The 144179-nt window shown below is 45.4% G+C and overlaps 1 protein-coding gene across 1 annotated transcript; it reads right to left on the minus strand.

Annotated features, from left to right (window-relative positions):
- Nucleotides 1–7029: 7029 nt before the first annotated feature.
- LOC126190923 (protein unzipped) lies at nucleotides 7030–112954 on the minus strand. Its single transcript, XM_049931561.1, has 5 exons — nucleotides 112829–112954; nucleotides 32264–32442; nucleotides 22040–22380; nucleotides 17885–18222; nucleotides 7030–9933 (listed from the first exon to the last, which is right to left on the minus strand). The coding sequence occupies exons 1-5, from the start codon at nucleotides 112840–112842 to the stop codon at nucleotides 9381–9383; spliced, it is 1425 nt and encodes a 474-aa protein (XP_049787518.1). The 5' UTR covers nucleotides 112843–112954; the 3' UTR covers nucleotides 7030–9380.
- Nucleotides 112955–144179: the final 31225 nt, after the last annotated feature.

Below are 144179 nucleotides of genomic sequence, written 5' to 3' on the forward strand. Positions count from 1 at the left end.
AATTCGTGCGCGTTCTTGTCTGTGGTCAAAATTTCAGATATTTTTGTCATATAGCTAACATACCCAAAAATGACAAGGTTTTTATAAAATTAGCCAGAATACTATTCGATGGTAAAGATGAACAAAAGATTTGAGCAAAATAATGTTTACAGAATGATCTGCAAGCACCGTGAAAAATTATATGTAGCTCACGTGGGCAGATCCGTGGCAACTAGATTGGTTCAATTTGAGAAGCTAGAGCCGTTATATATTTCACTTCTGCTATGGTTGTTCTGAATTTAGGCGAGCATCTAGAGGTCTGACGGCATCTACTGGCGCCCAAGAACCATAGAATTACTAATTTCACACCACGACTAACTGCAGTTACATTTCACGAAGAAAGCGGATCAACGTGCTGTTAGGTGAGTGATCGGAAGTTTCGTGTTGGTGAAGTTAAAAATAACAGGAGATCACAGAATTGTTAGAGACGGAGCACAAGCTCTGGTTTGGGGGGGTGGGGGAGATTATCTCTGTCTTCGAGCGAACTACCCCGCCTACCCACCTACTTAGAGAAACTACGGAAAACCTAGATCTGGATGACCGACGTCGATTTGACACGCCTTCTCGAATGCGAGTCCAGTGTCCTTACTTCGCCCAGTTACAAATATGAGTCTCGAGGACATGCCACTGAACGATCGCAGCTCCGTATACAGTATGGCGTATATGAACGTAAAGGCCAGCTGTGTGGATCGACTAGATTGAAGATTATGCTTTCCTTCGTAATGGTGTCAATGATTGCTACAACATACTCCGGAAATTAACCAGACAACTTCGGGACCCAAATCACAGTTTTAGCAGTGCGCTTCCCCCAGAGACACGTGTGCTAGCCGAGTATATGAATCAGCGCACGCCAAGAAAGTCGACAATAAAATTATTGGTACCTGGCTACTACCTCCAGCCTCAAATGAGCGTTCTATACAACCAGCCACTCCACGACAGAAACTCTGACACAGCTTCTCCAGATATACCGCACACCTCAAGGAATAAGGCACACATTGATTGTTGATGGAATTCAAAGGAACAGAGCTGCATCCTACCATTAGTAGAGCTCATAGTTGGATACAAGGAGAGTTGGACTACATGGAACTCTCTAAACCCACTTCGGTCTATATTGATAGATACAACGAAATCTGTACAACTCTGGTACCCATGACGTTTCAGCATCTTGCGAATATTATGCGACACAGACAGTTGAACATAATTACGTACATGTCCTCTATGCAATGTTCCTGGAAAGACTTTTTTATTTGCACTAAAAGTGTATAATGCGTGAAGCTATGGTCATACATTACTTGGAGTTAATTAATTATAAAATGCTTATTGCAATATGGCCTATCTCTCCATCCTCCTCGTAAGAATGTTCGTAATAAATACAGCTCGAAATAAAAACTTCGTTCCTGTCAGTGTGAACTAGTTTTACAAGTTGCGTCCAGAACCGCTCTGAATTATCTGTAGTTTGTTAGAGTGGTAAGTAAATCTCATGTAGGTGCTGGCATCATTCTTTATAACCCAAGAGATTTCCATCTGAGAGACCCAGCTGAAGAGAGATGTTAGCGAACTGAGACTCACCGCAAGAAGTGATGTAAAGGAAAGAAGAAGACCCGGCCATTTCACGACCTATAGTAGGTTTCGGAACTGAAGAACAGTCACAAAGTACGAAGCAAAATTGTACAAGATAATCGACCAAGTGAAAACATAAGCAAGTTAGAGGAGATTAAAAGGAGGAGTTCCAAGTGTGTTGGTACAGAAGGGTGTTATAACCAGAGAGCTCCGATAACGGACAAAATAGAGGGCTATTGCAGGCAACAGGCATACGGAGGAAGATATCGCTGTACTTTTGTATACAGTGCCCTTTTGCTCCATCGAGGTCAACTTATAACTGCCACACGGTCTGGCCACCGCATTAATGCTGAGAGTTGTGGACAGAAATGTATCAGGTATGATTCCCCCTGGTTCTGTAATCTGGATTGCTGATCTACATCTCTGGACTGCTGATCTCCATCTCCATGGATACTCAGCAAATCACATTTAAGTGCCTGGCAGAGGGTTCATCGAACCACCTTCACAATTCTCTATTATTCCACCCTCGTATAGTGCGCGGAAAGAACGAACACCTATATCTTTCCGTACGAGCTTTGATTTCCCTTATTTTATCACGGTGATCGTTTCTTCCTATGTAGCTCGGCGTCAACAAAATATTTTCGCATTCGGAGGAAACAGTAGGTGATCGGAATTTCGTGAGAAGATTCCTCCGCAACGGAAAACGCCATTGTCTTAATGGTGACCATCCCAAATCCTGTATCATTTCACTGACACACTCTCCCCTATTTCGCGATAATACAAGACGTGCTGTCCTTCTTTGAACTTTTTCGATGTATTCCATCAATCCTGTCTCGTAAGGATCCCACACCGCGCAGCAGCATTCTAAAAGAGGACGGACAAGCGTAGTGTTGGCAGTCTCCTTAGTAGATCTGTTACATGTTGTAAGTGTCCTGCCAATAAAACGCAATCTTTGGATAGCCTTCCCCACAACATTTTCTATGTGTTCTTTTCAATTTAAGTTGTTCGTAATTGTAATTCCTAGGTATTTAGTTGAATTTACGGCCTTTAGATGTGACTGATTTATCATGTAATCAAAGTTTAACGGATTCCTTTTAGCACTCATACGGATGACCTCACAATTTTCGTTATTTAGTGTCAATTGCCAATTTTCGCACAATACAGATATCTTTTCTAAATCGTTTTGCAATTTGTTTTGATCTTCTGATGACTTTATTAGTCGATAAATGACAGCGTCATCTGCAAACAACCTAAGACGGCTGCTCAGATTGTCTCCCAAATCGTTTATATAGATAAGGAAGAGCAATGGGCCTGTAACAATATCTTGGGGAACGCCAGAAATCACTTCTGTTTTACTCGATGCTTTCCGTTAATTACTACGAACTGTGACCTCTCTGACAGGAAATCACGAATCCAGTCACATAACGGAGACGGTATTCCATAAGCATGCAATTTCACTGCAAGACGCTTGTTTGGTACAGTGTCAAAAGCCTTCCGGAAATCCCTTGTCAATAGCACTCAACACTTCATGTGAGGAAAGAGCTAGTTGTTTTTCACAAGAACGGTGTTTTCTAAATCCGTGTTGACTGTGTGTCAAAAATGTTCAAATGTGTGTGAATTCCTAAGGGACCAAACTGCTGAGGTCATCGGTCCCTAGACTTACGCACTACTAAAACTAACTTATGCTAAGAACAACACACACACACAAACCCATGCCCGAGGGAGGACTCGAACCTCCGACGGGAGGGACCGCACAATCCGTGATATGGCGCCTCAAACCGCGCGGCCACTGTGTGTCAATTTTCTTCGAGGTAATTCATAATGTTCGAACGCAATATATGTTCCAAAATCCTACTGCATATCGACTTTAATTATATGGGCCTGTAATTTAGTGGGTTACTCTTACTACCTTTCCTGAATGTTGGTGTGACGTGTGCAACTTTCCACTCAAGTGCGGATCTTTCTTCGAGCAAACGATTGCATATAATTGTCAAGTATGGAGCTATTGCATCAGCATACTCTGAAAGGAACCTAGCTGGTATACAGTCTGTACCAGAAAATTTGAAGAAGTGATTTAAGTTGCTTCACTACTCCGAGGATATCTACTTCTCCGTTACTCATGTTGGCAGCTCTACTTGATTCAAATTCTGGAATATTTACTTCGTCTTCTTTTGTGAATGCATTTCGGAAGGCTGCGTCTGCTATCGCGCAGAGAAGGCATGATTGTGTCTTGCTGCTAGCATACTTCACATACGACCAGAATCTCTCTGGATTTTCTGCTAGGTTTCGAGACAAAGTTTCGTTGTGGAAAGTATTGTAAGCTTTCTGCATTGAAGTCCGCGCTAAATTTCGAGCTTCTGTAAGGGATCGCCAGTCTTGGAGATTTTGCTTCTGTTTAAACTTGGCCTGTTTTTTTTTTTTTTTTTCGTTGATTCTGCAACAGTGTCCTGACTTGTTTTGTGTTCCAAGGAGGATCAGCTCCGTCGTTTGTTAATTTATTTTGTATAAATCTCGCAATTGCTGCCGATACTATTTCTTTGAATTCATGCCGCACCTGCTCAGCACTTATATTGTTAATTTGGAAGGAGTGGTGGTTGTCTCCCAGGAAGGTGTGAAGTGAATTTTTATCTGTTGTTTTGACTAGGTGTATTTTTCGTTTATTTTTGGATGATTTGGGGTTTACAATATTCAGTCCCGCTGCGACAGCCCTGCGTTCACTAATCCCTGTAACCTTTTTGATGCTTGTTATTAACGCAGGATTATTTGTTGCTAAGAGGTCAAGAGTGTTTTCACAACCGTTTACTATTTGCGTGGGCTCATGAACTAACTGCTCGAAATAATTTTCAGAGAATCCGTTTAGTAGAATTAAACATGTACTTTCGCTAACATAGCGAGGGTAAATTAAAGTCAGCACCAAATGAGTGGGGTACGTGTTGGAACTTTTCTTTGAACCCTCCAGCAATTGTATCATCTGAATTGGGAGGTTGGTAATGGGATCCAATTATTATTTTCTTCCGATTGACAACAATGACCTTTGCCCATACTACTATGTACTTAAATTTCGTGACAAGAGAAACTAGTTCTAACAGCAAGAACACGCCACCGCCAACCGTGTTTAGCCTGTCCTTTCGGTACACCGTTAGGTTCTTCGCAAAAATTTCGGCTGAGCTTATCTCCGGCTTTAGCCAGCTTTCAGTGCCTATGACGTTTTGAGCATCAAAGTTTCTTTTAGCACTTGGAGCTGTGGTACTTTCCCAACACAGTTACGACAGTTTACAACTGTTATACCAATGGTTCCTACATCTATGTTCTCTCTGTGTTTGGCTTGCACCCTTTGTGACTGAAGCCCTTTTCGTGTTTTCCCGAGACCCACCAACGTAGAAAAGCGCCCAGTCCACACCACACAGCCCCTGCTACGCGTGTAGCCGCCTCCTGCATATAGTGGACTCCTGACCTATTCAGCGGAACTCGGAACCCAACCACCCTACGGCACAAGTCGAGGTATCTGCAGCCTACACGACCGCAGAACTGTCTGAGCCTCTGATTCAGTTCCTCCACTCGGCTCTGTACCAAAATCCGCAATCGGTCTTGCCGGCTAAGCTGCTTTCATCTCGCAAGCAAGACTGGCAACCTTGATCACTTCTGTTAGCTGCTCGAAACCAGAGAGAATCTCTTCCGATCGAAAGTGACACACATCATTGGTACCAATGTGAGCCACCACCTGCAGCTGGCTGCACCCTATGCCCCCCATGACATCCGGAATAACCCATTCCATGCGTGGAATGACTCCACACTGTGCGCACACAGAGTGCACACTGGCTTTCTTCCCATTCTTGGCAGCCATGTCCCATGTCCCTAAAGGACACCATAACGCGCCTAACGCTGGAGCTCCCGACTATCAATAATCCCACCCTCTATGGTTTCCCGGATTTTGCAGGCTGAGAGATTTCCTCTGAAACAGGGCAGGCGACGGCATCTGGCTGAGCGACAGTGTCAGCCACAGACAGCACCTGGAATCTGTTTGTCAGACTAACCGGGGAGGCCTTATGTGCGGCCCCCTGGGAAGTCTTTCGCTGCCTGCTACGCACCGTGGTGACCTCCTACTCAACCACAGGTGACGTGTCAATCGGGCTTGCCACTGGTGAGCACTGATCGGGGAACTCTGGCGTGCTGGGCGTCCGTTGGATCCCCACAGCTGGCCCACAACAGTGGTGCCCATCCACTACAGCTTCAAGCTGTGTAACTGAAGCCAACACAGCCTGGAGCTGACAGCGGAGTGTCACCAACTTGGCTGGCATCCGCACACAATAATCACAGTCCCCATCCGTACATACTAAATACTGTGGAAAACTGCACTACCCAGACAAACGGACTAGCAGCACGTGCTGCAGATCTCTACCGTAGACGCTGACGAAAACGCAGGAACTAAGTCTAATAACTTAGATTAATGTGCAGAGATTCAATAACCTAACTATCGAAGCACTCAGGTGAAACTAAATAATTCGCCCGCGATTAATTGTTACAAAATCGGTTTACTTTCCGAAGCAAACGAAAACGCGAGAATTGTGTTTATTAGACTCAAGAAACTAAACTACCAAAGCAGGCAGCTGATATTATACAATTCGCTTCTGGTTAGGATCTCATAAAAGTCACAAAATCGGTTACTTCCATTGTTGCTGCGTCTGTCTCGGCCGTTTACTGATGGCTGGCTGGCTGAGTAACGCCAACAAACAGGCACTAGCTTTCAATACAAACAAACGACTATCGACTCGCGCTACGGAACTCTACTGTAGATGCTGATGAAAACGCAGGCACTGTGATAATACAGAAATGACGACAAAAATGTTTTAAAATGTACTTACGCAGGACGTAGTGCGCCTGGAAATTCTCTGACAGAGAATAGTGCTAATATGACACTTTTCGTATATAATATACAGCGTAGTCAACTCTTCTCCTGTTTTCACCGAATGTAAATTACTCGGACTAACGAGTATTAATAACTAAATGAAATGACTCCCTGATTTTGATATAGAGTAGCCAAATATTTAATAAAGGTTGAATATAGACATAAGCGAAATAATACTCGTATTTTACATCCACCATCTAGTATTAAAACATTTGTGAAACGTGTGAATAAGCTTGAAGTTATCTCATCATTATTTCTCTGTATGCTTTTACGCCACCAACAAGATTTTTTCCTCCGTTGTGGTCTATACGTGACATTTTCATTACGTTTACAAGCGGTATTCTGCTAGAGCACATCGTTTATGGTGGCAATATTTCGGTATGAAATATCCAGTTTTAAAATTTGCTGCAAAATCAGTGAGCTGGGCGCCATAGATCCGCGATGCTGACACTAACTTTTTACTTTTACAGTTTATAAACATACGATGATGTCTTTATGGCAAATTACATTTTTTTGACACACTATTTAAAAAATATTTTACAGCCTTCGTTTCTCTTTCCACTGTTTCTGAACACTTAAAGATCCTTTTCATGATTTAAAATGTTCATATTTTCGGACTTCTGCACTCCTTTATGTTGGAAAAGTATGTGGTTATCATTGGTAGGATGATGTAAGTAAAGTAAAGTCTCCACATAATTATATTTATAGTTTATCATGGCAGTTTGGATAAATATTACAATTTTGTTATAGACATAATTTCAACTGGCCAAATCTTATTTTTTTGTAACATGTACTTATTTGGAAATTTGGAACATCACAATGACTTAAGAATATTTTCTTTATAATGTTCAGAAAAAATGTCAACATGAGAGATGCAACTGAAGGAGTAGCAAATTACAGTTAACAGTGAAAATGGCGGCACATGCCAAAAAGCTGCATCTCTAGGAATTTGTATACTATTTCTTGATACAGATATTTCAATACATAGGAACATGGACTACATACCTATTCACAAAATAAAGGTTAGAATGTTTTGTACTACAGCACTGCAATAGATGCACATCACTGAAATTATTTGTTGTTCTTGAAAATATAAACATGTATCATAAAATATGTTTCGAAATTTTATCAAGTGGAGAGACTCCTATTCATTTAACTGATCTCCTTAGAGGATACTTATCATACGAGCGTCCCTTAACCAACTTTGCAGTACAAAATATATCACACAATTACTGGACAGCCTGACCTTGCACACAGACGTTTACAATACAGCATTTAATGTCGGACAGCTTCTCTCCAGGCGGGTCTTTCTCGCAGCACTGGCAGACTTGTGTAGACGTGACTCAGTTTCTCGAAGCAGATTACAAGTACGTTATCAACCAGACTATTTTGGAATATTGTAATAGTTAAGCACTTAACAGGTGTAGACAGAGTTTGCTGTTCTGCAGAATGTTCCTTTACTTACTATAAGCAACAACACAGCAGATATAATAAATAAATGCAGGAGAAGCCAAGACGGATTTATCACCACGATTTATAGTAATTAAGAGTTTGTTTGGATGCGTTAGGCCGCTTTCAGACCAACGAGAGTGATTAGTGGGTAATATAGCATTGTAAGCATGGAAGTATGCCGATGTAACCGTTTGTGGGCGCAAGAGAAAGAGGTGGGGCAGGTGGAGAGTCTCGTATAATTTTAAAGACGATCACTGCGCTCGAGTATCTGGCCAGCTACACTCTTGGCAAGAATATGCGATTGTATTTCGCTTGTGTGGCGTAGAATAGTAACTCCCGTGTTATCTACACGTCGAATTCAGAATTTTCGCGAAAAGGCTTTAGTGGCGTCGAGCCTGCCGGCTCGTACAGTGGTGCACCTGCAAAGAGAACACGCACTGCATGCACGCTCCTCGCTGTCCACTCCCTGCCTACAGTCTTCAGCTTATTCTATATATTTATTTACACAAGCTATGTACACAATGTAATTATATTACAATCTGGGTGAATGGAGGACAACAACATCAAGTAGCGAAATGCACTCCTCTCAATTCGACCCGCGTCATCTGCAACCCAGATTTACTTTTTTTAATACTCCGTAATAAATATTCGCGTTGTTCCCAATCCACTCGAAACTTTTGTTTGCTTTTGATGATAACACAGTGTTTAAGCGAAATTTTACCGCCTCTACTTTTCTCACTAGTTTAGTGTGGAACCCCGAATTTTCAGCCCCGTGCACTACGTAAGGCGCTGAATTAGACTAGCTCAAATTTTTTGTGTATTCGTTTCCTGAGCTGTGTCTCCGCAAATGTTTTCCATATTGAAAGTGTTTGAAGGCGCCACCGGCGGAAACGAGGACAAGTATTGATTCCGCGGGCGTGTGACGCAGCAGAAATCCCCGCGTCATCGATTTATACCTTTGGAGACGCAGATGCCGGCGTAGGGGATACACGTGGGAGGCAAGGCGCACCTCGTTAAGGCGTAGAGGATGCCGCGAAGTTGCGGAGCGAGCTCGAAAAGTTTTGAGGCCCCGAGGACAGTAGAAGGAAAGGCGGACGCGTCACTAGAGGTGATTGTAGTCGTACGGCGCACGTATGTGAGTGGCGACACAGCTATTCAGGCGAGGCTGCGCCTAGAGAACGGGGCCGGTCTGGGATCACTGAAGAGACGACGCGGGCGGCAGCGGACGCCCAGCCGCCGGGAATGTATCGACCCGAGTAAGCCTATCGCTCGAGGGCGCGCCTGCACACCGCCGGCAGCAGGTACGTCGGAAGGGAAGGAAAGTGTCGGAGAAAAGGGAAGAGAGAGAGAGAGAGGGAGAGAGAGAGAGAGAGAGAGAGAGAGAGAGAGGTGCGAGTGGCGGCGAGCGGTCCCGGAGAGGCGCCTATGTCGCTACTCGCTGCAGGGCGGCGGCTGCCGTCGCGACGACCAAGACGACGCTGGCGGCGCAGGACCCGGCGGCGCTGCCTCCATCACCGTTGGAGGTTCCCTCCGCGCCGCGTCCCTTCTTGGCGCCCTCGGGCTCCTCCTCTTTCTTGAGCGACGACTGCGCGCCTCCGGCGGTGCCCTCGTCCGAAGGCCACTTGGCCACCTCGTTGTCCGCGGAACCCTCCGGATCGTCCGGCTTGGGCTTCTTGCCCTTCTTCTCCGGCGCCGGGGTCGTCGTCGTGGTGGTTGTGGTGGTCGTGGTGGTGCTGGTGGTGGTCGTGGTGGTGGTGGGCACCAAGCTGTTGTTGGCCAGGAAGTAGACGTCGCTGAACTCGGCGCGCACGTCGCGCAGCTCGACGTCGCTGAGCACGCCCTGCAGCGGCCGCGCCAGCGTCTCGCCGTCGCTGTACGACGCCACCAGCGTCGCCTCGTACGGCGTCTCCTCCTCCGTCAGGTTGCCCAGCAGCGTCACGTTCACAGCCGTGCCCGGCTCCAGCTCGTACTCGGCGCTGCGGGCAAACGACACCGGCGCACAGTCAACACCACGCCATGCCAAATCGACAACAGAGCCTTACAAATTGGGTTCAAATGGCTCTGAGCACTATGGGACTTAACTTCTGAGGTCATCAGTCCCCTAGAACTTAGAACTACTTAAACCTGACTAACCTAAGGACATCACACACATCCATCCCCGAGGCAGGATTCGAACCTGCGACCGTAGCGGTCGTGTGGTTCCAGACTGTAGCGCCTAGAACCGCTCGGCCAAAGTTATCGAGTACACAAAAACGGTAACTGATTTAACATTGAAACACTCTTTGCTGACTCATATGCCCAGCTCTATCAGAGACAGCAAAGGACTTGGAAGAGCAGTTGAACGGAATGGACAGTGTCTTGAAAGGATGATATAAGATGAACATCAACAAAAGCGAAACGAGGATAATGGAATGTAGTCGAATTAAGTCGGGTGATGCTGAGGGAATTAGATTAGGAAATGAGACACTTAATGCAGTAAAGGAATTTTGCTATTTGGGGAGCAAAATAACTAATGATGGTAGAATTAGAGAGGACATCTTCAACTTTTGTAGTCCTGTCTTCCTCAGTTGCGTGTAATATTACGGTATATTGATAATTTTTACTTATGGAACGTCTCACAGCAACTGAACAAAACACAATTTTAGTGCCATACTCGTTTCGCCTTTATTTTCTGCAAGGCATCATCAGTGGCAGGTTGCGTGGACAATTTCTTACATATTACGCTCCTGTTGCATTTTTGGTGTTGTTCTTCTTCTTATGAATGCCAATTTGTGGTTTTTTTCCCCCACATTCCACAGCACTATGAACTGAACGCTTGTTTGAAGTAGAGAGCATATAAAATGTGGACTGGCAATGGCAAGGAAAGCGTTTCTGAAGAAGAGAAATTTGTTAACATCAAGTATAGATTTAAGTGTCAGGAAATCGTTTCTGAAAGTATTTGTATGGAGTGTAGCTATGTATGGAAGTGAAACATGGACGATAAATAGTTCGTACAAGAAGAGAATAGAAGCTTTCGAAATGTGGTGCTACAGAAGAATGCTGAAGATTAAATGGGTAGATCACATAACTAATGAGGAGGTACTGAATAGAATTTTGGAGAAGAGGATTTTCTGGCACAACTTGACAAGAAGAAAGCACCGGTTGGTTGGACATGTTCTGAGGCATCAAGGGATGACAAATTTAGCATTGGAGGGCAGCGTGGAGGGTAAAAATCGTAGAGGGAGACCAAGAGATGAATACACCAAGCAGATTCAGAAGGATGTAGGTTGCAGTAAGTACTGGGAGATGAAGAAGCTTGCACAGGATAGAGTAGCATGGAGAGCTGCATCAAACCAGTCTCAGGACTGAAGACCACAACAACAACAACAACAACAACAACAACAACATGCCCAATACCTGAAATTAAATACTGAATTTCCACAGATGTACAGTCAGTGAATGTTTCAGTTAGAGCTTCATAATCTTCTTTCGATTCCCAATAATTTTTAGGGTTTCTTATCTCAGCTGGTAAAAATAGAAACCTTACAGGAGCAAGTAACTCGTATATGAATGCGCATTCAAATACAGAGATATGTAAACAAGCAGAATACGACGCTGCGGTCAGAAAACCCTATATAAGACAACAACAAGTGTTTGGCGCAGTTGTTAGATCGGTTACTGCTGCTGCAATGGCAAGTTATCATTATTGGAGTGAGTCTGATCGTGTTGGGTCACAGCGTCTCCGTGGTAGCGATGAAGAGCGGATTTTCCCGTGCGCCAATTTCGAGATTGTGCCTCTAATATGAGGCATCTGGCAAAACATCAAGTCTCCGACATCGCCGCTGCCGGAAAAAGATGCTGCAAGAACGGAACTAACGACACTGAAGAGCATCGTCCGTGACGGAAGTGCAACCCTTCCGCAAATTGCTGCAGATTTCAATACTCGGCCATCAACAAGTGTCAGCGCGCGAACCATTCAACGATATGGGCTTTCGGAGCCGAAGGCCCACTCGTGTACCCTTGATGACTGCGCGGCACAGAGCTTTACGCCTCGCTGTGGCCCGTCACACCGACATTGGACTGTTGACGACTCGGAACCTGTTGTGTGGTGGGACGAGTCTCGTTTCAAATTGTATGGAGCGGGTATGGAGACAGCCTCATGAATCCAGGGGCCCCTGCATGTCAGCAGGAAGTTGTTCATGCTGGTGGAGCCTTTGTAATGGGGCGTGTGCAGTCGGAGTTACATGGGGCCCATATACGTCTCTGACAGGTGACACGTACGTAAGCATCCCGTCTGACCACCTTCTTCCATTTATGTCCCTTGTGGATTCCGACGGACTTGGACAATTCCAGCAGGACAATACGACATCCCACACTGCTAAAGAGTGGCTGCAGGAACGCTCTTCTAAAACACTTCCGCTGGCCACCAAACTCCCCAGACTTGAACATTATTGAGCATATCTGGGATGCGTTGCAACGTGCTGTTCAGAAGAGATCTCTATCTCCTCGTACTCTTACGGATTTATGGACAGCCCTGCAGGATTCAATTATTTCCAGCACTACTTCAGACATTAGCATAGCCCATGCCGCGTCGTGTTGCGGCACTTCTGCGCGCCCACGGGGACCCTACACGGTATTAGGCAGGTGTACCAGTTTCTTTGGCTCTTCAGTGTATTTTTCTCAGGACCAGGTGAGAGGTGTCAAGTTGACATTTATGTCATGTACTAAGTAAAGTCTCCGGTCCCTTGACGCTGTAAAAACTCTTAAGCTTCTTAATCAATGCACTGAAAATTTAATTCATATGTTCTGATACTTGCACACTCACTATTCAAGACCTGTAGATAAACTTTCTATATACTTGTCGGGCCCCATGGTCTAGCGGTAAAGCGTTTGTCCGGGAAACCGAGAGGCCGCGATATCGAATGTTCTTTCTCATCTCAACGATGTGACTAGTCGTCAGACATAACACATTGTTCAGAGTCCATGTCCCCTTTACCCGGTCGGATAATTGCAGTAGGTTAGGCAAACGCAAGTCGCCGAAGTGGCGTCCAATAGAGAGAGACTTGCACTAGACCGTTGAGCTACACGAGCAACCGTGAAGGAGACAGAGTGTGGGGACACTGCAGAATAGATCAGGGGAAGGTGGGAAGAGGAGTTGGCTGCCTCTGTCTGCTGTCTGGCGTTCCTGGCGCCAACAGGTTGCAGCACGGCTCTTGCATTGCATTGCATTGTTGATGCGCCAAGAGGCGTGAAGTGCAAAGCGACACTCGGACGTTGCCAAGGTCACCGCGTCGCTTCTAGTTGGTGCGCGGCTCGCCAGCGGAAGAGCTAACTGGTGCGTGACTCTCTTCATTATTCAGTTATGGAGAGTGGAGTGGATTTTGGCAACCTCGAATTGAAAGAGACACTCAAAAGTAAGGAAGGAGGCGTAAGGTACGCAAATAAATTGTATTGTAAAACAAGATGGAGGACATTGCGAAAGCTTCTGCGGCCAGGATCAGTTGACATAAAAGTTTTCTGAGTGTCGTACCGCGTCATAGTGTCCAGTAAACCCAGAAAAGGGCCACTGTAACCGTTGGCCGACATGTTGGTTTCTCGAATATAGTTTTTTACATTTGCGCGGCACTAATCTTAGAATTACGTTAAGATGAAGGGTAGAATTGTATTCATGGTGTCCTACATCATGTATTCAGCTGATTATCTCTCTCTCTCTCTCTCTCTCTCTCTCTCTCTCTCTCTCTCTCTCACACACACACACACACACACACACACACACACACACGCACACGTATTCACGAAGATATGCAAATATCTTAACATGTTATTCTACAAGTAAAACTAAAGAAGAAAGTTCATAGAAAATAAGGCCCGCAAATGTTTAGTTACGGAATTACGGCTAATAAAAGATTTTGCCTGAAATTTAGCAACTGCACCGCGGCAGACATTGTCTTCGAGCTATATAGCAATTGTTAATGAGATGTAGTTGATTATTTCAGTCACAGCTGTGAGACGATATATACGTGATGAAGATCGTTTTCGACCGTAGGAGGCCATTCAGTCATCTTGATTCATTGGTTACAGTGTAACATCTGACATTCGCTGTCGCAGAACGGCGCTTACGCACGGCAGTTGTGTACGGGTAACGACGGCCAATGTGGCCGAGCTGTTCTAGGTGCTGCAGTTTGGAACCGCGCGACCGCTACGGCCGCAGGTTCGAATCCTGCCTCGGGCATGGATGTGTGTGATGACCTTAGGTTAGTTAGGTTTAAGTAGTTCTAAGTTCTAGGGGACTGATGAGCTCAGAAGTTAAGTCCCATAGTGCTCAGAGCCATTTGAACCCTTTTTTTTGTACGGGTAACAATAAAAAGTGAGAGAAAACATGGGGAAACCTGCTACGACTCGTGGCCTCCAAGAGAATAATTATCACTCTTCATGTATGCATCTTCCGAGACTGTGAGATGGCAGCTGTCACTAAGGTTTTACGATATTGAAGTGCCGGTGACGTTCAGAAGGTCGATTGCGATCTGCAGGAAGTTGGCACTGCGGCGACTACAGACGTTATCAGAATACCGACAACCATCAACTGTATAACGGATTGACAACAACCAAAGTTTGTGCCGGATAGGGAATCGAACCCGGATACAGGGCTGACAACATATAGATATTTGGGAGTGACCGTGAGCCCGCTCGCGATAAGCGGGAAATCCGGGTTTGGTTCCCGGTACGGCACAAATTTTCACTGTCGTCATTCCATTATACAGCTGACAGTTGTCCGTATTCGCAACGCCGAATACGTCTCACTTTGGTTTTACATGAGTATGAATAAATTCTCCAGCTGTATTTAAAGGTCTTACGGAGATCTATTGTCGCCTGTCGAGATGTATTATGGCGGTTACCCCGTCGTACGAATGACTGTCCGGCTTTTAGAGGAGCTTGAAAATGGTGTATTCAGGGATTCATTCATACTCAAATAAAAAATAATAATTATCAAGTTTACAGCAACTGTCTTTTATCGCTCACCCGCATGAGCTTGAGAGGTCCGCTGTAGTTGCTGGCAAGGTTAAACCGTAAAGAGACGTCCAGAGGGGACAGGAAATGGTGGACAGCAATGATAGGAAGAGAGATATCAGCTCTGGCGACGCCGACGTCTGCGCAGCGCCTAGCGAGCTGGCGGCCAGGGGCGCTCGATACGGAAACGTAGTCACGCTCGACAGAGCAGCGCAGCGACTCAGCAAACACCTGCTCTGGGCGGCCGCACTCACTCCGAGAGCCAGTTCGTTTGATTTGCAAAGTAGGGTGCCGTGCTTTGCCTACCCTCCACGGGGGCGCGCCGCCTGCTAGGCACGTTGCCAACTATAGGTGTCGCCGCGGCGCCAACTCGCACCTCTGCCAACATATGCGTGACTTTTTTTTAGTGTGTGGTTCGTTTGCTGTCAATGCTGCACGAGCGTACACCACGTAAGATCGCCTCGAAAATGCAATGGCTCGTGCATCTACGTTTCCCAGGAGGTCAGTCTCCCATGAGCCATCTGAAAACAAATTTCGCGAGTAAATGTCCAAACGATCGAGGTTCGGCAAGGTTATGGGAGTTCTCTTAGCACTCATACTGATCACCTCTTACGAAGCTTTGGACATATTAAAACTCTAAGATGAAATCCACTCCCATCCCCCCCCCCTTCCTTGTAATTCACTGCACATCACAAGGAGGCAGGGCTACCAATTAGGACTTTTTTATTTTTAAAGAGAACGGTTGTGCCCAAAACCAACCAAGACAGTCAAGGCTGCTTCCATTTCTACCGCCCTCATCACTTATTAATGATTATGGATCCCCACAGCCTCTCTGTCTCCCACAGATAAACCAATAAATTAATTAATTTCCAAAAATTAAACTTTTTACTCTATACACATAACGAGGTGGCACAATGGTTGAGGGATTGGACTCGCATTCGGGAGGAGCGAGATTCAAGTGGGTCTGGCTTCTTTAGGCTTTCCCGAGTACTGAAAGCGAGGGTGAGGTGGTTACGTAATTAACAGAATATTAAACACTGGCTCAATCACATATAATTAGGATTGGTTCAAATGGCTCTGAGCACTATGGGACTTAACATCTGAGGTCATCAGTCCCCTAGAACTTAGAACTACACAAACCTAACTAACCTAAGGACATCACACACATCCATGCCCGAGGCAGGATTCGAACCTGCGACCGTAGCGGTCACGCGGTTTCAGACTGAAGCGCCTAGAACCGCTCGGCCACACCAGCCGGCTAATTAGGATTAATCACATGTCAAACGGCTCCTGTCCAGAAGCAAATTCTCATCCTCGGGTTAAATATCCAAGAAGATGCAAGTATTAAAAGTTAAAAAAATGACTATCAAGTCATTTTTTTAAATACTGAAGACCCCGTCCCACACGCGTGCTTTGAGCCATGGCGAAAAGAAACCTCTGATCGAAATTCATATTCACTACAACTAACATTTGATATTCATATTTGTTGGTTTGGCCAACTCAAAACCAAACAGTTTCTTTCCATCCCAATCAAAATTTGGGGCTACGAAACAAATAGGCCTGGTATCACAACCTACATTCCAAGTCACAGAGAAATAAATCAAATATTGTCCATATGAATTATCAGTATGCAGCGCAGTGTGAGATGTTATAAAACTTCCTGCCAAATCGAAACAATGTGCCAGACCGAGACTTGAACTTTCGCAGACTGTGGTCTTGCCGTGTGAGCTGTCTGGACACGACTTAACCTTTACTTCCGCCAGTACCTTTTTCATACTTTCAAAACTTCGCTTCAGCTCTCCTACATACCTTGCAGGACTAGAATTCCTGAAAAAGAGGATATTGTGGAGAAATAGCTTAGTGGCGCCGTGGGGGTATAGTTTAAACTATCAGAAAGTTTCAAAAACGCTCAGGCTTCACTCCAGAGTGAAAGAGTTATTGTCTAACAATTCCCCAGGCTGTGACTGAACCATTTGTCGTCAGCGTCCTGTCTTCCAAGAGTGATAGTCTTGCAGTGTGCGCAGAAATTCTGTGAATTTTGATACTAATGGAAGTAAGACTACAAGGGCAGCTCACGACTCATGCTGGCGTAGCTCAGCTGGTAAGAGCATCGCCTGTGAAAGCCAAGGTTCTGTGGATTAGAGTCGCGGTACAGTACGCTGTTTCGATCTGCCAGGAAGTTTGAAGGTAAATATTTTCAGTGTTCTTTTCTACCTCTGCACATGTATGACGTCACAGCACACCAAATATCATTGCATCACAAGCCAGAATAGTATTACGGTATCGCTAGGTTCAACTCACCCTTCACTTCTCAACCGGCTTCTGAAAGCTGTCACAGGTGTTCCTATGACAGAATCATTAGATACCATCACAGGGAATCTACTCTGGGACCAGAAATAGATTAAAATAGTTCCAGTCCTCCAGTTCAACAAAGGTTTTGGAGAGATTTACCTTGGTTATCCCACAGTCCAACAAAGGTGTTGGGTAGGTTTGCCTTGATCATGGAGGTTCCCCTCGATCATCTTCTTTCTAAACCAAGGTTTTGGGTGGGTTTCTCTTGGTTAGCCACCAGTCAAATCAAGGGTTTGTGGAGAAATTTCCCTTGGCCGTACCCCAGACCAACCAAGCTTCCCTTAGTCTTCTCCCAGTCCAGTCAAGGTGTTGGGGAGGTTTCTTTGGTGATCCCCTGATCCAACCAAGGTTTTGAGGTGGTTTCCATTTTGTCATCAGGTGAATGCCAGAACTGGTAAACCTTCTCCCAAAGATTCCCAATTGGGACCCTCTGCCTCATTACCAGCCTCTGGGGATAAGTGGTTGAAGAGGACAAAGCCCTACAACAGCCCATAGTGCTCTCATGAGTTGAGAATGAAGAGAGAGAGAAAAAGAAAGCCCTGTACTCGGCCCCTATTGCGGCATGTACCCAGCGCAAGCAGTACTCACGTGAATAGCTTCGGCATGGAGACGGGGTCGTTAAGTCCCCATCGGATGTTGTCGATGACGGAGCCGTTGTCGGCGCGGACGGTGGTTTCGAGGCCCTTGATGATGCCGCGGCCCTGCCCCCAGTAGCGCGTGTGCTCGTACTGGTAGGCCAGGTCCGAGTCGACGCGCATGCGCACGGTGCCGGCGCCGTTGCGCAGCACGGAGGTCGCCAGCACGCGCACCTCGCGCTTGGGGAAGCGTCGCCGCCGCAGCTGCAGCTTCACGTTGCTCAGCTCGTAGCTGACCGGCTCCAGCTCCACCAGCACGTCTCCTTCCGCGTATTCGCGTTCCTCGCCGTCCTGCACAGAAGTCGTCCCTTTCGTAACGTTGTGCTCGCCACAAGTCGCCAGCACAGGCGCCAACACTTGAGGTGGAAACGGCAGAGGCCTAGCGTATCATCCACATCTACAGGTGTGTGTGTGTGTGTGTGTGTGTGTGTGTGTGTGTGTGTGTGTTTTGAGGACGCCCAACACCGCACTTACACAGTGTCGCTCAAACGCCAGTCCATGTGTTTGTTAAAGGGGGGGGGGGGGCATCTAAAGGTCAGAACCACATGAGCAGTAACCTTCCTGGCAGATTAAAACTGTCTGCCGGACCGAGACTCGAACTCGGGACCTTTGCCTATCGCGGGCAAGTGCTCTACCAACTGAGCTACCCAAGCACGACTCACTCCCCGTCCTCACACCTTTACTTCTGCCAGTACCTCGTCTCCTACCTTCCAAATTTTACAGAAGCTCTCCTGCGAACAAAGGTCCCGAGTTCGAGTCTCGGTCCGGCACACAGTTTTAATCTTCCAGGAAGTTTTATATCAGGGCACACTCCGCTGCAGAGTGAAAATCTCATTCTATATGAGCAGTATTTCAATCTTTTTCATTGTCACCTCGAAAGAATAAAGTTATTTGTAATTAATTTTTTCTTGTTTGCAGATATGTGTCTACAGCCCTCATACACCATGAAATACTCATGCCACAGGAGCACGCTGCTAGAGGCGTCCAAACAAAATAGCACAGCTTTTCTCCACGTAATAAATGAGCTGGACCCTTTCGTTATGGCTGTGCCAAGGTGCTGTGGCGTTGGTACCTCGATGTGTGCCAGGACTGTAAACATATGTCTACAAACGGAAACAAAATTAATTACGTAATTTTATTTTTTTGAGGTGATAATTAAAACTCTACGACTGCCCTCTCATACAGATGGTAGGGGATCGGAAACTGAGTACTTTTAGACCAGGAACTAATTGTCGAAAGTGAATATTTTGCTGATTTACGTGTGTTTCATTTTTTACGCTGAAGGGTAGAGGCCCAATTTCCCATTGACGACCCCACTTATTTTCAGCCAAATACAGCTTGGAGAAAATAAAACTGGCTTGGAAGGTATTTCATTCACCTTCGGATAGCCACCCCAACCTAATCACCCGCCCTTGGAAAATATTTCACGCAGCCAACTGACACCACCCATTCCTGCGCTGGATGAAGCGAGTTGGGTTCCCTGTCTCAAGATGCATGAAATATTTTCCAGACCAGTTTTATTTTGTCCATCGTGTAGCAGGAAAACTGGTAGTGTATTTGAGAGGGTACTTCCTCTTAAAGCATGTGCTTTACAGGGAAGAAAAACATCAAAAGGAGATTTGGTCGGAACCAGCGGATCGTAGTTAGAAATTTTCTTTCTCGGTGACAATACGTTTTAGTTTACAAAGTGTGATTGTACATATGATGTAACATGACAAGGAAAGGTGCCTGTGATCACTGGAGAGTGCCACAGGGTATCCCAAATTACTCACAACACACACCTGTGGTGGGGGTTTTTAACCTCTGAAACGCATGCTGGAAATAAATAAATACGCATCCAATAGCCTTCTCTATGGAATTGGGCCATGGACAGTTACTGTAGTATTAGATAAAAAACTGGAGGCGTCTGAAATGTGTCTGTATCGAAGAATATTACGGAAGAATATTTCTCACTTACTTCGCTATCATTTTAAAGTTAGTCTTAGAATCACAGAGAATTGCAAAACTGTAACTATCCTCTAAGTCTGACTTTTTCTATTGTTTCCTTCGTACTATTTTCGTCCCATTTATGTCCTCACTTCTCCATTTTCTGCCTTTTAAGGGAAAAAACCGTAGAAATTTAAGATTTTTTGCTGTCTGTTTTGCGAGTTAAAGCCGAAATTACTTCGTCCGATACAAACCGAAGATACACCTACGATAGTTCAACAGTACCACTGTTATTACTTGGATTAGACATTGTCACAGCCTGCAATATAGAAAACAGTATCAGTTGTGTGTAAAGATACAATGAAAATGTAGTGTTACTTGCAAACATAACACAACACTCGAAAGCTAAATTCGTGCATTAGACAAGTCACTAGGTTCAAATTGTTCTGAGCACTATGGGACTTAACAGCTGAGGTCATCAGTCCCCTAGAACTTAGAACTACGTAAACCTAACTAATCTAAGGACAGCACACACATCGATGCCCGAGGCAGGATTCGAACCTGCGACGTAGCGGTCGCGCGGTTCCAGACTGTAGCGGCTAGAACCGCTCGGCCACCCCGGCCGGCAAGTCACTAGGAACAGGTGGCTTATTGTCACTCAGAAACATAGTAGTGTTTCGATTGAAAACCATGTTAAAAGTCCTATAGCGATGGGCTTTCAAACCACAACTGCGCGAAAACTCAAGAGGTACAGAAAAAATACAGGGTGATCACAAAGTCAGTATACATTTGAAAACTTCATAAACCACGGAATAATGTAGATAGAGAGGTAAAAATTGACACACTTGCTTGAAATGACATGGGGTTTTATTAGAACAACAACAAAAAAAAACAGAGTTCACAAAATGTCCGACAGATGGCGCTGGGCAGCAGAACTGCTACCGTGATGGGTGAGAGGTAAGCCGAAATGTTACAGAATCGCATCATCCCCAGCCTGGCTGATATACACCTGCTGGAACGTACGATGTTTATGCAGGGTGGCGCTCCACCCCATATTGCTAGACGCGTGAAAGATCTCTTGCGCGCGTCGTTTGGTGATGACCGTGTGCTGCGCCGCCACTTCCGTCATGCTTGGCCTCCCAGGTCCCCAGACCTCAGTCCGTGCAATTATTGGCTTTGGGGTTACCTGAAGTCGCAAGTGTATCGTGATCGACCGACATCTCTAGGGATACTGAAATACAACATCCGACGCCAATGCCTCACCATAACTCCGGACATGCTTTACAGTGCTGTTCACAACATTATTCCTCGACTACAGCTATTGTTGAGGAATGATGGTGGACAAAAAAAGGTTCAAATGGCTCTGAGCACTATGGGACTTAACTCCTAAGGTCATCAGTCCCCTAGAACTTAGAACTACTTAAACCTAACTAAGCTAAGGACATCACACACATCCATGCCCGAGGCAGGATTCGAACCTGCGACCGTAGCGGTTGCGCGGTTCCAGACTGTAGCGCCTTTAACCGCTTGGCCACCCTGGCCGGCAATGGTGGACATATTGAGCATTTCCTGTAAAGAACATCATCTTTGCTTTGTCTTACTTTGTTATGATAATTATTGCTATTCTGATCAGATGAAGCGCCATCTGTCGGACATTTTTGAACTTTTGTATTTGTTTGGTTCTAATAAAACCACATGTCATTCTAAGCATGTGTGTCAATTTGTACCTCTCTATCTACATTACTCCATGATTTATTCAGTTTTCAAATTTATATTGAGTTTTTGATCACCCGGTACATGTTGGTGGGTAGAGCACCTCTCCAAGTTTTTAACTCACATTATAAGTGCTTATTATGGGCACGCGGCGAACGTTAAGACGAGCGAAGGGCACTTTCAGTTCATTGAAATCCCTGCTGTTGCTACCCGACAGGCGCAGCTACAGCAACCCGGTTTGGAGAGCTGTTCATCGAGTTGCGTGTCTACAGGCGCGAACTAATTCGATGCGGCACTTTGGAGCAGATGATTTGTCTACATGTCCCGAGACTCCTGGTCCCTAGTGGTGCTCTCTGCATCTACACACGTCGCGTATTACGAATGGAAACTTGGAGAGATGTGTCCACTGTAGTTTTCGCGTAGTCAAGCCACGGAGGTACTTAGGTACTTGGCTGAGGCCGGTACCGACCGTGCTCACGACGGTGATGCGGCCGCTGATGCCGGAGACGGCGGCCTTGCCGAGCAGCGCGCGGTCGTCGCCGTGCGGCGGGGCGCGCGCCACGTAGGTGTCGGGGGCGGCGGCGACGGTGCCGGCGGGGGGCGGCACGGTGAACTTGGTCCAGGGCCTCCAGACGAGCCGCGCGCCGCCGCCCACCGCCTGCAGCAGCTGGTGGCGCGCCTCCTGGCGCACCTCGCCCAGCAGCGACACGCGGCAGCGCCCGCCGGCCGCCTCGCCGCACACCCACACGCCGTTCACGTTGGCCCGGCACACGCGGCCCGCGCCGCCGTGCTGCTGCTCCTGCCCCGGGTCTGCGGGCACACATTCGTAAATACTGTGAACACGCTGCCAGAACTGAGAATCTGTGCCACGTCGTGGCTCCAGTTTGGAGAGACTTTTCCCAGTAGTCGCCTTATCCATCAGCCATTCTACACTACTGGCCAATAAAATTGCTACACCAAGAAGAAATGCAGATGATAAACGGGTATTCATTGGATAAATATATTATACTAGAACTGGCACGTGATTACATTATCGCGCAATTTGGGTGCACAGATCCTGAGAAATCAGTACCCAGAACAACCACCTCTGGCCGTAATGACGACCTTGATACGCCTGGGCATTGAGTCAAACAGAGCTTGGATGGCGTGTTCAGGTACAACCCATGTTGCTTTAACACGATTCCACAGTTCATCAAGAGTAGTGACTGGCGTATTGTGACGAGCCAGTTGCTCGGGCACCATTGACCAGACGTTTTCAGTTGATGAGAGATCTGGAGAATGTGCTGGCCAGAAAAGCAGTCGAACATTTTCTGTATCCAGAAAGGCCCGTACAGGACCTGCAACATGGCGTCGTGCATTATCCTGCAGAAATGTAGGGTTTCGCAGGGATCGAATGAAGGGTAGAGCCACGGGTCGTAACACATCTAAAATGTAACGTCCACTGTTCAAAGTGCCGTCAATGCGAACAAGATGTGACCGAGACGTGTAACCAATGGCACCCCATATCATCACGCCGGGTGATAGGCCAGTATGGCGATGACGAATACACGCTTCCAATGTGCGTTCACCGCGATGTCGCCAAACACGGATGCGACCATCATGATGCTGTAAGCAGAACCTCGATTCATCCGAAAAAATGACGTTTTCTACCCAGGTTCGTCGTTGAGTACACCATCGGAGGCGCTCCTGTTTGTCATGCAGCGTCAAGGGTAACCGCAGCCATGGTCTCCGAGCTGTAGGCCATGCTGCTGCAAATGTCGTCTAACTGTTCGTGCAGGTGGTTGTTGTCTTGCAAACGACCCCATCTGTTGACTCAGGGCTCGAGACGTGGCTGCACAATCCGTTACAGCCATGCGGATAAGATGCCTGTCATCTCGAGTGCTAGTGATACGAGGCCGTTGGGATCCAGCACGGCGTTCCGCATTACCATCCTGAACCCACCGATTCCATATTCTGCTAACAGTCATTGGATCTTGACCAACGCGAGCAGCAATGTCGCGATACGATAAACCGCAATCGCGATAGGCTACAATCCGACCTTTATCAAAGTCGGAAACGTGATGGTACGTATTTCTCCTCCTTACACGAGGCATCACAACGACGTTTCACCAGGCAACGACGGTCAACTGCTGGTTGTGAATGAGAAATCGGTTGGAAACTATCCCCATGTCAGCACTTTGTAGGTGTCGCCACCGGCGCCAACCTTGTGTGAATGCCCTGAGAAACTAATCATTTGCATGTCACAGCATCTTCTTCCTGTCGGTTACATTTCGCGTCTGTAGCATGTCATCTTCGTGGTGCAGGAATTTTAATGGCCAGTAGTGTAGGTTCGATAGGAAGTGTCAACGACCATCTGTGGTAAGCCCTTTACCCGTCTGTGTATGTTATTCGTATGTGGCATAAAAAGAACCCAAGGTAAACGGACTGTAATTTGGCACTGTTCAAAAGGGAAATCGGCGTACTGCTGACAAATGCTTGAAATCAAAGTGGAAATGATCATCAATATGAAGCTCCAGGTGATGCTCGCTTAGAAATACAAAAACACTCAAATTCAGGTAAAAAATAGGTCTTGAGACGAACAACTTTGATATCTGAAATATATTCTTCGGTTCTTCTATCTCCTGGGCAAGTTGTGGAGTTCGGACAGGATGATTAATGGACCGACCACTCCTCCATATTTTATGATTATTATTGTTATTATTATCTTCTTTCCTTTCTCAGACCTTAGGTATGGTTAAAAATGGAAAGTGACGCGGACATTGATCAAGCGTGACTTCCTTTTAACTGTACGGTAGTTCTAGGGGACTGATGACCTCGGAAGTTAAGTCCTATAGTGCTCAGAACCATTTGAACCATTCTTATCGACATGTGCGGTCAGAATACCGTTTTAGATACCATAAATTTCCATGTACGTTGCCGTAGCTCATGGTTCAATGGTTAGCGTTGCTACCTCTAGATCCTGGTGTCTCGGGATCGATTCCCGGCTGGATCGGAGATTTTCTTCACTCGGTGCTGGGTGTTTGTGTAGTCCTCATCATTCCATCTCGTCTTCCGCTTTGTGCAAATCGTCAAAGCGGCGTCAAACAGAAAGACTTTCACTAGGTGACCGAACTATTCCACACGTGGTCTTCCGGACAGTAATGGCGCAAGACCATTCCATTTCATTTTTGCAAGTACTGTAACTCGTAGATGATGCCCTTAATACCATGCCATGTTGCACATCGGATTGGAAAAACCTCAGGAGGCCAGAATAAGTCACTATGTAGGGATAATGCACTTAGTTCGTAGTGCATTGGAAGGAAGGGAGGTCGGGGTTTAACTTCCTTTCGACAACGAGGTCATTAGAGGCGCAAACACGGGTTGGGAAAGGACGGGGAAGGAAATCAGCAGTACCATTTCAAAGGAACCATCCCAGTATTTGCCATAAACGGTTTACAGAAATCACAGAAAACCTAAATCTGAATGGCCGGATGCTGATTTGAATCGACGTCCTTTCGCACACGATGCGAGGGTCTTGCCACTGCGCCACATTGTTCGGTAGTACATTAGACACCGCACGTGTACGAAGTTTGAGGTTTCATCCCTTGTAGTTACACCATTTCTTAGCGAAACTGGAAATATTCTCCACCCAAAAAGTGCATGGTGAATCCATAGAGTTTAATACTCATGGTTGGTCCTGGCAAATCAACCCGAATGTACCGTGTAACACTACAGTGCATTACTAGACTTGGTCCTATTGGAAGTGATCTGCCCTTTTCGTTCTCAGATCTTTGAACTTATCTAGCGTGTCTTGTGGGGAACTACAGTCTGCAACTTTACGCTACTGGCGTACAGAAACCATTGCCACGGAAGAAAGAAGCTGTATGTGATAAAAAGTTCTAGAACCCACTGAGGATTGAACCCTGGTCCTTTGGAATTTCAATGTGACACACAGCGATAGAATCAGAATCAAAGTCAAAACTTTGCGTCCGCGTAGGACCCGAAACCATCAAGAGTTCGTTTTCTGAAGCATTCCAATACATTACACGCCCCAATTCATGTGTTCGACCTGTCGCGGCCTTTCTTACTTTCTTTAATTCCTCAGGGACCCTCACCTGTCCAAAAGACTAGTAATCCATATAGAGGAGAGGTGGTATTGTGTTTGGGTTTAAGTACTAATGTAGCATGTGGACGGGCCCTTGAAGTCTGTACCACTTGTCATGAGAACTAACTCACTCATTGTCTTGTGAATGAATCTGGAATTAACCCCAGTGCGAATTTCCGTTAACGGCATATTTAAAATACTGCCAGAATTAAGATACTTTGATGCGCTGGAAAAAAAAAAAAAAAAAAAAAACAGCAAGACGTACCGGAATCTACAAATCATAAACCACACATTTAGCCTATTCTTTCTTGTGTTTTTCTATTTCATTTTTTTATGTTCTTGGTGCATAGAAACGACAGGTACAAACACCAGGAAGTCACAAATTGTACATCTTTCATGCTACATACAAATTACAGTCATTGCCATTTATGACGTACTGTATTTGAAATGACAATACTCAAGACAAACTAAGTAGGCGCATCTAGGTCCTGTATTATACTTCAAGGGGTCAGAATTTCATAAAACCGTTTCTTCAGACACTGAAACTATTGTACCGAGTGCTCATGGCATCATATGAGAAACGGAGGACATATTTCCCGTCCGCTTGGAAACTGTTTACAGTACAAACACGAATGATATGAACGTTCACGGGATCAAAGAACCCACGTTTGAAGAGAAAACGTGACACGCTGTGAAATATTCACAAATATACGCCCTTGTGGTATTTACACTGTGGTGTTTGTGTGTATGGAAACAGAGGTATTGGTTCAGCAGACAGGACGGGAAATTGATCGTATTTTGTTTGGAGAGGTTTCATTTTTCCCGTCAGTCTCTTTCTGCAGAACGTGCTGGAGGGACGTGATATATTTTTCTGCTATAATTATTAAATTTTTTTCAGTGCATTAGCAGTAGAGAGCACCAGGTGTTTAGCAGAACTGGAATCTCTGAAATCCAGTAAACAACCATCCGTTTGCAAGAGTTTTTTTCTCTTCTGACAGTCTAATCGGTACGTGCAGGAAGAAGCCTCAATGCAAACGGCTGGCACCACACATAAAACTAGTGCGATTTTTAGAAACTGGAACTATTGTGGATCTCTAAAATATTGAGTACTATCGTTCCATAGAAACACTGGATGTTAAACCCTCGCACCCAGTCCAAAGTAAGTGCCGAGGAAAGAGCACAGTGCAAAAAATTCAACACTAAGAGAAGTATTGTTGTGGTTAGAGGGTGTAACTCCCACCCTGTTATTACTACGAAGAACTACCTTTTCCCCAATAAAGCTGTGAATGGTAATATGTACGAGGCTCATTCCATAAGTCATGGCAATTTTGGTGTATCTTGCGATAATATGAGAACATAGGAATTCCACGATGTGCACTGAACCGGTAAGGCAGTGTGTATCTGAATGCCAGCGTAACGCGCATCGGAACTCTGTGTAAATTTATTGTGCTCCAGTACAAATGCAAAAAAAAAAAGTTCCCCAATGCGTTGGCAACGATGGGAAAGGCCATTAGCATTGCCATCAGTGTGTGCCACTTGTCGCCGAATTGCCGTGAGGATATCCACCCTATGTGCAAAGCGCCTCCCACGCAATGCTTTTTTCAGCTGTGAAATGACGTCGATTCGCATGGACTGAGGTCTGGTGATTAGGGTGGATGAGGGAGGATTTCCCACCCCCAACGTTCTGCACAACTATTGATTACGCCTGCAGTTTCCGACGAAGTATACATCTCAAGTAGTATTGGGCATTGACAGTGTGGCCGTCCCTAACAGGATAACACTCCAAAATAACGTGGCTGTCATACGCCAGAATGAACATAACCTTTGTGAGTGATGGCCTATCAACCACAGCTGCTCGTAATTCCGTATTACACTGAGTAGCATTTCTGCCAGCGAGAACGGCAATTTTCACGTATGCTCGCTGTTCCACTCTGCTTACATCCATCTTGTACGAGTAACACGTCCAAGGTCACACTGAATATTTCAGGCGCTGGTACCGAGCCATCCTCGCTTGCGGTCGCGTTCAGTCGGTTGCTTTCGGTACTGTTTGCCGCGGGCTTTCCATAACGGCGATACCACATGTTCGCACGATATACGACGGTGCCATGACGTATGACACTCGTATAAGTAACACGTCATTGAAAAACTGGAAGCCACTGTTCCCCATAAAATCTGAAACAACCAAGAATTGGCGTTCATTATAATGCTTTGTTTACAGCAGCCTTTAGTGGAGAATTATGTTCCGAAAGGCATCGTGCTGATCTAATAGCAGAGGGACACTCATTTATTTAGGTGGTGGACTTTCGTGCACAGTAGTTTTCGTGCTTGGTCGCTTCGTATACCGCGTACAGCGGAAGCCTTACACCGTGGGTAGTCTTGACCGACGCGCCTGCCATCTACCGTTGCTGGTCGTTTTATTGTCTCGTGCTGGGGCCGGCTTTTTGTAAGGAGCCTGGACGACGCCCAGCAGGAAGTTTCCTGCTCCACCGGCGGTCCCCCCGGCGGCGAGCGGCTTAGTTGTTTTGTTTTGGTTTACTTATTTATTTTTTTCTCGTTCTACCTAGGATGTGGTTACCTCAGTGCTTTCTTTTTTTGTTCCCCATGGCGAAAATGACCGGTCTTATCCCGAGCTCTTTGCGCCTGCTCTTTGTTGCTTCTATTACAGAACACGAGTAGCGATGCTGAACAACTTCAAACGTTTTGCAGACGGAGAGAGTACTTGCGGCGAGGTGTCCCGTTATTACGGCGTCCTCTTACTTAGGCCGGTTCCGCGGTGCGGCTGAAACAACCCATCATTTAGCAGTACACGTGTTGCGGTGTCCAGTACAGATGAAAGGGCAAAACGCAGACTGGTAGGGTCAACTTATTCTGATGACGCAAGAACAGCTTACATTTCACGTTTACGGCTCGGTACCTGTCAGACTACAAATCCAGAGGTTTGGGATCGTAGTAGTGATGCTTCTAGTGATAAAGTTGGCGCGAGTACTGGGGTACTTTCAATGCGCCTGTCTGGTTGAAGAGAAGCGGGCCGACGCCATAAAGGTCTTCCCTGGTGGCCATCCGTAAACGGCGACTGTTGTTCGATCCTTCTCCCCCATTCATTTCAGACGTTTAATTGGCCATTACTCACACAGCAGGCAGCGTCTAAAGGTAGTGCTGTTCTGCCAACTATCTTCTCTTTGTTCTTTCAGCTTTTTGGCAGCACTCACCGGACTCACAGCTTAGCCTTATGAGATTTCGAATGCGCCTTTATTCAGATCTGGATGCTTTGGAGTATTGGTGTTTTGTACTCTGTGGCGCAGTGTCTAAGTGTCAGACTTCCTATCTAAAAGTGTGTAGTTAAAATCTTGATCATCATTAGGATCTTGTCTGTCCTTTATCAGTTGTTTCAGTTGTGACAGTGATATGTATATGTGAAAAATAACAGGTTGCTCCGTTTTTTCGGCGTCTGTGTTAAAGTGTAAACCTGCCTGGGGTATTCCAGCAGTACCATGCCTTCCCAAGCACTACAGTGTTTTAACCAACTTCAGGTTGAGGACAGCTTTATGTTTATTACATGCTTACAAGTGATTCATTTCCACTGTTAAGTAGTAAGACCATTGTCCTCACACGTGACTGATATGCGGATGCGACGTGGTCCAAGAAGAATTATTATCTGCACAATTTTTCTTCGTCGCCTGTAGGAGGCTGTAATGGGAGAGGAGATAGGAGTTTCACTACTGGTCTAAGGGGAACAGTAATTGTCAGTCCCTCCCTCTAAAACTGAAACTGTTCACCAAATAGCAACTTTAGCTGGAAACTGTGATGAAAAGTGAAATGTTTCATTAATTACTTGATATCACACAAAATCTTCGAAGCTATACAACAAACAAATTATAGGTTAACTCTTACACAGAAGATTACAGCAACCATCCACTTTTTGTAATGCTATTTATTTACTTAAATAGCGCCGTTACCGGTTTCGAACCGATAGGTTGATTTTCAGACGGCTAGTTCAGGATTTACATTACATTTTGAGTCTTGTTTCCCAATCTTACGAAATTTCCTTGGGGTGGTGATGCCAATGAAGAATCCGCGCCATTACGTTCCAGTGCAGGTTGTTTATCATCTTGCAACAACGAAAACTATATAATGCACTTTTTTGTATATATGTAATGTAACGCACCACTCACACACTTGGCATCATCAACCCAAAGAAGTTTCGTCAGATGAGGAAACAAAACTCAAAATGTAATGCAAAACGTGAAGATGAACCTATCAGTTCGAAAACGGTAACGGCGCTATGTAAGTAAATACATAGCATTATAAAATGTGGCTGGTTGCTGTAATCTTCTGTGTAAGAGTCAGCCTATATTTTGTACACAGCCACGGGCTCAATACGTCAGTTTTTGACAAAATAGCAACAAACAAATTACTGCGCTGAACATCAAACTGTGGCTGCTGCTACTACGTGTCGTTTGATCACAAGTATTGGTAAATACACTGTTTACCAGAGGTCACATTTCCACCAGGAACCGCGAGGGTGAAAGTTGTGTACAAACTTGTAGAACGGACGCAGAATCAGTTCGAGAACATTACTCCACACAAGCGACACATCATTTGTCATCTCTCCCCAATAAAATGGGCTTTGCCACCAGCTTAGTGAGTGTCGCTTGTACGCCGGAATAAATTGACCGAAGACAGACAGAAATAGTGCACCGATAACAATGAAATCATCGTATTGCATTGTTGGTCGGGAGACCTCTACTGGGATAGTTCCGCCACCTCTTTCTATTTGATGTGACTTCGGCGACTTGGTCGTCTTTTCGGTAAATATGAGATGAAATAATTAGGACAACTTAAACACCTAGCAAAATAAGCCTTCGACTCGGGAGGAAATCGAACCCAGGACCCCGAGATCTAGAAGCAGCGGCGCTCATGACTAGATCACAAACTGTGAAGTATACGAATAGTGTGTTTAATTGCACATAAAAGGTGTATCATGTCGTGTCTGTTTGGGGGAAGCGGTATGCAGAGGTGGGATGACGGAGGTATCCTGCTTCAAAACAGCCTCAAAAGAGGTAGCGGTAATTTGATTTACTGCCTGAAGTCGCGGTCATTTGAGTGGAATGACACTCCAAACGCAGTGAAGCTAAATCTGTAGCCAAATGCAGTGTCACACCATATGGAGATGGTGCTCGCTTCAGAGGTTGGACATTCGACTGTCAAACAGAACTTCATCATTCGCATTTGTAACTGGCGTGTGGAACAGAGGCGTCCATGTACAATTCTTGATCACCAAACTAAGAGTCATTATACTGGGTTAAAGCAGTGAAAATATCTGCACAGTGTACTGGAAGTGGGGACATGCGACACTCCTGGATGGTTAAGCGTAGTGTCTTCCATTCAATTTCATAAAACTACTCTGCACATATAGTTAATAAAGTCGTCCAAACGACACTCGTTTTGGAACACTGCGATGAGGAAAGAAGACAGGCAGCACTTCAGTATATCTAATTAGCAGTTATGACAATGGAGTATAACATGCGGGATCGATTTACTAGTTTCAAAGACATTTGTAGCAAACTGATTTGTGGCGCTCTCCTTTCTGGTTTTCTTCGGTGCGTAAGATACAGTCCGAATAAGCATTACACAGCTTGGCAATGTCAGTCATTAAAATGGCTTCTTATTACCCTCTTACAGTCTTAAGTCGTGAAAAGAACTAACGTTGAATTTGGCATCACATACAAACCCCCTCCCTCCACCCTCGCGGCTCTGTAGTTGGAATCGCTAACGCACGCCTGGGCGCTCGACTCGGAGGTAACCGTCTTCGAATCTTGGTGGTGAAAAGTTTTCACTGCCAGTAATTGGGTAACAAGGGGATGAGAGCTGGTGGCGTAAAGCTCCTGATCACATGTCTTTGCGCCAATGTCTCATGAAATGAGGGCATGTGAACTGTTGATGGTGATCCGTCCGTTGGATGTGGTTGGTTGGTTGATGGATCTGGTGGGGTGGGGGATTCAAAAGACCCATCCCGGCATTTACCTGAAGCGATTTAGGGAAATCACGGAAAACCTAGATCAGGATAGCCGCATGCGGGTTTGAATCGTCGTCCTCCCGAATGCGAGTCCAGTGTGCTAACCACTGCGCCACCTCGCTCGGTGTTGGATGTGGACTCCAAACTCGGCGGCCTGCTTGGTGCTGTCCGAGAGTACTAGGCTATGTACCGGCACCGGGTTCAACCCTATCCCTTCCCTTCACCACTATAACACAAACCCAAAACTGAACTGTACAAGCACAGGGCGCAGATACACACTTGACACTTCGTGACAGGTAGAAGGGAGGCAACGTGGACCCACTTCCACTAGGACCAAACCATGAGCAGCGATGTAAATTTCCTGAATGTGCTCCTCCACGCCCATTTCCTGAGTATGGGGCGCATTTGAATTTTTGACAACCTCAAACCCCCATCCCTCCCACCTGCCCTCAACTCGCACTCACTCGTAAACAAAGAAAAATTTGCATGTTTAAAATGAGGCTCTTTGGAACTTGTAGATAGCTGTCTCGTGAACACCGGTGCCACGCTACACTGTCCGTTAGAAGAGCTTAGCAGTGTCAGTCGCTACTCACGGACTACGGGGCTGTTCTCTGCGCTGATGGTGTAGTTGGGCATCTTGGAGCCGGTGGCAGGAATCCAGTGCAGGGTGGACGAGGTGACCATCTGCAGGCCGAACTTGCTGTAGAGCAGCACGCTGTCCTCTGCAGACGCCAGCGCCAGGGCCAACAGCAGCGGCAGCAGCCACCGGAACCTGTCACCAGACACACAGCCATGCAGGCCAGCTGTTCCCCTTAAAGCAGCGCAAAGCCTGCAAACCTAATAAATGCAGTAACGTCACAAATTAAAAAAAGCATTTAACTGATTCACATTTGGAATGAAGTTAATGGGAATAAAATTTTGCCTTTCATGTTGTAATGTCAGTAGCTGTGATTGTAGATGGAGTTCCTTTGTAATACAGTACACATCAGATACCATCTAGCTTAAGCACGGCCGATCAACATTTAGAAGTCTCTGAAAGTCCGTCGTTATGCGGGGTGGTCGAGGCACTTTGGCTGTTCAGTATGAAACGTCAAATCAAAAACACGTTCAGCCGCCCAGATTTCAAATTTTATTTCACTTATCCGACCAGTTTAGACTTTTCACTTTCCCATGTTCGGGACCATATGTTAAGACAATAACAGTGAACACTACATACCAAAAGAGGTGGTGTGAAATTTGAGTAATCAAATGGTTCAAATGGCTCTGAGCACTATGGGACTCAATTGCTGAGGTCATTAGTCTCCTAGAACTTAGAACTACTGAAACCTAACTAACCTAAGGACATCACACACATCCATGCCCGTAGGACATACCCGAGGCAGGATTCGAACCTGCGACCGTAGCAGTCGCGCGGTTCCGGGCTGAAGCGCCTAGAACCGCTAGCCCACAGCGGCCGGCTCCCATTTCTTGATAATGTTAATTATGACTTCTTTCACATGATATTTCAGCACTTACTATTTAGTAGGATTTCGTTAGCCCTCACAGTTTAGTTCAATACAAATGTTTGTATGAAATAGGTGACACCTTATGAATCTGTGATTGATAGATTGTATTGACGTAACATTAAATTCTTGTTTTATTAGGTTCTTATTAGTATATGGCACATGGTAATACAGGTAGTTAACGTTGGGTTGACCTCCAATGTATGGTTTTACATTTCACTTTTATATGACAACATATAAATAAATATTTTCCTTCAGATTGTGCTCATCTGTACATAATTGAGATTGTTTTGCTTCAGTTGTTTCACGAGCATTGACATTAGCGTTACATACTGGTTGTTTGTCAATCTGTGCACCGCAGTTAGGTATGTACAGAATGTAATTTTGACCTCCGAGTTGTAGGTTCGCTTTACTATTACACGACATATAGAGTTTATCCCTAGTTTATATTCATACAGTGTGCAACTGTTCACTTGTGGCTCTGAGCACTATGGGACTCAACATCTTAGGTCATAAGTCCCCTAGAACTTAGAACTACTTAAACCTAACTAACCTAAGGACATCACACACACCCATGCCCGAGGCAGGATTCGAACCTGCGACCGTAGCAGTTTTACTCCTTAATTTGCCTTTGAGTTTGATATCAGTCCCTGTACAGTTTGGTTTTTGTTAGTTGTTTACTAAAAATTACCGCTGTCTTTAATTGATTTCTTAAATTTTACACCGCCCCTTTTGTTATGGAGTGGATACGGTTATTATTGATGTCTTTACATAGGGACCTGAAGCAGGCATATTGAAACACCGAAACTGATCGCATAATTAAAATAAAAATTGAAATTTAGACTAATGAAAGTGTTTTTGATTTAACGTTTTTGTCAATACGAAGTGTCAAAACATTAACGTAGCTGGTAGCTAGAACTTACAGTGACTGCAAACTATATTATTACGGTCACTCACGTGGCAAAACGGATGACGTCCCATTACTAGCGTAGTTTAAATAATGGGCAATTCATAGGTAGTTCTGTTTAGTAAAATGGAAAGAAGAAGAGGACTTATTTATTCGGACGCTCTATGTTGTTTATGAGTATTATTATTGGGGCACTGAAATAACTTGTGATTGTTGAAATAGATGGATACAAAATGCTGAGTGGCAATAGCAAGAATTCGTCTAGACTGTAGCTTTTACAGAAGTCGACCGGCTGGGGTGGCCGAGCGGTTCTAGGCGCTACAGTCCGGAACCGCGCGACCGCTACGGTCGGAAGTTCGAATCCTGCCTCGGGTATGTCCTTAGGTTAGTTAGGTTTAAGTAGTTCAAAGATCTAGGGGAAGTTAAGTCCCGTAGTGCTCAGAGCCATTTCAACCATTTTTTTAAGGAAGTCGAACGTGGACAGGAAACGATCGAGAGGAGAAGAGAGTAGAAGCTTTTGAAATTTGTTGCTACAGAAGAACGCTGAATATTAGATTGGTAGGCCAAGTAATTAATGAGCACAACGTGAGTAAAACACGGGATCGGTTTGTATGACATAGCGTGAGACATCACAGGATAGTTTGGCAATGTGTGTGTGTGTGTGTGTGTGTGTGTGTGTGTGTGTGTGTGCGTGCGTTCGTGCGTGAAGGAATAACAATCGTAGAGGGAGGTCTAGGCTCGAATATAGTCAGCAAAGGCAAGTGATTGCAGGCTGGACTAGTTATGCAGCTATAAGTAGACATGTGCATGATAGACAAGCGTAGAGACCTGTGCCTCTACCCGTTCTTCGGACTGAAGACCGCAACAACAGTGTTGTTTTAGTAGACAGCTTAGAAAGTCAAACATACGTATCGTTGTTAGAACGTAAGTCGTCAATTCAGAAGCGGGTCAAGGGTCACCGTGGAGAAGCCCCGGCCCTGCACTGCTAGAGGCGGCGGTGAGTCACGCTGCCCCCTGCCCACGGGCCGAGCCAGTTACGGCAGCCGGCGATTCCCGGTCTTTAAACCGCCGCCCACCACGCCTGGCCTTGCTGGCGTCCTGCCGGAATGGCTTTCCGATGACGAAGGAGAAAAGGGGAAACCGCTCCGCCGAGTAGTTTTCGTGGTGTTCGGGCTTCCTCGTGCGGAACCGAGACAACTTCCGCGAGCGCAGAGGTTGCGGGGATCCGTGACGCAGCCTTCCCCGTTTGGTGCTGCTATTTTGGTTCGTGTACGCATGCTGTGGTCAAGAACTTAGCTCCATTCAAGAGAGCAGCAACCCGACTAAATGCTTTCCTTCACTATCATCATCTGATCTCTGATATTATCATTATACGACGAGACGCTGCAAATGAAACGCAGTAGAAAAAGCACGTCACCATCCACGGTCCATACTGTGCCCACTGTTAGAGGCTTTTATGCGGTTCCTATCCCGTGCAAACCAAATACCGCTGCAATGTGGCAGTGTACCACGAGTCTCACGTGGTTAATTAGATCCACAACTTCCGTTTTCAGTGAAGCGTGACATTGTCGGGAAGGAGACAGTGGCCTTAATGTAACTTATTGAATAAAAACATTTTAATGTTAAAAAACTTTGTATGCCGAGCCCGCAATTTTCGGTGTACAATTAAAGCACGATGACTAGTTTCGATTGTTTTCCACTATCATCTTCAGATCGTTCAAATCATAAAAAAGCGGTGAACATGCGTTGAAGAACACCATTAGCTGTGAGCTACTTTTGACGTGTCTTGCCAAGCAGGTAGGTCTTGTACCATTTTATTTTTAATTTCCAATTTGTGCCCATTTTATATAGATGACTATTTTATACGCCATACTGGATCACTCCCTGTAAGCCAGACTGTGGAAAGCTGACAACTGTTATACAATTGAAAATCACAGGTATGTCTTGCAAGTTTTACTAATGCAACTGCCAATTTTCTTTCTTTATTACCGCAATCTTGCGAGGTTATCGTTTACAACCAGGCTCGCCCACGACATACTATCATAATCTTGTTGGCCAATAATACGAATGCATTTCGTTGCATGACTAAAGCTAATTGTGCTTTTTAATGCATATTCACCGCTTTTCTACGATTTGAACAATCCGAAGACTGTTGTAGAAAACAACCGAAACTAGTCATTGTGCTTTAATTTTATACTGAAAATTGCGGTCTAGGCGTAAAAGACTTTTTTACGCAATTTTCTTTTAATTTTACGAACTTGCGTTTGCAATATCCATTGGCTTTTAACTTCTGTTAGTTAACGTGATTTTCATCTCTGGGAATACTTTCGAGAATTTGAAAAATGGCAAATGGCACTGCCATCTGTATTTCACGCCACACTGTAGATATCTCTCTTTCCTGGGTGGATGAGAGGATCCTCAGGCCAGTGAAACACAGGTGTACACGACTTCGACTGAGGTCGCGCACATCAAAGTACTGTGATGCTCATTCCTTACTTCTCATGAGAGCTATATTATTCCTTGTTTCCTTACACAGCTACGTACTTCAAGTGCTGCTTCCGTGTGGCAGTTCACGATCACAGCAAGCAAGATCCGTGCTTCGCGTTAACCACTTTCCTCTCAAATCACAATACGTTTAGAACGTAGTTCCTCATCGTCAACTGGCCAGATGAAGATCTGTTCGTCTACACTGACCGCGCCGCGCGGAGTAGCCGAGCGGTCTTGGGGCACCTTGTCACGGTCCGCGCGGCACCCCCCGTCGGAGGTTCGAGTCCTCCCTCGGGCCTGGGTGTGTGTGTTGTTCTTAGCGTAAGTTAGTTTAACTTAGATTAAGTAGTGCATCAGCTTAGGCACCGATGACCTCAGCAGTTTGGTCCCGTAAGACCTTACCACAAATTTCCAAATTTTTACACTGATCGCTGTCACATACCGTTAATGTTTTAAATCGTGGTTAGCAGTTTTAATAAAAGCCGAAAGGAGATAATAATATATTTTTATTCTTTACTACAAGGTCAGACTTTGTCTGGGTAACACGTTGTAGTTGCTGAAAATACGAGATCAGGGCGTTAACATTTGCTTGCAGGTTTAAAGAGATCAACAGGCCCCTCTCACAGCAGATGACCTTTTCTCAATCGTGATAGTTGATAATGAAAAACAACTAATCTTTTGCAACTTCTCTTTGATAGGTGGTACTGATACTTAAACTGAATCGCCACGGACGCCGCCGTAAATATCACCAGGTTCGTGGAAACGGTCTAACGTTCATACAATATTTGTAATATATTGCCGAAAAGTCAGCAAAATGGCATCACAGGTTTTCATTTCGTTTCAGTCTATTACATGTGCGAGCAGCAGCGGAAAAATTCTCGCTAGATGTTATTATAGTCATTGCTCCCCTGAAGATGCCTAGCTCTTTTTTTGCGCCCTGGAAACATTCATAAACTGTACCACAACGTTACTAATAGCCTACACCTCGCTACCGTGGTTGCGTTTGTGCTTGCACGGGTACTCAGGAAATTTATACATAACTCGAGCGTTTGCCCAGGATGCTGTTCCAACGGAAACGTGGTACCGTCTGTGCTGCTCCTACTGGTACATTCTGTCGACGATCATCACGACTGTCACCTTTCGATTTTCAGGTCGGCGCAATTTCCATAACATAACGATCTGCGGAGATGGCGTGGAAATTGCCTCCCCCGTTCGTGTCGTGTTCTGTCGATAGCCCTGCTCTCGTCACGACTGGTTCGTCACCAACTGCTAACTCCGTCGCCCAGGCACGTACAACATTCACGCGGTCGGCGCTGAAATGGACTCGACCAGCAGTATATTCGAAGAACTTTCAGCATGCAGATGTAATCTTCGCTAAGTAATTTAGCCACAACTTACAGTTTAGTTTACAACCAGCTGTGAATTAGTCCCGTCTTTTCGCTACGAAGCGTCGGAAGGAATATTCAACCGTAACTGAGCGTATTTAATCAGAAGCTATAGTCTGAGATTTCGCCACAACGCTGTCGTTCGAAGAAGAGTAGGGGAACTGAAAGCCTAACTCAGAGTATTTTAAGCGGAATTCAAACTCCGTCCCTACTGACTACGAATCCAGCGTCTTCACTATTTCACATTGTCTTTCGGCGAGTGCGCGTGACAAATTTCTTTCAGGAAACTGGAAGACGCATTCCTTTCAAAATCAAAAGCGAGAAGAGGAACATTGTGTAGAAGAGAGTGCAGCATTAAAATCCATTGTGTGGTTGTAAGTTGAGAGACACGCAAACTATTTTGAAATAGAAACTGCTCCGCATCAACCTCGTTAAGTCTCAAGTTTTCTTCAGAAGCAAGTTTAGCTTTCCTCAGTTTCAATGCTAACGATAAGAAGAAATTTCGTGTGAGTGCTCTGAATACGTTTAAGGACACCCTCTGAAACCTATACATCGAATTCCAAAGGCTTTGAGACAAACTTGTCACGGGGAACAACTTCTGTTGGAGATGAGATGTTCGCTGACGCTACCCGTAGAGGCTAGGCGTCGTATAAGACTGATTATGCCCCTGCGAGGTGGTACGGCGTAGGCACTCTGCAACAGTCGTATGCATTGTGTGTTGCCTACCATTCAGTCATCTGCTCCGCTTGAAAGGCAATAGGCCGAGCAAAACTAAAATTCCCGGTTCCCTTCTGAAACAACTTTCTCCGTTTAGAGACACTCATTCTTATGTTTTTTAATCATTCTGTTACTTTACTGGGTTAAATAATATACAGCACACCTGGTCAGTAGAGCCTGCTAGTTTGATGAAATCTCGTCCTCCCAGGACCGGCGCCGGCCGCGGTGGTCTCGCGGTTAAGGCGCTCAGTCCGGAACCGCGCGACTGCTACGGTCGCAGGTTCGAATCCTGCCTCGGGCATGGATGTGTGTGATGTCCTTAGGTTAGTTAGGTTTAAGTAGTTCTAAGTTCTAGGGGACTAATGACCACAGATGTTAAGTCCCATAGTGCTCAGAGCCATTTGAACCAGGACCGGTGAATACTAAAGGACACCTAGTGTCACTACTGAGTGTCAGCGAACATTTTTCGTCTCTAATGAAGGTTGTTCACGATGACTTGCTCTATCACTCCTAGACGTTTGTAGCGAAGCCTTTGTAACAACCGGTATACGTATTGCAAGAGAATGGGCCTCGCCGGCCGTTGTGGCCGAGCGGTTCTAGGCGTTTCAGTCTGGAACCGCGCTGCTGCTACGGTCGCAGGTTCGAATCCTGCCTCGGGCATGGATGTGTGTGATGTCCTTAGGTTAGTTAGGTTTAAGTAGTTCTAAGTCTAAGGGACTGATGACCTCAGGTGTTAAGTCCCATAGTGCTCAGAACCATTTGAACCATTTGAGAATGGGCCTCGATTTGCTCTGACATGCACAAGCTTCCGAGCAGGAAGATATACCAAATGTGGTCCATTCCACGTTAATATTTCCTTCTTTACATATTATCCAGTGAGGGACTACAAAATTATTGCGTCGATAAGGTATGCGTTTGATCCATAAAAACGTTTGTTTGAACGACCGAATACCACGCTCTAAATTTCTACGTTTTACAGGTCATAACTTAGTCACCGCGATACACCACTGATTTATTATGAATGTGCGAGAAATTTTACAGCGTCTTGCCAATTCCAGTGAGGTAGATCAGTTACGTAAGTTCGCTTGTAGGGCACGATAGAGACTGGCACGTTACTACTATGATCGACTGTCAATCTTAAGGGCCCCGGTTCGATTCATGGCTAGGTCGGAGATTTTCTCCGCTCAGGGACTGGGTGTTGTGTTGTCCTAATCATCATCATCTCGTCCCCATTGACGCGCAAGTCGCCGAAGTGGCGTCAAATCGAAAGACTTGCACCAGGCGAGGCCGCGTAACTCTTTCGGTTATTCTCTCCCTTTCCCTCCCCTCCCTCCCTCCCTCCCTCTCTCTCTCTCTTTCTTCAACTTGGGGCTTTAGAATATTCTAAACACGCATATATTATTAGTAAAAACAGCTATTTGCGTTATGTTTCCGATTTCGGAGCTGTTCAACTCCCTCCCCAGACGTCCAATGTCCATATGAATGGTGCGACACTGTAATCGCCTGTTCCTCTACCATTTGCGTGGTGGACCATGTGTTGTCATGCAGTGTCTTTCACTAATACGCAGCCTGAAATAAAATGTATTTCACTAACATGCAGCCTGCAATAAAACGCAACGTGTTGGGTGTTGAAAAAGATCCATGCGATCTGACAGGACTATATCTTCTGTCGGCTCAGCAGGCGTTCACGTCCACCTCGCCCTGGACTGCGCTACGGTGTGCCGAGTTCTGGAAACACCGTTGCCCTCGCGTGCTGTGGCCCTGTTACGGACGGTGGGCAATGCCCCTCCAGGGAGAGCGGCTTGCCCTTCAGAGCCCGTGAGAAATCGCTCCGCCGGTTGTTTCCGGGCCACGTGGCTGCATTCCAATTACGCGGAGTGCTCCAGCGTCCAGGTATCGCGCGGCTCAGTGCTGAGCTGCAGGCGGGCTGCTCTTGCAAATTCCGACGCTAATTAAGACAGGCGGAAGATATCGAAACAAATGTAGCGTCTTTTCTGACACAAAAATAACTACAGTAACTCCGCTACGTGACATTTAGAAAGAGAACTGAGATTGTAACCGTGGTTTATACTGTATTTTCAGATTTTTATAAGTTGCTAAGGGTACAGCTTTGGACGAAAGCATTGAACCTCGCAAATGAATCGTCGGGACCATACGACATTGCAGCTGGGGCCACAGCGTACTATAAACGCCAATTATTAAATGTTCACGCTGCTATGAAATGCAGCCAGATTTGCTGCCCTGAAGCTGAAGAAATAGACGTTTCGTGTACTCCTCATCTACTAACTGTCATGAAAGATCCATCTAACATGATTGGAGATTTTCTTGAAGATATATGGAAGAAGGATATCTGGCGTCTATAACTTTGCTGGAGTAGTGGTTAGTGAAACTTACTGGAAGATTAACACTGTGTGCCGGACCTCTACCATCTGAGCTACCCAAGCACGACTCACGCCCCGTCCTCACAGCTTTACTTCTGCCAGTACCTCGTCTCCTACCTTCAAAACAACAGAAGCTCTCCTGCGAACGTTGCAGAACTAGCACTGCTGAAAGAAAGGATATTGCGGAGACATGGCTATAGCCACAGCCTGGGGGATGTTTGCAGAATGAGATTTTTCACTCTGCAGCGTAGTGTGTGCTGATATGAAACTTCCTGGCAGAGTAATGCCCTGTTAAATGTTAAATGAACTGTTGAATGTTCAGTCGCATCCTACCTGATCTCAGTTCTTGGAGTGGCTTCTTTGCCCTTAATTATTTTTATTTTCTGCAGAAGTAGATGACATCTTTTCGTATTAACAGCACGATAGGCTAATCTTTCTCATTATACAGTATAATACCATTCATCAGTAGAACCAGAAGCGCCAAGCCGTATTGTTGCTGTCGATCGCACGAAACCAGAAAGGTGATGAAACAGGGTTCCCATTTTAAGTGCCTGACAGAGGGTTCATCGAACTACCTTCATAATAATTCCGTATTACTCCAGTCTCGAACAGTGCGCAAAAAAAAAAACAACCTATATCTTTCCGTGCAAGCACTGATTTCCCCTATTTTATTATGATGGTCGTTTCTCCCTATATAGGTTAGCGTTAACAATATTTTCGCATTCGGAGGAGAAAGTTGGTGATAAAAATTTCGTGAGAAGCTTCCGCCGCAACAAAAAACGCCTTTGTTTTAATGATGCCCTTCGCATATACTGTATCATGTCAGTGAAACTCTCTCGCCTATTCCTAGATTATACAAAACATGCTTCTACTCCTGAAACTTTTTCTTTGTTCTCCGTTAATCCTATTTGGTAAGAATCCCAGACCGCGCAGCTGTAATACAAAAGAGGACGGACAAGCATAGTGTAGACAGTCTCTTTAGTAGATATGTTACATTTTCTAAGTGTTCTGCCGATAAGACGCAGTCTTCACGTGCTTTCTGTATTACTATCATCATTATAGTAATTCTAATTTTGTCCATAGTTGTCGCTTTCGGTTAAATTCTGACACTCTAGAACTACGCAGTAGCTTCACCCAATAAGAATACACAATAGCTAGCTAATTTCGTTAATAAATGTAACTGAAAGTAACTGGTTACTATATCTACTCATCAGTCCACTTAAGCACGTTTTATGTGGCAGCCACCTACTTATTACTCATATAAATAACGATGGCTATGACGAATGCAGAATGGCACAAATTAACTAAGACAACAAATCCTATTTTCGACAAATTTGCTTACTTCAGCTTATGAAAAGTGCTATAAATTTAGAAGAAAAAAGGGTGATAAAGAATATTGTTCGAAACAAAGAGATTGTGTCTATAAATTATGTATCGGAATGCTGGATAATGTGAGGCGGTAGAACCGAAAGAAACGGCGCAGTGCTAGAACGTCGGACTCGCATTCCAGAATATGATGGTTTAAGTTCACGCCCGGTCATCCAGATTTAAGGTTTACATGGTTTCTGTAAATCGTTAAGGGAAGAAAAAAATCACGACCGATTTCCTTCCTGTCTGTCCAATCTTAGCATGGATCGCTATTGAGCTAACAGCACACAGAACGTTAAAACTCATAATTTTCCTTCCTTCGAAGAGCCTGTAATGGTACTTGAATTACGTAACCATTACGGCACCTCACCCCAACCTCTCGATACCAGCAATATTCTACTGTGTTTCTGTAAAGTAGTTAACATATTTCTGTGACAACATTCAGATTTGATTTCATTAATGTAGAGGTACTTTGATACATCGATATGTTTATATTGCAATGATATTATTCTTATGTGTATTCTTTCTTTTGTCACTATGATCTTTGTCGTACTTGTAACTCTGATTTTTGAGCGCGTAAGCGATTATTAGAGAGTCAAGTCTTGGTCGTCATGTTGAAAAGACGCAAATTGTAGTCAGTTTATGAAATGTGAACTTTAACAGTGAGGAAGATATTTTCAAGTATGTTCTGTATTGTGAAGTGATGTTTTGTGAGTTGCGTGATATTGCAACAAATATAATAAAAAAGAAGTTTAATTTAAATTCGGAGTGCTGATTACTTTTTTACATCACCATTGTGCTAACTTGCAAAAGTTTAATCTTCAAGAATGGTTTATGAAACACATCTATAAAACTTTTGAATATCGCAGAATAACACCTAGGCCTCTTTGCATCCGAGCAAGGAATCATCACTACCTAGATTTTCGACGATTGAGCCATGAGTTCACAACGAGACCAACGTGGGAAACACGAAAAGATGAGTGCCTATTTTATCCATTATTTCATGAAATGACTTTATTAACTGTGCTCTAATGACATCTGCCACATAATATAACTTTGTTGCTGCCCGAAAATTCAATATTTAGCAGCGTGAGCAACACTGCAAATCATAATTAATTTTTGGCCTTTGTTGTGGTAGAGTTGTTAGAAGCCAGAGCACTAAGTTGGCGAGGAATACTGAATCTCGGTTACATACACGTGTGCTAAGGCACCGGTAGAACATTGATGACGATATTTAAGTGTATCCGTTGCTGCATCCCGGGTAGAGTTTTACGCACATGCCCGAACAGAAAGTAATTTTGGGCAGGTTCTGCCAGATTAATCTGACGCAGGGCGCTGCACGCGGACTTCAGAAGGACATATAGACAGAACTGAGGACGCTGCTTCAGCTCTGGAATGCACCGGCGAGACGCTGCACGTTTCCAGTTCCAGCACTCGGAGGCCGTTGAATGGCAGCTAACGGTCTGCGTGACCTTGCGGCGGTCACCACCCGGCCCGCGGCGTCGCCTTCCCGGTCAAGGGCAGCACAGCGCAGGGAATTACAGGAGACCGCCTCGCTCGTTAACGAGTCGACGCGTGCGACAACCGGTTGTTTACCTGGGCACCAGGTTCTCGCCCGTCTCCCGATCACGAATCGACAAAAACTATCAGATTCCTTTCGCACGCCATCGCCACATTTTCCGGGCTTTTTATCGCACATGCGGGAACTATATTCGACGAAAGACTTTCTTGAAGTACAATAATTAAAAAATTAAAGCAAAAACTGCCTTCTGATCACTGGTTTTTCATTATTAATTAAACTGGATCTTGCTGCTACCGGTTTACAACTACACACGTTCATGCTCTTGATAGTTGCTGTAATTAAATTTTAATTATGTTTTAAGTCTGTTACGTCAATACTGTCGTGATACGAGGCGTGTTTTTTTAAATTAAGTACCGTTTTGAAATTTAAAAAAAGACGTGCTAAGATATCTCAATAATTTTATTTGTACATGAAAGCCTATACCTTAATCAACTTTTCTACATAATTACCGTCAATATTGAGGCACTTGTCACAACCGTTGTGCCAGTTTTTGAATACTCTCCTCATACAAGTCTGCCGCCTGACATGTTAACCACTGCATCACCACTGTTTTGACTTCGTCATCGTCTTGAAGACACTGACCGCCCAGGTGTTTCTTCAAGTGCAGGAACAGATGGTAGTCACTGGGCGCAAGATCGGGGCTGTACGGAGGATGATCTAGAGTTTCCCTTCGAAACGATGTGATGAGATCTTTGGTCTGATTTGCCACATGCGGACGGGCATTGTCTTTCAGCGAAACGATGCCCTTGCTCAACTTACATGGACTGTTGCTTTGATTCTGGTGTGACATAGACCACCCTTGTTTCATGGCCCGTAACAATTTGGCTTAAGAAGTCATCACTGTCGTTATGGTACCGCTCAAGGAAAGTCAATGCACTGTCTAAACGTTTGGTTTTGTGCATATCCGTTAACATTTTCGGTACCCAACGTGCGTACAATTTTCGGTAATTCAAGTGCTCGGCCACAGTGCCACACAAAACATTACGAGAAACATTAGTAAAGTCATCGCGCAAGGAGGCAATCGTAAAGCGTCTGTTTTCTCCCACCTTATTGTCCACTTCTTGCATCAAACTTTCATTAACGGCCGAAGGACACCCACTCCGTTGTTCATCATGCACATTTGTGCGGCCATCTTTAAATGCTCTCACCCACTTTCTTACCATTCCATCACTCGTAATGTTTTTTCGCAAACCAGTAAGGGCATATTTTTACGCAGTTTGAAACGAAAACTAGTTGGTGACTGTGTGAAAGTAAAGAATAATAACTCTTATCGGTATTATTCAGTGTTGTCTGAAAACACTCATTTTTGCAAATCATTAAGGCTTATATTTTTGTTCAATTACAATTCGTAGCTACTTTGTCAAAACCTGGTGGCTATTGTTCATAATTAACTGTAGAACTTTACATCTCCTCGCCTACGACTTGGTGCGTGGTGTGAATACACTATAGTATAGGTCGTTTTCGTAGGCCAGTATGAGACTGTGTCCCGGCCTGATGAACCACTAGTGGTCTACACCAATTTTCTCCCGTCGACATCACCTACACGTCTGTGGTATGTTGTAAATACTTAGCGTTTACACTCTCTATTGCACCACATTTCAAAAGCTTCTATTCTCCCTTTCCTGAACTTCTTATCGCCACGTTTCACTTCCGTAAAAGTACACATAGTGTCATAATATCGTCGGCGTATGCTAAACATATACAGCAACATATGCGAAAGCTTTGTGCAAAGCTTAATGCTCCTTGGGTGTATGACGACAGTGGCTCGCCTTAGCAAGCCAGTACGGCTTAATTGCGCACAGGCCGTTTGTGGCAAACGCCGGAACGAAAAGGCGTTTGAGTGTGAAAAATCTCACGGCAGCGTAGGGTCGGCCCCTTGGTGAGGGGGCACACGCGGGCCTCTTGATGGCAGGATTAATGGGCCGTCACTTGGTCGCATTACCGTACTTCCCGGACATCGCCTCTTAGGAGCGCCTCGTTAAGGGCCCCCACCCACCCAAAGCCGTACCGAGCTTCCATACGTTCTCTGATAATGGAAAACAGCCTTAAGTAGCGCCGCCTCGGAAACGGCCGTCGGAACAGGTCTGCGGCTTCCGATACGCGGAATTACTTTCACCGCTGCTTCTGGTGATAGAGGCGGCACTGGTTCTCGAGTGGTTCCCCGTGTTCCACTGCTCCGAGAGAAGCGAGCTGGCGCCGTAAAGGACTTCCCCGGTGGGCATCAATAAACCGTGATTGCTGTCCGGCCCTTCTCTGCCGTTTCCCTAGGATGCGTGGCCAGCCATTACTTCCACAAAAGGCGGCCTCCAGAGATAGTGCTCGTCTGTGAATCCCCGCCCAGCGGTTCTCATATTTCTAGATTCTCGAAAAGCATGTGACAGGCTAGCCCACTGCACACTGTTAACGAAGGCGCGAGCATACGGAATAGGTTTCCAGATACGTGAGTGGCTCGAAGACTTCTTCCCAGTATATTGTCCTCGACGGCGAGTGTTCATCAGAGGGACAGGTATTGCCAGGAGTGCCCCAGCGAACTGTGATAAGACTGTCATTATTTTCTACGTAAATAAGTGACTTGGGGGATAGGATGGGCAGCAGTCTGCAGTTATTTGCTGACAATGCTGTGATGTGCGGGAAGGTATCGAAGTTGAGTGACTATAGGAGGATACACGATGACTTGGGCAAAATTTCTAGTTGGTGCGATGAAAGGCAGCTATGAGTAGGAAAAACAAACCCGTAATGTTAGAATACAGCATTAGCAGTGTGCTGCTTGACACAGTCAAGTCTTTAAATATCTGCGTGTAACTTTGCAGAGCGATATGAAATGGAAAGGGCATGTGAGGATTGTCGTAGGAAAGGTGAACGGTCGATTTCGGTATATTTGGAGAATTCTGGGAAAATGTGGTCCATTTGCAGAGACCGCATATATCACGTTAGTGCGACCTGTTCTTGAGTACTGCTCTAGTGTTTGGGACCCACACCAGGTCGGATTAAAGGAAGACATCAGAGCAGTTCAAACGCAGAGTGCTAGATATGTTACTGATAGGTTCGAACAACACTCAAGTGTTACGGAGATGCTTCGGGAACGTGATCGGGGATCCCTGGAGGGGAGACGACGTTATATTCGAGGAACACTATTGAGACATTGTAGAGAACCAGCATTTGAAGCTGACTGCAGAACGATCCTTCTGTCTCTACATTTTACACGATTATAAGATACGAGAAATCAGAGCGCATTCGGTTGCATATTGACAGTTCTCCTCCTCTCTGTCTGCGGCTAGTTGCGGTACAAGGTACCCTCCGTCACTCACAGTACTGTGACTCGCGAAGTATGTATGTAGATATAGATGTAAGGCCTTCTTATTCTTATTTGCAAGCAGTATGTTGTACTCTCGAAATCTAACTTTTAGTAACAGAGGAATCACAAGGCACGACCCGTCAGACTCTTAGCTTAGCTTAGCTTTATGACTGTTTTATAATCACCTGGATGGTAACACACTCGTAGTTTTTTGTTTGCAGTTGTTAAGACCTAAATGTGTCGTGGTTGCATCAGATCCCTGCAAGCTCTGTTAATTTACAAGCAAAATGTGAATGTCCTATCTAGCTGAATGCCTAAATAAATAAACGGGTGAAATAGCGCTATGGTATTCAGTTCGAATCGTCGTTCGGCAATCCAGATTTAGGTTTCACGTGGTTTCCCTAAAATATTTCCGGTGAATGCGGAGATGATTCCTTTGAAAAGGATGTAGTTGATTTCCTTCCCCATCGGAGCTTTAGTTCCGTGTATAATGACCTCGTTGTCGACGGCTGAAAAAGAATTATCTTCCTTCCCTCCCATATAAATCGTGCAACCCCTCTGTTATATGTTCCGGCCCCAGAAGAGGTTTGCCGACAGAAGGCCCGATTTTGGAATGGAGCGTAAGAGCATTTCTGATCACGCAGTCGTTGGCACCAACTGGTGATAACTTTAAAGTGTCTTTAACTTTCGTAGCTATGGAATTAAAGTGCTATTGGTCATAAATATGTAAGTCACATTGACATACAATAACACTTCCCACTGTGCCAGCTTCACTAAGCCCTTATCGCGCAGTGTAGAATACGCTGTCAAAGCAGACCCTTAGGGTAACGTGGCTGCAGCACTCTTGAATGTAATCCACAAAAAACTTCCTCCTCGCCAAGCACAAGTCAGTCATGTGAATCTTGTGTCGTGAAATGTGTAGCTGGTGCAATTAGAGCTTATCGATGTATTGACTGACTAAATGAGACGACGTAGGATCGAAGACTTCACGCCCGCATCTCGTGGTCGTGCGGTAGCGTTCTCGCTTCCCACGCCCGGGTTCCCGGGTTCGATTCCCGGCGGGGTCAGGGATTTTCTCTGCCTCGTGATGGCTGGGTGTTGTGTGTTGTCCTTAGGTTAGTTAGGTTTAAGTAGTTCTAAGCTCTAGGGGACTGATGACCATAGATGTTAAGTCCCATAGTGCTCAGAGCCATTTTTGAAGACTTCACAACGCCCTGGTTTATGTCGTTTACGACTACTGGAAAGCCGGCCGCGGTGGCCGAGCGGTTCTAGGCGCTTCAGTCTGGAACCGCGCGACTGTTACGGTCGCAGGTTCGAATCCTGCCTCGGGCATGGACGTGTGTGATGTCCTTAGCTTAGTTAGGTTTAAGTAGTTCTAAGTTCTAGGGGACTGATGACCCAAGATGTTAAATCCCATAGTGCTCAGAGCCATTTGAACCATTTTTGAACTACTGGAAAGCATGTTTTGTCGTATAATACTTGTTTGGGATGTACATCAGAAACTTAAGTCACGGCATTTGGATTATCGGCTGAAAACAGACCTACCCTTAAAGCAGAACCGTTGTTACGCAACTTAACTTAGTTTGGACAGGCGTTCAGTGACTACCGCAGCCGGCCGCTGTGGCCGAGCGGTTCTAGGCGCTTCAGTCTGGAACCGCGCGACCGCTACGGTCGCAGGTTCGAATCCTGCCTCTGGCATGGATGTGTGTCATGTCCTTAGGTTTATGTAGTTCTAAGTTCTAGGGGACTGATGATCTCAGATGTTGAGTCCCATAGTGCTCAGAGCCATTTGAACCATTTTGACTACCGCAACCAAACTAAAAGGCAGTGTATCAGCGCAGTGGCGCGCAGTAGTACACTTGAGGATAGTTGACCGTGGCGTATCAGAACAGGAGAACTAAGTAAACAAAGCCGAGGAAGAGCCTGTGGTCGCGTCTGCAGAAAATGTTAACAGAGTGCCTACCCTGATCCAGTGAGTGCGTCATTGAACCCTCGTACTAGCCTCATAATAGCCGTGCAGGCACGCCGTTTTATCCGTTACCTGCTGATTCGCAACGCGACGCGTGTTCGAGCTGTTGCCGTCCGCTCGGGTAAAAACGGCCGGATTCTCTGGCGCACGAGCATTGCTGCATTTCTGGAAAGGCGTAGTACTTCAAGCACACTATCTTTCGTAAAGATTCAATCATAATTCGTTCCGTCTATACTGTCGTTTGTTGTGCAAATGATATTTTCGCTCTATACTCGAACCATATACCTTTTGTTTTTTTTTTATTTCTAAAAGCGTCGACGGTTGCATTAAAGTAAACTATATTTGTAAATAGTTTCGTACGATTATTATAGTTCAAATGGCTCTGAGTACTATGGGACTTAACTTCTGAGGTCATCAGTCCCCTAGAACTTAGAACTACATAAACTTAACTAACCTAAGGACATCACAAACATCCATGCCCGAGACAGGATTCGAACCTGCGACCGTAGCGATCGCGCGGTTCCAGACTGTAGCGCCTAGAACCGCTCGGCCACTCCGGCCGGCACGATTATTATGCATGTGTATTTCGGAGACTTTCTTTTAGAAAGAAACCAACGAAACTACAATGGATCTTACTTTCACAATTACGAGAAGGTATCGGCCATAGCGTATTTAAGGCAAACATCCCGGCTTTTGTCTGAAATGATTGAAACTCAAATCAGTGTGGCAAAATCCGGCGAACAAGCTGTTTTCCCTTTCCATAAGAACTTTTGTACTTTCCAGCACATTTTCAGGATTTACAATAAGAATATCACTACTAAATAGAGAGAGTGATATGAACAGTCTCGTAAGTACCCCATCCCAGCCATTTTCTATTGCAATACTGATTTTATCAAGCGATATTTTTTATTGCATCTTGAACTGGTATGGGAATACTATCTTTTCGCAAATCTGACAAACATGAAAGTACTTGTGTTACAGACGATATATATATATATATATATATATATATATATATATATATATATATATATATATATATATGTGTGTGTGTGTGTGTGTGTGTGTGTGTGTGTGTGTGTGTGTGTGTGTGTGTTCATTCTACTGATTTTCGCCCAACAGCGAAGTATGCGGGAAAAAATATTTGTAAATACAAAGTTTGTTTATTTCATCTCTAGGTCACGGGGGAGTATGGGGTAATCGTTAGGAAACGCGGGAAAAACCGAAGTTAATAAGCACAAAATAAAGGTTCATTTGAAACCCTGCTGCTGGAATTTATATTTGAGTAAAAACTGGAGCAGCCTATCTAAAGCGCGATACACTCCAGGATTTTCGAATTATGTAATTACGTTGGCACTTCTCAATACTGGGCACTGTTCCCATGATATGATTTCCCCAGCCCTCACATCTGATATTTGATTGCTATGGTGACTTGTTAGTTATTGTCTAATTGGAGATGATGCACCTTCCTGACACACGCAGCCAGTCAGGATCTCGAGTCCAAGTCTTTTGGGCCACTTTTGAGATAAACGAAACTGACCTGCACTCTCGTATTATGAGTAATACCTATTATTAGTCGGCCGTTGTGACCGAGCGGTTCTCGGCGCTTCAGTTTGGAACCGCGCGACCGCTACGGTCGCAGGTCCGCATCCTGCCTCGGGCATGGATGTGTGTGATGTCCATAGGTTAGTTAGGTTTAAGTAGTTCTAAGTTCTAGGGGACTGATAACCTCAGTGTGCTCAGAGCCGTTTGAACCATTTAAACCTATTATTACTGTCCACGACAAAGAAGATACCTGCAGTGATCTGGATCAATTTCAACCCTATCTATAAGGTCTAAAATGACGATAGCCGGTTTCAGTTTCAGAAATCAAAGAGCTACTTTGTCTGTTCCTTTGATGTGGAACACATTTTACCCAACATGTGCCCACTGCCCTCACACGAGACTTCTTGCTTATCTGTCAGACGAATACAGGATGTCTGGGAAAGGCTTGCAGGAAGCGCAGTCTTCAGCCCTGCTCCTTCCCGCCCCTCTGTAGCGCGTTCTGCCAGCGTGTAGCGTTGTGGGGCTGGCAGTGGTCTTTTAATGACGGCCACACCACCCTCAGGTAATTGGACGGCCGCACCCCTCGCGGTTTCTACGCAGCAGCGACACAAAAATTGCGCGCAGCCGCTGTCTGTCACGTCAACGTGCGCCAACGGCCGTGTATGAGAGCGATTCAGCCAGTAGCCAAACACAATACGAGGGGTTTTCTCCCTCTTTGGCAGCAAACATTCGACGAGCCCTCCGCGTCGCGCGCTGCCTGTCGTGTTTATATTGGATAGAGCAGGTCCTACCGCGACCGCGGCAGCTGCCAAGGGGAGCGGATGTTCCCATCTCTCCCCTGCCGGGACCGGAGCTGTCGCAGACAGAACACTTTCCTCTCTAGCTACACGAAGAGTATCACTGCAGAATATCGGAGCACAATATTGACTCAGAAGGTGGTTGTTGGTGACCGCGCGAAGAGGTACAGTGGTTCAGATCGTGGACTCCCACTCGGGGGACCGGCGATTCAAAGTTCCGTTCAGTTATCCAGAATTCAGTTTTCGGAGTTCACATAAATAACTTCCTTCGGAAAGGATACAGTCGATTTCCTTGCACGTCATTCCGAAATCCGAGCTTGCGCTCTGTCTCAAATGCCTTCGCTGTAGGCAGGATGTTAAACACTAAGAGAAACAACTCGTTAATTTTTGATGCTCTTCATCTCCTGTCCTCGGTTAGCTGATTACTGTACTTACACAGCCGACGTTTCAACCTCTTTTGTGGGGCCTTCTTCAGGATCTTCTGCTGTCCACAACTGTGCAGCTCATTGAGGACATCAGAAGATCCCCAGAGAGGGATCGAAACGTCGATTATGTAAGAAGGGGTTTAACTAACACTTTTCGTCTCCTTATGCGAATTTGTGTTGACGGTCAGCCTGTAGTTTTGCACTGATACAGATCATCTACAAATGCATTTTGTAATTATTGCTCGTGGAGCAATTTGTCAGCGACCTGAATTCTCTCTACTCACGATTTACGACATGTCCTCAGTAAGGACAGCGATCCAGGAAATATTTCTTTGGTTATAAGTCGAGTCATGGATCACAAAATTTTTATGAATCTGGTACTTAATTGCGGTCATCGATGACCATCTTCAGATCTTAATGAATCCAGTACATTACTTAATTGGTGCCATTGAGTATGTAGATAGTACAGTCACATTAGTCACCGGGGAAAATTGTATGACGAAGCATGTATGGCTGATTAATGTGACTATACCATCTATATACACAATGACACGCATTATGTAATGTACTTGATTCACTAAAATATGAAGATGGTCACAGCTGACCGTAATTAGTTACCTGATTGATAAAATATTTGTGATCCACGACTCGATTTATAACAAAACAAACCTCTAGTCAGCTGTATCGTCAGCAAGCAGTCACGTAAAGCCATAAACTTTTCCGCCCAACGGCGACAGACAGATCATTAGCAGTGTCGTATGTTTTCAGCTCACGAGGTATTGCGCCGAGGTTTGAGGTTTAGTCCGGGACATTAACGTGCCGTGTGGTAACAGAAAAACTTAATACCCGTTCCCAAGAGCACCAACATTAACACAACCTACCTGAGCTGCAGGGCGTAATCTTTTTCTTTTGCCTTTATCTCTTATCCACACGAGGTCGGCAAGTTAATTATCGAATCTGGTATTGTTAATGTTATAGGACCGCCGCATGTCATTCCCCTATCCATCGCCTTACCCCCAGGGACGCAACTTGTGTACCCCATCTGTCTGCGTCTTAGCTTTAGTCGTGTGAATGTCTGCCAACGTTTTCTAACTGTTTGCAGGGATTGTGAAACTGAGGCGAGACTTGGGTACGAGCCTGGGATTCACATAGTCTGATGCGGGAAACCGCCTAAAATCCTCATCGAGTCTGGCCAGGAGATTGGCCCTCGTCGTTAACTCCTTTCCTTGCCAATTAGTTCGACAAAATCCGTGCCCAAGCGATTGCAGACGGCGTGTGCGGAGCGGGCTAGTGTGTCACGAGACAAAATCGCTATACAAGCCGACATGCAGATACCTGCTGTGCAGCTACACGCTTGTTTGTTTCACGTGTTAATCATCTTATGGACGTTAATACTAATGGAATTCTATTGGTTAAAAACAGTCTTGGTTCCAATTTAATTTTTTTTATTTTTCAACTACGCGTTTCGCCATATGTAGGCATCTTCAGGTTATCTTAATTTGGTATTTCTTAGAAGGATACTTTAGTCACTGTAGCCAAAGGGCATCGTCGAATATATCAGGCCAACATCGACTTCGTTAAACTCAGTCCATCTAGAAAAGTTTTTACTGAGTTTAACGAAGGCGATGTTGGCCTGATATATTCGACCTGAAGATGCCTAAATAAGGCGAAACGCGTAGTTGAAAAATAAAAAACTAAAATTGTAACCAAGACAATACTGTTAAGCACTGGTTTGCTGTATACCACATATGGATTGGAAGAATTTCTAATGGAATTCTTGTTCCTTTTAAATTTGTGTTTTTGTGGTACAATATTTTAAACAATACTGCAAAAGTGAATATCAAGCTTGCATGAAAATTCCTTCTATCTTTTGGACCGTACCTGCCGGTAGAACGCAATGCCCTTGGCCGCGGGGACAGACGACCATCTCTCTCTGAGAAGAGAAAAATCTCAATCGGCAGCCACTTTGCTTTCTGGGAAGAATAGCAAGAACGCACCGCGTTTGTGATTCAGGCGCTGTCTCCCGGGTAACGGTCCCCCGTCTCCACCCTGGCGGCCAGTCGCGCGTTATCTCGGCCCGCCGTGTTTTGGTAATGCTGGCCGCGCACATCGCGATGGTCTCCCGACCGCCACGCCGCCGTGTCGCGGCTTGGCCCGGCCAGTTCCTGGAACCGAGGCATTCGCTCCGAGGACCATGCGGGCGAACGCGGCGGTGAGGCGTGGGATCGCCTTATTTGGACGGCTTTCCTCGGAATGCCGACTCCGGCCGGCCGGTGGGAACTTTCGGAGAACGCTACGTGTCCGCGGATTCCTTTCCGTTCCGAAGCCAAGGCCGACCTGACGCACTGTTAGCGCTTTTCAAATCTGTCTCTCTCTCGAGGAATAAATTGCGGCATCTGGCAAGTAAGGACTCATGCTTTGGAAATGGAGGGCTTTGTTAAGCATTCCGTAGTGCTGCGCAAAGTCTTATCGCGCCCATTTCCTTCAGGCCGATTTTTCTAATACTCTCTATTTATAGTAGACACAATACAGGAAAAAACCTACTATGCAAGCCCTACTTTTTTTTACTGATACATTGCGGAATAAATGTGGAACAATAAACGGATGTCTAAAAAATAAGAAGAGGAAATAACAAGATTTAAATTTTCTAAGACAGTGGCAGTTGCATTGCTTGTTTGTCAAAGTGAATCGTGAGTTATAAGTAAACCTCGAGAAATTCGCATACAAGCAACAGATATGAGGTTTCTATGAGCAGTAAGGCCTAAAGGGATGCACAAGAGCCGACAGATTTCCGTATTCGGAAGAGGCGAGAGCTGAATGTGCTTAACGTCCTCGATAAAATATTAGAAAATAGGGTAAACTGGAATGAACATCTCGAAAGAATGAGTGGAGAAAGATTACTTCTCCAGATAATATGAATTAAGGCATTGGAAGTAGTAGTCAAGGAAGACCAAGGAAGCGATGGGTACCGTATTAACATAAATATTGGCTGCCATACTGATATGACATGTGAATAATGTATATATACCGAATAATCAAAAAGTCAGTATAAATTTGAAAACTGAATAAATCACGGAATACTGTAGATAGAGACGTACAAATTGACACACTTGCTTGGAATGACATCGGGTTTTATTAGAACCAAAAAAATACAAAAGTTCAAAAAACGTCCGACAGATGGCGCTTCATCTGATCAGAATAGCAATAATTAGCATAACAAAGTAAGACAAAGCAAAGATGATGTTCTTTAGAGTAAATGCTCAATATGTCCACCATCATTCCTCAACAATAGCTGTAGTCGAGGAATAATGTTGTGAACAGCACTGTAAAGCATGTTCGGAGTTATGGCGAGGCATTGGCGTCAGATGTTGTCTTTCAGCATCCCTAGAGATGTCGGTCGATCACGATACACTTGCGACTTCGGGTAACCCCAAAGCCAATAATCGCACGGACTGAGGTCTGGGGACCTGGGAGGCCAAGCATGACGGAAGTGCCTGCTGAGCACACGATCATCACCAAACGACGCGCACAAGAGATCTTTCACGCGTCTAGCAATATAGGTTTTTTTTGTTCTAATAAAACCCCATGTCATTCCAAGCATGTGTGTCAATGTTTAGCTCTCTATCTACATTATTCCGTGGTTTATTAAGTTTTCAAATTTATACTGTCTTTTTGATCACCCGGTATATAATTCACATGTGATATCACTACGGCAGCCAACATAATTTCTGTCCTATGTCAACTGCAGAATATCGATTCAAACAGGGATACTTGAACAAGAGATGCACTTTTTCTTAAAAAGGTCTTCCTAGATCTAACTCAGAATGAGACTTACGCCAATGCTAAATAGGTCGCTTGCTGATCAGTTTTTTATGATCATATTAACGCGTTTCGCGCGCAGTCTGTCATCAGAATGTCAAAAAGACAAGTAAGTTTTAGTACAAAGTATAGAGTCACATGTGTCTGTCCTCGGCATCAGTACTCAACTCAGTTGACTGTTCGAGTGTTTGAGATTCCCAACTCTTCGGATTAAAGAAAGATATTGAAGCATTTGAGAGGCGTGCTGAAAGATTTGTTCCCCGTAGTATGTATCAGCTCGGAAGTATTACGGAGATGCTTCGTGACCTCAAATGGGAATCTCTGGAGGGAAGACGAAGCTCTTTCCACGAGGCACTATTGGAGAAACTTAGAGAACCGGCATTTGGGGCTGGCTGCAGAATTTCGTGTAAGGACCACGAAGAGAAGACGAAAGAAATTATAGGTCGTACGGAAACATATAGGTACTCGTTTTTCCCTTGGCTCGTTTGCGAATCGAATAGTAAAGGAAATCACTAGCCATGCACCTTATGGTGGCTTACGGAGTACGTAACTGTAAATGTACATGTAGATTCCATCCTTATGACAAACACTTTTCTTTTTGATGTTCTAATGTTGGTCTCCACCCGAAACGCGTCAGTGCAAAAATAAATAAATAAATAAATAAAAATAAATAAACAAAAAATCAACAATAATTGACCAGTTCGTTCTAGCCACCTATTAAACGTTGACATAACACTCCTCAAGTTTACGGAAAGATCACAGGCCTCCAGCCCGACCTTCCGTCACTCTTAAAGTTACGACGGGATGGTGGTATCTAACGGTCGTGCATTGGATCTCCAGTGTGTTTTAATTCCTATAATAGGGTAAATTTTCGTAATAGTGGTTGATCTCAGACACCCCAGCACAGTACGTCCGGTTTCGTTAACAGTCAGACCTACTTGTCTGGCGTGGGTGGAGTTTTTCCAACCCACTGCTGCATATTATGCAGCTGGCAAGCAGAGTGGTGACGTAGGACGTGAGGCTGCGCACCCCCATCTAGTTCGGCCCCCATAAAACGAGTCCAGTGTCTTATCACCTCGCTCGATCGTTAGCAGTTAAACAGCACAGGGTCTCCGCCGTTGTCGCGTCTGCTCTGTGCTGCTTTCCCTGCCTGGGTCGCTGCTATCTTATTAGTACCACAGTGATAACTAGAAATTCGTAGCCATTTCTTCCAGCCGCTTTTGTAATTGTCCCACTCTGGAGAGGAGGAAGAGTGAGCCCAGCCTTGGACGTTTGTTCGACCGCGGCACTGTGCCCTTGGGTTTTCCTTTTTGTTGCCGGCGCCACTTCTGTGAGGCGACCCGATCATATGCATTCCCGACCCGTAATGGTATCCGTGTGGCGCCACTTACACAGTAGTGTAATTACAGGCTGGCCTTGCGCCGCCGCGTCACAACAAAAGAAGCCGCGGCAACATACACGCAACACTGTGGCTGGACCTTGATGCCTCGCAAGTTCTTCATTTTATTCACATTAGAAAGGCAGTGCCGGCTGCCTGCAACCGAATCTGCAGGTAGGAAAGTCGACATATAACGTCTTTCAGTTATAAACAGATTTCAGAACATATATCGTGATCCATTTTGACAGCATGTAGGCATTATACAGAATATATTTTAGATGTATCATCAGAATATTTTCAGTGCCAGACGATAAACATTCTCTACCATTGAGCTCTCTTGGCACACACGTGAAATATTTGAAATCATGTTTGCAGGAAGTTTTTGTACAGCTACATACATGGTGATTTTACTGAATAGTGACAAGCTGGAGGCAATAATGCCTGAGAGGATAAGGAGGAAGAAAGGTCATTTGGACGGTTGGCCAGAAATGTGTTCCGAGGGACGTACACTCACTTGAAGGCAGCGATAAAAGATTTTTGGCTGTAGGCTTTACTGATTGAAAGCACACGCGAGAACACACCATGCCAAGTGGAAATATTTTGTCTGTACTTGTGTTTTAGCTCCTCATTCAAGAGGGCAGCGAACTGGAGTACCGTCATGTAGTAACCACCTTACCCTGTCAGCAATGGCACGTCTTCCAGTAGGGGACTGAGGGTCATCTGCAAAAATATAGGTATCTCTCGCCTGTAAGGCATTCTGGAAGGGTGACTGGTTCCACGGGGCAATCTCCGCTGAAGTGGTGTTGATGGTTCGCTGCCACCATAACATGAGGAGTCTGCGTAGCCCACGGGTGGATGTCGTGAAGGCTGGCGACATTGCTACTAGCAAACGAAGCCTCATTTGTGAATAGGTTGGATGACAGAAACCCCAGAACCGTGTTGGTCTTTGTCATGAACCAGCGAAGAAAACGTCGCCATTGAAGCAAGTCCGTAGGTAATAACGTCCGCACGCGCACAAGTGATGCAGATAGTGACAGTTATCGTGGGGATTGTTCCATGCGGTCGTCTGACGTACGTCTTGCTGACAGACCACGTGCCTGTTATGATACCGGGGTCATCGTCAAAGATCTTTCACCTCCACCTTCAAGTGGGTGTACCTCTTATGGAACGCATTTTTGGTCAAGTGTATATACGGTCCTTTTTGTTCCTTATTGTCTCAGGGATCGTTTCTTGCAGGTTGTACTCGTTTAGCAAAATCACCCTGGATATACTTCGCACGTCACTGTATTCTACATACCGCAGGTTACTCCAAAACCAATATTACGAGTAGTTTGGAGCGTTAAAAAAATTACGATCGGTATGCCTCCAAGAACACACAAATCTCTCTCAAAGTATTCTCACAAACCTTGCTCGAGATATGCGATGGAAGCAACGCAATTATAGCACAGTACCGACTTTGCTGGAGATTTCTGTTACTCTTGTGTACATGCGGTACAGACGTGTTACGATGTTGGCAGCGCGTCATTGCCGGCTGTCGCTCTACCTGATGACTACAAACACAGGAGAAGGTGCCTGTATACGTGAGCTTCTCGTTATAGATACACTGTCCTTTCCCTTAACCTTAAAAAAAAAAAATCAGAGTCTTCCATTTGCCTTCCGCACTGTTAACATTACATGTTGGACTCATTTCTTACCAGTTATTAGCATTACTTCTAAGTATTTAAACTGTTCCGAAGTACGCAAAATTTACTAGTGATTTTGTAAAATGACATTAACGCGTTCTTTCTCTTGCTCATGAGAAGTATCTTAAGTTTATCGTGGTTCGCTACCCGACTCTGACTATAGGATTCCTGTTCAGAAGAGAAGCAGAAGACTGAATAAATTATTTCGTCTTTAGTAGCTGCGAAGAGGCGACGAAATGTACGTGCAAGACTAACTAAATAGACGATTTAATCATCGGCATTTGCTGTTAGTTCAGAATAAAACCAGTAAGTCTTGTTTCCACCCGTTTGTGAATAGGCAACGGATGAAAACAGCTTCAGACGAGAAAAGCAGCAGAACTTTTTTACGCGGCTGTAAAGTCAAGAATCGTGAGAATGTAACTTGAGCTTGAATCAAAGCTAGTTCCTCGTCTATAAACGGTATTGCTTTCTCAACGAAATGAATGAGTCACCGCCTCTTGCCTGGCCGCACCTCCCACAATGTTTCCGTTTCTGTTCTGCGAAGCAGATACGCCACGTAAGCGTTACCAGAATCGGTGTGAGAGTGGCGCGGACGGAGGGCACCTGCTAGCTGCACGTCCGAATTCCGCTCCGCCTGACTCAGTGCTGTCGGCGCCAGCGTTCGAGGCCCCGCGAGCGTTGCGTCAGCTTCCGCTGCAGCGCGGAGTTTAGCACTGCGCCGTGACATATGATCCGCACACTCCCGAATGTAAACTCCGAACGCGGCCCCCTTGGATTGATAGTTGGACGGGGTACACTACTGCGTATCCCGCGAACTCTCAAAACTGATGAACGAAGGTGAAAGTCGGAATGGATCAACACGCCGAAACCACAACCTAAGCAGTGACAATTTGACTATAACTAGACTTTAATAAGTCAGTTTTTTTATCATATTGAGTATGTTTCAGTTATCTTCCTACTCGGTACTGGCAAAATGTACACGTGCTACAACAATGGTTACCAAACAGGTCACTGCAAAGCAATTATGTACGTACTCATTCCTTCTCCCTCCCTCCCTCTCTCTCTCTTTTCTTTTTTTTTTTTACAAACTTTTGTTGTGCTGTAATTTTTCTTCATTCTTTATAAGCTTTAATTAATTCCGTCTTTGTGAATGGAATTTTTTTAATCCTGTTCTTCATTTCCTGTTACCTGATTAAATTGAAATTTGGTTTGTGTGTATAAAATTGGTGATAGTTGTTGGGAGAATCCGCGCGAAATGCAGTGCATTTGTAAAGGCGACCGAATATGGTACACTAGTGTGATCAGTTTTAGATTATTACGTCAAAATTTGGACTCCTGCGTGACATCAGATGAAACTCGTGGGAGAGCTTCTGCGGAGTTTGGAAGGTAGGAGACGAGGTACTGGCGGAATTGTAGCTGTGAGGACGGGTCGCGAGTCGTGCTTGGGTAGCTCAGCCGGTAGAGCATTTGCCCGCGAAAGGCAAAAGTCTCGAGTTCGAGTCTCGGTCCGGCACACAGTTTTAACCTGCCAGGAAGTTTCATACTAGCGCACACTCTGCTGCAGAGTGAAACTTTCATTCTGGATGACATTAGATGTCGAACGACTTCGAAGACTCTCTGCTAAGGTTGTGAATAATGTTGACAGCCATATTCTGAGAATTTAAATGGTTATCTTTGAAAAATGGTTCAAATGGCTCGAAGCACTATGGGACATGTGATCAGTCCGCTACACTTCGAACTACTTAAACATAAGTAACCTAAGGACATCACAGACATCTATGCCCGAGGTAGGATTCGAACCTGCGACCGTAGCAGCAGCGCGGTTCCGGACTGAAGCGCTCAGAACCGCTCGGCCACAGAGGCCGGCTATCTTTGAAAGGAAAGTAATGTTGTTCTTGCGAATCCCTATGCGCTACATATCAGATACTGGTATCTAGAAAGGACAGTGTGTTAGTTCTTCTGCTTCCGTCCTATATTTCGCGTGTGGATCGTGACAATAAAATAATCAGTGAGCGTACCGAGTACATAGCTCGAGACGGAAGTATAAGACGGAAAGTCGTCAGTGTTGGCACGAAATACTGTCGGCTGTGCATTGTAGAGTTACTTGCAAAGTACATTTGTAGATGAGTTCCTCAGCTCTATAGCCGTCCATTTCTCGCATTCTCGTCTTGAATAACATGCGAAAAGGTGGAGTGTCTTTAATCGTTTTTATCTTCAGAATTCACACACGACGTGCTATCTTACTTGTAAGATATTAGTAGCATTCTATCTTACGGGTGTCTTTAACCAATTACCTGAAGACAGTCTTTACGGAATATTTCACTCAGCGGTAATATCTGCGCCACAGGAAGTCTTCAGTCTTTGATCAAATCTGTATGGTGGACTAGGTCTCGAAAGAACGAAAGCAAGCCGGGCAGCTAGTTGCGGAGAACTGATCGCCCTAAAGCAGAGTAATTGTACGTATACACTCCGCAAAGTAATGTAAAATTTATTGCGGTGACTATGTAAGTACGTGCGTTATTGTCACGCTAACGAGTGTGGGTTCCAGAACTTTTTAAATTACATTGATTAGATTAAGCATATGAAGAGATTTGAATTTGGATCACTGTATTCCCCTCTTGCCAATTTTTCCAGCAGATTTTTCATTCCTGATGTCATACTGCAGCCGCTCCACACAGTTCTTTCACTCAAGTAATCGCAGCACCCTTTTACCAGAACTGTTATTGAAATTTCTATTGCAATATCGGCGTCGTCTGAGATATCCCTTTATCCGACGTCTGTGGCTTCTTCCAGACGACACTTTACTACAGTCTTTAACCAAACAACAGTGTTGTTTATCGGACGCTTTTCCCATATAACTAACAGGTTAATAACGTTCTCCCAACCGAGGGAGTCTGAAGTGTGACTGAGAACTGCCGTGCAGCCTAGCTACCCAGCAGATAGATGATGTGCAGAGAGAGAGAGAGAGAGAGAGAGAGAGAGAGAGAGAGCGTGTTTCTTGTGGTTATTATGAAGCTGTGTGCTGTGCCTCTCAGCTCGCTCCGTGTCCCGTTATCAATGAAGGCGCCTGGCCCATTAATATGGAGAGGCCGGCAGAGCATTATTCAGACCAGTCCCCTCACTCCGTTTCCCCCAGCGAGAGAAAAATAACAAGAAGGCGGGGAAAAAAACAGGCTGATTCATGAGACGCGTTCCGAAACGGTACCCTCCCATTCCGTTATTTCTTTAATAACCTGATATAACTAACATCTCACCACCCAAAAAATAAATCTCAGATTCGACAAGTGACGCACATCCACAACGTCCGTACTGTCGTTTCTGCAGTGGGTCCTATGAATTTGCAACTCTTCAAGCAGGGATCGAGTATCACCGCTGCGCGAAATGTAACGAAACAAAGAAGTTAAAGAAGAACTAAATGGAAACTGTGCTTGAAACTTCACAAGTGTCGTCCATAAACAGTACGAATTTCTTTTCTTCTCTCTTTCCAAACAATTACGGTACAAAGAAATAATGGTCGATTATCACAAATCACATATAATTACTTGTCAGAAGACAACGACGACGATACTCGGTGGAAACGAATATGTCTCGTTTAACCAAAGAATTGACAAAATTAAAAAAAAAATCCTTTACGTATCTTTACACTATTCAAAGTGTCTCATTGCCGCATAAATGTACAAATACTCAGCGATGAATGAAAAAAGACTAAATATTTATTAGAAGACTAAGATGAAATGAAATGTCGTGTGGCTAAGGCCCTCCGTCGGGTAGACCGTTCGCCTGGAACAGGTCTTTCGATTTGACGCCACTTCGGCGACCTGCGCGTCGATGGGGATGAAATGATGATGATTAGGACAACACAACACCCAGTCCCTGAGCGGAGAAAATCTCCGACGCAGCCGGGAATCGAACCCGGGACCTTAGGATTGACATTGCGTCACGCTGACCACTCAGCTACCGGGGCCGGACTGAAGACTAAGCTGACATATATTCAGACAATGACCGGCGGATACAAAGCTCTCCTTCGGTTCGAATACGGGCGCAACACCAAGTGTGTAGTATGTTTACCAGACAGGCTGATTGTTCCGCAAATTGTTTTGCTTACTTATGATGTTACCATGTTCCAAAGTCAAATCGGATGGGAGAGGATGTCACAATAGGAACTTGGAACATTGTGAGAATGACTTCAGTTTCCCTCAGCAACGTCTGACACAGATTGACATAACGGGTATTACGGTATAGTTGGGGGACATGTGATGATAGTCATTCTATTTTCGTACAGTCCACGAATACAGTATATATTTGCAGGTAACATTCAGAAAGAAACGCAGGTGACTTGGAGAGCAGAAGATCTGAGCTATCTAGGAGTAATCGAGTGACATGCAAAGCAGTGAAGAGAAAAAGAGAGCGAGGGTTAAGCGTAAAACATTTGCTCCATATAACATGGAAGATACTCTAAAGATACTCTAGTATGTCATTAAATGCAGTAAGCCTCGTTGCCACGAGCACAGCACCCTATTTCGCATTAGAATGCACTACGTAATGTAGAGATCCGAGCACTGCGGGCGGCATTATTCTGGCTGACAGGGAGGGGGGTAATCCAGCCATCGTTATTCCGCTAATGTCAGTCATTTGCAGGCGCGTAATACCAGTAACCGCTGTTAGTCAAGGTCAGGGAAATTAATGCTGCTGGCTGTTACGTAAGACTTCGCCACTTTAAGACGTAGCGTTGCCTTCAACTTGCGCTCAAATGGCATGTTGCGCCACTAACACAACATGGCTGCAATTCGGGACAAAGGAGTGACTATTCTTATTCGATGCCCGATATTACATTAAAGTGCTTAATCTCGTCTACGAGAGTGTCAGGCTCTTAGATTTTAGATGTCAAAAGAACATTATTGAGTGAATTTAGGGATGGACTTGCGTCATCTTTCCTTTATTGCCATCATTAAGTATTTGTGTACCAATGTTGTTGACATACTAAAGCATTAAAGCATGAGAAACAGTACGAAACAAGAAACAAACTTTTCTTTCAAGGTAAAGGTTTAATTTTTTTGATATCGTAATCGTAAATTTCCATCAAATAGTTTCAGAACTTACAGTTCATATTATTTCGTAAGGAAGCTGAAATGCAAACTTTGTATGTCTAATACAGTTAATCAGTCTCTATTAAGAGACTTCTAAATCTCTGTCACACCTGGGTAGCTGTGTTAGTAGCAAAATACGAAATAACTGATATTTAGATAAAAAGACAGCGAGGGTCGAGCTACTGGAGAAACTGTCGAAAAGTTGTGTCGAGGAGTACTGTCAAAGATTAACATCCCGCCGAGATCGCGGACTCTGTAAATGGCACCCTAATGGAAATAGGAAAGAATAGAGGAGGGAATTGCAGGTGACGTTGCCCCATCTCGTTCGTCTGCTGTTAGGGGTATATTTGGTCTCCAGATCTGTACTGGCCGCGAATTATGTTACACAGTGTAACTTTGAAAGTGAACATGTTAAATTAGATTTTAGGGTGACCGTCACAATTTATTTTATTTCCACAACGAGTTTCCGAGTATTAAACCTCCTTCATCGAGTGGGTTTTTGTGAATTAAAGTCGTACTCACGACATATACATGTCTTATTAACTCACGTAAATCCATCTGATGGAGCTTTAAAACTGAAAATAAATTAATTGTACACAACGTATTTTCCTTTTTCTAACTGTTACTGTAATTACGATTTTATTTGTTTTCGGAAGTATTTGACCCACATGGATCCAACGCCTGTAAAGCGATCGTGTATCTTCTTGTGGGAATTTTTTTAACCTGCCAGGTAGTACTGTTCGTATCAGAAAAACTTCACATTGCCCTAAAATGGGGCCGGACGTCGTGATTGCCATATATCTGCAGGCAAGCGAATTACGTCATTTTTGTTACGCTAAAACTGCCTGCGTGTTCCGTAAACAGAACGGAAATTGGAAATCGCAGAACTGATATTGAAACCATTTATACCAATGCCCGGTGCAGCCAACGTAATGAATAATACGTAGCGCTCGCTACTGATGCTATTGCTGTACTATTGGGTCGGAAGCATTTGAACAAGGCGGAAAAGACACTGATAACGCTTGTCGGTTCATCTTAATTTGGCTTTCCCGTGTGCATTAAACCACTGGTGCATCAGTCAGTATTTAGTGATAACCCCTCTTCAGCATTTTCCTGGTTGAATCGTGATGTCTTTACAGTCATTTCCGTCGTAGCTTGACGACCATGAGAAACAAGTCATACAGTTTAGAAGTTGTATTGGCTATGTAAAACAGGAATTCAGTCTAAGACAGAAGATGCATATTATCTAGCATTCTTCCTTTTTTTCTTTTCAGGAATAGATGTTCCATACGTAGAGGGCTCATTACACACTTTCAGTGTCATCTAAGCTTGTATCTAAATTTACAACGAAATCCGCCAAGTCATCACATGGAGTAATTTCCGAAAACTAAGTTAAGTTTAGATTGGAATGGCGGATCCAAGATGTGGATGTCAATGGCTGGATTACGTGTTTAATATATTTTGTCATTAATGTCACACGTAGGTGTCTCATGCGTGAACTATTTCTGAGGCTTGATCGTAGCTTCCCTGTAATGCAGGTCCTTGATCGTTGTACGCCATGGCAATCTTTCAGGTCTGGGTATTGTACTAGTATGAGCCTCCAGCTATTACTGCCAGCTAGTGCCGGAACGCGCCACGGCGAGGTTTTGGCGCACCCCAGCGAGGCAGAAGCTGTAGGTCACGTGTAGGCGGCCCGCGGGCAGCAACCCCGGCGGGTGGCTTGTGCCGTCTCCATGGCAACCCCCTCCGCGCGGCACGTGTCCCCCCCTCCCCGCCAGCGCGGCGCGCCGCACTTGTTTATGCCGTGGGCGCGGTGCAGCGGCGAGGCCTCTAACGACCGCTTAATTGGCGGCGAGCGCAGCATCTGCTGCCTCCGACACCGCCGCCGCTCGTGTCCGCAGTCTCTCCTCAGGCTTTTCTTGCGCTTCGTGTAAACAGTGACGAAGATACAACTTCGATAAGAAACACGCCTACTTTTTTTGATCAAATTTCTCAGAGCAAAACATTTGCAATACTTTTTTAATTCGCTGCCTAGTACCGGAACTTGTTGACAGATCTCTGCTAGAGACCCGAATCAGACTCGCATGTCCCACCAACGTCCCAGTGGCGCGAAGAGAATCAGCTGCCTGCGCTCAGATGTCCAGTTCGAATACGCCGAGTATGGCGTGACGCAAAACCGTATAATTATTACGGCAGCTATTGAAGTAACCATAGCTTGTTGTATATTGGTTTCAGTCACAAAAAAAAAGAAAAGCAGGAAGTTCAGCGTTTCACACCCTATCGGGAATAAGAAAGGGAACATTCAAAGTAACCATCCCAGCATTTGCCTCAAGCAATTTAGAGAAATAAAGTGATATCTGAAACTGGATAGTCGAAGGCGGATCTGAAGCACAGTCGCCCCGAATGCGGGTTCAGTGTCTTACCTTTGCGCCACCTTGTTCAGTGGAGTTCAGTCTCGTTTAACTGATGATGATGATGGTGGTGGTGCTAGTTTGTGGGGCGCTCAGCATCGTGCTCATCAGCAGCCGTACGAGTTCCCAATCTTTCGTCTTCCCGAATGATGATGAGATGATGAGGACAACACAAACACCCAGTCCTCGAGCGGAGGAAATCCGCGACCCGCCGGGAATCGAACCCGGGTGCCCGTGATCCATAGGTAGCAACGCTAGGCCGGCCGGAGTGGTCGAGAGATTCTAGGCGCTACAGTCTGGAACCGCGCGACCACTACGGTCGCAGGTTCGAATCCTGCCTCGGGCATGGATTGTGTGATGTCCTTGGGTTAGTTAGGTTTAAGTAGTTCTAAGTTCTAGAGGACTGATGACCTCAGAAGTTAAGTCCCGTAGTGCCCAGACCCATTTGAACCATTTAGCAACGCTAGCCGCTAAATCACGAGCTGTGGACGCGTGTAACTGACAGTTATACTACTCGTCAAGTGCTGAGGTGCTTTGCTACTTCACAGTTACTTATGACGAATCACACAGGCGAACACAGTAACAACAACAACAGAGTAATTTTGTCCTCTTCTCTCTCTCTCTCTCTTGTTTAAACTGATGTGCTCTACCCCAGAACCACTATACAGCGCTCCTAGGATTCAAATTAAAGGACTGATTGGATATGACTTCCTTTTTAGGTGTAGTGTGTCGAGTTGTTCTGGGGATGTGACAGATGTTTGAACTTTGTAGAGGCAATTTATGTTGATGTCGGTGATAATGGAAAGAAAAGGAAAGGAATCGACTTGAAGGCACATAGGCTACTCCTGTGAAACAGCCTCAAAAAACACTCCGAAGTTTACGTCATCAGCTGCTGGACTAGTTACCACCCTCACTCTAAGAAACACTGTAGACACGTTTGCCTTTTGATCCAGAATTTAGCCGAGTGAATTTTCTCATCTTGCATCTCAGAATCATTTTTTTTAATCAGAATTCTACCGATTACCTCGCCGCCAAACTTCACTGCCCTTCAGTGCAATCGCGACCTCTGTTACTAAGACTGGTCGTGTTCATGTTCATACTTTCACTGTAGCTAACTAATAACTGCCGTCGTAAACGTTTGGAACTGGCAAGGGAACCTCCTGCCCATTGAACCCCCCACCCCACCCCTCAGATTTAGTTATAAGTTGGCACAATGGATAGGCCTTGAAAAACTGAACACAGATCAATCGAGAAAACAGGAAGAAGTTGTGTGGAACTATGAAAAAAAAAATAAGCAAAATATACAAACTGAGTAGTCCATGCGCAAGATAGGCAACATCAAGGATAGTGTGCGCTCAGGAGCACCGTGGCCCCGTGGTTAGCGTGAGCAGCTGTGGAACGAGAGGTCCTTGGTTCACGTCTTCCCTCGAGTGAAAATTTACTTTCTTTATTTTCGCGAAGTTATTATCTGTCCGTTCGTTCATTGACGTCTCTGTTCACTGTAATAAGTTTAGTGTCTGTGTTTTGCGACCGCACCGCAAAACCGTCCGATTAGTAGACGAAAGGACGTGCCTCTCCAATGGGAACCGAAAACATTTGATCGCAAGGTCATAGGTCAACCGATTCCTCCACAGGAAAACACGTCTAATATATTCTTTACGACACTGGTGACGGCATGAGCGTCACATGACAGGAATATGTTGTCGACCCACCTAACTTTTACACTTGGCGAATGGGTAAAAAGATTCTTCTACCTTGCCCGATTTAGGTTTTCTTGTGGATGTGATAATCATTCCCAAAAAAGTGATGAAAACATAAGAGTTTGTCACATAAACTGCAACAAGTGAATGCAACAGTTTCACAGTCGCACAGTTTTCCCTGTGCTCTGTCAAAACATATGTTTTTAACGTTATCAAATTTTTCCGTGTGTAGACCGTCAAATCCTGCATCTGTCCAAGCAAATCTGAACATGCCCTGGAATTTTGGAGAGCGAAGTTGATTATGTGTGAGTGCCTGAACTTTGATAATCGCCTGAAAGTAAAAAATTAAACTTTTCACTCGAGGGAAGACTTGAACCAAGGACCTCTCGTTCCGCAGCTGCTCACGCTAACCACGGGACCACGGCGCTCCTGAGCTCACATTATCCTTGATGTTGCCTATCTTCCGCATGGACTACTCAGTTTGTATATTTTGCTTTTTTTTTCATAGTTCCACACAATTTCTTCCTGTTTTTTTCATTGATCTGTGTTCAGTTTTTCAAGGCCTATCCACTGCGCCAACTTATAATTAAATCTGAGGGGGGTGCGATTGGGAGGTTCCCTTGTGAGTGTGGGGGAGTGGCGCGAACCCTACGATTGGCGTAGGATATGAGCCGGGTGTCTCTGAGGAATGACTCGTCACTGAGGCCGAGTACCGCCAGCGCACAGACGAAGAGAGACCAACGATCCGCGGAAAAGCGCCACGTCACTGGAGTTTGTTTCCGGCGCGGGTGATCCGCGGCGCTGAATCAGGCGGCCGGTAACGCCCGCGGGCCGCCGGCGACCTTGCCCCGGGCCGGGCGCCGCGTTGCACAACCGCGGCCCACAGCACGGCCTGGGCGTACGGCGGACGCCGCCTTTGTGCGCGCTTCCTGCTGCCGCCGGTGTGCACTTGTCGCAGTGACCTCACCACCGCTCGCGACCTCGGCGCCATTACGTCCCGCCGTTTATTCACGCCGACGTGCCGTTGTTTGCACTTCTTCACCGGCAGACTTCATTGCAAAGAAAATAATGCGGCGTTCCGTCTAAAGAAACCGGAATTGCTTGTTGTGTAAGCAGTACATATTACAGTCACGGTCCGTTATCGCGTAAAAGGTCACATACTTGTTCGTCACGGACACTGCTTCGCTCTTAATCCTAGAACCACCAAGCACGGGCAAAAATCAGCCGTACATTTTTCTTTTCTTAAAAAAGACATAACAAATAGCCTACTACGTTTATGTGGCTTTGTCTGTTTTTCATCTATAAAGTTCATTTGTATGACTAAAATTTTAAAAATTGGAAATAAAAAACGCAACTGTTGCGCTCAAGGACATATTGGGTGATCAAAAAGTCAGTATAAATGTGAAAACTTAATAAACCACGGAATAATTTATATAGAGAGGTAAAAATTGACACACATGCTTGGAATGACATGGGGTTTTATTAGAACAAAAAAAAAAGTTTACAAAATGATCGACAGATGGCGCTGGACAGCAAAACTGCTACGTGACGGGTTAGATGTACGCCGATATGTTACAGAATCGCATCATCCCCAGCCTGGCTGATAAACACCTGCAGGAACGTACTATGTTCATGCAGGATGGCGCTCCATCCTATATTGCTAGACGCGTGAAATATCTCTTGCGCGCGTCGTTTGGTGATGATCGTGTGCTCTGCCGCCACTTTCGTCTTGCTTGGCCTCCCAGGTCCCCAGACCTCAGTCCGTGCGATTATTGGCTTTGGGGTTACCTGAAGTCGCAAGTGTATCGTGATCGACCGACATCTCTAGGGATACTGAAAGGCAACATCCGATTCCAATGCCTCACCATAACTCCGGACATGGTTTACAGTGCTGTTCACAACATTATTCCTCGACTACAGCTATTGTTGAGGAATGATGGTGGACATATTAAGCATCTTCTGTAAAGAACATCATCTTTGCTTTGTCTTACTTTGTTATGCTAATTATTGCTATTCAGATCAGATGACGCGCCATCTGTCGGACATTTTTTGAACTTTTTTATTTTTTTGGTACCAATAAAACCCCATGTCATTCCAAGCATGTGTGTTAATTTGTACGTCTCTATCTACATTATTCCGTGATTTTTTCAGTTTTCAAATTTATACTGACATTTGATCACTCGGTATTTTCCTCTGTCTTAGTACAACCTCAGACCCTAATTCAAACTGTGTCTAAATTTAATTTCGGATCCTTGGGATGCAGTAACTGCTGTAATTCTCCCAGAAAACTGCTGTTCCTTCAAGTAAATTTATCGCTACTTCTTTATAACGTTACTTACTATCTCCGTTTGTTGACTCATATACACAAACTGCTCCGGATGTCGAGTTTGTCACCATGTTTGTAAGAGTCATTCAGACTAGACCATTTTGTGTGCAGGGGGCAAATGTCATCTCTAAATGGTAGTATTCTCTGCAACTGAAGAGTGTTTCTTGAAAGTTCTCAAAATGTCATAAACGGTATTTGTGCAAGTGTTCTTATTCCTCTCTTCGAAACTTCTCGTCAAGGACAAAAACATGTTATTCAGCTATTACATCGCAGAGTGTATAGATATGTTGGACATCCTGTATATTCATGTACTGCCAGCAAGAAATGCCCTCGATTGTTCTGCGTGTTTCCTTGATAGGGTTTTTATAGTGCGTCTTCCCCAACAATTTATGATGCGGAATTATATGGCGTTCTGATGGCACTGGAGATGATCCACAGAAATCACCATTCAAGGTTTCTTGTCTGTTCTGACTCGCTTTGTGCTATGCAAACACTTCACCAAATGTATGCAGTAGGTACAATACTAAGGAGGTGATCTTTTGCTGGGTATCTGACTATATCGGGATACTGAGAAACGGCGTGGCCGACACGGATCTCACATTGGAAGCACAATCACGTAAAACACATATTACAAGTTTTACAGCCTATCGTAACGGAGCAAATATAGCCCTCGGTTGGTGTTTCATATGACCTAAAATTCGCGAAATCTCCAACGTACAGGAGTAAGATTTTCCGCCCAATAATAGTAAGCGAAGAAACGAGTGTTTTTCTATATAGTTACACTTGTAAAAATGTTATTCATCGTAAAACTAAACTAACTGTAGTCTCTTACATGGACGATGAGTTTGTTTTACGTCACTTCACAACTGAAGTCAATGTTCACGGAGCAGATTGATCCGCTCGTGCTACCTTTGGTAACAGACTTAGCACATTTTCCGCTTGTTTTGTGAAAAGTTTCGTTATAACACTACACTTCTGAATGTATGAGCTGTCGAACTTAGTAAAACAAAATACGCAGTGCTATTAAAGAAAATACAGTTCCTCCACTGTCCCGATAAATAAAAAAAAATACGAGTGTTATCATGCAGAGCAATACTCTCCCCCTCTGTGTACCACGACTTTCCGAAAATCTTATTTCGGCATATTGAACCGTTTCTGTAATAGTTGGAAGCAATAGGGTTTCAATCATCGTGCAGCCTCCTGATTCAGTAATTTTATGGAGAAATAATGCGATGGCCCATTTCCTTATACGCTCTTTTTCATTAAACCAAACTTGAGGATTCGAATGTTCGAGGTCTCGACGGGAGTTACGACACTAACCTGCCTCCTCTCCTGCATTTTCAAATTAAAATTTGTTTTCTGTCGAGTAATATCTGCAAGTAAACTGAATACCTGCGAAAGCTTGTCGGTTCAGTACAGTACTCGACGTGGGGCGTTTGTTTGTATATGTAACGAAATCACTCTAGTCGGCTGGATGCAAACCACTCTCGTTGTAAGGGCGATTTTACAGCGCAGCGTATCGACATGCAACTGTGCACGGGACTTTGCCCCCTCGCCGCTGTTGCAGGGTGCGTTGCAATCCTCGACAGCCCTCTCCCCCACCCTAGCCACGCCGTCCTGCCGTAAACCGCGTCCACCCTCCCGTTCCGCCGCCCCTCTGCACGCCCTCGCGTTCTTTACCCCCCCCCTCCCTCCCTCCCCTTGCTGCTACGTTCTCTCCCGACAACACGTACTGACAAGCGAACTTTCTCGTTATGGTTGCCGCTTCTGCAACGGAGAGGGGAAAAGAAGGGAAGGTTACCCGCAGCTGTAAAGCCGTTAGTGCTGAACTGTTAATTAGCGGCTCCACTTTTCCTAACTATTTCTCCGCTCTCGCACAGTACTGCGTAATACAAAAAATCCGTGGAGCTTAAAGAGGGTTGCGTGCAGTACCACGACATTTCAGGAATGAAGTTCGTATTATTTAGTGACTTAATTCGTTTCTCCGACCTTTTTTTGCTGTGAAAATGTAACAGTTCTGCAGATGTACGATCAAAACCAACGATTTGATTATTCCAGGATGAGATTTTCACTCTGCAGCGCAGTGTGCGCTGATATGAAACTTCCTGGCAGGTTAAAACTGTGTGCCGGAGCGAGACTCGAACTCGCGACCTTTGCCTTTCGCGGGCAAGTGCTCTACCGTCTGAGCTACCCAAGCACGACTCTCGCCCCGTCCTCACAGCTTTACTTCTGCCAGTACCTCGTCTCCTACCTTCCAAACTTTACAGAGGCTCTCCTGCGGACCTTGCAGGACTATTAATTATTTCCAAATAGTGATCTTTCGCTGTTGTGCCGTCGACGTGGCAGCCACATGGAGGGTCCTGCTACGATTCGTGACTCAGCCTTGTTTGATATCTGAGAACGGGACACGCAGCTTCATGGTTGGAGTATCTGTTCCGGTATTGAAAGCTTATCTTTACTGTCGGGATAGTGACAGTCTGCGTTCGAGCTTCCCTAGTAATGCTGACCAGTGTGTAGCTTCGTGGTTGGAGTATCGGTTCCGGTATCGAAAGCTTATCTTTACTGTCGGGATAGTGACAGTCTGCGTTCGTGCTTCCCCAGTAATGCTGACCAGTGTTGTGTATGAACATCGCTAACTATCCACTGCCTGTCCTTTGTGCTTGTCTGCCTGCCAGAGCCATGACGACATATGACAGTTTAAAGCGAGAGACTGTAAGCACATTGCGTAGAGGGAGCATGCTGAGGAATTTCCCGTGTTTCCGGGCCCACTTCCCGCTGCATCCTCTCTGGATGCCTGCGTAACTCCCGAGCTTCGTTTTCTCACCCCGCACCGTCCACAAACACATCTCCCTTCCCACCGTTTATCTCACACCTTCCGCCTGGCTTGAACAACTTCCCGTTCCGGAGCGCTTAAGAGAGATACAGCTATGGACAGGAGGTTGGCAACATGTCACGGTATAGCAGTACTTGCACCCTCCGTTCCTCCTGAGCAACTTCCGCTTGGTGGCACTCACTCCACAAAAAAAGCCATAGACAGACAGACCGGATACACAGTCAGCCGAGATTGAAATTGAAAAAAATGTGAAGTTACATTACTGCCGATGCTGTTAGCTTAGGAATGCGCTGTATCTGAAAATGTTTCGCCGAGCAGGCGCATAGTTCTTTCTTCCTTTTCTTCCCAGCGCCCTTGGGAGTGTAAACGTCGTTCGTGTTTGGTAGTCAAAGAAATTGCGCTACGGTTATCAGTGCTCCACCGTCTCTAGTGATTTAGTAGCGGCACTGATATAGTTGCGCTACCCTCTAAACTATACCCAATGCAATTTGTGGCCTTAATTACGCTCATCCGTCGCCGAAAGGTATAACCAAAAATGAAGCATTTAGAGCATACGCTGGATCGCTCTGAAGGACTTGAACTGTTTCTTTTAATCCACCAGCTGCGAAATACAATGTTTCTTCGTTGTTTTTTTGTCTTTACTCAAACGTGTTTCGACACCTGTGTGTCTTCTTCGGTCTGTAAAATATTATGCCAAACGTTTGATTGGTTGTCAACTACAGGGCAAAAAAATCTATAAAAAAGTTTTGTATAATTTTGTACAGAAATGAAATAAGACCCACAGAAGATGACATATAGCTGTCAAAACACGTTCGAGTGAAGAATAAAAAAATAAAAACGTGTTTTCCAGAAGGCGGAGCTGTAAAAACCAAAATTTAATATGCAAACATGGAAAAAATGGCAGCAGGAGCTTACAACCCCAGCAAAATGAGTCTCCGTAACGGCCGCAACTATCATCTACTGACAGACAGTTTAGTATTTCTGACACGTGTGAAGGCAGAAAACAGCGACGTGAACTGCGGAGCATGTCTTTCTAAGTGCTTGGAATAACTGCGCTGTTGATCGATACCTGAGTGGCGCAACTCTACCGCGTTCACCTGAATTCCTGTCATACGTTACGAAAGGCAACATATCTGTGGAAAAATACCAAACGATTGTAAAATTCCAAGTAAGGAATCTTACTAACTTAAGCAACAAAGATTATGGGCCGATTGCGAGAGAAAAAAATGAAGACGCCGAAGGACACCGACAGCGGCTTCCTAGAAAAATATCGCGGCCGTTCCGGAAAGTTCTGTGCAACTTAAGAGTCCCTGTCTGTCCCGAGCGAAAAACACTTGAAGGTTGTGCAAGTGCGCGTTGCGAAGTTCTCCGTACGCTACTACCGCACCGCCGGCCGCAACGACGCTGTTCGTCGTGCTGTGATGAGCAGAGTGCCTACATCCTGGTTCCAGCTGCGTTACCTCTGTTTTTAGACTTCCGTGGTTCTTATCTATTTAACACAGAGATGGTAATCAGTGAGTTCACCGACGACAAATATTGTATTCAACACAATTTTTAAACTTATACCCAGCTCATAAGAATGTCCTTTTCTGCATGTGTAGTCTGTAGTAATAGCAATCAGATACCTGGGGATTATCGAGTCAGAGAGTCATACCATATGACTGGAATTAGGTGATTTTGGCCCACTCAATTGTTTAACCCGGGCAGATAGCTCTTTTCGTAGGCCCTCTGTGTTGAAAATTTTCACTTGGATGTTCTACGCTTTCTTAGCATTCCAAAACACTTTCACTGCATGAGATGCAACAGACGATACTGCTGTTTGCTTTTTACTTTTTTGATCTAAACATATTCCTTGTTTGTTCAGTCTGGACTATATGATGGTTGCAGTCAGAGTATCGTATTGTGAATAGTAGTCAATACTGGCGAGAATCTTGATCGCCCATCACAGAGCCACTAACGTCTAGATTATGAAAGCGAATGACTGTTAGATGACATCTTTTCAAATATATACAAGTAAGATTCACAAGTTTTATTACTGGAAAAGTTATTTGTGTCCTATGTTTTGACATCAAACTCTATCTTTTGTGGCCGAGCGGTTCTAGGCGCTTCAGTCCAGAACTGCGCGAGTGCTACGGTCGCAGGTTCGAGTCCTACCTCGGGCATGGATGTATGTGATGTCCTTAGGTTAGTTAGGTTTAAGCACTTCTAAGTTCTAGGGGACTGATGACATCAAACGTTAAATCCCATAGTGCTCAGAGCCATTTGAATTTTTTTTTTTTTTGCATCTTTTGTTGTACAAAACGAGTCAGTGGAACATTGTTTTTAAAGATTTGGCATCTCGAAATTATTGTCTCTTAGATGTATCAAACTGTCTGCATGCTCTCGAGCAAAGGAGAACGAGGCAGTGTTTCATGTATCCTTCTCTATTCTTTTACTTTCGGATTGTGCGAGGTGTTGTTCTGCTTGAGTGAAAAGCGGAAAAGATTCAGGTCCATTTGGGGCGTCGAGGTAGATATATTAGTAGAAGCTTGTCTTGTTGATGTTACAGGTAGTGTTCACAGGCTGTCTTCTACATACATCGTGAGTAATTCTTCGCTTCTCAGATTCCTTCACAAATGCATTACTGCGAAGATGAAAACACTTGGTAGTCGCACAACTGATTCTTTTCACAGAAAACACGTTGTCATTCTTCCGTGTTTAGCACAATGTCGTGCCAGAAGAAAAAAGCCACTGCCCAGCGAGAAGAAGTTACAGAAAGAAAGAAAAAAAAAAGAACGATGCTTGCATGACAGGGAATAATACTTCTGAAAAAAGCAGACGTAATATTTTTGATAGCCGGTAGATCTCCGGAAAAAGCTAGGGGTCAGTAAATATGAGCAAAGCATAATCTAGAGTGTTGTTGGTCGTTAGCGTTTTCGTCCACGCCAGACAAAAAATACAAGTTAATTCCCATATAGTACAATGGCACGGAGAACGCTGTCGCTTCTGATATATCGTACGTTACAGCGGAGTTATTACCACGGGAGCTAAGGCTTGGTAATGGTTATCTGTTTCCGAAAAAAATGTGGGAGACAACTATGGTACTTCTCGAATTCGAGCGAGAGTTGTTTTCTTGCGTGACGGTTTGAGGCTAGCTCTCTTGCATGCGCCCAAACCGTTTTTAAACGAATTCCGGCCGCCCTGCCGTCCCATGACGTGGTGGTATCAATTCAGTAGGAATATAAGGTATTAAGAGGATAGGGGGGGATAGAGAACGCGCGGGTGGTGGTGGTGGTGAGGGGGGGGGGCGTTTGGCGTTGACAAGTGTCGGCTGCGTGCCACCACGAGCTGTGTAGGGGCGGCGCGTGCGACAGCAGTAAACACGCGAGCGTGCGCTCGCATATTTTAGCCCCGGAGTAGCGGCGTAGGCCCTGCCGCAGTCTGTCCCAGCTGGAGGGCCGATGGCTGATTCACGGGGTTACCTCAGCATCTCTTAACCCTTTGACTACCAACTTTATTTCAGAAACAGTAATGAACGGTTATTTTAATTAATATCTTAACAGGAAGTAACAATATGAAAAGAATATTTCTACCCTTTCGTTTTCCATGGGGGTTGGCGGGGTGGTGGGGGAATTGGACCTACAGCATTATTCATAATTACCTCCAGGGTTTCAGAAGACGACTGCGCAAAACAGACATACTGAAAACGGACACATATCAGTGGAAAGAGCATCCCTCCAAGTTTGTAACTCTCACTATAGGTGCTCAATATGAGCTAGTTTGTGATTTGGCAACCGTCATTTTGGGAATGCAAGCAGTTGGCATGATGTGTCCGGGACGGTGAGAAAGCAGCCTCCTTTGCAAATCTGCTAATTGGATTGGCTATCTGCAAATGCCAACTAATTCGAAGTGACAATACGGAGACGAGGATTAACAATGGAACTTGAGGACAGCAGAACCTACAGGTGCAGTCTGTAATTATAAGGATTCTGCCAACTACTAGCAGACTTCCCTTTACTAGTGGGATACTGATACATAGCAATAACTTGCAGCAAATTCCAATTGGTTCTCCGATAACCCATTGTGGGACACATATGTTCCGATGGTAGTCAAAGGGTTAAAAGACGAGCTGCTATATCCCAGGCATTCATAAACAAAGAGCTGCTCAAATACTTTGAGACCGTTCTCAGGTCAAATTAAATCTTCTGACCTCATTCTCGACCGGATGTTAAACCCTTGCCCTCCATTCTTCGCTGTAATGTGGACCATATCGATAGGTTTACAAGTATTATACATTTTTTCTCTGGTCATTTACAAAATTGGATTTCCACTTTAATCTTAATTTACAATGCAATTGCATGAAAGCTAATCGACAAAGGTATTATCTATTCACAAATTCACCTGTATCAAGCAGATATTTTTCAAAAATTGTTTTCATTATCTGCCACTACCTCTCAATGGATATGGTCGGAAATCTTATAGCCACATTACACCGAAAATCTCCTCTGTAGGTATCAACGATCTTGTGCAGCCCAGCTCCCTCCGTTCGTCCACGAGACCCAGAAAGCAGTAGATAACGACGCCCAGGTACATGTCGTGTTCGTTGCCTTCCGGAGAGACATCGATACAGTTCTGCACTGCCACCAAATGAACAAAATACAGGCGTACGGAATATCAGATCAGCTGTGTGACTGGACTGAAGATTCTCTAGCAGACGGAACACAGCATGTGATTCTCAACGGAGACAAATCTCCAGACGTAAAACTAACTTCTGGCGTACCTCAAAGGAGTGCTGTAGGCACATTACTTTTCACAATACATATACATGATCTAGTGCATAACATCGGAAGGCTTTTTGCGGATGATGCTGTTATATACAAAGAAGTCGCAACGCTAGTAAATTGTACCAGAATGCAAATAGAATAGCAGAGGCTCGGCTCTTGGTGCACTGATTGACAGTTGACCATCATTACACCTAACATTCCGAGGAGAAACTAATTTACGTTAAGCGACCTATTTCTTCTACGGCCGACTGGCCGCACCCCGTTTGATCCTTTTGTGCTATACTGAGGCAGTTAGTAGTTTGTCAGAGACTCACCACTTGCCCCCATTTTGTACAGTGATGCACTGCACGTTTGGCAAATCTTTCTCAGTGACGTCGCGAGAAGATGACTCAGTAAAACGCTAGTGAGAGAGAGAGAGAGAGAGAGAGAGAGAGAGAGAGAGACAGCATATTTAGTTTCAACGACGCAGCATAAGAATTTCACTGGTTATCTCAAGCCATTGCTGACAGATGCTGGGACGCTTCGACACAGAATGTTAAGACCAATTGCTTCTCACATCGTTATCAGAATTTTTCTCCCCCTCTTTGATAACCTCCTCCTCATTCGGACGTTATACGTAAGACAAAAAAGTTCTCCCTCGTTCACACGCAGAGTCCTCTGTGGGTCTCACGAACTGTGCCTGGGGGGATGGATGTGTAACGAACACAATATTTCATAGGAAATACGGTGGGATTCAAAAATGGAAGTAATTTCGACTGTATCAAGACATGTAATTTAAGTGCCGCCTGGGACGTAGTGGTTAATGGACTCGGAGGTCTCGTGATCGGTTCCCGATGACCAGATATCGGGAATGGATCCACTGAGCCTCGTGTTCTCAAATGAGAAGCGTAAACTAGTAAGTTCAGCAATTATCACAATTGGCAAGGCGTGCATCAGACTGAGGACCACAAGAAATCTATGTGTTTACCAAGTTTAGTAAAAATGTTCAAATGTGTGTGAAATCTTATGGGACTTAACTGCTAAGGTATTCAGTCCCTAAGCTTACACACTACTTAACCTAAACTATCCTAAGGACAAACAGACACACCCATGCCCAAGGGAGGACTCGAACCTCCGCCGGGACCAGCCGCACAGTCCATGACTGCAGCGCGCTCGGCTAATCCCGCGCTGCCAAGTTTAGTATTCTTTGCACATGCTACCAAGTGAATTTTCGTTTAGCCGCTAACATAAAAGTGTCCGTTCAGGAGCTAATGAACACATTTTATTTAATTTCTCTGCTTTAAATTTCGGTAGCCGTATCTAATGCAAGAGCTAAAATTTTACGCGGATACTTGCTGTAGACGCGTGTGCTGCATACTCCAAGTAATTATTTGAATGTGAGTGGAGAGCAGGAGATTCAGAAACCTCTGCCTGCTAATTTCTGATGCTGCAATGCTGGTCTTCGCACAACATAACTGCAAGTAAGTGGGATCTGTCTTCATTCCATTTCTTCTTGCGTTTGTGCGGTAATGTTCCTCGTACTGCTTTAAGCACGGCAGGTTGTATTTTCTTCGACAATGTTATAGCAGGAATCTCTCGCGAACAGTCCATCGGAAAGTAGAGTACGCCTTAATCTGGTCCCTGGTTTGGACGGAGCCCAGGATCTCCAAGGCGGGCACGGCGAGAAAGGCAAACAGGAAGTGCTAATTACTTGTCCTGGAGGAGCGTACAAAAAGAAGTCCTCTCCTATTGCCGGCTCGGTCCGTCCCCAGGGGCCAGCGAAGAAACACGACCGAGCGAACAACGGTCGTACAGAGCTGCAACCGTGAAAGCTACAGCTCGGTATGACTTTTAACAATAACTCGTTTCGGAACTGTGGCCGACCCCACAAACGTTTTATTTTCTCTTTGTCGTAGCAAGCAAAAAATTCCGGTAACTTTCCTCTCCCTCGTTTATGTTTTTTACCGAGGAACTACGGAAATATTGCGTCTGCGTGCTTCAGAGTTTGTTGTGGAGAGCGTAGGGTGTCCTGCGCAGAATCTGTTTGTACGGAGCTTTATTTTTCTCACAGTGTGCGTCGCTGGAGGGTGTTTCCTGGTTAATTAACCCCTCCCCCCTCTTCCTCTCTTTACTTTAGTGTAGGGATTTCTTTCAAGTAAAAGTTGGGTAACTGGTTCGTTAACGAGAACACGAAAATAAATGCACTGCTATAAAGGTGTTACTTCACTGCGTACTTAATTTCTCTCTCTCTCTCTCTCTCTCTCTCTCGGTGCTTGAACTTTCCGAACATGCGTTGTAAACAGTGAGTTGCGAACGAACATTCGGTTTTTTTTTTGTGAAACCTGAAATTCTGAACCAAGATGTTGGTTTGTATCCGCTACTCTCAATATTAATGTATACAGATAACACTAAATTCTGCACACCATTGACAAAAATCGTGCATGGGGTCAGTTGCTATTTCTGTCGTATTGTTGCAGCAACGTACTGCATACTGCCAGCCAGAATGCTTCAGAGCCACAACAGTACACTTCAGGATAATGCCTTCGAGCAGAGTTCACTTTACTAGTACTACGTCCCTGATGATTTAGATATCTACGATACGTAACACCTTGGATAAAAATATATTGTTCTGACTGGATTGTTGCTATAAATAAGAAACTGTAACACACATTATTTTGCAATCATGAGATCAGCTAAAATTAACCGGGTTCGAAAATCAAAGTAAAGTGATGGAACAGATGACGGCTATCGCGGAAAGCTTCAAAGGAGCTTCTCAGGAACTTCTGCCTGTCCTGAGTAACTTGTGAGCCATGACATCTCCTACAATGTCTACCAGGGTGTCCGTATCAAACAACAGAAAACGAAAAACTGGAACTAGCTAAAACGTTGTTTCAAGGAATAGCTGTAAAACTTAAGTGGAAATATGAAATAAAACACGTAGCATTTATGTAGGTTAAGTAGTTATAGAAGTTGTGGGTAACCTCTTGTAACATGATGAAGTGTCATACAACAAAACTGCTAATTTCACAGTGAAGGCAGTGAGCAGAAGCTAAAATTAGAGGGCAACAGAAACAAATTGAAGAATGTAATCAGGTTACAAAATACACTAGGCGCAGCACGTACATTAAGGTAAAGACGTTAAGACATCATAGAAACAAGCGGATGACAGCCTCAGAGCAATCTCTATATAGACGACTCTGAAATACATATCGCCCAGGTCTGCTACATTGAACAGTAGTAGAAGCACCGCAATTGTGCCATTCACTGTGTTCGCCACTTGTTCAAGAGGAAATTGCAAGGAAACGCCTGCCGACGTTAGTGCGAGGAGAAAAGGCGAAACCGTGTCCGTAATTGAATAACCGCAGCGGGTCGGCGGGACACGGCTGTGCTGGGTAATGGTGCTGGGCCTTTACGAGCTTAAACGGCAGTAGCTACTGTTAGATTAAAGTGCGGCGGGGAACAGGTGGAGCAACCGCATCGGGAATCGATGGTCCCGACCTTGCCCTCTGGCTGTTGCTAGGCAACAAGTAGTCCGGGCTGGGGGAGGGACCAGGTGTGGCGGGCAGATGCCGCGTGACAGCTGCTTTGTCCCTCCCTCGGGCAGCAGCTGCTGCCCGCTACCTAAATAATGCCCGCAGGTATACAGTGGCATCTGTTGATTAATGCGCTAGCTTTCCTTAATTTCGTGAGGTGTGCGATTGGATATATTAACTGTTTATGCAGCCACTACTTTTAATAGATTTCTTTACGCCAAGACGCATTTCGGACTGTCCACATCCTCAGTTGATGTATAAACTTCTCAGCACCTGGGTGGGTATTGTTAACTTTAATTTATCCATGTTAACGTTGGCTGAACTCCGTTTTTGTGGATCGAATTAGTTGTACGGCACAGAATGAGGTAGCGCAGTGATAAGGCAACAAGGTCCCTGTTAGGTCGCGAAGAATTAAGTTTTTTGTGGTTCCCCAAAAATCGCTCATGGCAAATTCTGGGATGGCTTCTCCGAGAGACCACGGCCAATTTCTATTCTCATTCCTTCCCAATGGCGTCTGTCATGATTTCGTTGTCGAGCCTCCTGTTGCCAACAAAAGTATTCTCGTCAGGTGTTTGTTTGTTTGTGTGTGTGTTTGTGTGTGCACGCGCGCCTTTGCTAACCTCGATACCTGAAAATACTCAAAACTCAAAAAAGAGTGCAGTGGTACGAAAATACAACGTTAACGAAATGGAAGAACAGACTGGAAAACGATAGTAATTATTTGGATGGAAACGTTGTGCAACAATTGGAGTCGCTGGATCTGATTTTTTGTAACCAACAAGACGTAGAAAACTGTGGAAGTTTATTCATAATTAAAATTATGAACTGTGTCTAGAATACCGTCACCTCTATTATGTAAAAACCGAAAAAAATTACCAGTTTTATGCCAGTCGCTGTAGGAACGATTCTGTGAAGCAGCTAGATACCAAACAAGTCAGGACGTACAAAAACTATTTGGAATATTCCTCCTCGTTTCCAACACACCGATATTACAAAAAAATGGTTCAAATGGCTCTGAGCACTATGGGATTTAACTTCTGAGGTCATCAGTCCCCTATAACTTAGAACTACTTAAATCTAACTAACCTAAGGACATCACACACATCCATGCCCAAGGCAGGATTCGAACCTGCGACCGTAGCGGTCGCGCGGTTCCACTGTAGCGCCTAGAACAGTTCAGCCACACCGGACGGCCCGATATTATACACAAAAAGCAACTGAATTATCTGGAAGTTGGTGTCACGTTACATTCCGTTTCGAATAGGCGATAATTGTTAATATAATCTTGATAAGATATTGCGTTGAAATACATTGTAAACCGCCTTAACGTTTGACGGCCATGAATGCAAATATTGGATCAGAATAGGTCGTGAGAATATTCCAATTATGTTGAATTTCATCACCATGTTTCTGTTTAGTGCGAAGGCTATTCATGTATCTGGCAGTCATCAGATTTACCTGACCTAATTTTGTTTCGAAGAGATCTGCAGAACAGTGAAAGCCGTTATTGAAAATAAACGAAGTTTCGTGAGCCAATTTTTAGATTCCTGAATATAATTGCAGATCAGATGCTCAGGGAACTTGTTGACGTCGATATAGGAGAGAGAAATTTTTCGCTTTGATGTCAGGATGTCAGGACTTGAATAGCGTTGTTCTGAATTCCACATGCACTCACTGAAACAAATGTACTTGAAACGGAATACCGGAAGCGATGGAAATACTAGCTGATCCTCGATGCCATGCGCAGTATTGTTAATGTCTCAATGCAGCCGACGGAGTCGTTAGTATGAAGCATTCTGTTGCTGTGGTCACAGTCGCCAGTTGTCTGAATTGTATGCTAACGAGGCCTACCTGCCGGACGGGGCGATTTAAATCTGGCGGAGCGTGGGGAAAAGGCTGGCGCGATGCGAAAAATTCCTGAGGAAGAACTATTGTGCCGCGCAGAACCTGCCTCAACGAAGCAAAGCCGTTTTTGCCCTCGTCTGCAGTTCCACTGACTGAGACGATCTGAAAGACAGTGGAATGTGCGCAGATTACAGACTGATCAGAAAAGAATCGGCTGCTCTTTTTTTTTCCACCATAAAGTACAGACTTCACGTGTAACAACATCCAGTCGATCCCGATATCCTTACAGTATTATGATTATCGTGTTCATTCTCTATCGTATCACATACCTGAAAGAATTGTCGTCGTTCGGGAGCGGCAAATGTGCTGCGAGACAAGAACCTACATAATTTTGGAATCCACGCTAGATGACTGCACATATGCAGTTCCGGGAAAGTATTATGCGTTCTTGTTGAGTGTGTGGAAGCATAAAGGTTGGATGCAGTGATGAAATGGATGCAGCGTCGGTATAGCGTTTTTCCTTTAATGCTTGTCTTTTAGTGGAGGTCATGCGTAATATTCTGAATACTGAATAGAAACAGGCCTCGCAAAGCAGCAGTTCGTATGTTTCGCGAGATATTATAGAAAAATGTTTCTTTCATTATTTTATCTTGATGACAGGAAATGTCATGGTATGGGGTATGGAGCACAGCGATTGATGCAGATCGGACGTGGTTCGTGGCAAGGCCGCGGATTTATTTCCAGTGTGGTCAAATTCTCGAGTGAGTCCTTCAGATTTTTTGTCCCCTTCAGTTACGTCTCAGTAAGTTTTTTTAGCAGTTGCGAAAACCGCCGACATGCATCTCACGTAGTGACAGTAAAAAATGTCTTAAATAACGCGCTTTATCAAGCAAACGCTCTTAGCAAGCAAGAAATTTCTTAGCATCTGAAAGTAACGACACAAGTTTCGGCAATCTTTTGTCTTCTAATAGCACGTGAAACACCCGCTAGATGATACTTAGGTTACCGTGTTCTAGGGCACTCTCGCGAGACGTTTACAAACTTAGCAAACCCGTACTACTGTGGATAGGACTGCCAACGCCAGAAACAAAAATGTATCTTTTAATACTGCCAAAACAATAGTATTAAAAGTCGATTAATAACGCATCAGTGGATAATAGAGAGATACAGAGACAGGAATTCGAGAGAAGATTCGGCCACTCTGACGATTCACCGTCTTCGAACGTGAAACTCATGTGGAAGTTAGTAGCCTCCCCTGGGTTTAAGGACTTAGAGACTTCAAAGAAAACAAACCTGTGACAGGTTTACTCCATAGAAGCCGCGCTACCCCCACCCCCAAACCTCTGCTACAGGTAGCTAATTAGCTAGCATCTCGAGACTCACCCTAAAGACTAGTTACTACCTGTCCGCTAAACGTCGCTTGATATCAATAGTTCTGTAGAGGTTGACTGTAGCCAATACAATAGTGAAATATACAGGGTGTTACAAAAACGTACGGCCAAACTTTCAGGAAACATTCCTCACACACAAAGAAAGAAATTATGTTATGTGGACATGTGTCCGGAAACGCTTACTTACCATATTAGAGCTCATTTTATTACTTCTCTTCAAATCACATTAATCATAGAATGGAAACACACAGCAACAGATCGTACCGGCGTGACTTCAAACACTTTGTTACAGGAAATGTTCAAAATGTCCTCCGTTAGCGAGGATACATGCATCCACCCTCCGTCGCATGGAATCCCTGATGCGCTGATGCAGCCCTGGAGAGTGGCGTATTGTATCACAGCCGCCCACAATACGAGCACGAAGAGTCTCTACATTTAGTACCGGGGTTGCGTAGGCAAGAGCTTTCAAATGCCCCCATAAATGAAAGTCAAGACGGTTGAGGTCAGGAGAGCGTGGAAGCCATGGAATTGGTCCGCCTCTACGAATCCATCGGTGACCGAATCTGTTGTTGAGAAGCGTACGAACACTTCGACTGAAATGTGCAGGAGCTCCATCGTGCATGAACCACATGTTGTGTCGTACTTGTAAAGGCACATGTTCTAGCAGCACAGGTAGAGTATCCCGTAGGAAATCATGATAACGTGCTCCATTGAGCGTAGGTGGAAGAAGATGGGGTCCAATCAAGGTACCACCAACAATGCCTACCCAAACGTTCACAGAAAATCTGTGTTGATGACGTGATTGCACAATTGCGTGCGGATTCTTGTCAGCCCAGACATGTTGATTGTAAAAATTTGCAATTTGATCACGTTGGAATGAAGCCTCATCCGTGACGAGAACATTTGCACTGAAATGAGGATTGACACATTGTTGGATGAACCATTCGCAGAAGTGTACCCGTGGAGGCCAATCAGCTGCTGATAGTGCCTGCACACGCTGTACATGGCACGGAAATAACTGGTTCCCCCGTAGCACTCTCGATACAGTGACGTGGTCAACGTTACCTTGTACAGCAGCAACTTCTCTGGCGCTGACATTAGGGTTATCGTCAACTGCACGTAGAATTGCCTCGTCCATTGCAGGTGTCCTCGTCGTTCTATGTCTTCCCCAGTCGCGAGTCATAGGCTGGAATGTTCCGTGCTACCTTAGACCCCGATCAATTGCTTCGAACGTCTTCCTGTCGGGACACCTTCGTTCTGGAAATCTGTCTCGATACAAACGTACTGCGCCACGGCTATTGCCCCGTGATAAACCATACAGCAAATGGGCATCTGCCAACTCCGCATTTGTAAACATTGCACTGACTGCAAAACCACGTTCGTGATGAACACTAACCTGTTGATGCTACATACTGATGATGTGCTTGATGCTAGTACTGTAGAGCAATGAGTCGCATGTCAACACAAGCACCGAAGTCACATTACCTTCCTTCAATTGGGCCAACTGGCGGTGAATCGAGGAAGTACAGTACATACTGACAAAACTAACATGAGCTCTAACATGGAAATTAATCGTTTCCGGACACATGTCCACATAACATCTTTTCTTTATTTCTGTGTGAGGAATGTTTCCTGAAAGTTAGGCCATACCTTCTTTGTAACACTCTGTATATTGTAACGTGTCTTTTTGGGAGGCTCCGCCACAGAGCCTTTAACTACGTGCTGCCCGTGGCACAGGTGGGCTGTAGCGCCCACTCTACAGTAGTTCCTGGTCTGCAGCATTACTCGGCAGAAGACGGTAGCGCCCGTGCGTGGCGCGAAGACGGCCGTGGGAGTAGGGTAGCTGGCGGCGGCGGCGGCGGCGACCTTGACACTGGCGGTGTGTGTCTGTACGCGACCGAGAATCGCGCCAGCCGGGTCCCACTCTCTCGCAGAAGGCTCCTTTCTGCTCCCACGCACCGCTTCCCGCAGTCGGTCGCAAGGCGGAAAATATTTTCTCCCAGAAGTTCTGCTCGCGTGAAACTCCCGCCCGACTGCACCTTTGTAGCCTGTCGATCCGGCATCCCAACTTTGCTTCCCTTCTCTTCCCGACTCAAAGAGAAACTGTCTTCGGCTCGAACAGCAAAAGACAACCTTGAAATCTTTACCCAGCTGCCATAAACAGACCTTACGTTCTTCAGCTGCAACGACACATGAAACTATAAATAATCACACACACAGCGAGAGAGACGGAGTAATACTTCTGTAGTTACATAAGCACTCACTTCAAAGCATTAATCTGGCTTGACCGAGCGAGGTGGCGACACTGGACTCGCATTCGGGAGGACGACGGTTCAATCCCGCGTCCGGCCATCCTGATTTAGGTTTTCCGTGATTTCCCTAAATCGCTCCAGGCAAATGCCGGGATGGTTCCTTTCAAAGGGCACGGCCGACTTCCTTCCCCGTCCTTCCCTAATACGATGAGACCGATGACCTCGCTGTCTGCTCTCCTTCCCCAAAACAACCAACCATTAATCTGGCTTAGTGTCCTTAGGTTGCTAAAGAGGTTCTGAGATAACCGATTTATATATTTGTACGTACCAGAGCATTCACTATGCGCTGGAGGACTTCTTTGATGAGATAATTAGTGGCAGGGCACGAACAGACCGAGCACAAAACTTAATTAGATATCCTTAACGAGACTTAAACATTTTCCAAAGGTTTAAAGCACTCCGTCATCAGGCCACAAGTGGCCCATCGGGACCATCCGACCGCCGTGTCATCCTCAGCTGAGGACGCGGATAGGAGGGGCGTGTGGTCAGCACACCGCTCTCCCGATCGTTACTATGGTTTTCTTTGACCGGAGCCGCTACTAGTCGGTCGAGTAGCTCCTCAATTGGCATCACGAGGCTGGGTGCACCCTTCCAAAGCTTTACTTGTGTGATAAATGACAAGCCCTTCCTACGTCAAAATATGCTGTCAGTCCTGCTACGACACGCTCAACAGCAAACATACCAAGTCGCAGGAACAACAATATTTTACATCCGCTGTAGGTTCATCGAGCCTATTGGCGCAATAATTAAAAACACTGTTATGCAATTTCAACATTTTGTTGATGCAGGATAAGCAATCCTTTTTTTTTCATGAAGAGATTACTAGACATGTCACAGTTGCAGTACATATATTATTGCTATCATTTTCGAACTACCCGATCATTCTCAACACCTACTGAGACTGCACTGAAAGTGCCTAGTCTTAATGATAATCATCTAAAACTGACAATACGTACAGCACACAGTAACGGTAGATAAAATGTCACAATATACAAATAATCAGTATGCAAATTTTATTCTGACTTGTATAGTGAGCATATGCATATTGTGACACGTACCGTCGCTGTCTGATGTATGTTTTGTCTATTTTAGTTGGTTGTCATTAACATTAGGCCGTTTCAGTGCAGCCCCAGTAGGTGTGGCTTGAGAGTGAACTAGTCGGTTCGAAACTAGTGGCCGAAATGCATGTACTGCAACTGTGAAAAGTGTGTATAAAACTCTTCATAAAAGTACTGTATATTTCAGAAGACCTGGATGTAGATCCGGAACGAAGCATTAAAATTTGCCTTTTCGGATATATTCCTAAATAACTGAAGGCAATACGATTTCCGCGACAAGGCCACAGTATATACTTTCGTCCAACTTTCTCAAACTGAGAAAGTACTCCGACTATTGACGTCCATAGAGGCGAGGCATTTACTCAAAGGTTCGTTAGTTTCACTTTTGTTTTCTCGTGATAACACATTTTCTTGAGAACCACTTTACTGATTAATGACTGCTACACTTTTAAGCAGATGATCATTTCTGAAGGGAAAAAGAAAACTCTGTAACCCAAAAATATTGTTTAGAATATGACATTACACCCAAAGCTATGTAGCACAGAGGCTACCTGCCAAAGCTTTCTCTAAGTCTATAAATGCTATAATGTAAGGTTGTCTGTCTTTAACCTATGTTCTAAGGTAAGTCGTGGGGTCAGAAGTGTCACGTAGGTTTAATAAGGTATCAAAATATCATTCACATCTTTATGATTCCCCGTAAATTGAAAGAGTTCATCCAGGCTAAAAAGGAGGTAGCGACTCTTAGAAGTTGAATTATTAATTACTTCCAATGCATCCACTGAAGGCGGTTATTCCTCTTTTTGAGTTAGGTTTCAGTTACACAAAAAGTGTCGTATATTATTTATCAGTTTTTCCGCATGTTGATTAAGACGTAAATCAGAAACGTAAAAATAGTAAAGGTCAGGAATGAAAAACGCATGATTACAGTCGTCACCGGAGCTCGATATGCACTTAGGGTACACAGGTAGTCACTTGGAAGTTCGTCTTTAGCTTCATTTAACGCACGTGGTTCGTTTGCTACTTGTATGTTATCAGGGAGCAACGAACACTATGCTTCTATCTCGCAAGAAAAGTCATCGCTTTGACGGTAACGACTTCGCGTCGTGCGGGGTCGAGTATGTGCAGTACACGTTGGTAGTGAGAAATGTGGCACCAAGAAAAGCAGCTTCGTCCCATTAACTAGCGGCGAGAGCTCGTAAAGCAGTCTCCACCTTTTAAAGTACGCAATTAGCGGCCGATGCGGTGAGTTATGTAGATTCGCCCCGCGCCATTAGTCATACGTATTAGGGCAAGTGTCGACCAGCTGTGATTCACGGCACGCCCGCGCAATTAACTGTGAAACGCGGAAATTACACGCCGATGCCACAAACATGTCGCCGCTTTGGTTACTTGAGAGGCAATGGGGGACTTCAGATTCGCGACAGCGGTCTGGGCGAACGGAGAGAAATGCCTAAGGTTCGTGGACCCGACTGTTTTTGTCAACCGGGAATGAGAACTATCGAAAGTTTACGTTAATCGGACAACAACTGGAGTAGTGAAGCGAAAGAAGTTTGTCAAATTTGTTTAAGATAGAGTGATCTGCGTCGACGGCGTCAATGCCCAAAACAGGCGTCCGGTGTTAGCATCATAAAGGTTTTTCCTACATCTGCCAAATCTTAGTGGTTCTTTGGGGAAACAGTCGTGTTCTCCAGAATGTGTACCTTTTATTTTTGCAGGCTTCACTAAACAGTTCATTAGTCGTTAATACATTATCAAACAAAGATAGGTTAGGGCTTAAAGTCGAGTGACGGCGAGATCAGTAAAGGAAGGTCGGATAGGACAAGAATAAAGAAGGAAACCGAACAAAGGAACCATCTGTGCATTCGCATAAAATGATTTAGGAAAAACCCAAGGACTCCTAAATGCGGATGCATGGAGTAGGGTTTCCGCCCTCATACGGAATAAGAGACCTGTTTCCAAGCCACTGCGTCGCTTCACTCGGTTTAGCATATCTCAGATGTCGAAATAAGCAAGTAATTATCTTTTTCGTAATGGGCGAAACTTTGTAGGTGCTAAAAGAATTGTCAAATTATTGACCGATTTATACTAGTACATATGAGGGATATAGCATAAAATGTCGTATCTGCTGTTTCCAAACAGCTGATTGGCTGGGTCTGGATAGCCAGCTCTCTAAGAAACCAAACCTGAAAAAGATTTCCGCGGCCCCCGTCAGTTTCACTAAAATACTTCTTTGCTTACTGTGTTGCGTCATCCCATGAAATAATATACTGAAATAATCTTGTCTGCTGTGCTGTAGTTGTCTTCAAGGCTTAGGCTAATTTAATTCGGAAGCTAAGAAATCTGACGTTGGTTGTTTTATGACACAGTCAGAATCACAGTATATTGCAGCACCCGCTGCCCAGATAAATTAGTGGACGTTCTAGGGAAGGCCGCTGCAACATGGCCGAGATGCCGTTCATTTTACTATTGTAGCATGTTAATTATTTTATAACATGACGTGGCAGCACACGCAGAAATTTTTCTATGACGAAACAACCGAAAATTGTAGTATTTTTTTCTTTTTTCGGGATGTATTTTACAAACAACACCTTAATGAAAGTGTATTGTAACTTCATCGGTTCCGAATGTTCTTTTTCGCTCCATTTACTTGCTTACTGTCTATGCTGTTGTTGGCCTATATACCAGAGGTCCACGAATCTATCCATGTCAGGATTTGTTTCTGGCGTTTGACTTTGGCAATACGTTTGGCCGAATAATCCAGTCAGAGGCATGCAATAAAATGTGAGCTACAACCGCAGCATACGTATTAAATCACTAACTATCCTGCAATAAACTGACCTGGACGATAGCGGTTTTAGTTTCTTACTTAGGCAGACCAAGGCTTTCTCTACGAGAAGTAAATCACTTTTGATATGATATTAATTTTAATAAAAGCGATGAAAAATGGAAATGAGCGTTTGGCAGGTCCGGCCGCCTTGGTGCAGGTCTTATTATATTCGACGCCACATTGGGAGACCTGCGCGCCGGATGGGGATGAAATGATGATGAAGACAACACAACTCCCATTCCCTGAGGGGAGAAAATCCCCGATCCAGCCGGGAATCGAACCCGGTCGCCTTAGGACGGCAGTCCGTCACACTGACCATTCAGCTATTCAGCTATCGGAGCGGACAAAGCAATGAAAGGCTTGTGAAACTAAATATCACGTTAGGTTTGAATAGACACGATCCTACCCTTGCCTTCAAGCGACCTGTGATGCATTTTAGCCTATGCATGGCGTTGATTCCGAATAATTTTTAGGTACAATTCATTCCAAATATTGGAGTTTCCAGTTGTATTCCATATTGCTATTTACGCCGATACGGCAAGCCTAATCCATATTCTCCACATTACGTAAAACTAAATTCGCCATAAACTGAAGTAAAGCGGTTTCAATTTCCTGCCGCTCCATCCTTCTATATAAGAGGGTGAGGCGTTTACCATCGTAGAATACCCGTCGGAAAAAGCATAGAACTGTACTCAATTTTTATTAAAATAAAAGATTCAAATGTTCACTTTTATTTTAAACTTTAATGATGAGCCAATTTAACTGTAGAAATGCAAGTCGTATTGACATACTCGTGTACATTGCTTCTGTTTGCTAGAAGTACATCATCTCTGTGATGATGATGATGATGTTTGGTTTGTGGGGCGCTCAACTGCGTGGTTATAAGCGCCCGACATCATCTCTGTATAGATGGTAGGCAACTGAATTGAAGTTATGGTGCTTTGGCCGTGCGCAAGTGTGCTAGCTGCTGAGTCGCAGACAGCTTCGTCATTCGCTAGAAGTGGTCCGCGAGTGGTTGTGCCGGAATGTCCTCGCGGCAGTTATTGAAACATTCCGTCTCGGGTCACCGACCGCGTCAGCGGCATCAGATACCAGTGTGACAGTTATGCAATATGAGGCCGCATGCTCTTGCAGACTCTCATGTGATATAGTAGCCCTGCTGTCGACTGTGCTCGCCACCTATTTGGAATTAGTCTCGCTCTTCGCACAGTAGAAAGGCGATCCAGGCGCTAAGAAGTGATACAGCAGCCACCTTTGTTGCAACTACGTCTGCCAATAACCTACGGGTGAGGGAGCGGAGTATAAACTGCTCATTTTTGGCATGCAGGTGATAAGAAAAAGGAATGTCCTTAACACGTTGGAGTACGGATGTTGGTCACCGAAGTATTGTTTGCGGAATTTATGAGGAACATTCGGATGTTTTGGTCAAAGCTGTAGAGAGTGCAGTGGCGATGTAGGTAGTGCTACGAATACATACCTACAATCATCCGACCCTTGTGCCCAGGGTAACAGGCAGTGGCAAAAATGAAAACGCGTGAGCTCTACCTCGACTTCACGAGGATTCCGTGAAAATAGTAGAGTGATTGTGTGGGTCGGTTAGGCTGTTTTCCAGTATTATTTAGTCGAGCTTCTTCCTGGTACCCCACTTCAGTGCGATATACACAGAAGGAAATACAAAAATGGATTACGGCTTATACGTTATTTGAACGGATGTGTTAAATGGCGCAACGCAGCTTAGAATAAGCCAATATTGGGGCAACAGCATGGACATCGGGCAGTAGACTTGAAGGGTTAGTGCAGGATCTCGTTTACTTCCGAGAGTAAGGCGGATGGTAAGGAGGAAGCTTCCGAATATGCACAATCTTACGATGCATTCATCTGTTCCGTCGTATCGAAAGTTTGCGCAGCAGCCTCTGTGAGCTCGTAGCAACGTAGCGGCATAGAAGAAGTGGGGAGGGACTCGCCTGCTCACTCTTCAACCCGCTAACAGACTATACCTGTACTCATACATGTAAGGGTGAAGAGAGAAATGGAAAACGTTGTATTTTTCTCAAGAAGGAACCGTCATAAATATTTATTGTTCAAGTAAACGCATATAGTCTGCCATCGCGAAGACATTGACCTCTGTCTATTAGAAGTGCTTGTGGTAAATAAGCATTTATCTGAAAACCTCTACCTAATTCTATACGATCAGTTACACGTAGGGACATGCGTGCTCTAATGCGTCACGTGATCCAACTAACGAGCCACGCACTCCCTCACCTCAAACCCAGTGTTCACATTCATCTACAACGTTCACCACAGTATAATTGTCATTGTTTGTTGCTTCGTAAAGTGCCTGTAAAATGAACAGCGAGCAGAGCTTCAGGATAGTGAAGTGACCTTACGCGGAAGAAGACCACAACTACCGTACACAAACACCAAGAATCAGTCCCCATCTAGCAATGCTGTGAAGAATCGTTAGTAAGAATTTTTTCCCTTTTATTTTTTTCGTTACTAATTGTATGTTTCATATAAATTTACCGCAATTAGTGAAAAATAAATACTCTAGGCTTCTCTGTGCATTTCGTCGACAGTGATTTAAGAGTCGCACCTTGTGAAACAGTGTGTAGGTGCTCCGGACAGACGTTATTCGCGCTAGTCTGTTCTTTCCTGACGATGACACAATAAGCCGAAAACATGTTAGAAATAAGCGAACATTAGTATATAATAAAGGCAGTTTGTCCGTTTTTCAACCTTAAATACGAAATCTTTCTATCAAGAAGTGATGGAAGAGTCCATTAAATACACTGAAACTGATATAGGCAAGCATATTCAAATACAGAGGTATGTGAACAGGCAGAATACGGCGCTGCGGTCGGCAACGCCTGTATAAGACAACAAGTGTCTGGCGCAGTTGTCAGGTCGGCTACTGCTGCTACAATGGCATGTTATCAAGATTTTATGTGAGTTTGAACGTGGTGTTGTAGTCGACGCACGAGCGATGGCTCATAGCTTCTCGGAGGTAACGATGAGATGGGGATTTTCCCGAACGACCGTTTCACGAATGTACCGTGAATATTAGGAATCCAGTAAAACATCAAATCTCCGACATAGCTGCGGCCGGCAAAAGACCCTGCAAGAACGGGACCAACAATGACTGAAGAGAATAGTTCAACGTGACAGAAGTACAACCCTTCTGCAAATTGCTGCAGATTTCAATACTGGGCCATCGACAAGTGTTGGCGTGCGAACCATCATCGATATTGGCTTTCGGAGCCGCAAGCCCACACGTGTACCCTTTATGACTGCAGGACACAAATCTTTACGCCTCGCGTAGGTACATTAAGACCGACGTTAATAGCTGGAAACATGTTGCCTGGTCGGACGAGTGTCGTTTCAAATTGTATCGAGCGGATGGACGTGTACGGGTATGGAGACAACCTCTTGAATCCATGGATCCTGCATGTTAACAACTGTTCAAGCTGGTGGAGACTCTGTAATGGTGTGAGGCGTGTGCAGTTGGAGTGATATGGGACCCCTGATACGTCGAGATACGACAATAGCAGGTGACACGACGTAAACATCCCGTCTGACCACCTGCATCCATTCATGTCCATTGTGCATTCCGACGGGCTTATCCAATTCCAGCAGGACAGTGCGACACCCCACACGTTCAGAATTGCTACAGAGTGGCTCCAGGAACACACTACTGAGTTTATAAATTTCCGCTCGCCATCAAACTCCCCAGACATCAACATTGTTAAGCATATCTGCGATGTCTTGCAACGTGCTATTCAGAAGAGATCTCCACTCCCTCGTACTATTATGGATTTGTGGGCAGCCCTGCTGGATTTGTGGTGTCAGTTCCCTCCAGCACTACTCAGACATTAGTCGAGTTCATGTTAAGTCGTGTTGCGGCACTTCTGCGTGCTCGATATTAGGCAGGTGTTGTGTACATAGTTCCGCGTAGTCAGCGCGTACACAACTTTCCCACTAGACCGCGCCCCGCTAAGCACAACAGCGCAGGCGCAGCGCTCGTCCGTCTCCGCACTACGAGATGGCGCTGCCTTAGAGACGGACCAAATTCTGCTTCCGCCGATACGCGTATTAATATGTAACGCAGCCAATGAGATTGCTGCTAACTTAGAACCTTTTCTCCTTGCGGATCACACTCGCGTAGTGATACCTGAACGTGCGAGGTATTATAAAGAGTGTACAGACCTCCGATTAGTCAGTCTGCATTTGTCTGCACCAGTCTGTACCAGTCTGCATTTGTCTGTACCAGTCTATAGTCAAGTTTCAGTCTGCGACTAATAAGATTATCATATTCCTGTTCATAGCCATGAAGAGAAATGTATAGACACTTTGTCAAGCATCAGAGATATGTGAGAATAAGATTAACATACCAAGACCAAAGGAACTTCAGATTGTCAATTGTAAATAACATCCAGAATCAAGTTACGTAATGTCTATACTTGTTATTATTTTAATAAATGTGTGTAAAAATTAATCAAGTTCTGTTTAAAGTTGGTCACCGTCAATCTGCTACTCTAAGCGTGCAAGTGGCAGTCCGCAGCTCGTGGTCGTGTGGTAGTGTTCTCGTTTCCCACGCCCGGGTTTCCGGGTTCGATTCCCGGCGGGGTCAGGGATTTTCTCTGCCTCGTGATGACTGGGTGTTGTGTGATGTCCTTAGGTTAGTTCTAGGGGACTGATGACCATAGATGTTAAGTCCCATAGTGCTCAGAGCCATTTGAACCATTTTTTGCAAGTGGCATTTCTATCGTCTGACCTTACGGCAGAAGATAAAGACGCCACGATAAGACCACGAGACATATTGCTGACACTCGCCTACTTCGTTAGAGCGACAAGTCAAATAATCTGATGGTGTGTGTACCGAAGGTCTTACAGTAGGCACAGCACACAGGTGTATCAGTTTCTTTGGCTCTTCAGCGTATAAAGCAAGAGAAATTTTCTGCCACTGAAGAGGCCATTATTGGAGATCTCCGTGGCGATTACAGTCGGATATGGACCAGGATGCTGACAGGAGCAATCTGAGTTGCCGATAGCATCTGTGTTGGCCAGCAGTGGAATCGCGCCACACAGGTTTGCTGGGTGAGCACGCACGCAGGTCTCTACCCGCCAGCCACCCCTCCTCGCGGCAGGGAGCCTCCCTTAACGGTCGCCTCCACCCGGGGGCTGCAGCTGGCGTACAGGCAGAGCCAGCGTCTGCGGATGTCGCTGCCAGAGCCTGCCTCCCTGCCTCTCCCTCGATCCTACCTTTAATTATCTCCCCCGCCCTCTGCAACACGGGGAGGGCCGCGTGGCGTCCCGTCAGCTGCGGGAGGTTTCCGCTCAGGATCTGCGCTCCGCTTTCTCGACTTCCGCAAGCAACAGTGCGAGGCTTCCCGAGCGCTGCTCTCGCTCTGTTCTGCCTCGGGCGTAATTAATGCTGCCACCGCGGCAGAATTCTCGCCGTCGCCCTGCAGGCGTCGCATTACCTACCGAGAGGTGGTGCGCCCCTTATTACAACTGCGGTTAGGCAACCGGGTGACACACGTTAGCAGTTAACGCTCGCATTCTGCTGCTAAGATTTACGTTCTACGTGTTCCTGCAGCTTCATTTCATGGAGTCGCATTCCTCAGTAGTTACTGTCTGTAGCAAAGAGTGGCAACTGTCAAACCACCCTGCGGCTTTTCTAAAACGATCAATTATTCACTTTTAACCTTTTCCTTGCTGCATTATCGGTATTTAATTTCCCAGACGCTTTTAGACCTCTATCTGAGAGGTAACTCTGTATCAAGTAAACAAACAGTTCTTCGATAAAAACCTGCCACACTTTTCATGTTGACCATGTTAACAGATCATCAGAATATCCGTGAAAGTGTTCAAACTGTGTCGTGTAAACACAGCAAGTTCTGGAACCACAGGAAAATGAAAACTTTCCAAGTGAATACCTGTAAAATTTTCATAAATGGTGAGAAAGCACGTCTTACAATCTGTGACTACCTGGGAAATACTGGTCTCAGGAAAAAAAAAAAAAAAACAAAAAAAACCAGGCACCAAGAATGCCTGTCGTATAAGTAGCGTAAACCATCATGTGATGCATACGTAGCAACATCTCAGCATGACGCGGAGAATGGAAGTGCTTGCCACACGAAAACGTAAGTAAATACGAAAATAGGCGCGTAAACAAATTCATGCTCACCAAATGTAAAGGGATTTACAAAAAGAAACGATCTGTTGTTTGATCTAAAAATGCACGTAATTTTATAATCATGTAACAAAAATGTTCACATTACAGAATAAATAAAAACTAAAACGCACTGATGATGGCACAGTGGTGGCGAAACATGTTTGGGTAATGAGAAACATGTTTGGGTAATGTTTTGCGTAAGTGGCGGACCTCAAATCCCAAAATTCTAACTGCAAACACGGCCAATACGAGGAGCTGCATATCAAAAGATGGATGTAAATCATCACCTTCTCATTATAAAAGAGATTCATGTCGCAGAAGTGCACAGCACTCGAATAACGTCAGCGGGTGAAATCTTCCAGTTGGGTGGTGAGATATATATTTATACTCGTATTACGGGCGACAACGACGAAAGCTTAAATTCCAACTACAGCGTCACCGTTACTTGAAGCAATCGAGTGGTAATTTTTATGACGGTGCGGCCGCTGGTGCAACACTTGGGGCTGACGCACCTCCAGACCGCCGCGCCCTTGAAGAATGGCCGGGCGGGCGCTGACGCATGGGAACGCCGCGCGCGGCTGGACTAGACTCGTGGAGCCTGCTGTACCCTCCGGCGTCCCCGTATCTGCGGAGACCCCTCGCAAGGTACTGAATGAGCCAGCCAGCCAGGCAGGCAGGCTAAGCTCGCCGGGCTGGTTCCCCCACGGCAGGTATTGATCGCATCGCAGCACGCGTGTCTGCGCTTCGCCCCTGCGGGACCGGCGACTGCCGGCCGTGTCGTTCGACACAACCCCAGACGCTGCTACGGGCAGCTGTCGCGCCTGCCGGCTGAGCTCTGCCGCCGTCCTCGGCTTCCCCACAAACCGGGCTGTCCATCGGCATTCCCCTTATGGCCGCAGCTGCTACGTACACCAATTTAATTTAAAACATGCTGTTGTTCACGAGGGGAGATCCAAAAATAACTAACGATTGTTTTTCTCTGGTAGTTGGTAGAACACTAGTTCCAAATTCTTCCGTGCCATCACTGGACACCATTACGTACACTACTGGCAATTAAAATTGCTACACCACGAAGATGACGTGCTACAGACGCGAAATTTGACCGTCGGATTGTAGCCTATCGCGATTGCGGTTTATCGTATCGCGACATTGCTGCTAGCGTTGGTCGAGATTCAATGGCTGTTTGCAGAATATGGAATCGGTGGGTTGAGGAGGGTAATACGGATCGCCGTGCTGGATCCCAACGGCCTCGTATCACTAGCAGTCGAGATGACAGGCATCTTATCCGCATGGCTGTAACGGATCGTGCAGCCACGCCTCGATCCGTGAGTCAACAGATGCGGACGTTTGCAAGACAACAACCATCTGCACGAACAATTCGACGACGTTTGCAGCAGTATGGACTATCAGCTCGGAGACCATGGCTGCGGTTACCCTTGACGCTGCATCACAGACAGGAGCGCCTGCGATAGTGTACTCAACGACGAGTCTGGGTGCACGAATGGCAAAACGTCATTTTTTCGGATGAATCCAGATTCTGTTTACACCATCATGATGGTCGCATCCGCGTTTGGTGACATCGCCGTGAACGCACATTGGAAGCGTGTATTCGACATCGCCATACTGGCGTATCAGCCGGCGTGATGGTATGGGGTGCCATTGGTTACACGTCTCGTTCACCTCTTGTTCGCACTGACGGCACTTTGAACAGTAGACGTTACATTTCAGATGTCTTACAACCCGTGGCTCTACCCTTCATTCGATCCCTGCGAAACCCTACATTTCAGCAGGATAATGCACGACCGCATGTTGCAGGTCCTGTACGGGCATTTCTGGATACAGAACATGTTCGACTGCTGCCCTGACCAGCACATTCTCCAGATCTCTCACCAATTGAAAACGTCTGGCCAATGGTGGCCGAGCAACTGGCTCGTCACAATACGCCAGTCACTACTCTTGATGAACTGTGGTATCGTGTTGAAGCTGCATGGGCAGCTGTACCTGTACACGCCATCCAAGCTCTGTTTGACTCAATGCCCAGGCGTATCAAGGCCGTTATTACGGCCAGAGGTTGTTGTTCTGGGTACTGATTTCTCAGCATCTATGCACCCAAATTGCGTGAAAATGTAATCATATGCCAGTTCTAGTATAATATATTTGTCCAATGAATACCCGTTTATCGTCTGCATTTCTTCTTGATGTAGCAATTTTAATGCCCAGTCGTGTTTTAGTTGCCCTAGCGGTATTGATGTGGAAACGTCACTGTGGTCAGTGTGACTGTTTTGTAAGCTCTGTTTCACGTCTTCGGCGATTTTTCAGTGGCAGATATCAAATACCAACCTGCTAACACCAGGTTCTGTTCCCTGTCAGGGAACTCAGCAGCAGAAATTGCCACAATGCTTCGGACGGCTTATGGGAAGGAAGCTTTGAATCATGCAAGGTTTTACGAGTAGTTCGAAGACGTCTCACGAACGGGATGTCCCTCGACTTCCTGAACGGACGAAAACATTGAAAAAATCCGTGTTCCGATCATGTTTGATCGTCATACAACAATCGGCGAACTGGTGGAAAGGACTGCAATATCGTGGACCTCATGCCAACTAATTTTGACTGAATATCTGAAAATGAAACGTGTTGCAGCAAAATTCGGTTGCGCATGTGTCGGGAAATGAAAGAACAGTCAGAAACTGATCCTGATTTTGATGCAAAAATCATCACGGGTGACGAATCGTGATGTTACGGATGCGACGAAGAACCAGTCCAGCCAATAGAAGACTCTTTTATCACGAAGACCAAAGAAAGCGAAGCAGGTGAGATAACATACGGAGATAATGTTTTATCGACATCATAGGGATCGTCCACCATGAATTTGCTCCTCAGGGTACCAAACTTAACCACCATTACTACCTTCAAATGCTAATAAATTACTTGAAGCATTGAAAAAAAAGACCCAAATTGTGGCAATCAGGAGATTGGCTTTTTCACCACGACAACGCCCTTGTGCGCACAGCATTATGAGACAGTTTTTGGCCAAAAACCAAATGGAAACGGTTTCTCACCGGACCTTGCCCCCCTGTGATGCTGTTTTATTCCCAATAATGACAAGAAACCCGAAAGGCATGCGTTTTCAGTCGTAGAAGAAGTGAAAAAATATCGCTGGAAGCGCTAAACAGCACAACTTGAGACTAAAAACTGTTTTCACCTATAGAAAAAACGTTCGTGATGGACACTGTTTTGAAGGTGTTTAAGCTTTGAAAATGTTCAGTCGAATACACGATTATTGTAGAACATTTCTCGTTATTTTTGCGTCCCCCCTTGCGGCGTTGTAGCGAGGAGTCGCATCGCTACAAAACTGTAGCGAAATGCAGGAAGTCTTGCACAGGATCGTCGCTTGCTGCTACTCTGACTCTCGGTGTAAACAGCTGTTCTCAGTCTCTCAGAAAACATCTGAGCAGATATCGGGAATAGAACATGCGTCCTTCTGTATCGACGACAGTGACGCTTGCCATTCGGCTACGGAGTCGCTTTTTACACAAATACGGAACCATTACTAGAAACTACGACATCCCTTAAATAACTGCAATATTCATACGGTGTTTTTGAAAGTAGAAACGCCGCATGAAATTAATTTCATGAAATGCAGATGCTAGACCGATTCACTGGACGAACCGTCAGCAAGTGTAGTCCACCACATGAAGGAGGTAGCTTACAAACCGCTCCTTCGACCGGTTCTCGAATATTGCTCATCAGTGTGGCCGGAAAAGAACAGCACATTTCGTTACAGGTTCGTTTGATAAGTGCGACTACGTCACGAAGGTGCTTTCCCAACCCCAGTAGCGGATGCACTGTGCATTAAGGCGTGGTTTATTGTTAAAATTCCGAGAGCATACTCTCTTAGAAGACAGTACCAATATGTTACTCCTTCGTACTCGTTTATTTATTTGTTTGTCGACATTACGCCGGACACCAACAAAGCGAAAAATACTCACGTACTTGCGCCAATGACAAGTCTGACTTTTTGCTGCCTGGAGCGAGGAATGGCTCGCCCTTAGTCCGTCTTAATACACACTGTGTTGCGATAAATCATTTCGTAAATTTATTTGAGTGTTGTTACAATGTACGTCTTCATGCTACTCACCTTAACGTCTGCGCCGAGACGAAAATTATCACCCGATTGCTTGGAAAACGGCAGTTGCTAAGCTGAAGCTGTAGGTGTAGCGTAAGCTGCAATCACTGTCACCCTAATAAAAATTATTTTCAGTGCCCAACCAGCAGATATTATTCTCGTGAACAGCGCTTAAGCAGATTATTAAAAAGTATTAGACAATATGTGGAAGGCATTTTTCCCGTTTTGCACGCTAAGTTTCCAAGTGCAACGTAAAGTTTACTACGTCAATGGACGAAAAAAAGAAAAGCCCTAAGCTTAGAGAAATATTCCTTTCCGTCAGCATTAACAGATCTACATTTTGCCGGCCGGGGTGGCCGAGCGGTTCTAGGCGCTGCAGTCTGGAACCGCGAGACCGCTACGGTCGCAGGTTCGAATCCTGCTACGGGCATGGATGTGTGTGGTGTCCTTAGTTAGATTTAAGTAGTTCTAAGTTCTAGGGGACTGATGACCTCAGTCCCATAGTACTCAGTGCCATTTGAACCATTTTTGAGACCTTCCTTTTCCGTACTACGCAGACAATTGCAGTAAAATCGGAGAAATGTAATTTTTCTGCTCGTCTTCATTTGATTTTTATTAGCGGACAAACACATCTACAACAGCTGCGGTTTCTAGTAACGAGTAAAATAAAGAAATAAATTTACGGAATGGTGGTGTATGCTACCGGAAAGGCAGGTCCCGTTTCCATCTATGCTCGGCGCGGGGAAAGCCGCGTCCTGTAGACAATGAGTTACCAGCTACAAAATTTCGTGCCAGTAAGTAACAGTTAGCTGTGAGAAATTACAGCTTTGGCAAAGAAGCCAGGGGGACAACTCTGCAAGTAGAGGTAAATTACGTTGCGCTAGAGCGTTGACTTTGTCTTCGTTCACTGACCCCCGGCGGTGGTCCCTACTCTGCGGCAATTCCGCCGGCCATGATTTAATATTTCGCGCACGTCTGACTGTTAGTGTTCGAAACGAATGAGGCTGCTGTGCAAATAACGGCCAGACTGGCGCCCACCTGGCGCGGCTAGCTTTCTGCAGCCCCTCATTATCCGCCAAGGAACGACGTGATGCGGCGAAATCGAACTGCAGCAGGTAGGAAGGGAAATAACAAAAAAGGGTACTTGATCCGAGGCGGCTTTCGTAGCGGAACGGAACGGAACGGGACGAGACAGCAGGGTCGTTCCTTTTGGACGCCAGCGCGGAGACCGTCGTACGTTTTTCGCGTTGCGGAAATCGGCGTCTCTAACGGTACACAGCCAGGCGGTAGCGGTGGCGTCTGAGGAAGAACGGGATCCTGCCGCCGCGAACCGGCCACAGCCGCAGCTGCGCGCGTCGCAAAGGTTACCGTCCCACTCTCGGCGGCAATACACCATTGTCCCGTAGAGGCTGATTCACAATAGGCCACTACTGAAGTCAGGTGGCGAGCGAATTAGTAAACAAGCGCGTGTGGGAACATCGTTTAGACAAGCAGTTTATACACTACGGGCCATTAAAATTGCTACACCACGAAGATGACGTGCTACAGCCGCGAAGTTTAACCGACAGGAAGAAGATGCTGTGATAAGCAAATGATTAGCTTTTCAGAGCATTCACACAAGGTTGGCGCCAGTGGCGAAACCTACAACGTGTGGACATGAGCAAAGTATCCAACCGATTTCTCATGCACAAACAGCGGTTGACCGCCGTTGCCTGGTGAAACGTTGTTGTGATGCCTCGTGTAAGGAGGAGAAATGCGTACCATCACGTTTCCGACTTTGATAAAGGTCGTGTTGTAGCCTACCGCGATTGCGGTTTATCGTATCGCGACATTGCTGCTCGCGTTGATCGAGATCCAATGACGGGTGTTAGGAGAATATGGACTCGGTGGGTTCAGGAGGGTAACACGGAACGCCGTGCTGGATCCCAACGGCCTCGTATCACAAGTTCTTGGCTGTCCTTACTGCTTTGTGAGTTCATGACGCAAGTGAAAAAGTGGACTTGTGTAAGTCTGTACCGTCAGCAGAATAACGCAACATGACTCAGCTGATTTCTCGTTCGCGAACATAAATGTCAAATGGTTCAAATGGCTCTGAGCACTATGGGCCTTAACTTCTGAGGTCATCAGTCCCCTAGAACTTAGAACTACTTAAACCTAACTAACCTAAGGACATCACACACATCCATGCCCGAAGCAGGATTCGAGGATTCGAACCTGCGACCTCAGCGGTCGCGCGGTTCCAGACTGTAGCGCCTAGAACCGTTCGGCCATCCCGGCCGGCCAGGTAAGACATCCGGCTGTGAAATTCCTCACTGTATGGCCATCCTGGGATAAAGCTGATCTGTGTGGGAGTCATACCAAATAGCACTATCAGCAGCGTCGCCAAGATGCCGAAAAACCTGAACTGGCAGACGATTCAAGGTTATGCCACATATTCCGCGCGAAAGTGTATTTCTTAATTTATTGCTATGGATATACCGGGTGATCAAAAAGTCAGTATAAATTTGAAAACTGAATAAATCGCGGAATAATGTAGATGGAGATGTACAAATTGACACACATGCTTGGAATGACATGGGGTTTTATTTGAACCAAATAATACAAAATTTCAAAAAATGTGCGACAGGTGGCGCTTCATCTGGTCAGAATAGCAATAATTAGCATAACAAAGTAAGACAAAGCAAAGATGATGTTCTTCACAGGAAATGCTCAAATGTCCACCATCATTCCTCAACAATAGGTGTAGTCGAGGAATAATGTTGTGAACAGCACTGTAAAGCATGTCCGGAGTTATGGTGAGGCATTGGCATCGGATGTTGTCTTTCAGCATCCCTAGAGATGTCGGTCGATCACGATACACTTGCGACTTCAGGTAACCCCAAAGCCAATAATCGCACGGACTGAGGTCTGGGGACCTGGGAGGCCAAGCATGACGAAAGTGGCGGCTGAGCACACGATCATCACCAAACGACGCGCGCAAGAGATTTTTCCCGCGTCTAGAAATATGGGGTGTTATTTTTTTTTGTTCTAATAAAACCCCATGTCATTCCAAGCATGTGTGTCAATTTTTACCTCTCTATCTATATTAATCCATGGTTTATTAAGTTTTTAAATTTATACTCACTTTTTGATCACTCGGTAAATAGCCCATCTCAACAGCGAAATGTCATTTGCAACAATACTAAAGTAAGGACAGCACAACACCCAGCCCCGGAGCGGAGAAAATCTCTGACAGGATCGGGGATCGAACCCGGGCCCTTTCGGTTAGTAATCCGCCGTCCTGACCACACGGCTACCGAGGCAGACAGTACTTAAAAGTTTAAATAACCAGTATTGAGTGAGAAATGTACTGCAGCAGTGTACGTATCGCAGCGGTAGGGACTGCGAAGACATAATTAGACCAATTAGAGAGCGCACAGACGCGGTTAATTAAGTATTCTTCCGACGCTCTAGTTGAATGGAATAGGAAGAAGCGCTGATAAGTAGGGCAGTGGGAGGCACGGTCTACCGTGGACTTTACAGTGGTGTGCAGAGTATAGGTAGAGCACTGATTGGCAGAATGTAGGTTTGGTAGTCACGTATGGTACAGTACTCAGTACATTTGACCGCGTCGAGTAAAACGGGTTTGAGAAAGGCGTGTCGGCCAGTATAGGCGCCGGGCGGGCATGGCTCCCAGCTGCGGTCGTCCGCGGGGCGTGCGACACGGGCTTTAACTGCAGCGCCACCGCGGCGCGCAGCGCAGCACGGCTCGGCTGTGTTTTCCGGGCGCTTTAGCAGGTTGCCCGGCAACCGAACACCGCTGCGGCTTGGCCGGCCAAGCGGCGCCCGCCACCCGAACCTGAGCCCTTGCCGGCCGCCGGCCGCCGGCTCCCGTTTCACGGGCAGCGCAGCCGCAGCCGGTCTCAGCGCCAGCCTGCCACACCCGCCTTTTGTAACACGGCAGCGCGCTCTCCTGGCGACACGTTTCCGCGAGCGCCGAGCGGATATCCCAGCCAGACCACTGCCCAGGGGGTCGAGTTTCGATACCGCGGGCCGCACGCGGCGCGGCGCGTGGGCCGCTAGTCACAGTCGCGTGCCGTCTGACGGTGGCTTGTCCCAGCCAAGCTGAACACCACCCACGTCTACTGCTGTTCAGTACACGACTTGCAGCAGTGTGACATTTCCCCGAGCCTTACGACGCCAGACGCGGATTCAAGCTGGTAGGGTGGTGGGGGGAGGGGGGGGGGGGCGGGAGAGGAATTAAGCCTCCACCCTCTCCTCCATCCAAAACACACAAATCGGTAAATGCGGTTATATTTTTACAATACCAGTTTCCAAAATTCACAGCTAACTTTCGGAGAGTAAAGTACAATGAAAAAGAAGCGTTTCAAAAATGGCAAGGAATTCTATAAATTGTTAGCTTCATTAAATCAGGATACGTGGCGGGCGGGGCGGGGGAGGAGTTAAGCCTCCACCCTCTCCCTCCATCCAAAACACACAAAACGGTAAATGCGATTATATTTTTACAGATACCAATTTCCAAAATTCACAGCTAACTTTTGGAGAGTAAAGTACCATGAAAAAGAAGCGTTTCAAAAATGGCAAGGAATTCTGTAAATTGTTAGCTTCATTTAAGACAGGATACGTGGGGGCGGGGGGCGGTGCAGGAGTTAAGCCTCCACCCTCTCCCTCCATCCAAAACACAAAAAACGGTAAATGCGGTTATATTTTTACAGATACCAATTTCCAAAATTCACAACTAACTGTCGAAGAGTAAAGTAGCATGAAAAAGAAACTTTTCGAAAATGGCAAGGAATTCTATAAATTATTAATTTTATTTAAGACAGGATACGTTGGGAAGTTGCTTCTGCTACCCTCGTGAATGGGATTACGACGTGATCCGTAACATCGTGTCCTGGTAAAGGTGCACTTTCCCAGCCTCACCGTAGCCGCACAGTGACTCACATAATTATTCAGACACCCGTTAATAACTAGCCTTTGCGACGCACTGGCCCTGTAGTTCAAAGAAAACAGTGTACACGCGAACTAGTTGTTAATATTCCTGTTCGACCGATTCAACGCCACGGTAAAATGTGTACGTTTAAGATACAGGGGAGAAGCAGTGACCCTGGAACCTCCGAATGCCGGTAACGTGCGTCAACAAAGTTATTCGACACACTCAGTTGGGCCGGCGGAGTGGCCGAGCGGTTCTAGGCGCTACAGTCCGGAACCGCGCGACCGCTACGGTCGCAGGTTCGAATCCTGCATTGGGCATGGATGCGTGTGATGTTCTTAGGTTACTTAGGTTTAAGTAATTCTAAGTTCTAGGGGACTGACGACCTCAGAAGTTAAGTCCCATAGTGCTCAGAGCCATTTGAACCACACTCAGTTGTCCTGCAGAGGTCGTGTGTAGAGGATCCGCGGACGGTGTGAACATAACTATTCTGCGAGGTAGTGTGCTGTGTACTGCTGAGGTAATGACGGGCCGCAGAAGAAGAGAGAGCACATTCCGACAGAGGCAGCTAGTAATTTTTCACCGTAGTGTAGGCAAAAGTTGTAAAATTGCTGAAATGTTAGAAGTAAAGAAAAGTACAGTTTCCGATATAATGAGAACATTCCGGGAGTAAGACAGGATTGACAATCTACCGGATACGAGATGTGAAAGTTTTCTGTGTGAGGAGAGTGTTACATCATCAGAAAAACGAAAAAGGACCGCAGGTTAAGTGCTGCAAAACTCACTACTGAGGTTCCCAAAGACATCGGAAGGGCATCCCGAAACGATACGAAGCGTACTCAGAAACTCAGAAGAGAGAACTTTCACGACCTTATTGCAAGGAGGAAGCCCTTCATAACTAAAATAAGTCAAAGAAATAGACTCCTGTTTGCCAAATAGCATGTTAGTGCCTACAATATGTGATGGAATGACGTTACATTTCCTGACGAGAGTAAATTTAACATATTTCAGTCTGACGGGAGGATAACGGTTTGACAGTGACCTAATACTGAACGTCAAGAGAGATATTTCAAAGGAATGTTAAGTATGGCGGTGGACATGTAATGGTGTGAGGGTGCAGGTCGGCGAATGGAATTGGTGAAGTGCTTTTTAATGAGCGTAAAGTGGACCAATTCCAGTTCCTCAGAATACTGAGGGAGAATTTGCAAAAGAACGCCGAAAACACGGGGATTGAGGAACATTTTAAGTTTTATCAAGCTAACGAGCCGAAACGTACGGACTGTACGTGAGGGTGTGATTATTGCTTAACTGTTAGAAGGTACTTCATCTGCCCCCTCAATCACCAGACTTGAATGTGATTGAGTATCATTGGGGCAAACTTGATGACGAAATAAGGAAAACACCAGTCATATCTAGGGAACAGCTGAAAAACAGATTGCAAGAAGAGTGGCAGAATATGTCTCCCGAGTAACCCTGAAATTAGTGGAGAGCATTCCAGGTCGTGTCAGAGAACTAATTAAGATGAAAGTAATGCCTATCAGATACTGAACTTTTGGACCATAAGTAGAAACAAAGGTGTCCGAATAATTCTGAGCAATATTGGTTGTGTTTGTTAGTTATTATGTTTTTGTTTGCAGTGTTCTTTACAAGTTTGATGGACATTTAATTTTCACGTTCCTTACAGGAATTTGTATTTAGTTTATACCAGTATTTTATTATTACTGAAATCACTAATACGAATGGAAATACAACAAAAAATCCGTCACGCTACGGAAGTCTACAGGTGAAACGTTCAGAAAGGCTGACATCCTATATGTAGGTGGAAACGACTGAAAGAAACATTCCCGTCATTTACACACTCTCATAGACTTCAGAACTACGTTCACAGTTTTAGCGCTAACAGAAACACTGATAATGGGGAGTACACACTTCGATTTTATACTACGTAAATTAGGACGTTTGTCAAAGTTGTGAGAGTTTGAAACTGTTGTAGTTGTTAAATTAACTGTAAGACCCATATTGTCCTGAAATTATCGGACGAGTGGTTTTGAAATGCTATCAGGGCCGGTTTAAGGCCGCCACTTGGTGCTAACAAAGACGCCAGTGGCGCCACAGCTGCAAGGTTTCTGTAGAGGACGTGTCAGAGTTAGTAGCGGCTGCTAGGGGCGTCGAGCTGAGAGACAGGCCATCACGAGCGCCCTGGTGCAAAAATTGGGTACTGTGCGTATCATAATCAGTAGCGAAAACTAACTCGGGTGACGGTGTATGAGCGAAAAGGGGAGCGTCAAATGGTGTCACTTTATGGAAAAATGTTCTCGATCCAGCCCTGAATGCTATGTGCTCTACAGCAATTGCTTAGATGTTGTGCTAAAGCGATGTACTAAGTACCACTGTAAGCAAATTATTATAGGAGGGGAACGAGGGGGAGACAGTAACAAAGTGTGACTCTCACCCCAAAAATCGATCGGCGCCTGTACCACACGGTAGTGTATAATTGCAATCTCTAAGAAATTTGTCCAGTTGAAGCACGTGATATATTTAGGTAAATACATTTTTATTCAAAAACCGTCGTAGTCGCAGTGGATGGACTCGTAACAATTTACTGGTTTCGACTCTCTGTGAGTCGTCATCGAAAACGGCACCTTGTAACAAAGGTACCACGTCTACCAGTCAAATAGCGCTCATCTTGGTCACTTTACATTACCTCTAGTTAAGGGACTAACATAGGCGCTATGTGAGTGTGTTATTTCTGTAACAACATGCTGGGTCTGATAATGAGTCATAAGAGTCTAAACCGGTAAACTGGTGTCAGTCGATCAAAAGCGACCAAAACATTTGCAAATTAAAAGAGGAACTGCAGCGTATTATGATTAACACACGTAAATCAGTTTTATCCATTGCCGACATTATTTGCCACTGTAACAGTTACATAAATGATATCCGCAGACAGCGTCTGCAAATATACTCAAGAATCCACTTCTCAGTGCATGACAGAACGTAATTCGTTGCAATATTAGCGACTTCCCGTTCTATTCCACTGAGGTATTGAACAACGGAAGAACTGTCGTCTCAGTGCCTATGCTCGTGCCCTAATCTCTCTGATTCTCGTATTCTCTACGCGAGATAATATACGGTGACAGCTTAATGGACACACTTCTTCGAATACACGTTCTTTAAATTTACTCAGTAGCGCTTCGCCAGAAAAAAGCCGATTTTTTTTAAGTTTCCCAATCATCTCTGTTAGACTTTCGTATGGACTTTGCCGCCCTGTTATTCTAGCAGTGCGTCTCTGAATTCGAAGTCTGTTGTCATGTTCCAAACACTATCTTAATTACTACCATTAACCTTGTGTTCCGTATCCTTTACAGACACGCTGCACTTCTTCAGTCTCCTTCCAACAAACTCAAGTCTTGCACTCTCCTTTCCTTTCCCGTCAATTCACTACTTGCTATTGTCATTTAAACTATGTGACAGACTTGAAAAGTTCACCACTAATCTTTTAATGGAACACAGTCTGTAAATTTTTTGTCACGGGCATTATCTTGCATCCACACTAATTTCAAGAAAGCTGTCAGTCATTAGAGCAAGAGGGAAACTCTGCCCAAGACCTTCTGAATTTCTTTCGATCGACCAACGCCCATACTTTCCTGCTGACAACAGCGTCGTCACAGTCCAACCTGATATTGCTGCTGACAACACACAGCAAAAGGTAGGCCGAAGAGCGGCCGGTTTGTTGTGTGGTGGAACGCCGGCCGTGGTGGCCAAGCGGTTAAAGGCGCTACAGTCTGGAACCGCGCGACCGCTACGGTCGCAGGTTCGAATCCTGCCTCGGGCATGGATGTGTGTGATGTCCTTAGGTTAGTTAGGTTTAATTAGTTCTAAGTTCTAGGCGACTGATGACCTTAGAAGTTAAGTCGCATAGTGCTCAGAGCCAGGCATCTGTGGTGGAACTTCCCACATTCAGTTCACCAATCTATATAGGCATAACGAGAACAGTTAGTGAACTAGCGGTATCAGTCAGTCTGTATCCGCTTTAGGATTAACTTTAGCCCTATGACAAAAGTAGCAAATATCTAATTTTTTTAATCAAGGAGGTACATCAAATCACGTGTTTCATTTACCTCACGCAGCTCAATTCAGAAACAAACTCGGGGACCTTATGAAAGATGGGGACCTTCATTACTGGGGGGAGGGGCTGGTATATGGAACAGTTCAAAGACCTTTCACATCTGCGTCTTTACACTTTCCGTCACTAGTGGGTGTGTGTCTGGACGTAAACTGTTTATGATTCTCCGTACAAGTAGCTGGCAGAGTGAATCGGTTCACAGGTATGTGGAAAGCAAACGCCATGGTGCCTGCAATAGGACCACGCCTAATAAGGCACTTTCGTATTAGGCTACCTTTTTACACTATCGTAAACCATCAGTTCACAGCAAGGTCATCAAAATGAAACACTTGCTCTGGACGACAATCGAGCACAAAGGTTTTTGTGCTTAATCACTGGGATGAATTGTCAGAGAATTACCTTGATGTCAATCAAGACCGTTTCTCACCATTGCTGATATCATACCGTTACGACTGTAGCACTTCATTAGGTGGCGAAATTTAAAGGCAGCTGCCTTTCTCGTAGCCACACTTAAATAACTGCTGAATTTACATTAGAGCATAACTGCCGTTAGCACTTTTTCTCTTTACTGAACTCAGTTTTAAATCGTATCAGCAGATTGCAGCCGATGCGTCGTCGAGTAGTAGCATGTGGTGTTGACAGGCATTGTTGCTGCGACAGAGATGATATCGGACTCAAAGGTCTATGCTTTATGTCAGAAGGTTTTGGCGTTCGTCGTTAGCGGCTCCAGCTGCGCTTGCAATAAGTTTCATTTCGGTCTGCGTCACAAACGTCTGTCTCAGAGGAGAAACGCATACCAGATTTCAGACACATTGCAGTGCTAGCTGTTTGAGGCAGATGTCACCTGCAGCCGAAACTACCACGGGGCGATTTAAAACTACCGCAGTCCTTCGGGAACGAACAGTACTGCAGCTGACGAAATTATAAGCGTCGAAGACTTCCAGCCCCACGTATTTTGAGAGAAGAAGAATAAATTTAGAAAAAGTGTGAGTGAAGAATAAACGTTTACACCCCGCCCACCACCATGCCAGGTAAAACCAGTAACATAATTAACACGACACAGAGCCTCTCTGAAGAATACTCTCGAAGAATCGAAGTCAGATTCATATATCGGTGTTTTATGTGAAAAAGTCATGCTGCAACGTGGTTCGGATCCCACTTTAAAGTATAGATCACCCTATAACTGGTTAGCTACTTAGTTTTCACGGCATCACCTCCAGTAGGAGGCAATATTACCTCCAAAAGTACTGTGGCTTTCAGACTTCGCACTGAGACCACCTGTATGTTACTTAAATACTAGAATTTATAGCGGTAGGCGGAAAATTAACTTGAGATTACGCGAGCAGAATTGTGGCTGGACGGGTCTGCTCGGCCTAAATATGTTAAGTTGAAGATACTTACACTGCTCGCTGAACTTCCGAGGGCGGGGTTTCAACTTCGCAGCAGTGATAGTGTAAACTGCGAAATCCGTCATCACAATATTATTTATAGACATTCTTTGTAACTTTTAGGCCAAGGCAGTTTCATGCCCTATCCCGGTATAGTGCCTATGTCATGTATAAATGTTTTGGCCTGCAACATTCATCTCTCACGAATTCTGAACAAATGTCGCCTACCATTCAACGACCGAAGTGATAAAAGAGTATACGCACGAGAGCTGAGACACGTCTCAGCTGATATACGGACGCGCTAAGCGTGGCACATTATTTAACATCTTCTGTTCGTAGTACTTTATTTACTTTATGACGAATATAATAGTTTTAAAACGTCCTCGCCTTGCATCTCCGTTGTAAGGCGCCAGTGCAGAGGGTTGCTTCTGCCCCCCAAAAAGTGTGCGAGCTTTTGCAGTTTTATGTTTTTAACGAAACCAAACTCATTTCTGATAATTAAAAGCTTTTATATCAAAAACTGTTTAGGGAGCGGTACAAACAGCAGTTCTTTCTGTGAGAAAATAGTTATTTTTTTTGACGAGTTGTTATTAACCTCGCGTGCCGGCAGGGCGACAAGCTAACCTGTTTAAAATTTCCGTTACGGCGTCAGGTACGCATAGATAACGAGTCGCTCCTGTCTGCGTGTGCGCGGGCGACCGGCGTCGAAACCTGCAATTTCATTAACTGTGCGTTCTCCGTAACGCCAAAGCAGAATGTCCCTTCGCAGACTGGCTTACCAGAAGTAGTGACAATAACGAACATTTTTCGGCACCACTTGCTATTCATATGAAGTCTGTTCGTGAACGCTTCATGAAAGTGTAGTTCGAAATCAATTTGTGTCTGAACAACATGTGTACTCTCTGCTAGATCTTGTCGACAAGGGTGGGAACTGTCGAATTTCCTCATCAGTAAAGAGGAGGAAAAATCTTAGCGCCGATCAATTAGTGCGGTGTCCACCTGGAATAACTGAAATCTCGAAATACATTTGGTCCGCACCAGAGGTACGTTTACACGGAAAAGTCGGAGAGAGGGCGACGGCCATCGCCGGCGTACCGGCGACTTACCTTGCTATACCCATTGCTAGCTTAATCACAAAGCGCACTCCGTTTGACACTTCACTCCTACACAGACTGTACACTTGCTCGCTCTCCGCCCTCGACTGCTTTCTGCTGCGTCGAGCTTCCAACTGGAGAACCGGCCTCGGGCCGCGGGCCGCGGAGGACCCGCTCCGGCGCGGGACCGCCGCCGCAGCCCATTGGTCGCCGGCTCCGCCAATGGCAGCTGCCCGCTGGGTGACGTCACCTGGCCGGCTTGGCACCGCGTCAACGTTCGAATTCTGCATCGGCGAGAGGTCGTTTTGTTCGCGATGTTTGTTTAGCTACAGGCAGAAGGCCGTGTTCTCTTTATTAGTGTCAGTCAGTACATCTTTCAGCCGATGCTCCTACTGTTAGGTACACTTATATCTTTTGGTAGAGCGTGCGAGCCAAAGCAACTTGCTCATGGGACGAGTCACCACATAGTTTACAGAACGCTGGTTAGAAAATTTGTGAACGCAAGAAACTAAAGAATTAATAAAACGCCAAAAAAGTCATGAGGAGGCAAACTAACGAATAAAACAGAGAAGTTCTCAACTACTGCGAAGAAAACCTCTACAGAAGAGTTATCGACAGATGCAGAAGTAATTTCAGGTGTGCCCCAGGGATATTTACACGGACCTCTGCTGACTGTTCTACACTATGTGATCAAAAATATCCGGACATCCCCAAAAACGTATGTTTTTCATATTAGGTGCATTGTGATGCCACCTACTGCCAGGTAGTCCATATCAGTGACATCAGTAGTCATTAGACATAGTGAGAGAGCTGAATGGGGCTCTCTGCGGAACTCAAGGACTTCGAACGTTGTCAGGTGAATGGGTGTCACTTGTGTCATACGTCTGTACGTGAGATTTTCACACTGCTAAACATCGCCAGGTCCACTGTTTCCGACATCATAGTGAAGTGGACACGTGAAGGGACACGCACAGCACAAAAGCGTACCGGCCGACCTCGTCTGTTGATTGACAAGAGACCGCTGACAGCTGAAGAGGGTCGTAATGTGTAACAGGCAGACATCTATCCAGACCATCACACAGAATTCCAAATTTCATCACGATCCACAGCAAGTACTATGACAGTTAGGTGGGAGATGAGAAAACTTGTTTTTCACGGTCGAGCGGCAGCTCATAAGCCACACCTCACGCTGGTTAATGCCAAACGATGCCTCGCTTGGGGTAAGGAGCGTAAACATTGGACGATTGAACAGTGGAAAAACATTGTGTATCGTGACGAATCACGGTACACAATGTGCCGATTCGATGGCAGGGTGTGGGTATGGCGAATTCCCGGTGAACGTCATCTGCCAGCGTGGCACAGCACAGGCCAACATTGATGTTTTAAGCACCTTCTTGCTTCCCACTGTTGAAGAGCAGTTTGGGGATTGCGATTGCATCTTTCGACACGATCGAGCACCTGTTCATAAACCACGGCATGTGGCGAAGTTGTTACACGACAATGACATTCCTGTAATGGACTGGCTTGCCCAGAGTGCTGACCAGAATCGCATAGAACACCTTTGGGATGTTTTGGAACGCCGACTTCGTGCTAGGCCTCACCGACCGACATAGATACCTCTGCTCAGTACAGCACTCCGTGAATAACGGGCTGCCATTCCGCAAGAAACCATCTAGCACTTGATTGAACGTATGCATTCGAGAATGTAAGCAGTCACCAAGGCCACAGGTGGTTGAATTCCAGAATTACCGATGGAGGGCCCCTCAAACTTGTAAGTCTTTTCAGCCAGGTGTCCGGATACTTTAGATCACATAGCGAAATCAGACTGTTTGAAGGTGTTGCAGTTGTATATAATGACGTACTGTCAGAAAAAAGTTGCACAAATATTTAGTCAGATCGTGATAGGATTTCAGAGTGGTGCAGAGATAGGCAACTTGTTGTAAATGTTCAGATATGTAAAATTGCGCACTTTACAAAACGATGAAAACGTAGTATCCGAATGATGATAATACCAATGAGTCACAGTTCGAATAGATCAACCCATGCAAATATCTGAGTGTAACGATATGTAAGGATATGGAATGCCACGATCACAGAGAGTCGTAGGTTATGCAGGTGGCAAACTGCTGTTCATTGGTAGAGTACTAGGGAAATGCAATCAGTCTACAAAGAAGATTGTGTACGAAACATCGTGTGATCCATCGTAAAATATTATTGAAGTGTATGGGACCCGTAGCCAATGTGAGTAACGAGGGTATGGTAAACGTACACAAAAAAGAACAGCACGAATGGTCACAGGTTTGTTTGAACCTCGAGAGAGCGTCATGGAGGTGCTGGAAGAACTGAAATGAGAGGCACTTGAAGATTAACGCAAACTATTCCGGGAAAATCTACTTTGAAAATTTCGACATCGAGTTTTAAATGACGAATCTAGGAATATACTAAAAACCGCTTCTATCGCTCCTACAAGGATCGAAAAACAAGATTCGACTAATTACAGTGCGCTGAGTCAGGTTCAATCATTTTCCCGCGTTCCATACGTGAATAGGATGGGAAAGAGCCGTAATAACTGGTACGGTGGGAATAACCTTCTGCCACGCTCTTCATAGTGGTTCGTAGAGAATAGATGTACATGTATAGAATAGGAGACTGCCACAAAGAACGTTTCAACTTGAAGGGTCCTGATTTATTACTCAGTTGTTTTCACTCTTAGCAGAAACCTATTGAAAATGGGAAACCTGGCGAATAGAGCACACATTTCAGTACTTGCCTAAGGAATTTTTATCCAAATGCAAGTGGTTTTTCCGCCTGTTGTTCACTGAAGGAATGGATGTTACAGTTTCTTCACATTGAGTCAATATTGTCAAAAGCACATCCCATAATGCGATAAATGAACTGGGTTGGCAGAGATAAAGTTTCGAGACACTTGGACAATTGTCTACACGAAGTTCACTAGCTGATACCGCATATCTGCTGGCAATGCTTTTCTGGGCAAAGAATGTTCTTGGCGAGCCTACAGAGTTGGTCCAGAATATGGTACCAAAGGAAATAATAGAGTGAAAGTAAGCGACATAAACAAGTCTTCGCATTTCAGTGTTAGAGACACTGAAAGGATCCTTTATTGTATGATTATATGATAGCGGAACAAACACTGGTAGCAGTTACTTCTGTAAAATATCTGGGAGTATGCGTGCGGAACGATTTGAAGTAGTTCAAATGGCTCTGAGCACTATGGGACTTAACATCTATGGTCATCAGTCCCCTAGAACTTAGAACTACTTAAACCTAACTAACCTAAGGACATCACACAACACCCAGTCATCACGAGGCAGAGAAAATCCCTGACCCCGCGGGGAATCGAACCCGGGAACCCTGGCGTGGGTATTTGAAGTGGAATGATCATATAAAATTAATTGTTGGTTAGGCGGGAACCAGGTTGAGATTCATTGGGAGAGTCCTTAGAAAATGTAGTCCATCACCAAAGGAGGTGGCTTACAAAACAATCGTTCGACCTATACTTGAGTATTGCTCACCAGTGTGGGATCCGTACCAGGTCAGGTTGACAGAGGAGATAGAGAAGATCCAAAGAAGAGCGGCGCGTTTCGTCACAGGGTTATTTGGTAAGCGTGATAGCGTTACGGAGATGTTTAGCAAACTCAAGTAGCAGACTCTGCAAGAGAGGAGCTCTGCATCGCGGTGTAGCTTGCTGTCCAGGTTTCGAGAGGGTGCGTTTCTGGATGAGGTATCGAATATATTGCTTCCCCCTACTTATGCCTCTCGAGGAGATCACGAATGTAAAATTAGAGAGATTCGAGCGCGCAAGGAGGCTTTCCGGCAGTCGTTCTTCCCGCGAACCATACGCGACTGGAACAGTAATGGGAGGTAACGACACTGGCTCGTAGGGTGCCCTCCGCCACACACCGTTGGGTGGCTTGCGGAGTGTAAATGTAGATGTAGAAAATTATTCTCATAGAGAAGAAGGTAGCATTAATTTCCCGCAAAATCTGTCCTCAGTCCCAGTAATTTAAAGTGATCGACTTCACGGACGACGGACGACGTGACCCACCAACCACTCTGAGGGTTCTACGGCTAATCGTCGTTGAGGAGTGAGACAATCTGGACCAACAGTGCGTTGATGGACTTCTGGATGGTATGCCACGACGAATACAGGTTTGTGCCAATGCAAGAGGACGTGGTACTGGGTTTTAGAGGTATCGGTTAATACAATAATCTGGAGCACCACCTCGCTGTATGGTGGTACAACATGCAATGTGTGGTTTTCATGAGCAATAAAAAGGGGGATAATGATGTTTATGTTGATCTCTATTCCAATTTTCTGTACAGGATCCGGAACTCCTTGAACCGAGGTGATGCAAACGTTTTTTGATGTTTGTATTTCACACAGAAGATGACTTATAATTATCTGAAAATGGAATTTAATTCTCTTCTTTAACACGTTCAGTTCGATCCTAATCAAATTTAGTTTCGGTCCTTAATCTCAAATCAACAAAGAAATGCTTTAATGAGTGAGAAAGGCACGTGAGGTGACTGCACTAGCCAGCGCCAGGTGAATTACCCACTTCGGCAGAGGAGCGCGCACGAAAAATATCTGCCTAAGGAGTTCGCGTGTTTTAATGTCTCACGGGCTAGCTTAAAGGGTGGCGGACCTCACTATGCCGAACAGCAGTCTCCCATTAATTCTGCACAGGAATTAGAAATCGCACGAACCAGTACTTACAAAACAGTAAAACTGGAGGTAGGAGGATGCTGATAAATGACACTGCCCTCTTTTGAAGCAAAAGCCAATCGTTCTGCACCTCAGCGCTGATTGGCTGCAACGTCTCAATGCTTAAACACTTTCGGCAGTTGATTGAAGCTCGTGGAATAATGGGAATCGATCGGAGGATCGAGGACCCTCGGGGATGGAGTTGGTGTTCAACAGTCTTAACTGTTTCTAAAGTTGAAATTTGGTGACCTGGAGTGATCAGCGATGTTATTAGTTCCCGAAATAAATGTTATAAGAATTGGCAAGTCCATTCTCGTGCGCAGACGTGGAGTTCTGATGCTTCTTTTCTTTTGTGTGTGTGTGTGTGTGTGTGTGTGTGTGTGTGTGTGTGTGTGTGTGTGGACGAATTTTATGGCGCTGGTGCTGGTGCACCTGACTGTTCATCAGAGATCTTGAAGTCACATTTAGCTAGCCAGGGTCCATCGTTATCGTGATGCCAGTTGAGGAGCTGCTTGGCCAAATAATAGCGGTGCCATATCATGAACGACCGGGAGACCGGTGTGTTGACCCCAGCTCCCCCGCATCTCCCACCCGCCCTAACCCCATATCCGCACCCGATTACGCCAGTTGGGTGAAGATGACATGGCGCTCGGTCGGTACCGTATAGAGTTTCGAGCCATGTTCGGACGGAGAGGAGAGGGTGCTGCCGGAAAAAATGAACTTGGCAAGGATAATTGAAAGAGAATTAACTACATTTGTTCTGTAACCCATGTAACCTTGAGCTGTTACACGCTTTTTTCGCTTGTGGTTTCTTCTGGGAAATTGCGAGGAACTTAGTCGGACGTTGGAATCTTTCTAAGCGCAATGTGATTGTCATATCTTACATTATTTGGGCTGGAAATCATTAAAAGAAAGGCGTATTTCGTTGCGACGGAATCTTCTCGCGAAATTCCATTCACCAACTTTCTCCTCCGAATCCGAAAATATTTTGTTGACACCGACCTTCATAGGACGGAACGATCACCACGATAAAATAAGGGAAATCAGAGCTCGTACGGAAAGATATAGGTGTTCATTCTCTCCGCGCGCTATACGAGATTGGAATAATAGATAATTGTGAAGGTGGTTCGATGAACCCTCTGCCAGGCACTTAAATGTGATTTCCAGAGTATCCATGTAGATGTAGATATATATCACAGGTGGATTGCTGATAACTATTTGAAAGAAGTTATACTGATCTGCCAATAAACGTTCCATTGATTAATCAGTGCTGTAATGCGTCGCATCATTTGCCTTGTGCTGATCACACCGCGAGGAAAGAATGGAATGTAGCTGCGGCGTCGCTAATGACGACAAACGCAACATTTCAAATTGTATGAAATAAATGTAGCGACAGGTTTACAGACACAACATAATGTTAGTCTTGTGCTGATGTTTTCACAAATAATCGCATCTAACATTAACAAAAACGCGGGAAAAAAAATTGTACCCCTCACGAGAGAACAAGCTAATACTGTGTAACACCACTATTAAGATTGACAATGGTCCCTGTCGGGCGAGGAAGAGCGTCCACAAGTTACTTCAGGTAAGCCATATCTAGCTGGGAACACTTATCGGTGATAGAACTATCAAATTGCGGGGATGAGGGTTGCTAAGTTTCATCCGCTGTTTTAAATAGTAAGACATTTTCTATGGGGTAAAGATCGAGTGATTTAGTGGACCAGTCGAGATGGGAAAGGATGCCTGACCAGGAACATTGTTGACATCGTGAAGTACGGGAGTGCCGACTCCGCACCTATCGCGAAGGTGTGCAACAAAGGGTAGCACTTGGTCGCTGAGGATGTCATACCCATCCTGATCCATGTTCACGGTGCGTCCAAGTCATCACATAGGCACCTCCTGCCTGAAGCACGCTGTGGGTTGAATGCCCCATTGGTTCGTCTGCGCAATCGGCCTTTTGTGATTCGAAAAGAGCCAGACTTGCGAGTCACGCTATTGTCCAGCTTGTGTTGCTCGGTCCATTGAACACGTGCAGCTTTACGTGGCGCCGCGAGCAATGAACTTGGCTAGGTACCCGACTGCGAATGATAATTACATGCAGTTCCTTTCGCAACATTCGCTCGGAAACTGCGTTCACCGGCAAGAGCAATTAGTGTCGCGTTTGAAAACGATTGTTACTGACAATATGTGACATTCGTCTCTGGTCCCTGTCAGCTAATGTCTTTTTACAGCCGTCGTTCGTACTCGGTGATGCCTGGCTACGAATGGCGCACCGTCCTTGTAGACGTTGGACGGGTCGCGTTGATGCACCAACAAATCAGGTAATTTCACTCGCTGTATGGTCACGGTAAAGTCCCGTCTGCCAGTATACTACATCTTCCCGTGAAGCTATCTTAATGCGCTGATTCCATAAAGCTGACTGGCACATACGCACCACTTCACTACCATGACATAACGTCAGCGCTAGACGTTCACACTGACAGCCGGATACCAGTTCTATACAACCTATAGCTAGAGGTCTGCGCGGATAAGAAAAGTGCAATCCGCATACGCACCGCATCCGCAAGGTCCTAATCCGCAACCGCATCCCCAGCAATTAATCCGCATCCGCAAGTTCCTTATCCGCATCCGCATATATTTAAGTTTTGAATGAGCAGTTAATAGTAATAGACAGTAGTACTTAGAATTATGCCGGCCGGAGTGGCCGTGCGGTTCTGGGGGCTACAGTCTGGAGCCGAGCGACCGCTACGGTCGCAGGTTCGAATCCTGCCTCGGGCATGGATGTGTGTGATGTCCTTAGGTTAGTTAGGTTTAATTAGTTCTAAGTTCTAGGCGACTGATGACCTCAGAAGTTAAGTCGCATAGTGGTCAGAGCCATTTGAACCATTTTTGAACTTAGAATTATGGTATGTAATGCCATAGTTATTGTTAGGGTGCCATTTCTGCGACAACTTAACTGCTTTTGACTTCTTAAATCACAGGAAATGCTCTATACCTACTCCAAAGCAGACCATTCCAAACAGGAAAGCATTGGGGCCCCGGAGCACACACAGTAGCGGCTCGGATCTCGTGAGATTGGAAACGCGATTTAAAAAAATAAAATTAAATGTAATAGTATTAAATGATGGTTTGAAACTGTTACTAGCACATTACATCATTAACCGACAGTTTTTTGTACTCACTGCTTGGATGTGTCAAATTTTGAAGCCATTCATGTCAGCTGATGATTATATTATAGCTTACGCGTTCAGTTCTCGTCATTCCCAGGTGAAAGTATTTACAGTATTACGCCTACACTGCAAAACGCTGGCGCACCTGTGAACAAGTTAAGCTCCCAGCAATAATTGACGTTGTCTTGAAGAAATAACTCGTCTTCCGAAGAGTGACAACAAAATCAGTGGTTATAGAAATTAGGAGTCCATTTAGCTTCAGCTAAAAATACGATTGAAATGTCGAACCTCACCTTTTGGCTGATTTATGGAATTAAGACCTAGCGATAAATGAAATGTCTGTTTCGTTCTCAACTAAACAAAGTTTTTCACACTTTAAAACATCCTCAACATTGGTCTAAATTACTAAGACAAAATTTGCAGTAGATTTCGCAGTTAATACTTTCAATGTTAAAAAAAAATTTTTTTTCAGAGTTTAATGGAACTGCAAACGGTTTCAAGATGTCTATATAAAAACTAATGTCCCATAACTTCAAATGTTAGGCACTGTTCCCTGTTAAGCAATACCGACTTACAGTTAAAATGTTCAATTTTGTTACGAATTTCAGTCCTTATCTTTACTAATTGGCTGGTAAGTTAAAAGACACATTATTATTTTGGATGATTTTAATATTTTGTAAGTTTTCAATGTGATCAGAATAATCTTTCACGGGCTACCGCAATCACAGCTTGTTGGTGGTCGTGAGCCGCAGTTTGAATTCCCACTTATAATTAATTACAAGGCCCGCCGTGCCACCGCTCCGGCCGGGCTGTTTCACTGTTCACAAAGAGCGACAATGCTCGGCGGCTGCAGATGTTGCTGTAGTGCACGCTAAAATTTAGGTAGGCTCTTGTGAGATCATCATTACCTAGTTTAAAAATATTGACGTGTTAGCTGTTGAATGTTCTTGTTGCAAAGAGTAAAAACTTAAAATTGAGCTCTTTAATATGAAAATTACAACAAAACAAATTGCTTGTTAAATATTTCCTTCTTTTACCTAATGCTACTTAAATGTTCTTGTTGGGAATAGTAAAAATACTAACAATATGTTGAGGAAATTTTTACTATAAATATTACAATGAAAACTCACAGGTTTCAGATTAAATATTTTCATCCTCTGGTTGCTTCTGATTCAAATTCTGTAAAAGAAAGAATCAGATGAAAAAAATTGTAACTAAGAAATTTTAAGTTTTTATATTTTGGATTCAAAAACGTTGCAAGTTTATGGGTACTGTTATGTCCCATTTGCTGATTAAAATAGATTTGGCTGTATTCATTAAATCTACCAGAAACGGGCTGTCGCCATCATTTTTTTCAAGGAAGGAGAGAAGTTTTAACTTCCACAACACACATAAAGCAAGCGTAGGGGTTTTTGAGGCTTCGAGATCACAAGATGCTATTTTAAATGGTGTCAGAAAGGTTATTATATCTTCCAACATCCTCTTGTCTATAGAATCAATCAAATTATTTTGATTTTTCTCTGACAAAATTGACAGAACTTCAAACCATTGTGAATTAATAGACTCAAACATATCCAGTTTACTGTTCCACCGTGTGTCTATATATCCTTTCAATGACTTCTGAAGGCGATTCTGAAGACCAGGTCTTTTAAAGAAAGTTGTGATAGCTCGACAGGAATTTATTAGTCGCTGCACGTCACTCTTCTCATCATTCGCGCCTCCTCGAGTCGTGTACTCCAGCACAGTATTAAGAATATGTGCTGAGCACGAGAGCCTCTTGTATTGGCGAAGTGGTGCCACAATATTTGGACCTCTATCCGTAACGAACACGATGTTATTCACAGCACTGAATAAATCGAACGACCGTAGTATCTTAATTAATTCAAGTTTAATGTTTTCTCCTGTTTTTTTAATCTCACTCTCAAAATTTCTCGTGCACAACACTCGATCCTCATGTTTCACTTCTTCATAATGAACATAATGTGCAGTCACTCCCATATACACTCCTGGAAATTGAAATAAGAACACCGTGAATTCATTGTCCCAGGAAGGGAAAACTTTATTGACACATTCCTGGGGTCAGATACATCACATAATCACACTGACAGAACCACAGGCACATAGACACAGGCAACAGAGCATGCACAATGTCGGCACTAGTACAGTGTATATCCACCTTTCGCAGCAATGCAGGCTGCTATTCTCCCATGGAGACGATCGTAGAGATGCTGGATGTAGTCCTGTGGAACGACTTGCCATGCCATTTCCACCTGGCGCCTCAGTTGGACCAGCGTTCGTGCTGGACGTGCAGACCGCGTGAGACGACGCTTCATCCAGTCCCAAACATGCTCAATGGGGGACAGATCCGAAGATCTTGCTGGCCAGGGACGTTGACTTACACCTTCTAGAGCACGTTGGGTGGCACGGGATACATGCGGACGTGCATTGTCCTGTTGGAACAGCAAGTTCCCTTGCCGGTCTAGGAATGGTAGAACGATGTGTTCGATGACGGTTTGAATGTACCGTGCACTATTCAGTGTCCCCTCGACGATCACCAGTGGTGTACGGCCAGTGTAGGAGATCGCTCCCCACACCATGGTGCCGGGTGTTGGCCCTGTGTGCCTCGATCGTATGCAGTCCTGATTGTGGCGCTCACCTGCACGGCGCCAAACACGCATACGACCATCATTGGCACCAAGGCAGAAGCGACTCTCATCGCTGAAGACGACACGTCTCCATTCGTCCCTCCATTCACGCCTGTCGCGACACCACTGGAGGCGGGCTGCACGATGTTGGGGCGTGAGCGGAAGACGGCCTAACGGTGTGCGGGACCGTAGCCCAGCTTCATGGAGACGGTTGCGAATGGTCCTCGCCGATACCCCAGGAGCAACAGTGTCCCTAATTTGCTGGGAAGTGGCGGTGCGGTCCCCTACGGCACTGCGTAGGATCCTACGGTCTTGGCGTGCATCCGTGCGTCGCTGCGGTCCGGTCCCAGGTCGACGGGCACGTGCACCTTCCGCCGACCACTGGCGACAACATCGATGTACTGTGGAGACCTCACGCCCCACGTGTTGAGCAATTCGGTGGTACGTCCACCCGGCCTCCCGCATGCCCACTATACGCCCTCGCTCAAAGTCCGTCAACTGCACATACGGTTCACGTCCACGCTGTCGCGGCGTGCTACCAGTGTTAAAGTCTGCGATGGAGCTCCGTATGCCACGGCAAACTGGCTGACACTGACGGCGGCGGTGCACAAATGCTGCGCAGCTAGCGCCATTCGACGGCCAACACCGCGGTTCCTGGTGTGTCCGCTGTGCCGTGCGTGTGATCATTGCTTGTACAGCCCTCTCGCAGTGTCCGGAGCAAGTATGGTGGGTCTGACACACCGGTGTCAATGTGTTCTTTTTTCCATTTCCAGGAGTGTAGTTTATTTTACGGTACGAATCAGTCCATAAATCGACAGTTAGTGCTCCACCTACATCTCTGAATATATTCTTCACTTCTGCGGAGACAGTTTCACGCAGACGATCGGCCGTTTCCTTCAAATTTCTGGATATGGTCGTTGGATGAGGTAGCAGTTTCTTAGCACTCACTACACCGTACTTGGCCCCCACATCAATAAGAAACTGTGCCGTCTCGAGAAACCCAGATCCACACGCAACTTCGAATGGTAAAATGTCTTTGCTGACAAGATTGATAAGTTTTTCTGTCGCGGCTGTCTTGAAATTCGCGCGGAACTTCAGGAACTTTTACGTCTCTCTTGGTATTTAAATAAGTAATTATGCTATTTTGTCCAGCCTCACACGAATGTTTTAGCAAATTTGAAGTTCCACTTTTGTGTCCAGTGTAGGAATATACTTTTTTACATGCAAAACAAGCCACTATATCTTTTATCTTTTCGTTGCCATCAAATACGTATCCGAATTTTTTTCCAAATTGGCGATTTCAACTTGTTTTCCTTCACTAATGTAAAATCACCTTTTTTCACCTTACACGAAATTGTATCCATCGATATGGTGTTCATTTGAAGAAAGAACTGTCACTGATATTTGGTACGATGCACGTTGTCACTCGGTCACTACAAAGCGCTAACTGAAGGCAGCGGGCACCTGTCTGGTAGACTGTGGGCAGGTTTGCCACCCAGAGAGCACTTCACAGGCCACACGAAAGACACGGTCGCGGAAACGGATTAGGCGCAGGTCTCTTGGGTACAGCTACGTCGGTCGTAGCCAGGGGCTGAGGACAACAGACATCCGCTCTACCCGGGCCCTGCAAGATTGGCTCTGAGCACTATGGGACTTCTTAACATCTATGGTCGTCAGTCCCCTAGAACTTAAAACTACTTAAACCTAGCTAACCTAAGGACATCACACAACACCCAGTAATCACGGGGCAGAGAAAATCCCTCACCCCGCTGGGAATCGAACCCGGGAACGCGGGCGTGGGAAGCGAGAACGCTACCGCACGACCACGAGCTGCAGACCCTGCAAGATTCCAAGAATGTCAACAGATTTAAGTTTTCAACTAACATTGCAACATACGTACTGGGCAAATGCCTTATCCGCGCCGGTCGCGATTTTATCCGCTAAGTAACAAATACCGCGAATATCCGCTGATACATCCGCGGATATCCGCATCCGCGCAGACCTCTACCTATAGCACTCCAAAGTGACCATTGTACTGTTTTTTATTTGCGAAGCTTATATTTTAAAAACACTCAACGTAATGATTGTATGTTTTTATCGCGCAAACATCGCAAGTCATTTTCCATCTGGGGATGCTTTTGCCTTTGAAATTTCTTAGAGTTCGTGTCCGCACTCGAGACAGACAATGGGATCATCAAGTGGTTGGCAGGAACTTCGCGGAGCAGTACTTTTTCGCCTGTTCCCCCTTTTCTGCGCAGTCGTTAGGCGCTCTTGAGGCTCGGCGGGTGCTACAATTAGAATGCGTCTTGTGCGGGCGCCGCCGCCGCAATCCCGCGCTAACGAGCCCGGCTCGCGGTCGCTATAGGCAACCCGCCGAGGCCGGCGTGCCGACCACCAGCCGGTGCGCCTGACCGCCCCTGTGTAAGCAATCTGCGCAGCAGGGGTGTTGTGTGGATCGTCGTGTTGCCGGGTGAATGCATCGTGTCGTGGAAGAGCCATTTTTCAACGAACATCACTGTTTTAGGCAGTCTTCACTCAAGAGGAATAAATTACTGCGCGGTACAGTATTTCTACGAGTTTTACTTCGTTCTTGGTTAATTTCGTATGAGAACTCGCTTCAGAAGGAGAACTTATTCGTTGCCAGCGCTTGAGACGTAAATCCGTCCTCACATAAGACGTGAACGCACGTCACCGTGGAAGTGAATGTACACAGGGAAGTTTCACTTCAAATTGGTGTTGGTGCCATTTGAAGCACTTTTAAATTGTCGGCATCAGACTTCTAGAAAACTCGAAGAAACACCACATAGCTGGAATTATTTAGTAGTATTTTTATCTTTTTTCTGTTCTTAAAAAAGTTACCTCTCTTATAGCTTTGAAGCACTTTTCTTCTAAATATGCAGGCTCGGTTGATCATTCTGTGCAGATGACAAGATTAATTACTTTTAGTTGTAGAACGAAACTTCCTAATTATTACGTCAGAATGACTATCGTTCGTGGACGATATACGTTAAGTTCTCCGATATCTGAGAAAAATATTTTTATTCATTAGTTTTAATATTTTCAATTATATGACGTTTCATTGATTTCACATATTTTTGGAAAAGTGTCACACATTCTTACAGCAGGTAAAATTAGTTAAAACTAGAAGAAAAGTTCCTATAATTGATGTCCAGAAACCAATCCCTGTTGAGATATGAGCCGATTTACTTGCTGCGAGTTATGTCGTTTTATTTCGTGGTGTACGTAAGATTCGCAAGAAATTCCTTAGTTGTTGTTGTTGTTCTTGTTGTGGTCTTCAGTCCAGAGACTGGTTTGATGCAGCTCTCCATGCTACCCTATCCTGTGCAAGCTTCTTCATCTCCCAGTGCCTACTGCAACCTACATCCTTCTGAATCTGTTTAGTGTATTCATCTCTTGGTCTCCCTCTGCGATTTTGACCATCCACGCTGCCCTCCAATACTAAATTTGTGATCCCTTGATGCCTCAGAATGAGCCCTACCAACCAATCCCTTCGTCTAGTCAAGTTGTGCCACAAATTTCTCTTCTCTCTAATTCTATTCAATACCTCCTCATTAGTTATGTGATCTACCCATCTAATCTTCAGCATTCTTCTGTAGCACCACATTTCTAAAGCTTCTATTCTCTTCTTGTCCAAACTAGTTATCGTCCATTGTTTCACTTCCATACATGGCTACACTCCATACAAATACTTTCGGAAACGACTTCGTGACACTTAAATCTATACTCGATGTTAACAAATTTCTCTTCTTCAGAAATGCTTTCCTTGCCATTGCCAGTCTACATTTTATATCCTCTCTACTTCGACCATCATCAGTTATTCTGCTCCCCAAATAGCAAAACTCCTTTACTACTTTAAGTGCCTCATTTCCTAATCTAATTCCCTCAGCATCACCAGATTTAATACGACTACATTTCATTATTCTCGGTTTGCTTTTGTTGATGTTCATCTTATATCCTCCTTTCAAGACCATGTCCATTCCGTTCAGCTGCTTTTCCAGGTCCTTTGAAGCAAGTGGAAACAACAGCCGTAATTTTTCCCGAGGGCAGGCAGCTTTACTGTATGGTTAATTCCTTAGTAAATTATCATAATATGCACGCGGGGACAGATGCAAATTATGGAGGAATATTGGAAGCGAGGATCAGGATCGTTTCAGTATCTATGTATGGGTAGCGATTGTCGGTCACACAGTTATAGAGCCATACCTTTACCAAACAGATTAACAGGTGCCCTGTGCGATTTCTGTGTGATAAATTACCAGGAGAACTTTATCCATGCTGAAAGCCAACAAGCGTGGTTTACTTATGACGGGGAACCACGCAGTGTGATAGTACCTCACCGCAACGTTTCATGGGCGATGGATTGGTCGTCGAGGTCCAGCACAATGGCGTCCAAGTCCACCAAACGTGAATGAGTTTCACTTCTTGCTATTGGTATACATTTAAAGCCGAGAATCATATTTGCATTTGCGAATATGGCTGAAGTTTGGCTGCGCTATGCCTTGGTGACAATGAAAATTTGTGCCTGCCGAACCGGGACTCGAATCCCGATCTTCCGCTTGATACGAGCAGTCGCCTTGACTGCCTCGCGAGCCGACCACGCTCTCTAGACCTACCCAAACTTCCATATGTCGCCCCTTTCGTCCACTTCCTGTACTCGCTCATATACTGGGAGTCCCGTACAGGAAGAGATGCATGATTAAAGCTGCAGCCGCGTTATTAGGCGTGAAATAGGCCTGAAATATAGGATTTAGACGAAAGCGGTGACGTATGGGAGCTTGTGTCGGTCCGGGGAGCGCGCTCGGGTAATCGAGGCGGTCAAGGCGACGTCTCGCGTCAAGCGGAAGATCCTGGTTCGAGTCTGGCCTGGCATAAATTGTCATTGTCACTAGTGCATACTACAGCCAACGTTTAGCCATATTCGCTAATACGAATATAATTCTCGTATTTCATACGGCTGTTCATCGCTACAGTGCCTGTTCCTTCAGACATGCAAGCAGGCACTTACTACGAGGGTAATCCCAAAAGTAAGGTCTCTTGTACAGAACTCTGTTTGTGAGGCAGTTGCTCTCATTGTTATGAAGAGTGCTTCACGTGCTGTGTGTAAACATGCGCACGCCGCGCTGAGGCGCTCAGTCTTGGCTTGGCAGCCGTTGAGAATGGAGCTCCCGTTGGATGTTACCGCCAAGTGCGAATTGTGCACAGTTATTCGGTTTTTGAACGTAAAGTGCACTGAGCCGATTGAAATCCATCGCCAGTTGACGGAAGTGTATGGTGAGTCTTGCATGGATGTGAAAAATGTTCGTAAGTGGTGTAGAGAGTTAACAGCTGGTCGGGCCGAAGTTCACGACGAACAATGGACCGGAGGACCGTCAATTTCTGAGAAGACAGTGTTGAAGGTTGAGCAAAGCATGCGTGAAGGTCGGCGGATCACCCTGGATGATCTCTGCACGTTGGTTCCTGAGGTTATGAATGTTTTAGTTCGACCACTTTTTTCGCTTTGTGATTGATGGGGCTGTAATAGTCACAAACATATGGCTCATAACTTTAGATTAACAGTTGGTAACAGGTAGGTTTTTAAAATTAAAATACAGAACGTAGGTACGTTTGAACATTTTATTTCGGTTGCTCCAATGTGATATATGTACCTTAGTGAACTTATCATTTCTGAGAACGCATGCTGTTACAGCGCGATTACCTGTAAATACCACATTAATGCAATAAATGCTCAAAATGATGTCCGTCAACCTCAATGCATTTGGCAATACGTGTAACGACATTCCGCTCAACAGCGAGTAGTTCGCCTTCCGTAGTGTTCGCACATGCATTGACAATGCGGACGCATGTTTTCAGCTGTTGTCGTTGGATCACGATAGCAAATATACTTCAACTTTCCCCACAGAAAGAAATCCGGGGACTTCAAATCCGGTGAACGTGCGGGCCATGATATGGTGCTTCGTCGACCAATCCACCTGTCATGAAATATGCTATTCAATACCGCTGCAACCGCACGTGAGATATGTGCCGGCCATCCATCATGTTGGAAGTACATAGCCATTCTGTCATGCAGTGAAATATCTTGTAGTAACATCGGTAGAACATTACGTAGGAAATCAGCATGCATTGCACCATTTAGATTGCCATCGATAAAATGTGGGCCAATTATCTTTCCTCCCGTAATGCCTCACCATACACTAACCCGCCAAGGCCGCTGATGTTTCAGATGTTCCACTTGTTGCAGCCATCGTGGATTTTCCGTTGCCCAATAATGCACTGAATGACGCTTCGTCGCTAAATAGAACGCGTGCAAAAAAATCTGTCATCGACCTATAATTCCTCTTGTGCCCAGTGGCAGAACTGTACACGACGTTCAAAGCCATCTCCATTCAATTCCTGGTCCATTGAAATATGGTACGGGTGCAATCGATGTTGTCGATGTCGTCGTAACTGCCGCCTGCTTCACGTCTGCTGTGCAGCGAGCTACCTTAATTTAAGTATTAACTGTATTTTTCTTACTTGTCACTTCTTCTTCCGTGTGCATTTGCTTTTAGGAAGCTTTAATTTTCGAGTGCTCTTAATAGTGTTCCATAGATTTCGTGTTTGTTTTGAATACAGTCAGAGAGAGTCCCTGTAGTCAACCATAGTGCCAGTAGTGCTAGAGTTTGTTTTCAATACAGTCCAGAGACAGGTAGTGCTATTTTCATTGTTTTCTACAAGAAGTGGCTAGCAACCACAGTTTAGTGAATAAGCAGCCGCCTTTAGTGAATTAGCAGTCTAGTTAAAGGTTGATTAACTCTCTTCAGTAAATTGTTTCCTTAGGATGGATAGGATGTGTGACTGCTGTGTACGGACGCAGGAGGAGCTGGCCACTGTTCGCGAACAGCTGAGCGTGTTGATGGCCGCGGTCAGCCGTCTTCAGGCTGCTGCCTCGGAGTGTAGCGGCAGTGGGGAGTCTGGTGCGTCGCAAGGTACACCCCAGGTGTTACATGCTTCACCCACTGTCCCTGCTGTCGAGACATCTTCGCGGGTACCGGGCGCGGTTGGGCCACCCTCTCCCCAAGGGGAGTGGCGGGTTCAGCGGCGTTCGCGGCGCACGAGGCGGAAGGTCAATGTGGAGGCTGGCCGTGTGGCATCGCCCGCTCTGCCTGTGAGGGGACATGTGGCTGCTCCTTCAGCAAGGTCCGAGCAGGCACACGGGGGGAGGGGTTTATTAGTTATTGGGAGCTCCAACGTTAGGCGGGTGATGGAGCCCCTTAGGGAAATAGCGAGAAGGTCGGGGAAGAAGGCCAGTGTTCACTCTGTCTGCTTGCCGGGGGGTCTCATCCGAGATGTGGAGGAGGCCCTACCGGCGGCGATAGAGAGCACTGGGTGCACCCGACTGCAAATTGTTGCTCATGTCGGCACCAATGACTCCTGCCGTCTGGGTTCAGAGGTCATCCTCAGTTCGTACAGGCGGTTGGCGGAATTGGTGAAGGCGGAAAGCCTCGCTCGCGGGGTGGAATCAGAGCTAACTATTTGTAGTATCGTTCCCAGAACCGATCGCGGTCCTCTGGTTTGGAGCCGAGTGGAAGGCTTAAACCAGAGGCTCAGACGATTCTGCGGAGATCTGGGGTGCAAATTTCTCGACCTCCGCTATCGGGTGGAGAAATGTAGGGTCCCCCTGAATAGGTCAGGCGTGCACTACACGCCGGAAGCGGCTACAAGGGTAGCGGAGTACGTGTGGAGTGCACATGGGGGTTTTTTAGGTTAGAGAATCCCCTCCCTAGGCCCGACAAGACGCCTCCTGAGACGCGGCAAGATAGGAGTAGGCAAAATGCAACAGGGAATAACAATATTAATGTGCTAATAGTAAACTGCAGGAGCGTCTATAGAAAGGTCCCAGAACTGCTCTCATTAATAAACGATCACAACGCCCATATAGTACTAGGGACAGAAAGTTGGCTGAAACCAGACGTAAACAGTAACGAAATCCTAAACTCAGACTGGAATGTATACCGCAGAGACAGGCTGAACAGTGAAGGGGGAGGCGTGTTTATAGCGGTAAGAAGTGCAATAGTATCGAAGGAAATTGACGGAGATCCGAAATGTGAAATGATTTGGGTGAAGGTCGCGGTTAAAGCAGGCTCAGACATGGTAATTGGATGTCTCTATAGGCCCCCTGGCTCAGCAGCTGTTGTGGCTGAGCACCTGAAGGATAATTTGGAAAATATTTCGAGTAGATTTCCCCACCATGTTATAGTTCTGGGTGGAGATTTTAATTTGCCGGATATAGACTGGGAGACTCAGACGTTCATAACGGGTGGCAGGGACAAAGAATCCAGTGAAATTTTTTAAAGTGCTTTATCTGAAAATTACCTTGAGCAGTTAAACAGAGAACTGACTCGTGGCGATAACATATTAGACCTTCTGGTGACAAACAGACCCGAACTATTTGAAAAAGTTAACGCAGAACAGGGAATCAGCGATCATAAAGCGGTTACGGCATCGTTGATTTCAGCCGTAAATAGGAATATTAAAAAGGGTAGGAAGATTTTTCTGTTTAGAAAGAGTGACAAAAAGCAGATTTCAGAGTACCTGTTGGCTCAACACAAAAGTTTTGTCTCAAGTACTGATAGTGTTGAGGATCAGTGGACAAAGTTCAAAACCATCGTACAATATGCGTTAGATGAGTATGTGCCAAGCAAGATCGTAAGAGATGGAAAAGAGCCACCGTGGTTCAACAACCGAGTTAGAAAACTGCTGCGGAAGCAAAGGGAACTTCACAGCAAACATAAACATAGCCAAAGCCTTGCAGACAAACAAAAATTACGCGAAGCGAAATGTAGTGTGAAGAGAGCTATGCGAGAGGCGTTCAATGAATTCGAAAGTAAAGTTCTATGTACTGACTTGGCAGAAAATCCTAAGAAATTTTGGTCTTATGTCAAAGCGGTAGGTGGATCAAAACAAAATGTCCAGACACTCTGTGACCAAAATGGTACTGAAACAGAGGATGACAGACTAAAGGCCGAAATACTAAATGTCTTTTTCCAAAGTTGTTTCACAGAGGAAGATTGCACTGTAGTTCCTTCTCTAGATTGTCGCACAGATGACAAAATGGTAGATATCGAAATAGACGACAGAGGGATAGAGAAACAATTAAAATCGCTAAAAAGAGGAAAGGCCTCTGGACCTGATGGGATACCAGTTCAATTTTACACAGAGTACGCGAAGGAACTTGCCCCCCTTCTTGCAGCGGTGTACCGTAGGTCTCTAGAAGAGCGTAGCGTTCCAAAGGATTGGAAAAGGGCACAGGTCATCCCCGTTTTCAAGAAGGGACGTCGAACAGATGTGCAGAACTATAGACCTATATCTCTAACGTCGATCAGTTGTAGAATTTTGGAACACGTATTGTGTTCGAGTATAATGACTTTTCTGGAGACTAGAAATCGACTCTGTAGGAATCAGCATGGGTTTCGAAAAAGACGGTCATGTGAAACCCAGCTCGCGCTATTCGTCCACGAGACTCAGAGGGCCATAGACACGGGTTCACAGGTAGATGCCGTGTTTCTTGACTTCCGCAAGGCGTTCGATACAGTTCCCCACAGTCGTTTATTGAACAAAGTAAGAGCATATGGACTATCAGACCAATTGTGTGATTGGATTGAGGAGTTCCTAGATAACAGGACGCAGCATGTTATTCTCAATGGAGAGAAGTCTTCCGAAGTAAGAGTAATTTCAGGTGTGCCGCAGGGGAGTGTCATAGGACCGTTGCTATTCACAATATACATAAATGACCTGGTGGATGACATCGGAAGTTCACTGAGGCTTTTTGCAGATGATGCTGTGGTGTATCGAGAGGTTGTAACAATGGAAAATTGTACTGAAATGCAGGAGGATCTGCAGCGAATTGACGCATGGTGCAGGGAATGGCAACTGAATCTCAATGTAGACAAGTGTAATGTGCTGCGAATACACAGAAAGATAGATCCTTTATCATTTAGCTACAAAATAGCAGGTCAGCAACTGGAAGCAGTTAATACCATAAATTATCTGGGAGTACGCATTAGGAGTGATTTAAAATGGAATGATCATATAATGTTGATTGTCGGTAAAGCAGATGCCAGACTGAGATTCATTGGAAGAATCCTAAGGAAATGCAATCCGAAAACAAAGGAAGTAGGTTACAGTACGCTTGTTCGCCCACTGCTAGAATACTGCTCAGCAGTGTGGGATCCGTACCAGATAGGGTTGATACAAGACATAGAGAAGATCCAACGGAGAGCAGCGCGCTTCGTTACAGGATCATTTAGTAATCGCGAAAGCGTTACGGAGATGATAGATAAACTCCAGTGGAAGACTCTGCAGGAGAGACGCTCAGTAGCTCGGTACGGGCTTTTGTCAAAGTTTCGAGAACATACCTTCACCGAAGAGTCAAGCAGTATATTGCTCCCTCCTACGTATATCTCGCGAAGAGACCATGAGGATAAAATCAGAGAGATTAGAGCCCACACAGAGGCATACCGACAATCCTTCTTTCCACGAACAATACGAGACTGGAATAGAAGGGAGAACCGGTAGAGGTACTCAGGGTACCCTCCGCCACACACCGTCAAGTGGCTTGCAGAGTATGGATGTAGATGTAGATGTAGATGTAGATGTAGCATTCTCAACACCGGCGTTTTTGAGATTCCCGATTCTCGCGCATTTTGTCTGCTACTGATGTGCGGATTAGCTGCGACAGCAGCTGAAACACCTACTTGGGCATCACCATTTGTTGCAGGTCGTGGTTGACGTTTCACATGTTGCTGAACTTTTCCTGTTTCCGTAAATAACGTAACTATCCGGCGAACGGTCCGGACACTTGGATGATGCCGTCCAGGATACCGAGCAGCATACATAACACACGCCTGTGGGGCATTTTGATCACAATAGCCATACATCAACACGATATCGACCTTTTCCGCAATTGGTAAACGGTCCATTTTAACACGGGTAATGTATCACGAAGCAAATACCGTCCGCACTGGCGAAATGTTACGTGATACCACGTACTTACACGTTTGTGACTATTACAGCGCCATCTTATCACAAAGCGAAAAAAGTGCTCCAACTAAAACATTCATATTTCTTTACTTACTACCCGAATATGTAATAAAAATGGGGATTCCTATTTTTAAAAAAACGCAGTTGATATCCGTTTGACCTATGGCAGCGCCATGTAGCGGGTCAACCATAGCGCCATCTGGTTTCCCCCTTCATGTAGACGAGTTTCGTTCTTCGTAGTTTTTTCGTTTGATGCTTATTTCGTGTGATATTTGGCACGGTCAATATCAATGGACCACCCTGTATCGTCCGCCGGCCGCTGTGGTCGAGCACTTGTAGGCACGTCAGTCCGGAACCACGCGGCTGCTTCGGTCGCAGGTCCAAATCCTGCCTCGGGCATGGATGTGTGTGATGTCCATAGGTTAGTTAGGTTTAAGTAGTTCTAAGTCTAGGGGACTGATGACCTCAGATGTTAAGTCCCATAGTGCTCAGAGCCATTTGAACGAATCTATCGTCCGTTGCGGTGAGGGAGTGTCGCACGATCCATAAAAAAGTTTGTGTCGGTCTGTCGTGCTTCAACCACAGTCGCTCTCTTCCTGCAAGTGTAACCTTCTCCAATAGCGCTGGTAATTCATGGCGCAGAAACAGGTGATATTCAGCCTCTGTTTATCTGTTTACTAAAGTGTACGAATCAATGAGACTGTCGCCGAAAATTCCTATCTGTTGTATTGTATTGTATGTAACTGCGGACCTAGAAACGACGGAGAGTCTTCGTCCCCGCCGTAGAACTCAGTGGTTCACAACCCAACAACAGGCTACAGCTGTTTAACCACCCAACCGCCGCCCCACACCGAACCCAGGGTTATTTTGCGGTCCGGCCCCCAGTGGACCCTCCCGGGAACGTCTCAAAAATGGCTCTGAGCACTATGGGACTTAACATCGGAGGTCATCAGTCACCTAAAACTTAGAACTACTTAAACCTAACTAACCTAAGGACATCACACACATCCATGCCCGAGGCAGATTCGGACCTGCGGCCGTAGCAGTCGCGTGGTTCCGGACTGAAGCGCCTAGAAGCGCTCGGCCACCGCGGCCGGCCCGGGAACGTCTCACACCAGACGAGTGGAACCCAACGTTTGCGTGGTAGGGTAAGAGTATGAGTACGTGGAGATAGTGTTTGCGCAGCAATCGCCGACACAGTGTAACTGAGGCGGAAAAGGGGGAACCAGTCCACATTCGCCGAGGCAGATGGAAAACCGCCTTAAAAACCACCCACAAACTGGCTGCCATACAGGATCTCGACACTAATCCGCCGGGCAGATTTTTGCCGGGGGCCGGCATGCCTTCCCGCCCGGAAAGCAGTGCGTCAGACTGCACGGCTAACCGGGCGGGCTTTCCTATCCATACACTGACACTGAAGCCATCCTGATGCCTCACTTCCGTGACTGCTCGAGGATTTGCATCTCTCCACGCGTGCGTATTGTGGTATATCTTGTGAACCTTGCGTATGACGCCAAATTTTACATGTTTCGTTACAGGTTCATTTGCTAAGCACTGAAGCGTCACGGAGATGACCAAAAAGCTCGAGAGGCAGACACTGCAAGACAGGCGTTCTGCTTCGCAGTGTGGTTTATTGTTAATGTTCCGAGAGAGCACGTTCCTAGAAGAGCCAAAAAATATATTATATGTAATGAGGTGACAAAAGTCACGGGATACTTCCTAATACCATGACGGAACTCCTTTTGCCCGACGTACTGCAGCAACTGGACGTGGCGTGGACTCAACAAACCGTGGGATGTCGCCTACAGAAATACTGAGCCGTGCTGCCTCTATTGCCTCCGTAATTGCGAAAGTGTGCACGAACTGACCTCTCGATTATGTGCCACGAATGCTCGATGGAATTGACGTCGGGCGAAGAGGTTGGACAAATTATTCACTCGAACTGTCCAGAATGTTTTTCTTACTAATGTAGAACAGTTGTTGCCCGGTGACATGGCGCATTGTCATCCATAAAAATTCCAGCATTGTTTGGGAACATGAAGCCCATGAATGGCTGCAAACAGTGTCCATGTAACCAATGGATTAGAGGACCAAGTCCACTACACGTAAACACAGCTCACACCATTATGGAGCCACAACCAGCTTGCACAGTGCCTTGTTGACAACTTGGGCCCACGGCTTCGTGCGTCGAACCATACCATTAGCTCTTCTACATCTACATCTATACTCCGCGAGCCACCTTACGGTGTGTGGCGGAGGGTACTTATTGTACCACTATCTGATCCCCCCTTCCCTGTTCCATTCACGAATTGTGCGTGGGAAGAACGACTGCTTGTAAGTCTCCGTATTTGCTCTAATTTCTCGGATCTTTTCGTTGTGATCATTACGCGAGATATATGTGGGCGGTAGTAATATGTTGCCCATCTCTTCCCGGAATGTGCTCTCTCGTAATTTCGATAATAAACCTCTCCGTATTGCGTAACGCCTTTCTTGAAGTGTCCGCCACTGGAGCTTGTTCAGCATCTCCGTAACGCTCTCGCGCTGACTAAATGTCCCCATGACGAATCGCGCTGCTTTTCGCTGGATCATGTCTATCTCTTCTATTAATCCAACCTGGTAAGGGTCCCATACTGATGAGCAATACTCAAGAATCGGACGAACAAGCGTTTTGTAAGCTACTTCTTTCGTCGATGAGTCACATTTTCTTAGAATTCTTCCTATGAATCTCAACCTGGCGCCTGCTTTTCCCACTATTTGTTTTATGTGATCATTCCACTTCAGATCGCTCCGGATAGTAACTCCTAAGTATTTTACGGTCGTTACCGCTTCCAATGATTTACCACCTATGGCATAATCGTACTGGAATGGATTTCTGCCCCTATGTATGCGCATTATATTACATTTATCTACGTTTAGGGAAAGCTGCCAGCTGTCGCACCATGCATTAATCCTCTGCAGGTCTTCCTGGAGTACGTACGAGTCTTCTGATGTTGCTACTTTCTTGTAGACAACCGTGTCATCTGCAAATAGCCTCACGGAGCTACCGATGTTGTCAACTAAGTCATTTATGTATATTGTAAACAATAAAGGTCCTATCACGCTTCCTTGCGGTACTCCCGAAATTACCTCTACATCTGCAGATTTTGAACCGTTAAGAATGACATGTTGTGTTCTTTCTTCTAGGAAATCCTGAATCCAATCACAAACCTGGTCCGATATTCCGTAAGCTCGTATTTTTTTCACTAAACGTAAGTGCGGAACCGCATCAAATGCCTTCCTGAAGTCCAGGAATACGGCATCAATCTGCTCGCCAGTGTCTACGGCACTGTGAATTTCTTGGGCAAATAGGGCGAGCTGAGTTTCACATGATCTCTGTTTGCGGAATCCATGTTGGTTATGATGAAGGAGATTTGTATTATCTAAGAACGTCATAATACGAGAACACAAAACATGTTCCATTATTCTACAACAGATTGACGTAAGCGAAATAGGCCTATAATTATTCGCATCTGATTTATGACCCTTCTTGAAAATGGGAACGACCTGCGCTTTCTTCCAGTCGCTAGGTACTTTACGTTCTTCCAGCGATCTACGATAAATTGCTGATAGAAAGGGGGCAAGTTCTTTAGCATAATCACTGTAGAATCTTAAGGGTATCTCGTCTGGTCCGGATGCTTTTCCGCTACTAAGTGATAGCAGTTGTTTTTCAATTCCGATATCGTTTATTTCAATATTTTCCATTTTGGCGTCCGTGCGACGGCTGAAGTCAGGGACCGCGTTACGATTTTCCGCAGTGAAACAGTTTCGGAACACTGAATTCAGTATTTCTGCCTTTCTTCGGTCGTCCTCTGTTTCGGTGCCATCGTGGTCAACGAGTGACTGAATAGGGGATTTAGATCCGCTTACCGATTTTACATATGACCAAAACTTTTTAGGGTTCTTGTTTAGATTGTTTGCCAATGTTTTATGTTCGAATTCGTTGAATGCTTCTCTCATTGCTCTCTTTACGCTCTTTTTCGCTTCGTTCAGCTTTTCCTTATCAGCTATGATTCGACTACTCTTAAACCTATGATGAAGCTTTCTTTGTTTCCGTAGTACCTTTCGTACATGATTGTTATACCACGGTGGATCTTTCCCCTCGCTTTGGACCTTAGTCGGTACGAACTTATCTAAGGCGTACTGGACGATGTTTCTGAATTTTTTCCATTTTTGTTCCACATCCTCTTCCTCAGAAATGAACGTTTGATGGTGGTCACTCAGATATTCTGCGATTTGTGCCCTATCACTCTTGTTAAGCAAATATATTTTCCTTCCTTTCTTGGCATTTCTTATTACACTTGTAGTCATTGATGCAACCACTGACTTATGATCACTGATACCCTCTTCTACATTCACGGAGTCGAAAAGTTCCGGTCTATTTGTTGCTATGAGGTCTAAAACGTTAGCTTCACGAGTTGGTTCTCTAACTATCTGCTCGAAGTAATTCTCGGACAAGGCAGTCAGGATAATGTCACAAGAGTCTCTGTCCCTGGCTCCAGTTCTGATTGTGTGACTATCCCATTCTATACCTGGTAGATTGAAGTCTCCCCCTATTACAATAGTATGATCACGAAACTTCTTCACGACGTTCTGCAGGTTCTCTCTGAGGCGCTCAACTACTACGGTTGCTGATGCAGGTGGTCTATAGAAGCATCCGACTATCATATCTGACCCACCTTTGATACTTAGCTTAACCCAGATTATTTCACATTCGCATTCGCTAATAACTTCACTGGATATTATTGAATTCTTTACTGCTATAAATACTCCTCCACCATTGGCGTTTATCCTATCCTTGCGGTATATATTCCATTCTGTGTCTAGGATTTCGTTACTGTTCACTTCCGGTTTTAACCAACTTTCCGTTCCTAATACTATATGCGCACTATTTCCTTCAATAAGAGATACTAATTCAGGAACCTTGCCCTGGATACTCCTGCAGTTTACCAATATTACGTTAACTTTTCCTGTTTTTGGTCTCTGAGGACGGACGTTCTTTATCAACGATGATAATGTCCTCTCTGGTAAGCCGTCAGGTATTTTATCGTTTCGCCCAAGGGGGGGTCCCTCTAACCTAAAAAACCCCCGTGTGCACGCCACACGTACTGTGCTACCCTAGTAGCTGCTTCCGGTGTGTAGTGCACGCCTGACCTGTCTAGGGGGGCCCTACAGTTCTCCACCCAATAACGGAGGTCGATGAATTTGCAACCATTATAGTCGCAGAGTCGTCTGAGCCTCTGGTTTAGACCCTCCACACGGCTCCAAACCAGAGGACCGCGATCGACTCTGGGCACTATGCTGCAGATATTAAGCTCAGCTTGCACTCCGCGTGCGATGCTGGTTGTCTTCACCAAATCAGCCAGCCGCCGGAAGGAACCAAGGATGGCCTCAGAACCCAAGCGGCAGGCGTCATTCGTTCCGACATGTGCTACTATCTGCAGCCGGTCACACCCAGTGCGTTCAATAGCTGCCGGAAGGGCCTCCTCCACATTACGGACGAGACCCCCCGGCAAGCACACCGAGTGCACACTGGCATTCTTCCCCGGCCTACCCGCTATTTTCCTGAGGGGCTCCATAACCCGCCTAACGTTGGAGCTCCCTATAACTAATAGGCCCGCCCTCTGTGACTGTCGGGACCTTGCCGGAGAATCGGCCACTGGCCCAACAGGCGAGGCATCCTGTGGTGGCTCGGAAACGATGTCATCACCACTAGGAAGCACCCCGTACCTGTTGGAAAGGGGTAAGGCAGCTGCCACGCGGCCAGATCCCACCTTCGCCTTTCGGCCAGGCACGCGCGAGCCCACCACTGTCCGCCATTCACCCTGGAGTGATGGCTGACCGGTGAGATGCTCACTGCCGGAAGACGCAGCGACATCAGGGGTTCCATGTGACTCCAAGGCCACCGAAGTAGGCATAGGTCTCACCACAGTTGCCCCAACGCCACTACGAGCCGACGCCTGCGCCTCGAGCTCGATGAGCCTAACAGACAAAGCCTCCACCTGCCCCCGAAGAGTGGCCAATTCTCCTTGCGTCCGCTCACAACAACCACAGTCACTACACATGACTATGTTTACCCTACTCTATACGATGACAAATTCCCAAGATAATCTTCTGATGAGCTACTCTGATAATCAAGAAACACCCACTGAAATACGAGACGCGAAAACTACGCTAGGTTTTCCCAGAAAAACTATTTAAAAGCTTAGCGCAGCAAATAAGTACAAAAACGCTTTGTACAAAACAAACAAAATGCAAAATAAACGCTTAATACAAACAGTACTCGCTGCTGCTGGTGCTCTCGCTCTGGCTGTCACAAGACAACCAACTAAAATCGGGACTCATCTGACCAGGTTTTTCAGTCGTCTAGGGTCCAACCGGTATGGTCACGAGGCCAGAACAGGCGCTGCAGGCGGTGTGCTGTCGCACCCACGCCATCCCATTGTTGTTGCCATCCAGGAGTCGGTTCATGCTCTTGCACAGCGTGGACGTTCAGTGGTGTTCATATGGACCCCGGGACACGTTGGGATAGCGGGAAACGAACACGACGACAAGTTAGCTAAAGAAGCCACCCGCAAACTGCTGTTGGAGATCGGCCTCCCGGCAACTGATCTCCGATCGGTGTTACGCCGTCGGGTCTTTGGGATGTGGGCAGACGAATGGCGCACTCTGTCTGTACCCAACAAGCTGCGGCGTGTAAAGGAGACCACGACCGTGTGGGGTTCCTCCAAGCGGGCCTCTCGCAGGGATTCTGTTATTCTCTGTAGGCTCCGCATTGGTCACTCTTGGCTGACGCATGGTCATCTGCTGCGTCGACAGGACCCCCCTCATTGTCGCTGTGGTGAAACCATGACGGTGGCCCATCTGTTGTTGGAATATCCTCTTTTAACCGCTCTCAGGCGTGCATTTAATCTCCAGGGTGATTTATCATCTCTTTTAGGTGACAATGTCTCTCTGGCAGATCGGGTTGTAAGTTTTATTCGCGCAAGCGGCTTTTATAGGTCCATTTAATTTTATTACATCACCCTCTTTTGTGCTGTATCTTTTACTTTGTTTTGTGTTGTAATTCGACTCCACCCTAATCTTTTAGGCTGTAGGTTTTAACGTGTTGCAGAGTGGCTGGCTCATCCTATTATTTTCGTGATCAGCCAGTCACAGTCCTCTGCTGTGCAGTTTTAATTCCTTCTGCCTTTGTTCTCTATGTAGTTTTTGTTGCTGTGCTCCGTTTTCCGTGTTGTCTTACCATTGACCATGGGGCTTTTCTTCCCCCGGAATTTTTATTTTAGTGCTTCGCCTGACTAGTGGATCGTTTCATTGTGCTCTGTGTTTTTATGAAGCAAGGGACCGATGACCTTTGCAGTTTGGTCCCTTTAATCATTAAACCAACCAACCAACCAATCGGTCGTCTGCTGCCGTAGTCCATTAACGCCAGATTTCGCCGCACTGTCGTAACGGATACGTCCGGCGTACGTCACACATTGATTTCCGCATTTATTGCTTGTCTGTTGGCACTGACAATTCTATGCAAACGTCGCTGCTGTCGATCGTTAAGTGAAGGCCGTCGGCCACTGCATTTTGCTTGGTGAGAGGTAATGCCTGAAACTTGGTATTCTCAGCACACTCTCGATACTATGGATATCGGAATGTTAAATTCTCTAACGATTTCTGAAATGCTGTGTCCCATGCGTGTAGCTCCAACTAGCATTCCGCGTTAAAAGTCTCTTAATTCCCGTAGTGCGGCCATAATCTTGTCCGAAACTTTTTCACATGAATCACCGGAGTACACATGACAGGTCCGCCAATGCACTGCCCTCTTATACCTTGCGTACGCGATACTACCGCCACCTGTATATGTGCATATCGCTATACTACGATTTTTGCCACCTCAGTGTATTTCTATTGTATACAGCCACAGGGGAATTTACCCATTTTTCTCCATATAGAGCTAGCTGTCAATCTTCTCACCAGCTAGAAATTCTGTCTAAGGCAATCCTGTATGCTTCTACAGTCAATACTTTTCCGTTTACTACAGCGTCTTCGGCAAACAGCCACTGATTGCTGCTCATCCTGCCCGTCGGATCATTCATACACTATATACAGGGTGAGGCGGAAGTCAGGGTATATGCTTTGAGGGGTGATGGTATTAATGATTCTCAACAAAAGCTTCATATGAACATATGACCTATTCCGAATGGCTTCCGAGACAGAACCATTTAATGTACATTGTTATTTATTTTCCGTATTAGTCAAACGCTATCATTGTTTACAACGTACCGCAGTGTTGTAGATGAGGTTGAGACGAACCTTTTGATACAGGACACTTCTGGTCTCTCTACTCAGGAACCTACCTCAAATTGGCGTACAGAAACTACCTAAGCTACAGCGCATGCACGTCGCGCGAGATTTTCAGTATTCTCGCGCTCACTTCACACGAAATGTTAGTCGTAGAGAAGGAATGAATGGGACCACCTGTTTGGAAATTAAATGTAGTTTAATTCTGCACTGCGACACGTTTTCGCTCGAGGGTGTGGTTTTCGGGTTATTTAAGAAAAATGTACAAAAGTGATACTAAACGTGTTCTTTCTCGGAAACCATTTGAAAAGAGGCCGTACGTCCATATGAACAGTTTTGTTCAGCATCATAAATAGTATCAATCCTCAAAGCATGTACCTGTCCTCCTGATTCACTCTCTATAGAGAATACGAACATAAACATTTTCACTCAACGATCAGTTCAGTTGGACCAGAGAACCCAGTTCGTTCCATGTAAACATAGCCACACCGTTATCGAGCCACAACCAGGTTGCTCAATGTCTTGTTTACAAATTGGGTCCATGGTTCGTGGGGCCTGTGCCACACTCGAACACTACCATCAGGTCTTACCAACTGATATGGAAACTCATCTGGTCAGGCTACGGTTTTCCAGTCGTCTATAGTCCAACTGATACGGCGCCAGGAGAGGCGCTACAGGCCATGTCGTGCTGCTAGCAAATTCACTCGTTCGTCTTCTGCCGTAGCGCATTAACGCCAAATTTCGCCGTACTGTCCTAACAGATACGTTCATCTTACGTCCAGCATTGATTTCTGCTGTTATTTCACGTACCGTTGCTTGTCTGTAAGCACTGACAACTCTACGCAAATGCCGCTGCTCTCGGTCGTTAAGTGAAGGATGTCGGCCGTTGCGTCATTCGTGGTGAGAGGTAATGCCTGAAATCTGGTATTCTCGGCACACTGTTGTCGCTGTGGATCTCGGAATATTGAATTCTCTAACGATTTCCGAAATGGAATGTCCGATGCTTCTAGCTTCAATTACCATTCCGTCTGCGCGACCACTACGGTCGCAGGTTCGAATCCTTCCTCGGGCATGGATGTGTGTGATGTCGTTAGGTTAGTTAGGTTTAAGTAGTTCTAAGTTCTATGGGAGTGATGACCTCAGAAGTTAAGTCCCAAAGTGCTCAGAGCCATTTGAACCATTCCGTGTTCACAGTCTGTTAATTCCCGTCGTGAGGCCACAATCAGGCCAGAAACCTTTTCACATAAACCATCTGAGTACAAATGACAGCTTCGCCAATGCGCTTCCCTGTTGTAGCTTGTGTACGCGATAGTACCGCTATCTGTAAAGGCGCATATCGCTATTCCATGACCTCTGTCACCTAAAGTGTATTACTTACTTAAGTTTCGAGCTACTCACATATCTGGGAATCTAATCCGTATGTCATTTGCCAGTGAAACGATCGAGAAATAGCC

The sequence above is a fragment of the Schistocerca cancellata genome, chromosome 6, assembly GCF_023864275.1.
Source record: "Schistocerca cancellata isolate TAMUIC-IGC-003103 chromosome 6, iqSchCanc2.1, whole genome shotgun sequence".
Classification (NCBI taxonomy): Eukaryota; Metazoa; Arthropoda; class Insecta; order Orthoptera; family Acrididae; genus Schistocerca; species Schistocerca cancellata.

What these genes read in the sequence shown, in the direction of transcription:
- LOC126190923 (XM_049931561.1), bottom strand. An exon ending in AGAGAACAGCCCCGTAGTCC is followed by an intron (nt 22,381 to 32,263) that starts GTGAGTAGCGAC and finishes GTGTGCCCGCAG; the next exon opens with ACCCGGGGCAGGAGCAGCAG. An exon ending in TCCATGCCGAAGCTATTCAC is followed by an intron (nt 9,934 to 17,884) that starts GTGAGTACTGCT and finishes GTTTGCCCGCAG; the next exon opens with CGCCGAGTACGAGCTGGAGC.